This window comes from Thermobia domestica, chromosome 15 (assembly GCF_964235325.1).
Source record: "Thermobia domestica chromosome 15, izTheDome1.hap1.1, whole genome shotgun sequence".
NCBI classification, from domain to species: Eukaryota; Metazoa; Arthropoda; class Insecta; order Zygentoma; family Lepismatidae; genus Thermobia; species Thermobia domestica.
The window spans coordinates 16,192,632-16,302,572 of NC_137468.1; the positions used below are offsets into that span (position 1 = coordinate 16,192,632).

Here is a 109,941-nt window from a genome sequence, read left to right on the forward strand (position 1 = left end):
TAAAGACTTCGATATTATGTTTGTCTTTTTATTTATCAGCATTCTATAAAGTTATGCAGTCAGTCTGCTGCAAGTTTGGTTTTTTTTTAAAAAATCCTTTCTACTTAAGGTAAAAATTTAAAGAAATGAGCAATTGGCGTTCGTTGTGAAATGATGATAGAAAAAGTGAAATATTCGTAAAATCCACAGACAGTGGAGAAATTAATTTACAAAATGTATCAAGATCTTAAATTTTCCGTATACGCAATAATTTAGGTTACCTATGTACTGTCACGGTTCTTAAATTGTTCTTGTATGGTAGAAACAAATGATGATACAGATCGACAGCTCTCCGCAAAGAGCTGGAAGAAACGAATTGGAATCCTATGCTAAGGCGATCTCCAGTTGGTGTTCCAGGATTAATTGATTTCTTTCTTTCTGTGGAATAAAACTTCTTGATTTAACAAATGTCGCAGCCACTGTAGTGATTTATTGATTACGAAATCTATATATATATATATATGTGAAAATGAAAGTCACTATGTTTGTAACTTCGTACTCTTTGAACCACCCGACTGATCTCGATCAAGTTTCCAATATAGATGAGGTTCTGGCGTGGTATGTTTTTATTATTTCAATTTAATGGTACGGCGTTAGGGGAAGAGGAGTATAAAAATAGATAAAACTTAATAACTCTTGAACTACCCAACTGATCTCGATAAACTTTTAAACATAGATGAAGTTGGGGCCTGGGATGGTTTTTATCATTTCACTTCGAAGGTGCAAACTTCGGGAGGAGAGGGGATAGATATATATATATTAGTATCAAATCGGTAGGGAATATACAGGGTGGGCCATTTTAATTAATCCACGGAAATATCTGAAAAATGATAAAACATAGAAGAAATTTTTGAAGTACACGTTATATATTGCTAAGGGGGAAAACCAATTCCGCCAAAAGTACCCCTCCTCGCCCCCCCTAAATGGGGGTAACGGGGGGTAACTTTGAAATGTCAAATGGGAACATGGGTCGAGTAATACCTCGTTCGAAAGGTCTTGGAAAACTAAGTAACACTGTACCAAAAGATGTTCCATATTGTGCACCGGTTTCAAAATGGCCGCCATAATATGGTTTGGAAACTCCAGTACCCGTAGTATGAAAACCATGGAAGGTAAATGAATGGAACAAAATTGAAATACGTAAATATCATAGGGTATATCGAATGATGTAATCCCTGTGGTCCCAGTGGCCTCCCTGAAGGGGTCTTGTGGGCTAACTTCAAAATTTCAAATAGTAACATGAGTCGAGTGGTATCTCGTTCGATAAATCTTGCCAAATCTAACATATTGCAGGAGAAAACGATTGGTGTGAAATGGCAGTGTTCTCAAAAGGCCGCCGAAACATAGTATCCGTGTCAGAGAAAAGGTTTAGTACCCGTAGTATGAAAGCGATTGGAGATAAATCAACAAAAGAAAAACTGGAGTAGCTAACTGACGTAAGGCACATCGAGAGGTGTTGTCGGGGTGACTCCAAGGGCCAACTGAAAGGTATCCGGGGCCAACTTGAAAATTTCAAATAGCAGCTTGAAGCGAGTAACATCACGTTACATAGACAAATTAATATCAAACAGCTTCTGTAAGAAAATTTTCGACATGAGACACCGTTTTCAAAATGATGGCAAAGACATGGTGACTGTGTCTAAGAAAACGTCTAGTGCCCATAGTATGAATACAGTTAGACATAAATGAAAATAACGAAAATTAAATAGGAAAACCACGGAGGCGTTCCAAGGCTCGAGAATAATACGACAGAGATAAAAATATTAGAGTAAAATTGCCATAATGTATAGAGAGAAATCCAAGTCCTGCAAAATAATCTCTCGCTGCGCTCTGTATGTGAGTGGGGTGGAAAGTAAAGTGAAAGTTCAAACGAGAACTCTACTTTAATTCGTAAATTAAGGCTAACCTTACAAATAGGTATGGTGTGGTTGAAACATTTGTTTGTAAGGATGACGCTGTAGTGACTAAAAAACGAGAAACTTTTATGCAATGCGTGCTGGTTATTCAGAAAGCGTTTCGGGGATATACGTACACACCGTTTCGTCCCTCAAGCTCACAATATGACATGCATGCTAATAGTTAATCAAAATGTAACTGTGGCCATCCGCGTTAACTTAGTGCACCAGTTCTTTATGCATGAAGTCTGCCTTCCAAACAGCATTGGGTAGGTCAAGCGTGCGCCCGAACTGTTGTCCGGTCGGACATTGAAATTTTGAAGTTAGCCCACAAGACCCCTTCAGGGAGGCCACTGGGATCACAGGGATTACATCATTCGATATACCCTATGATATTTACGTATTTCAATTTTGTTCCATTCATTTACCTTCCATGGTTTTCATACTACGGGTACTGGAGTTTCCGAACCATATTATGGCGGCCATTTTGAAACGGGTGCACAATATGAAACATCTTTTGGTACAGCGTTTCTTAGTTTTCCAAGACCTTTCGAACGAGGCATTACTCGACCCATGTTCCCATTTGACATTTCAAAGTTACCCCTCGTTACCCCCATTTATGGGGGGCGAGGAGGGGTACTTTTGGCGGAATTGGTTTTCCCCCTTAGCAATATATAACGTGTACTTCAAAAATTTCTTCTATGTTTTATCATTTTTCAGATATTTCCGTGGATTAATTAAAATGGCCCACCCTGTATATATAAATGACCGATATTAGTATCAAATCGGTAGTTTTCGGGGTTGCGGAGATGAACAGTGACACTTCCGATGTAGTTTAAATTCAGCTCTTTATGTCCAAAATGAAACGTATTCTCCCCGTGCGAAGAACGAGTATTCTGTTAGTCTTTTATAGGAAGAAGAATGCTTGTCCGCTACATATATCCACACGGTAGAATAATTTAAAATTAATTTTGAAACATTGTTAGCACTTGGCTTAAGCCGAATTTTTATCATTTCGCTTTCATCAAAATGCGTATTTTAAGAGAGTATGGAGATGGCTCAAATAATAGCGTGTCTCAGCAATCCCTGAAGTTAGATAGATGAAACTGGGCATATAAACTCCTCATTAAAGTGCGTGGATATGTGTTGCAATATTTTCAAAAATACCGCTTCTGAAGATAGTGATGGGGCAATTTCTATAATTAGTTTTCCCATTTTGTATTTATAAAACGACGAAAGTGAGGAACCTGTTGAACTGTTTACAATGAATTTGTAAACATAACATTTGGGATGGCCCGGGTTTTTTGGCATTACATTTTGATTGAAATGCATATTTTAAGGCGGGAAAAGTTTTCATTTTTTATTTCCCCACAGAAAATGACGGCAGCACCACTTGAAATGAATTTTTGAATATTTGGGTCGAACGTGTGCACTTGGATCGAGCTGACTATTAACCATTTCTATTCAAATACATATCTTAAAGAGAAAAGGAGTTTCAAAGGCGCCGATCCTCGGGGATGGGGGCAGGGCCCCCCCAAAGCTCATGTTGGGCCCCCGTATTGTATTTATGAATGTACAATATTTGGCATAATTTGAATACAATTTGTCTTAAAATTCTCATATATATACCTTCTGCATCCGAATGCCCCCCCTCCCCAAATTTTACGGAGAAATCGGCGCCTTGGTTTCAAATATACCTTTTAAATATTTTCTATAAAACTGTTCTTTCTTGTAAAAGAAACGGATACTTCGGCTAGTTGCATGCATTTCATTATGCTTTAGTATTCAGTTTGAAGGAAGGTTCAAGATTGTCCATGTAACTACAGAGCTGGCTGGCTGGGATCACAAAACCAGTAGAGCACAGATAGTGCGGCCTTTTGTTTGCCCTCGATTTCAAAAAAAAGGTATGGAAAACTAGCTCGTTATTAGGCAATAGCTATAGGAATAGAATATAATAATCTATTGTGAAGAATAGGGGCCGCGGTGGCTCAGTGGTCCCAGCCCCCGCCAAGTGAACTTTGTGGTGGACAAACACCGTGTGCGTGGGTTTTCTCGGGGTTCTCCCGTTTCCTCCCACTTTCTTCATTCCACCATTTCATTCATTTCTCATCTTCACCGTCTCCTTTAGCCTAACCGGCATATCCGTGGGACGTAAAACTCAAAGATTTCATTTTTCTATTGTGAAGAAATAGATAAAGAATTAGGGATATTTTAATACAAAATCTGAAAATTTACGGTTTCATTACTCAGGTATTCTTCCAATTAATATTCTTCCGATACAAAGACACTCTTTGACTTCTTACAGTATCAAAAAGCCGTATTCTTGGTTTAACTAGGCAAGTTGTCTAAAAGTGTTATTTCCGTCCCATTTCAAATTAAAATTTTTATCTTAAGAAGAAGGGATTTTTACAGCGTATATATTTGCCCAAAGACAGTTTAATTTGTATCTTCACTAACAATTGTAAATTCGAATAGACATTCTCGTAGTACGCACTGGTAGTATGAAGTTTATTCTGTTGATATGATGTTAGCGTCAATCTGAAGAAACCGCTGATGTCTGAAGCTCTCTGGCCTTGAGTCGAAGTTGTGACAAGCTGCTGGTCCGTTGTTCCCCGAGAAGAATGTCTCCATCCAAGTCCTCGCCAAGAGGCTTCGTCAGGTAATGTGGAGAGGGCGAGGGTAAGGTTGGAGAAAATCCCTGGGGCCAATCCATTCCCAGGTACATACTTGTTGATGATGAAGTTGGACCAGCAGTTGGACTTAAAGAGGCGAAAGTGCTTCCACCTAGAACGAAAAATAAAGTCTATGTAGTCTTTTTTAGAAATTTTATACAAACCTAGAAATTCAGGAAATTTCAGTTTCAAAATTCAACACTTGGTCAGAAAACTCTTAGAATGCATCACATCAAATTTAAAGAATCAAATATCCTCTTTCCTGGCATGTGCACCTTTGGTGTGGAAGATTCAGGTTCAATTCCCGCTTAGGAACTCACGTGTTTTGGATTCCTTGTCAATCTATAAGTCCGCGTTCTATATAGCTTTCGTGCTGAAAGAGTCGTTAAACTTACAACTGAAAGGGGCTAGTCAATACTGGTTTTGGTGCAGAGAAAGTTTAAACTGAATTAAGTACTATAATACTATAAGATAGAGTGAGATGTGAAATCAGAAAGTGTCCATCACGTTAGGATTAAAAGTTCATTACAATCCCTGAAGATGAATGCGACTGCATCCGAAACGTCGGATACCTGGCTGCTAGCCCGAGAAGAATTACTAAAATCACGTCGCCAGTAAAATTTAAATTTTTACAGGATTATATGTACTCGGGCCGTATTTATGTATTTTACGCCTCCTAAGGTCAAGAAAATTTTTGCGCTCATCAATCTTATTTGTTCATATTCGGTATAAAATTAAACGATACAGTACGGCAATGTCTGCATACATTGAGCCACTAGGAATAGAGTAGGGCATAAAGAACCAAATGCATGTATTGTGCTGCCAGCCATTGCGCAGTTGCCCACATTCCTAGCGCAAGTAGCGTCGTAACAAGAAACTACGTTGCACTGTTGTACCAACATTGTTTTCAGTATAGATCTCCGTAACTTCTTTTTTTTTTCGCCACGTATTACGCTTTAAACTTTTTTATTAATTTTTTTTATTGTGCTGCCTTATGGCTCTACTCAAGTACGGGCTACATACATTAATATGCATTCCACATTAATATGCATTCCACAATTCTTTCGAAATGAATTTCACTCTGTTAAAATGAAGTAAGCATACTGAGAAGTTGTCATGAGATATATATACTTTTATTAAACGACAGTGAGCATTTGGATATTTTATATCAGTGGGGATGAAAGCAGGCCCGTAGCCAGCCCAAAAATGTAGGGGAGCCCGGCTGAAGTTAGGGGGCCCCGATCCAACCATATGATAGTTCATCACAATATTATAGTTGATTTGCAAGCCTACCGTGAAAATTTTAGGAGGGGCCGCCCCCTAGACCCCCCTGAATATGGGCCTGGATGAAAGTGATAAGAATAAGTATTTTAATCCAAAGTTATACTATAGATAATGCTATCGCACAGTTCTTTTTTCCTTTTTTAATTATGTAAAAATACTGTACGGAAATAGAACATTGGCAAAAAAAGAAAAAAAGCGTAGCATCGTACATATTCAATCTGTAGTATAATGGGATCTTTGAAACAATATTACGATCGCGCCTAAATGGTCTAACATAACAATACTTTTACCTAAAGACAACGTTGATCCGCTGATGGTTGTCGTTAAACTTGGAGCAGAAAATACAGGCGAGTCGTTGCTCAACGTAGGACTTCCTGAGGAGGCTGAAAATAAAATTGAAAACTGTTAACATGAGTAAATTTACTCCAATACTAAGTTTAATTAATTGGAAAGAACTGTGCTGTTAACCAGTAGACCTGCATAGTATAATGACATCATCTTTATAACGAATTAGGCGCGCAGAACAAATTCTATAGTTAAGAAATTTCTAAAAACACATCTCTGCTCCAAAGAAAATTCCAACTTCCAATTCCGAAGATATTTTCTTCGGAACAGAGAGACAAGAAAAGAAAAAATTACAAAAGTAATGCCTTTTTAAAAATAATTTATTGGAAAACGGACCAAAATTAGACTTAAATGCAGTGTTCAATAGCTTACAAAAAATTCTGTTTACTAACAGTAAGCTCTTTTGTTATATAAGCTTTATCTTCAAATAAAAGACTCGTTAGGCACAGACTTCCTACCATCAACATTACCAATAAGTGTGTTCTTTTAGAGTTTCCCGTATTTTTTCAATTACTCGCGATTACTGTACTTGAGAAAATTCCTCTTATATTTCAGTTCTCATTTTATCATGTCGAATTTTATCATTCGAGTTTTGTTTTGTGCGTGATTCTGATTTCTTTTACCATTTCTGCTAATGGAAAGTACTTTATATGTGATAGAACTAAATAAGAAGCTGGTTAAAAATGTTGATTGGTCGAGGTGTTGTAGGCTTTTGTAGGAATCTACAGAGTTCATCTCAGAGAAGCTCGATTGGACTTAAATCCGGTAATTGTGATGGCCTCATCATAATTTTCACTCTTTTTCTTCTCTAACTTAAGTCTCGTACATATTACTCGCAGAGGTTGAACGTATGGTTCGAGTTGTTACCTCGCTGAAATGTGAAACCTTCTCCAAGTCGTTCGCCACAATGTAACACATAATTATGAAGTACAGATGCATACCAATTTAATGAAGAAACCTAAAACAGTGCAACTTAGCGGGTTAATGTGCCATTGGATCACCATTTGCCCTCAGAACATGCAACATGGAATGGAGTCGTAGAGGTCGTGAATGGTAGCAAGTGAAATATTACATGTGTGTGGTACAGTACATTACTCAGTTCGATAAGAGAAAAAGACAGAGGAAATCTGCGCCGGATTCGAATCTCTAAACGGATCACAGATGTTCAATTAGACCTATGTTTAGATTCGAGAATGGGTGAGCCAGAGAAGATGTTCATTCCAATGTTCCTCAAAATACGATCGAACAGTTCTAGCTTGGGTAATAGGCGCATTATTAACCTAAAATGTGACATCATTGCTTGAAAAAGAAAACATCTGGACGATATAATGTACACGGTTCTCTAAAATGCTGACATAATCACGGATAGTGACGCGACCGGTAAATGTCAGCGCAGGACTTACTGAAAACAAGGATAGTGTGAACCACATCATGATAGATCAACCGCCATGTTTTACGATTGGGCTGAGACACTGCGGATCATATGCTTCTTTGAGAGTCCGCCACACACACACACACAAGAAAAAAAAATACCCGTGGTTTGAAATATGGTGACTGATGAATCATCTGATCATACCACACGGCTCAACATCTTTTAAAGAACTTCGTAGCATATTGTATAAGCTTTTTAAACTAATTGAAAAACTATTGTTTCAAAGTTATTGTGGTAAGCAGTCATAATATACAAACATATTTTTAGTATTAATCATTCATTGTATGCAAAATAATACCGGTACTTGTGTATGTAATTGTATTCCTGAACTTCTTGACATAGAGCAGATGGCGACACTCTTAGTCAGGGTAAATTGAGGTTATGCGAATAATGATGTAAGAACCATTAGGAGATATCTGGGGCAGTGTTCATAGTTTGAGGGAAATTTTCCTAATCAAGGGAAATTTCATACTTACATTTAGCAAAAAGGGAATTTTTCGATAAAACATTGAAAATCCAGGGAAATTCTCGTGCTGACTGATTAACCGATGTAAATGCTTGAATTTTTTAGAAAGAAACCAATACAATAACAATAGTTTGTGTGTCCGTTCAAAGCAGTAAGGTAGCCAGGATGTGTGTTTGGGAGGGGGCAAGTGCTGTTATAGGTACATATAGAGAAATTACAAACAAAAAATATAGAAACATAAAAATATATAAAAAAAATTACAAACATCAAAGTACCAAAGTACATTGTCGGACCTCTTTGGGGGAGGGCCCGTCCCCTCTGCCCCCTTCCCTACGCCACTGGTTTAAAGTAGCATAATTTGTACCCATTATTGCTGGTTGTATTTCTGTGGTTTAAAAAAGTGCATTAAAAAGAAAAAAATAGAAGCAAAAAGCAAATGTGGTTAGGACTTCCCTTATTAATATAGCTAAATTAATCTTATCACATAACCTATCATAGAAATTTGAACACTCAACAAACTAGGGGAAATTTTATTTAAACAGGGAAAATTTTGAGTCAGTCGTTGAGTCAGTGTCTTTACGAACACTGATCTGGGATTGCCTTGGACATATTGATAAGCTACTCATATTGCTAAAAGATCCTCCATCTTTAGTGATGATTTTAGATTTTAGCCAGTAGCGGTTCGTGGTCTGTACAAGCACCGGTTGCAATGTTCCAATATCAAAGATATCTAGGTACGCGCAAGTGTTCCCCTCCCCCAGCATTCTTGAGTCTTATCCCCCCCCCAAAAAAAATCAGGAACTATGAAGAGGAAAGTCTTTTAAGCTCTATTTGTATATTATTGATTAAATTACTTTTCTAATATTGATTTAATATATAAGCTATTTCTTTTAAAAAAAATTGGGGCCCGCAGTGGCTCAGTGGTAGAGCGTTCACCTCTGGTGCTTGGGGTCCCGGGTTCGATCCCAGCCCCCGCCAAGTGAACTTTGTGGTGGACAAACACCGTGTGCGTGGGTTTTCTCGGGGTTCTCCCGTTTCCTCCCACTTTCTTCATTCCACCATTTCACTCATTTCTCATTATCACCGTCTCCTTTAGCCTAACTGGCATAACCGTGGGACGTTAAACTTACAGATTTCATTTCATTTTAAAAAAAAAAAAACAACCACTATCAATGTACGTTTATATACTATTTTATACAAAACCTCTACGCTCATGTTATTGAATATGAGATAAATGGAATATATAGCATGTGCTGTAAGTCATGAATGATGGCGTTAATCCGAAAAGAAGAAAAAAAGCAAGAAAATTGCAAGCACGCAGTTAAACAAAATTATTAATTATATAAACTATGCATTATTTTAGAATGGAAGATCTTTTTTTGTTCTTTTGCGCTTCAAATTTTTCTATGACCATTGAAATCTGAAATGGTGCTCGACAAGTTTTTCTGAATAGAAAGCATCGCTACCGCAAACATTTTCCGCTTTATTTTCTTTAGGGTCCAGAAACACTTCTCCGACAATATGCATTTTGATAGCATTTCTTTGTATAAATATACGGTTCAAAATGTCAATTTTCAGAAACCACGTATTTTTGTCTGCTGTTCTAGTATAAAGAAGCATGGAATCTAAGATGTTTTCCTTCGAAAATCAAAATAAAATAGTTTAACATTCCAGCAAATTAGGCTAAAGAAGACAGATGAGTATTGGAAGTGAATGATTTGATATTAATAGTTTGGGCTCTCCGCCAGAAATCGAACACGAGATCATGTGCACGAAAGACACAGAGTTAGATTAGACCAGTGGTAAGACATTTTCTTCTTCGAGACTCGATCGGACCACCCCCCCTTCCCCAGAATAGGATTTTTTAAAAATAAAACTGTTTACCTTTGTATTATAAATGTTAAATAAAATTATTGACTTCGAACGACTGCCCCCCCAAGCTTTCAGCTTGGATCCGTCCCTGCTACTACCAAACATATTTGTTCTTTGCGAGTTCGTATTTTGTGAATAACTTCTTTCTTCCAAGCGTCTGTATCTCCCTCACCCTATCAATTGAGTCAAGCGCTGCTAAGCGGAGGAATTCGCAACTATTACAGAAGCTGACCAGTTGTGGAATAACGTGCAACTGCAAGCCGCTAATACGGGAAGATAGGAGCGATGCAAGTATAAATCCACTTCCCCATGTTAAGAGATAGGAGCTCGCTACCATATGCTCAATGTTACTGCTTCCAGTGGCAACGCTCGCTGTCACTGAAAATGTAAATCTCTCTCTTTCTTTCAGTTTTTTAATTGAGTTTTTTTTTAAAAGAAATGCATCAATACTGTTTTGCACTCAAGAGCAAAGGTTTATTTTTACTGATACACTACTTTAATACTTAAAAATATTTTTAGTATTAAAAAAAATATCCGGTTGCACAACCATGCAACATATAGTACCAGCCGCCGCTGGATTTTACCCGGGAGAACTTTCATTTCAATACACTGGGGGCAAAAATATTACTGCAAAAGTACTTTTAATCCACGTAGGGCACGATTGGAAGCACACCAGGGGGATTTCTTCACTCCGGTGGGGGATTTCTCCCCTGAGTCATCCGTTAAAATCTACACTGGTCACGCTTCTTCCGAGTATATTTTTGTACTAACTAAAAGCGATTGTAAAAAAGATAATTAATAATAGTATAAAGTTGAATCGGCTTTATACTTGTACTTCAAATTTGATACCCTTATCAATATGATAATTAATACTCGTTTGTACCTGGAATTGAGACCACTCTTTGAACAAGAGGAGATGAACCCTGGACAATTGATCCTTGTTGCTGTTGTTTCACCGCCATTTTTTCCTGCTTTCTCCATTTTGCTCTTCTATTCTGGAACCATACCTGAAATACAGACGAGCAGAAAATTTAATACGAAAATTAAAATATAGTATATTTTACATTGAAATCTCACCTATTATAATTTATTCAAGCTGATACACCTTCTTTGATATTGCTTTGCAGAAAAGTTTATAAGAAAATATCCTTAGTTTTCAGAGTTGAAGATACATTGAAGGACCTTCTGTCATAGATTTACATTTTTCAGTTTTATACCCAGTGCTGTGCCGTGGAAAATCAGCGCCCGGGACGAGTATACAACGGCGCCCTCGTACATACACGTGAGGTCAACAGATCAGCTGCGAAGCGCCACCGTGGTTGCCGCGAAGCGTAAAAAGTTTCAAAAATAAACCCTGCTTTTGCTTGATTTTGAGCACTTTTTATTACCTTTTTCCTTCCATTTTATCCACAAGTGGGGCGCTTTTAGCAAGTGTCTAGGGAGAGGGACGCATAAAGTAAAAATCTGACCCTGGTCAAATTAAATATTTGATTGAAAAATACTGCTGTTGATCTAAAATATTCCAGATAATTTTTTCTCTTTTTTTCCTTTCAATTTCCCGACTTAGCGCCCCTTACTTCGGCGCCCGAGGCCGGTGCCCCGCTCGCTCTCTCCACAGCATGGCACTGTTCATACCTAGTATATCTGAAAATAATTGAATGTAAAGAAATGGAACGCCAGAACAAATGTACTACATTGAACACTTCACAATAGATGTGCGTACTCTAAATAATATGAGAAGGCGTGGTGGCTCAGTGGTAGAGCGTTCACCTCCGGTGCTTGGGGTCCCTGTTTCGATCCCAGCTCGCGCCGTGTGAACTTTGTGGTGGACAAACACCTTGCTCGTAGGTTTTCTCGGGGTTCTCCCGTTTGCTCCCACTTTCTTCATTCCACCATTTCACTCATCTCTCATCATCACCGTCTCCTTTAGTCTAACCGGCATAACCGTGGGACGTAAAGATTTCATTTCATTTTCTAAATAATATGTGCAGAGTTCCTTCGTTGCTAACCTGTTAGTGTACGCGTCTTTGGCATGGGAGACACGCGTTCGATTCCCGGCGAGAGCTTATGTGGAACTCAAAATCAACTCAATTCTAAATAATATGCACAAAAATAATTAAAACAAATTTTTATGGATGTGTCGAAAGGTAATTGAAGCAAAACTTTTCATATGGTTGTGCAACAAGGTAATTTTATTTATTTGTACATATTTCTGGGCATTACGGGTAACTATGGATTTAAGCCTGTCATGTAAGGAATGACGTCCCTCGGCACGCACACTGTCCGCGGAAGAGGGGAAATGAAGAAAGGAATGACGAAGGAAAGAAGCGGCCTCGGACTGTATATTAGGTATCATCCCGGCATTTGTCTGGTGTGAATGTGGAAAGTCGAGAAAAAAACTTACTCAGGATGTCTGGCATGAAAAAGATATTACATGTTTTCGACCGAATATCTCTACAGGCAATTGAACTCGGGACTACTCATACAAAGTTACGGTAATTAAATGTAAACTTTTCATATGGGTGTGCGTGAAGATAATTAAATCCGACCCACCCTTTCACTATGAAGTTTTCATGTGGTATTTTATTGAGTTTCAAGTACATTAAAAGTTAGAAAAAAAAAATGTTATTTCATTGAACTGAAGAATTGCAGATAACAACATTTTAAAATCCAGGACAATTGGAGAAAGAAAAAAAAGAAAGTAATTAAAGCATTTAATTAGGATGAGTACAGGCAGTGGCGTATTTAGGGGGTGGCTATCAGGATCAAGGCACCCCAAATGAGTTTGTAATATGCAAAATTTCATTAAAATTTGTCGGAACTCAAATGGAAAAATATAAGTGACTATTCACGTGTTGTGCATAGCCCCCGCCCCGAAACAAAATCCTAAATACGCCACTGGGTACAGGTATACCCCGTAGCTACGGGTTACATGCGTAGGATCGAAACTGCGTAGCATCGAAACTGCGTACGATCGAAACTGCGTACGACCGAAACTGCGTACGATCGAAACTGCGTATGATCGAAACTGCGTACGACCGAAACTGCGTACGATCGAAACTAAAACCGGCGTAGGATCGAAAACAGATAAGGTCTTATGATCGAACAATAAAAAAACAATTATTTTATAATCACAGAATATTAAGTAATAGTATTTTTTTTTTTTTTTTTTTTTTTTTTGAAGTTATATAGGGAAAAATCGGAGTAGGATCAAAACTGTATACGACCGAAACTGCGTAGCGTCGAAACAGGTTTTGAGCTGAATTTTTCGATCGTACGCAGTTTCGATGCTACGCAGTGTCGATCCTACGCCGCATTCCCGTAGCTACGCCAATGCCATCCCACTAATTTCATCTATACAAAATGGATGTAATGTCCATTACAAACCTTTTGGAAAAGAGTACACAAATACAATGAAACTTGTCTATGTTGACCATCATCGGTTCCATTGAAAAGTGGCCAACTTACAGAAAATAAGACTGATTGGTGTATTTTCAGAATAGGATTTCTAGTATTAAATGATGGTAAAATTTTAATAAGCAATAGCACAACAGCTACTTTTAAATAATATATATAGAGTATTCATAATAATATACAGTACTAGAAAAAATACCTATTTCATGATGATTCATTCTAGCTGCATTTCTTTAATTGTTTTTGGCACTTATGCACATTCTAATTTTGTACTTCTTGTATAATATTGTCTACCTGTTGTTAATGAGCTACAAGTTTTTTCCCTCGGAGCAAAAGATATCTTGAAAAAATCTTAAGGGAATTCATATCTCAAAAGATTCTTTACCTTTCGACAAGCTGTCAGGTGGCGACAAGTTGTTTCGGAAGCGGCGAAAGTTTTTTTTTTTTTTTTGTGTGTGTGTGTGTGTGTGTGTGCGTGTGTGTGTCAGCACGGGGGCGATAGCAGGTAGCAAGCAAGACGACCCAGAAAGTTGCACATGGTTTGACTCCTTGCAAGATGAAAAAAGTTTGTTTCTTTCAAGACTGTTTACATGGAGAAATGTAGGACTGCAAGAATTTTTTTTTACGACAGCTACAAGATTCTTGTAAAGTAGCAGCCTGCTTAATGATTTAAAAAAAAAAAAAAAAACAGATAGGGTAAACAAATACGTACAACCATTTCCTGAATTTCTATACATGCTTTTTCTTATTCACATCTTCCTTCACCACCCCTTTATCAGGGTAGCGTTCTGGCCATTGATCTCCAAGAACAAATTGTGGGAATCCATGGCTTCTTTGTCTCCAGTCACAAATACAGAACATTTGCCTCTCATATGGGAATATGAAAGACTTAAGAAAAATAAAAAATCGGTATTTTGCGTGGCCAAGATATGCAGGTAAATTTATCATCATCATCATAGGGTAAACATTGCTTCAATGCAGCCAACTTCCAAGATAGGTGGCCAACTTACAGAGTAATAAATGTCTTATTGGAAAATGTAGGTTGAAGACGAACCAGGCCAAGATGAGCAGATGGCCAACTTAGAGAGGTGGCGAAGTTTATAGGTTTTACTGTAAATCATGAAATTGTTTTAACTTCAAACATCGGCTACAGTATTCTTGGAGATAAAATTCAACTTTATATTTTATTTTCTACTTTGTTATTTAATATTTATCTCTGTCACCTGAAGAAACTTCATCCTTATGTCCTCTCTTATTCAATATTCAATTTTGTCTATATTATGGCACTTGATATACGTATTTATGGTGTCATAATCTTAACGTGTACTCTGTTAGCAATGTTTTATCGCATTTTAGCCTGCAAATTTTATCATGCAGGTAAATAGATTACATTTATATTTATGGCGATTTTTTATGTTTGGGCAAACGCATTGCTATTATTGTTTATAAATACCAAGTCAATTAGATATAAGTAGTAAGAAAACAGTATGTGGTTACCTGAACACGAGCTTCAGTCAGATCAATTCTCATAGCAAGCTCCTCCCGAAAGAAAACGTCTGGATAGTGTGTCTTTTGAAAGGCCCGTTCCAGTTCCTCCAGCTGATAGTTTGTAAAGGTTGTTCTGTTGATTATAGAAAACAGAAATAGAGAAATATATGCAATAAAATCAATACACTTTTATGTAAATTTTTATGAGATTAAGAAAAGCTGACTACATATGATTTTTGAATTCATATACAGTAGGACCTCGATTATCCGACACAGTTTCCAGGCTATTTCTCAGCCCCTATTTGATTGATCTGTTTCAAATTTTGGGTGACATAATTAGATAGTCCTAGAAGCTTACCCTCCAAATTTGCTGTAAATCGGTTGAATAAGGGCAGAGAAATACCCCGAAAATTGTGTCCGATAATCGAGGTTGTACTGTATATACCTTATTAAAAACTAATCGATGTAGAAGGAAATATTTTAAGTGCTTTTTCTTGTTGAGCTGAGCGAAGCGAAGCTCTTATACTCGGGTTAGCCGTTTGGTTGTCCGCGAACTCCTCCTAGACCGTTTGGCCGATCTCAACCAAACTTAGCACGCTGTTAGAGTATGTCGTGCTGAGTGACAACATAGGTCGAAATCAAAAATCCGATGTACCATCGAGGAATAATCACCGAAAAACGCTTACTCCTAGACCGTTTGGCCGATCTCAACCAAACTTAGCACGCTGATAGAGTATGTCGTGCTGAGTGACAACATAGGTCGAAATCAAAAATCCGATGTACCATCGAGGAATAATCAGCGAAAAACGCTTACTCCTAGACCGTTTGGCCGATCTCAACCAAACTTAGCACGCTGATAGAGTATGTCGTGCTGAGTGACAACATAGGTCGAAATCAAAAATCCGATGTACCATCGAGGAATAATCACCGAAAAACGCTTCCTGATTACGTAGTTTAAGCTCGCTCAGCTCATTTCATTGCAATCGGGTATATCCATTGCATTCCTAGTAGTAAAGTTAAGAATCTTTTCACTCAACATGCATGAATATGAATATGGGTGATTTGGCGTGATTTTTCTTCGTGCTAAATGTAATGCCACTAAAATCACATGTGGTATAGTGTACTTAGTAACTCTACATTTAATGATTCAATGTTGAAGTATTTTGTCTTTCGGGTTACCCTGGTAATGGGGCAGAAACGTCGTGCCCGCATAACGGAAGTATTGTTATATGTTACGATTATAATATTTTTTGCTGTTGTATTATATTATTATACCAGGAAGGATCAGAAACTAAGGTTACAAGGCCGATATTTCTGGAGTTTCGTCTGTTATACAGGAATGAGGCGTGTGCGGTAATTTTAGCACATGGAGTTGGCAACTGTGCAGAGTTTCAGCCACCCGCCACTTACGGCGCTAGTTGTAGGTAAACACAAATGACTACTCGTTTGGAAAATTGGTCTCGCAAAGAAATCCGCTCAGTTATTCGATTTCTGTGAGTGAAACTTGTAACTACGGCTGAAATTCACCGGCAGATGATAGAGATGTATGGAAAGACTGTAATGTCTCGTCAGCATGTCGTAGAATGGTGTCGAAAATTAGCGGCTGGTAGAGAAAACGTCACGGACGAGGAGCGCAGTGGTCAACCCAGCACCATGCTTTTGAAGCAGTTTCGCTGGAATATCATCGACCACCCTTCCTACAACCCGGACCTCGCCCTAAGCGACTTTCATCTATTCCTGCACTTGAAGGAGCACCTTGGAGGCTGTCGCTTCGTTTCAGAGGAGAAGGTGAAACACTTCGTGACAATGTTGTTGAACACGAAAGGACAGGATTTTTACCAGGAGGAAATCTTTAAACTTATCACAAGTATGCGACAAGTGCGTGAACCGATACGGAAACTACCGGTATGTCGAAAAATAACCTAATGTATGCACTATCTGTTGGTGTATTGGTAGTGTAAAATAATATTACACGTTTCACTCCAGGCTTTGTAACCTTACTTTCCGATAATTTCTGGTATTATTGTTAATTTCTCAAATGCATTTATTCGTTACAAATATGCTAATACAAACAGTAAAGTTAATAAAGAGTAAGAACTATCACATTACATTTTCAAAATGTAATATTACGAATGTCTGCAAAGAAACATACATTTCATTTGAATAGCAATCACCTATGCCAGTCGTGACCAAGGGCGCCGATTTCTCAGTAAATCGGTATATATATATATATATATATATATATATATATATATATATATATATATATGAAGATGTTTTAAGACAAATTGCACTCAAATTATGCCAAATATTGTATATTCACAAATACAGTAGGGGGCTCACATGAGCTTTGGGGGGCCTGGCCCCCTTGGCCCCCCAGGATCGGCACCCTTGGTCATGACTCCAGAGTTCTATGAGAGGAAAGTCGCATCGGCAATGGCAGTGAAACCGGGGTTGCACCCTTCTCCCCGCAAAAAAATACCCTTGGCTTTGGGGTATCCAGTTTTTTTTTTTTTTTTTTTTTTTTTTTTTTTTTTTTTTTTTTTTTTAAACTTTCAAGGCATTCTTTAAATTCAGATGTGAACACTGGCGTATGCAAGAGGCTTTCGGGATTTAACCTTCTTGATCAAGATATTGTGGAAAAATAAATATTTATTATATATCATAAAAAATATGAGTTCGAGTGCTTCATGAAATTCTGTTTACTCTACTGGATCTGAGGTACAGAGATTAAGGATTTATCATTACATAATTATATATATACACAGTAATCTATATGTCTCATATACAAAAGTATTTAACCCTAAAAGGCATTTTGATGCCAATTGGCATCATAGTAGATCAATAACAATAACAATAATAATGATATTTTTAAAACGTGTATATTAGCGAATAGCGCACACCGATGCCATGTGGCACTAATGGAGTTAAGCTATCTACCACCCAGTTTTCGTCTAGTGGCATAGGTCGGACAGAGAGCTTCAGAAAGCATATAGAAAGCACAAAACGTGCACGTTTGTTATTTGTAAATTTTTTCATAAAACCGTTTTTTTTTTTTGTTCTCTAACATTAAAAAAAAAAAACATTGTTTCATAATCTTCCATACCACATGTTTTCTGCTGACACTAAACTCTGTTTTCATTAGTGTAATACAACCATGACATCTAGACTGTAATTTTTTGATACCCCAGAAGTAAGAACATAAAAAAATCATATTATTGGATATTATATTCATTTATCTACGTAATGCATAAAGAAATAAAGAAGAAAAATAATTTCAACACGACCAAAATTAGTTCGTGCAATAAAGGGTTAACTTAATTTAACATATTTCAAACACAAAGAATTCAAGCTTGCAAAATAACTGATCTTGCCAACTTTTCAAACTATTTCTTCAACTTGTATTTCTGAATTGATTCTGTAAAAATCATTTGGCTACACATTAATTTACATGTGATTTGAAACGGATACAATAAACCTAAGTAATGGTTGAAATGTTGATTAGCTTAATTTCATTGCGTATGCTGGGGCTCCTTTACCGATTCACTGAACTACGCACTGTGACATGATTAGCAACATTCTATAAAACTCTAATAGCACCCAAGATCGAATACTGTTCTCCCATATGGGCCATGGCCGCACCTACACATCTCTCTAGACTTAGCGAACTTGTTAGTTCCTTGATTGTAAGTTTGTTTCAGGCTAATTTTAGACGAAAGGACTTATCGTAGCATTTCTCGTAGCAGATGTGCTGCCAATGCTCTCGTATAATATGATCTCTAGTGCTTTTACATGGTAGCATTTTGATAAGCATCTTGTCGTGACGTAGCAAACAAATCACTGGAGAAGAGCGCAATTATGGCTCCGATTTCAAAAACAGATTTCAATCGCTATTTCTTCTAAAGCCCTTTGTCGCATATGCTTATTATGATACAAAGAACTTTTAGCTTTGTACAAACAAGGATGCTTCTCATATTTTTCAATCAACATCATAATAGCGTCCGGGTCCCTACTCCAACTCATTTTTCTTACCTACAATTCAATTTTCCACACAAAACAAAGAGCATGGATATTTGGCACAAAACCTTTTGCTTCCTTTTATCACACCACGGCGCTGTAAGCGGACCAGAAATGCTGGGGAAAATGGTATGAAATAGCGTAGGTTCTATCGACAAGAAATGCCATAGGATATGCCATGGCATGGGAAATGCTATAACATTTGCTACTTTACACGGTAGGATATCGATGATACGATTTTTGCTACGATAAATGTTTCCATCTAAAACTAGCTTCAGACTTGACAATAATACATAATATAAGGCTACACACCTGTCAAGCATGACTTAAAATTTTCATGTGGCAAACCCATACTCTAAGACTTAAGTCTAATGTGTAAACACTCTTTGGCAGCCTTGTTTGTTACATCTGGTCTAAGCATACACAGGTTTGTATGTAATGTACACCTTGTCTCAAAAAGGTTGAGCGCATTCTTTATTGCTGTTTTGAGGCAAAAATTTTCTAAGTCCAACTTCGGGTATCTTCGGGAAAAAGTAAACCAGGTTCGTACCTCGAAGCCAACCTCTGCAATCGGGAAAAATCTTGCAGATGTGTTTTTCTTCTTTTAAATATAATAAGACTTGTTACCAATTATATGTAAAAAGCAACATTGATTGAAATACTTAATCATACAATATTTCGAAACTTCGTATTATGTCAGCGGTAAGTCTTTACTTTGACTCCAACTGTGACTTTAATCGGTTCTTATAGGTTTAGTAACATTGTGGCCCTTGTACTTATAGTATAATTCTTAACTTCGTATAGTAACATTGTGGCCCTTGTACTTATAGTATAATTCTTAACATCGTATAGTAACATTGTGGCCCTTGTACTTATAGTATAATTCTGAACAGAAGTCACAGTTGGAGTCAAAGTAAAAATTTGCCATGTCAGCACATGCTTGTTTGTCATTTTGCTCTCCATACTTAATGGAACATTTAGATACGTAAACGAATCTTTCCATATGTAAAAGAATGGTGAAAGTTAAGATATAGAACATTATTCTCTCCTGAGTACTAAAATAAAAGTCAAAGTAGAACAAAAACAGCGTTTGCAGTGGATATGAATGTAATTATTATCTTAAATACCGCTATATACCGCTAGAACTATTTTTCGAAAAGCGCTTGTGTTAGCTCAGTGGTACGCCGATGGATTATAAATCGTAAGGTTGAGGGTTCGATTCCCATGTGGGGCAATGCTTCTTTTTATGAAATTCTATTTTCTGCAATGCATGAAAAATTATATAAAATAATTACATTAAAATACGTCAGTTGTATATATATATAACATATAATCATTGCAGAACATAGTGATTATTATGTTTAAAATATAACAGGTGTTCACAGTACGTTGGTATTCTATGATATATGTGAATGTTAAATACAAATTAAGAAAATAATATCATCGAAATGAATAAATTATGTAGTGTATTTATTTGCAGCTATTTGTCATCGGAAGTTACTTCTGAATTTTCTCTTTACAGCAAGTGATTTACGCTTTCTGAAAGGTAAAGAGACTATTCGGGTATAAACAGAAATTATTATACGAACTCCAATCTTCGTTACAGACACAAAACTCCCGATCCCCAAACCATGTAAACAGGAAATTTACGAACATGAAGTCATGTCTAAGAGACTTATTTATACTCGAGAAAGAAGGCAGAATAGGATTTCTTTCCAAAGGATTTCAGTTCAATAATCTGCAAGGCTTTTGTATATGGATGTGGTCCCTTTCTCTCCGCCTCTTATATATATATATATATATATATATATATATATATATATATATATATATATATATATATATATATATATATATATAAGTAAAAGCAATCGATATTAGTGTCGAATCCATAGTTCTCGTTGTTGCAGAAATTAATAATTACAACTCCGAAAGCAACTTACAGTCCAAATTTAACTCTCATCGTAAAGCTCCTTTGTGGTTAAGCGTATAGCGCACACGCTTTCGGTGTGGGAGACCCAGATTCGGCCCCCAGCGAGAGCTCATGTAGTTCGGATTCTACGTTAATTAGTAGGTCTACGTCTCATATAGCCTCACTGCTGACGGGACGTTAAACTCAAAATCAATTCAATCGATTCAACACCCATTATTTTGGCGGACGATAAAGGATGAAAAATAAAATGTCTCTAGTGTCAAATCCATAGTTTGAGTTCGTGACACTATTACAAACACAATGTTATTGAATGCCACGTTTTGGTATGAGCGACTATGCCACCTGGATTTTGAATTTACAGGAGCAACATCGAAAGCATTGCTCACACAGCTCTAAATGTTTTGATGTATGTATACGTGTATATTCCAGCGAAACTCCGGAATGTCTGGAGCAACTTTTACCTAACATGGGATACATATTACTTTCAATCTAAGAAAAAAAAATATTGTGGAATTCAGATACCTCAAGGGATGGAAGTTGGGAGGAGTGACATGTAAAAATAGTGTAAAATGACTGATTGTAGAGTGTTATCCATTGTTTTCTGGGTCGTTGAGATGAGTAGTGAGGCACTCAATGGCATTATATCCAAAGTCATCCCCATCTTCACAGGATGAGGGGCTTGGAGATATGATTAATAAAATGTAAAAACTTACTTAAATTTTTGTCGAAGTAATAGTTTTCTGGGGTCGCGAAAGCGTTTCTAATAACTTTGGAATGTAGTTTGTAACCATTTCAAGATGGGCTCTTTAATCATATCAATTTCTCACCTTAAGAAGAAATTACCATCTCAACTCGTATATTTTTATCAAGGCTATTCGCAATCGAGAAAAAAATGTGTAGATGTATGTTTCGTCTTTTAAATGATATACTAAATGTAAAATCAGAGATTGAGTTGGTCGGTGGGTCAAATGGGTCAAGATTTGTGAGTGGGTCAGTGGATCGTAGGTCAACAAGGTGTGACCCACTGCGAAACACCATCATTGTGACTCACACTAACCCATTGACCCACCAACCCATTCTGCTCAGTGCCTTCTAGATAGCATTTTCTGAACACTGGCAAGTTTGTCTACGTTTTACTTTTAAGATCTCTATTTTTCTTCTTTTTTTCATTTGGTTATAATGAAGAAAGAAGTTCAGGCTCTTTCGGATTTTGATATTTCCAGTTGTAACAATGGCAATAGGATTTACTACTTGGCTTTTGAGATGCAAGCTATGAGTTTTTAGAGGAGCTAACTACTGGAAAAAATTGGTTTAGTACAAATATAACCTCTTAAGTCAGTAAAGAGGATGGTGTGGATAATGGATCAAATTTAATGACGATGCATTTTAGTGGGTAGGAGTTCGTCACAATGGTTCAGAGTTTTTTATAGTTGGTGGTTTGTTCAGAGTGGGTCATGGTGGGTGAATGGTTCACGTTGGGTGTTGAGTCATTGTGGGTCACGATGTGTGCTGGGTCAGTATGTTGTGGATCAAGGCTTCATTGACCCACACCATCTCTGGTCAACATTGCACTCAAGAGGAGAGTTTCCGAAGGTGCGCGTCGGCGATTTTCTCAAATTTTGCACATAGATAGTACCCCACCAGAAAGCAATAAATCTCGAAATGGTTCACAGTACCATCTCACAGAACTCAAGATAGAGGGATTTGTTTGATTGGCTAAATTAAGACCTCAACAATTTATTCTTCTACAAGCGAGATTTTCTTCATCGTTTCCGTGGCGAAGTCAGAAGAATATGCGGCAAGTAAACTTAAGGTTGAAGGTTCGCGCCCACTTTGGGATACTTGCTTTTTCCCCTAGTGTTTTTTGCACTCACCTGAATATAAACAAATCAAGCATATGGGCGATTTAACATATTTTGGGGGAGGAATTTTGTGGTTCGTTGGCGTTTCGTCGAGTCTCTGCCGCTGGTGGTATAATTTTTAAAACCGAAGTGGGGCCACCACGGATCGTAGCTGCGGGATCCAACTTTTGGCGAAAGGCCGCCAGTTGCGCATCGGTGGTCCACTGACGCTTACGGCATGGGGGCTTGTATCTGAAAACTAAGAGAATAAAGAAGCATGGTATCCATGAAGCCCGTTGACACTAATAAAAGTCTGAAACGATGAAACAGATGTCAACACCGGAAAACATGTATTTTATAATTTGAAAGGTACCCCGTGTCGAGGAAAAAGACATGCCCCAAGGTTCCCCGGAGGGTCTCAGGAGGGGTGCAACTCAAAATTTGAAAATGGCAAGGGGAATCAAGTAGTAAGTCATTTAAGAGTATTACTAATTTTTTTAAAAAAATGGTAGGAGTCTCGAGTCTTTATGCTAACTTGTGCAAAATAGCGAGTGTTCAAGATGGTAATAAATCCTTCATTGAAAACTCCGTGACCACCTCTACAAATGTGAAACTGTGAAACTACCCAGAAGAGGTAAAAACTTGTCTTACCATTGCAAAAGTATAATGCACCAAGGTAAAACAAGAAGCGACCCATTATGGGCTTATTACATCACTAATATTAAATTCTACGTTCCACGATTGTGTCTTTAAGCTAAAGGACAGAGTGATTTCGAATTATGAAATTAATGGTAGAATACAGAATGGACCCACCACCAACTATGAACCACTCTGAACCATTGTGACCAACTCCGACCCACCAACGTAATCAACTCTGACCCATGATCCACGTCCTTCTCCCCATTGACTAAAGAGGTTACACTTGAAATAAAACAAGACTGTGAAATTTTCACTTATCGGAGTTTGAATTCCTACCGTCAATCGCTCAAGCACCGCTCTGTTACAATACCAGTGGATCTGACCTTTACGATATACAATGGTAAAGTGTTTCTCATCTTTCAAATTAAGATGAATTTAAATTTATCATATATAATTATTTCTTTCTTGGCTTACATATACATTTCAGTAGAAAACAGGATGAAATTTGAAAGTATCAAATCAAGATAAAATAGACCAACGTAAGAAAAAAAGAAAGAAAAACTAGTTTTCCATATAATTAAGCATGCCGTACTAATTTAAAATGCCCATGAAATTAGGCTTGGAATACAAATGTTATGTCAATTTTTCTCACAACTTTATGGTTTGATTGCCTTATGCTCTGAACGATCCATATATTAAACACCAGCTTCAGCAATTATTATAATAGAAAGCAGTGGGTATAAAATGCAAAGGACTGTAGTTTTCATTCCTCAATTAGTTCCTCAACTAATATCAATCGTTTTCGATAATTTTTACAACAAATCAACCCTCTACCAATTTCCAATATATAGAACCCCCCCCCCCTTCGCTCATAAAACACATTTTTAAAAATGCCAGGACACGTTCTGTTTATTTTTATTAAAGAGTTATATACTGAATTTCAGCTCTTTAAGTTGAACGGCTTGTAAGATACTCAGTTTTTCGCAAAAATTCGGACACCTACTCCCTACTAAGTATATGTGTTATAATGAAAGTGATACGTGTATGATAACTTCCCAGTTGGGATTGGGGCCTGATTATATACCAAATGTCGCTTCATTTGACTTTGCAATTTGACCGTGATAATCACGCAGACATAGTTACTTTCAGTTTTTTATACTAGGTATAATAATTCATATATTACAGGTGGTTCAATTTTTTTTCCAGCAGTTAGCTCCTCTAAAAGCTCACAAGCTGTATCTCAAAATTGAACTCCTATTGCTATTGCCACTCTTACAATTGCAAATATCAAAATCCAAAAATGCCTGAGCTTTTTTCATTAGAAACAAATGAAAAAAGAAGAAAAATGGAGATCTTGAAAGTAAAATGTAGACAAGCTCTCCAGTGTTCAGAAGGTGCTGTCTACAATGCGCTGAACAGAATGGGGTGGTGGGTAGTTGGGGGTCGTTTCGTCCAAAGATATTTCGTCCAAAGGATTTTCGTCCAGAGACATTTAGTCCAAACACATTTGGTCCAGGGACATTTGGTCCAAAGGTCAATTTGTCCAAAGAACATTTTGTCCAAAAGACAATTAGTCCAAAGGACATTTCGTCCAAAAGACAATTGATCCAAAGGACATTTGGTCCAAAAGACATTTGGTCCAAAGGACATTTCGTCCAAAACACAATTGGTTCAAAGAACATTTCTCCCAAAAGACATTTCGTCCAAAGGACATTTCGTCCAAAAGACAATCGGTCCAAAGGACATTTCGTCCAAAACACGATTGGTCCAAAGGACATTTCGTCCAAAAGATATTTGGTCCAAAGGACATTTCGTCCAAAAGATATTTGGTCCAAAGGACATTTCGTCCAAAAGACAATTGATCCAAGGGACATTTCGTCCAGGGATGTTTAGTTCAAAGCACATTTCGTCCAAAGAACATTTAGTCCGGTAACGCTTGGGGGTCAAGGGTTTGCTTGTCTTAGAAGAGTAAAAGTGATGCATATAACATTATGACTCACAAGTAATACCTCCCAAGTGTAACACTCCAATTTTGAAAAAAATAGGCAGGTAGATACTACACATAAAATAAACGAATACGTGTTTTTCTGCGGAAAAATGGTTTTAGGGGGGGCAAAAACCCCTACTCAAAATTTTGAAAGTTGACGCCCGAAAGGCAAGAAGAAGTGGACCGAAGTGAACGAAATTGTGCACAGATATTGCAGACATAAAATGAGGGAATACGTGTTTCGTATTTTCCTGGAAAAAATGGTTACGTGGGGCACAGACCCCTCCAAACCTTTGATCACGAAATATCAAAAGTACTTATAATTGTATGTCAGATGTGTGTAAAGAACATGAAGAATTGCAACGAAACTTTGAGTAGGGACAATACGCAAAAAATAAATAAATACGTTTCTTATTTTCTGTGGAAGAACGGTTTTAGGGGGCAAAAGCCCCCATCCAAAAGTTTGAAACTTGAGGCCCGAAAGGTCACAAGAAATGAACCAAAGTGAATGAAATTGTGCAGAGATATTGTAGACATAAAATAAGGGAATACTGGTTTCGTATTTTCCTGAAAAAAGAAAAAGGTTTGGGTGGGACACAGACCCCTACAAAACTTTGATCGTGAAATATCAAAAGTGCGAATAACAGTATGTCAGAAGTGCTTAAAGGACATGAAGAATTGGAACGACACATTGAAACGACAATACGCAAAAAATAAACGAATGCGAGTTTATTTTCTGAGGAAAAACGGTTTTAAGGACAAAATCCCCCACCCAAAATTTTGAAATTTGAGGCCTAAAAGGCAAGAAGAAGTGTACAGAGTTGAATGAAACTGTGCACAGATATTGTAGACGTAAATTAAGGTAATTGGGTTTCGTATTTTCCTTAAAAAAAAAAAGAAAAAAAGAAAAAGAAAAAAAAGCGGTTGCGTATATCACGGACCTTTTAAACTGTTGATTACGAAATGTCAAAGTGCAAATAATTATACGTCAGAGGTTCTTAAAGAGTATGGAGAATTGCAACGAAACCTCGTATAGGGACAATTCGCAAAACAATAAACGAAACGTGTTTTAATTTGTGCGGAAAACACTGTTGGGGCCTAGGCCTCCTCCGAAAAAAAAGCAAATATTACCGTAATAGCGCAGGAAGTAGTGGACCAAAGCAAATGAAATTGTGGGTAGACATTTTAGAGACCCTATGTAAAGTAAGGTCTTTCGTGTAATAATATATTTCACACATGTGTATTTTTCTATTCTCAGTATTTCTTCAAAGATACTTGACACATAATTTTTCACTTTTCTAACACAAGGGTTTGAATAACTAATATTTAGCTTACTCAAATTTAAACTCCATTAATTTTATTTACCGGTACTTATTTTAGAACTATTTCATTCACAACATGAAAATTTTAGATGTCATGTTAGCAGTTATTACAGCAACATACTTCACACTGCAACCTTTCCCTCACTCCTGTTGTTCGGCCATATTCTTTTCAGGCGTTTACGTTTTTCTGAATATCTCAGCATTATTTGTTCTATCGAAATGAAAATTGCGGAATAAATCTCTATTTCAAATTTCCTTTAGAAATAAGAAGCTACTGAGTCATATTGTTATATGAATCACTTTTACTCTTCTAATATAAACAAACCCTTGACCCCAAAGCGTTACCGGACCAAATGTTCTTTGGACGAAATGTGCTTTGAACTAAACATCCCTGGACGAAATGTCCTTTGGACCAATTGTCTTTTGGACGAAATGTCCTTTGGACCAATTGTATTTTGGACGAAATGCAATTTGAACCAATTCTCCTTTGGACGAAATGTCCTTTAGACCAATTGTCTTTTGGACGAAATGTCATTTGGACGAATTGTCTTTTGGACCAAATGTCTTTGGATTAAATGTCTCTGGACGAAATGTTCTTTGGACGAAATATTTTTGGACTAAAAGGGTGGCCATCCGGTGCGCCCGTGTGAGTCACGGTGAGTGGTGTTTCGCAGTAGGTCACGTCCTTTTGACCCACGATCCACTGACCCACTCACAAATCTTGACCCATTTCACCCACTTACCAACCGACCCACTGACCCACTCCATCTTTGATTTTAACATGTCTTGTTTCATTTAAAAGACGAGACTCGGGTTCGATTCCCGGCGGGAGCTCATGTGGTTCAGATTCCACGTTAATCAGTAGGTCCACGTCTCATATAGCCTCGCTGCTGAACGGGACACTAAACTAAAATCAACTCAACAACTCAACTCTCCTTATTAGATGTGCTGGGGGAATCTCACTCCTACTGGAAGTTGAACTTAAACTTAAAGGTCATCAAAACTGCTCCCAATGAACTTGGCGGCCACGAAAGATATGGGTTATACTGTATACTAACATTGGTCATTTTCAATTATTTCTACATGTCGCAAATTTCACAAACTCCTTCATTGTGTTAATGAGGGCTTAACTTACGTGGCATCTGAAGTGCCACTCTTTATCTAAGAGACCCCCAAAATTATAGATTCGACACTAATGTAGGTCTTTTTTATAATTTTGATGTCAGCCTCTTTCATTCCTCCTAGGACAGCAAACGGATACCGCCACCGCTAGGACTAAATTTGGTCTTAAATCGCATTAAAATTTCTACCAATTAATTTAGCGAACAGTGCTGCATTTACTGTAGAAGCTCGGCGTGCCTACGCACTTTTGCTCTCGGCGCCCCCAATAACTACATATTTCTCCGCCCCTTGCAGTGACGACGCCAGAGGGGGGGCAAGGGGGGCGAGCGCCCCCCTAGTAGCTACTTCTGCCCCCCTGACTGCCACCTAGACTGCCCCCCCGACTCCTACAATCCTTAAACATTCTACATGTAATATTTTATCAGTATCATAACCAATCTCGATGTCTAATTGTAGTCTACTTTCCATGCATTTACTATGTGGCAGATTAGTTCTCAAGCTTTCTTCTTTGAGTGTCTGGGTATGCACGCATATTTCTGTTTTCTAATTTAGCGCCTTCTGAGGTAAATTTTAGTTATACTTCTTTCTTATGATTTTTAATTAATGTACCTAGCGAACAATAGTAGATTTGGTCAACTTGTTTTCTTCTCATTGGATCAACTTCGATTGAAAACAAAAGGAAGGTAAAACCAGTTACGTAACTTGTTTGTATTTGTCCAGGTTTGAAGTTTTCAGTTTCATATTTTGTTTTATTTAAAACTTCTTTTTTCTGAAACATTATTCTCGGCTTCCAATATTCAGAGGATGTGCTTATAACAGCTTAGTTTGCAACTACCAGGGCTTAATTTTTTGAAGGAGATAAAAATAGTTGTTTTTTCCCTTCCTGCAAGTGATAATAATAAAATTATGGAATGAAATTGATTCCCAATAAAATGTATTGTCAGAGTGCTGATCTTTAATTGGTTTATATAGTGCTCCCTTACTTACTTTGTTTCAAAGTACTGACGTGACGTCTACCATATTGACTAGGAACTGTTGAAAAATTCGTAGCCCAACCCAGAAGGAGTGCACGTGGAATGGTGAAGTTTTACTTCTTCTACACTTTCCCCAAAGAGTCAATATACTATCTCATACAGTGCTCCAGTTTTTGCAGAAAAGTTTAAAAATCTGTAGATTTCCTCGCACCACTGTTCGTAGCACTATCCCTATCAGATCTAAGATGCCGTCCTTTCAAGTGTTATTTAAGTTTGGGAAATAAGTACACGTAATAGTTAGACGGAGCTAAATCTGCGGAATAAGAATGATTATCTAGACATTGCAATCCTAGATTATGCAATGTCAGTTGTGTTCGCAGGGCTTGATGGACAGGTGTATTCTCCTGAAGGAACAGAATTCCTTTCTTTTCATTTTCGGCGGCGTTGAGCTTTGAATTTTTCTTTCAGTTTTGTAAGTAATGTAGAGATTCTGGAGTAAATATCTGACCGTTGCGGAGGTAGTCTATGAGTACGACTCCATACTTATCCCAGAAGAATATTGCAAACAGTTTCTCAACCTACTTCTGTGTCTTGAACTTCTTGAGGCGATGGAGAAATGAGTGTTATTACTCCATTGACTGTTGTTTCGTTTCAGGATCGTAGTGGCACAACCACATTTCGTCCATGGTTACTATTCGTAAGCGAAATTGATCAGCATTACAGTCAAATTGGAAGAAGACTTCTCTTAATGCCGTCACTCTTTTATTCTCTTGACAGATTTTTTGGGAACCCATTATGCCGAGAACTTGCGCATACAGAAACCATTCTGAATTATGCTACCGACGAGTTCCAAAAACTCTGACACAAGGTTTGCTAAGAAGGTAAAAACTGAGAAAGCGGGGTGCAGCCAGATCTCAGACTATAATAAGTATATCGTGAGTTTACTAGACACTTTATAACTAATAGCTTAAATTATTTTTGTCACTTAAAAACTAAAGTAGCCTAGATCCTCCGGCCTCGGGCTATATCCACCACTGGCTGAAATGCTGCAATTTTCAAGAATGTCACAAATTGCATTCATGATTGTGAGAAGAGTCATTGATTTTAATCATCCTGGATAAATAATAATTTGTTGAGAAATCGCCACGTCTATACTAAATCACTTACTTCTTCACCACTGTATATAACATAGGAGAGTCCCGTGGTCTTTCACTGATTTCCTAATTAACTTACTTCGGTGACTTTCCTTGGTGGAACAAAAATGTTATAACAGTTAGGATCTGGATGTTCGTGAAATTTTGCTGTTTGGGCACACATAATCACTTCAAAGGCCTGAGAAACAATAAGTATTTCGTTATTAATATGAAAGTTTGTATTTGTACATACAGAGATATGTTTTTCTAAACTACGGTTTCATTTTTCTACCTAGTACCTACACCCCTTCTGGATTGGACTACGACATTTTGAGCAGCTCCTCGTAAATTCTCTCTCTCTCTCTCTCTCTCTCTCTCTCTCTCTCTCTCTCTATATATATATATATATATATATATATATATATATATATATATAAAGAGAGAGAGACGTAGCATATAGTGCTAGACGAATGTGTTACTTGTAGCATACCGGTACGCGAAAGTAATTCAATTTATGTTTAGGCTTCAAAAGTTTCATTGAAAAATATTTCATGTGCAGACGTTACTTATTTGTTAGTTACAAATTTTACTTGAAATAAGTTTAGTTTATAATCATATTCGGTCTAATATGAGAACAGCAACGAAATACACAATGTAATGTAAAATAAATCAAACGTAATAAATATGTCATTTTTGGTATGGCAAATAGCCGCCCCCCTGAATATATATCTGCCCCTCCTTTGCCCCCCTAAGAACTTAAAGCTGACGTCGTCACTGGCCCCTTGATCCCTAACTTACAAATAAAACTTAATTCGAATATGCTTAATTAGTGAATTTATTGCAGTTAAATACCACTCACTAGATGCTACAGTTACAACTACGTAACAAAAAATAAATGGGAAATATGTTCTGAATTTTTTTCAGATTTCTTACGCTATCATTAAATATATTAGAATAGTAAAAGAGGATTGCTCATGAAATAGTATATTTGCTCTCGATTTTTAACTTTTTCATACGAAAAAAATTAAAATTTTAAACTTTGCGCTCTTCAAATATGTTGCCCTCTAGGCACGGGCCTAGTTGGACTAATGGGAAATGCGGCACTGAAAACTTACCCTACGACTCTAATATCGGTTGATTTCGATATTTTTTTGTCGCTATGTAACCACCCTGGATGCTAATGGGAGCTTAATTGGACTTGAATTGAAAGTAGAACTGTTTACCTAAGCGACCACGAAACTATGGATTCGATACTAATATCGATCCTTTTCTAGCATTTTTAATATGTATCCCGACAGTATTCTTTTCCAGATTGTAAGAAATATGGTTAAAATTGCTCTAGACATATCAGAATTATGTCGAAACACACACATACATCCACTTTCATATATATAAATACAGAGTGAGCGAGCGAGAAAGTGAGAGAGAGCGACCAAAGGCTTCACCACTTCCACATTGCAAAAGCATATCTCAGGTATTGAATTGAAAATCTATGTAAAGACCTTCTGCTGTGGCATGTTTCATAAGGACAATTCCAGTCTGCTCACGTGACCTTTGGGGTTCATGAATTTCTTACGAGCGTTCCGACTTTGGATTCTCTGTTTATACCCTCTTTTTATGCCTCGGATAATTTTTCAAGCATATCAATGACATGCTGTAATACGAATGTTGAGAAGTAACCTCTATATGACAAATACCTGCAAATAAATACACTACATAATTTATTTATTGCGATGTTATTATTTTCTTAATTTGTATTTAACATTCACATATATCATAGAATACCAACGTACTGTGAACACCTGTTATATTTTAAACATAATAATCACTATGTTCTGCAATGATTATATGTTATATATATACAACTGACGTATTTTAATGTAATTATTTTATATAATTTTTCATGTATTGCGGAAAATAGAATTCCATAAAAAAAAGCATTGCCCCACATGGGAATCGAACCCTCAACCTTACGATTTGAAATCCAACGGCGTACCACTGAGCTAACACAAGCGCTTTTCGAAAAATAGTTCTAGCGGTATATAGCGGTATTTACGATAATAATTACATTCATATCCACTGCAAATGCTGTTTTTGTTCTACTTTAACTTTTATTTTAGTACTCAGGAGAGAATAATGTTCTATATCTTAACTTTCACCATTCTTTTACATATGGAAAGATTCGTTTACGTATCTAAATGTTCCATTAAGTATGGAGAGCAAAATGACAAACAAGCATGTGCTGACATAATACGAAGTTTCGAAATATTGTATGATTAAGTATTTCAATCAATGTTGCTTTTTACATATAATTGGTAACAAGTCTTATTATATTTAAAAGAAGAAAAACACATCTGCAAGATTTTTCCCGATTACAAAGGTTGGCTTCGAGGTTCGAACCTGGTTTACTTTTTCCCGAAGATACCCGAAGTTGGACTTAGAAAATTTTTGCCTCGAAACAGCAATAAAGAATGCGCTCAACCTTTTTGAGACAAGGTGTACCATTACAGTTGAAAGTAATGGCAATTTTTTTTTACGCATCCTATACCTAGTAATTTTTTTTTTATTCAATTTCGGTTTAGTTACACAATTTATTTACTCTCTTTACTTCGAATTAAATATAATGAACCCAAAGGTTTCGTTAGTAACCATATTCCCACTGTATAATATATTTATTTATATTTTGATTAAGTGTAAATCCCATTTACGGATATATAACTTGAATAGTTACAAGGTTTACCATTCTGACGTCATACCGAAACATAGTTCCGTTATTGGATATAAATTTCCTTAATTTCAGACCAATGTAGAATTTAGCCAGGTACCTAATCTTTCCCTCACCCCCTCTCACTAGTCCATAGTCACTTTCAGTTCCGGTTATATCTGGATTTGCCAAATTTCTATTTGCTTTGTAATTTCCGCGGCTAAAGTTTTCGTTCTGATTGGAGGAATTCTCCTACCTCTGGCTTTTTCGGCGCAATGTTATAAGAACAATCGAAGACACCTGGCAAGGAGCAGCTTGTAAATTTTTGTGCTACATATTTTTCGGGAAGAATTCCAATTTCCAAGGACAACTAAGGTAACATATAATGTAATTCAATAGTTAAAGATTTACAACGAAATAGGAGCCCGAAAAATCCGCAAATTTTGGTAAAGAAGCTGCAATTCAGTGAAATAACAAATTCCAGTTCTGTTTACTAGGAAGCCATGTTTGCTGCCTATCGAGAATAGACAACAGTGAAAGAGTGACTTTATTTTTTTTATTTCAAACTCAAGTAGGGATTAGGGAAATTACGACCTGTTTGGTGCATGTTGTTCGTGTATTAAGTAAATGTGACTTTCTATTATTTATTCAGTAATCGCATGTACGTAGGTTTGATGGTTGTAAAGTGAATAATAATAATGGCAGCTTAAGTTAGCTTAAAAGGGCTCCTATCCCCTTTTCCAAATTGAACCAGTTCTAGCGGGGGAATGGGTTAGTTATTGTTCGTTTTAGGGCCTTTTCCCCTTTCAGGGGAAGGGTCCCTCCATAAACCTCGTTAAGGTTCCCCCAGGGCATCAATTTTTGGCAATCATTATGTAAACAATTGGTCAGGTCAATTAGACCTAGTGTTTACCTTTCTCATTTTACCCCCTTTAAATTAAATAGAGCCGACTATGTATATATCGACGAGGGAGTAATGTATTTTAAATTTAATGTGTTAGGTTATTTTCGTCAACATGCATGTAACTAAATGGTGCATGTTTAGTTTAGTTAGTTGTCTTTATGTATAGTACTAACAGTGGTGTATGTAGTTAGTAGTTTGTGTGAGTGTGTGAATTTTCGATTTGGACAGTGTATAAATATGCTTTAATTTAGTACCATTTTTCTAACATAAATAAACCAGAGTAAATATTAAATTTCTGATTAATGAGTACAAGTATACATTTCAGTACACGGTAAATTATGCCTCCACTACAGCGCCATAGCGTCAGTTTTCGGTAGTCAATTGTTTGTTGACAGTACGACATCGCATGACTTAGTGATTTAGATTGTTTGATTTTGGACAGTTATTCTCAAATTACTTCCCGTGGACATGGTTTTCGGTTCGGATGAGTATACCTTCGTATAAGATAGCATGAGATCTTACTGTACTGAAAATTTCAGCTTGCTAGGTCCAGTAGTTAATGAATAATCCGCTGAAATAAAGAACACCTATTTTCTTAATAGAAGTAAAGCCCATATGCTGTTACTGTTTGTTTAAAAATGTAGTATTAAATTCTTTTTTCCCGTGGCTGTCGAAAATTCCATTGTTGCTTCAGTTTTATCAACAAATCAGAAATAGATTAATCATTGACAATTTAACTTTCCGTAAATACATGTATGATTTTTTTTTAAACCTGCAAGGTAAATACAATTTGGGTGCTTCGAAATAAAGAGTACGTGGTTCGATGAATGTGATCGTGTGGTGGTTTGAGCGTGATAGATTGTGATAGTTATATATATATATATATATTTATTACTGCGTAATGTAGATATGTGTATGGCCTGCGTGTAAAATGTACGAAATAGGGTGTTTATAAAATATTACTTCGTGCGAAAATTAGTAGATAATGAATGAATGTAATGATATGTTAATAATATGATATATAATATGAACGAGATGACGACCCCTATATTTAAATGGATAGGCCTAGTGAATTTTATATAGTGAAAATATGAACATGTTTACGAAGAAAGAAAGAAAAAAAAAATCTCTCGCGTTTTGACTTCCACACCAGTGCATTCATCCAACCGAGTTTGCTACTTGAAGGTAAATTATAGTTGGGAATTGTGTGTTACTTTGCATTTATGTACCTCATAAGAACAGCCCCAGATCTTAAGCCTTTCAATAGATAGAGTAGTATCATGTGGGAATTACTTCTAAAGGATGACAGAAATGATAATTAAGAAAATCAACTGCTATATCCTGTGATCATCGAAAAGTACAGGTTTCGGTCATTTGTACCTTTAGCATTCATAGCCTCTCCGAGATTTTTTTTTTGTTGCTTACCTTATTTATTTATTGTGCAGTGTTCATATAACTCAGTTCGGACTATCCGATTAAATTAACTGCTACTAAATATCGCGTACCCGGATGTCGACCCCTAGTCCCCTTAAGTATTTTCGTTTCTTTTCTTAGTTTAATTAGATGAGGGAAATTAACGACATCCCAGACTGTGGCGTGTCTGCGCAGGGTAGCTATCGGTGATGTTTTGGTTATTGAAATCACCGATCCAAAATTCAGTTTATTTAATTTTTTTAATTTTGGCAAATCACTAATTAGGGATATCTTAGCTATTACTCTAATTTCATTACTATTCTGGAATCTTCTAGTTTCCAAGTGGTCGGATGATTTTTTTTTTCCTTTGAAATCCTAAATTAACGCCTTCTCTAACCTTCCGGACGATTTTCGGGACCCTGTTGGTTTGGGCCGGATACGGTTACTAGATAATAATTTTACAAGCAATAACTTGTGAAGTTATTATTTACAAGACACAGACTTGCTCCTTGGCAGCAGGGCGCTCCTTGAGTCTACGTATTTGAGTAGACCACCCTTTTGGCATTTTAATAATATTTTGGCTAAGGATTTGTTGAGAGTGAAATTCGACTTCTGTCTTTGTAGCGTTAGTTATTTCTTACTTAAGTCTTTGGCGCCTCTATTCTTCGTCTTCTTTCTTTTCTATCTCTCTCTCTGTCTTCATTACTTAGAGATTTCTTTTTTTTTCAAATTTTTCAACCTTGCCCCCCCCCCGGTTTCTGAAACTCATAAAACATACAATATTCATTTCACTTATTTCGATCGTATGTACTAACTGAGACATCGAAGGATGCAATTCGTGGAGGTATTGCAGCACAACTCAGGACCATTTTCGCGATATTCAATCCACCACGGGAGAAATTGACGGGAAGGTACACTATGCTTTCAGATTCCTAGAAACCTTCGTTATTCATTGATCATACAACTTATATCAATTGATTACTGATTTCTGGTTTTTATTTCTATTGATTGGTCATATAGTGTGTATGTATTAATAGTTTGGGCCCACTAGTTTCGAATAACATTGATTTTTTTTTATATACATATATATATGTACTTACATAGTTTTAAGAGTTACGTGCCTGCTCTATTTGTTGCATTTTCCACCTCTTACATCAACTCATTAAATAACACCAGCTATTTTTTTTTTGTATATATACGCGGATCTTTAGTAAATTGAAAATGATTATTGATTATCGGGTTTATTCATATGAAATACAATGTTGCAACCTTATGAAGGAAAAAAGGTGAATTTTGATAGGGTTTTTGTTTTGTCTTTGAGCCAAATAAATATAAATATTTATAAAATATGAATACTTGTCGAATATGAACGGTTATGTAGAATTTAAACGTCGACGAAATATTAAAGTGAAATTTATTGTATGGATTAATATGAATATATATATATATATATATGCGAGTATGTATGTAATGGGCTCGATATTTACCCTGGTCTTGTTAGGTTGCCATAGATTTTTGACACCCGGTATTAACCAACTATTTGTGATATATAGTATTACCGCGTAAATTGTCATAAATTACTTTTTGTTGAGTTGTTATTAATTTCTGTAACTATTAAAGTGGAATATAATGTTAAATACTGCATGTGAATAAAACAAGTAGCGGGTCGTAAGATAAATAAGAATAACCCTAATCCTTACCCAAATTTACTTTGCGAGTGAAATTAACAACCTACGAAACAGTGCGCCCCTCCAACGAATCTTTCCATCAGTAAACCATGAAACAAATCCTTCCCCTACGATCGGAAACCAAACTATTCAGTATCTAGAATTTTTGACTACAAGATCTATACTAGGAAAAAATTAGTGACCTTAAATTCAACGAACTGAAATCTGTTTAATAAGTTAATGTGAATACCGGAATATGGAAATATGTTCCCAATATCTGTGACTGGATTTGATAAGTTTTCCTTAATATTGACTAACTTTGAAATTTTAGATAAAGTGCGTCGAGTGACGAAATGAGAAATATAGATATACATCTATGTGATATGAAGCAATTAGTTGTCTATAGTTAAAACAAAAACAATTGAATACTCTCATGGACACAAACCACAGTGCGTAAAGAGAGTTGGAAAAAGAAGCTATTATCGACGTGAGAACAAAGACTCATAAAACTGTCGATATGTCTCCTATTGAGACAAAGACTCAATAAAATATTACTAAAGTGTTTTTTTTTTTTTGAATGATTAACCAATTATGTTTTCTCTTTTGCCTGCAACGATATGTATTCATTGCATTGAATTTTAAATATATCTTGACCCTTGAAGTTTTTTTTTCTTCTTTTTTCTTGTTTCGTCTTTGGTTTAATTCTTTTTCATGTAATTCAACTTTTAATATATATATATAAAAGGGAAATGTGTTATTTGATCTTGTTGCAAGTAGCGAATTTCTGTGCATGTTTATGAAACATTCTTTTCATGTATTAAATTTTTTCTGTTATGTCAAACTAAATCTTCTTCTATTGAAATGTAATAAATGTCTATAGCAATGTAGTTAGGTTAGTTTAATTTAACTAAATACAACCCGAAGTATACATTGTCCTGTATGAATGTGTGTGTGAGTGAAATGTAGGTTTGGTATTAAGTGCACCAATTATCTTGTCATACATATGTGACTTATTATAATTATTGGTAGTTATCAATTGAACTCATTGAATGTTAATACTAACTTAAGTTGGCTCTATGAAGGAAGTAAAAAGGACTGAAGTAGCCTGAACGAATGATCATCATGAGAGAACTGTGAAAGTCAAAATCTTAGACACATATGTGATACTCTGATTTTTTTTTTTGTGGTCGTTTCTAACATGCCATCAACTTCGTCGTTCATTTTTCAAATATTGGATATTAGTCTAAACTTTCTGGAAATATTGAATAAACGGTAAAATTAAACTTTCTCATCTATCTCCGAGCTAGATTGGGATAATTCGGTAGTTGGGGTCAAATGGATCTAGATCGGGGATGTATGGGTTAACATGTGTCTATCTTTGATCACCCTAATACCAGACATTCACCCAATAGCTATTGGAAATGATCCCAATTCGATAATTATTCACTTTCCCTTTACCATATTCCTCAAAATATTTAGTAACAGCTTCCCCTTTATCACCTTCTTACTTTACATCTTTCCTCTTCTATCTTCTTTTTCTTTTCTTCATCTTCTTCTCCTCCTTCTAATTTCTTTTTAATAAAACTGAAAGGGGGGTCGTGACTGGGAATTCTATATGTAATAAACACGGTCATGTATTTATTTATTTTATTTTATTTTCTTTAGAAGTCCGATAAAAAGTTTTCTCGTTTCGATCGAACCTAGTATGTTTCGAAATTAAGAAATGGAAATTATATTCCAATATAATTAGGCATAAGCTGATAGCTTCATGAACATCCCTACCAGGGGTGAAGGGTTCCCACTCACGACTTATTCTGTGCATCACTTTTGTTGCAGATTTTTTTTTTTTTTCAATCAGTTTTAGATTGACGAGCGGTGACAGGATTCGTTGTTATGGCAACAGTGGTTTCTATGACAACGGCCCCTTTTTCCAGTTTTATGTACGTCAAAGCTCTCTGGACTCCAAGCATGACTTGAAACTTACACTTGGCAAAGCCATACGCACAGAGGATTTCTAGTTACAACTAATTACAACCAAACAAAGTGTCCTATGTAAAGAAAGTTGTGTAGTACGAAGTTACTTTTATATTTAAGTTTACTAGTCTTATTCACCTTAGCTTGCTTTACTGAATATTATATATGGACAGTCATAAACTCTTCTATTAAAAGAGTTTTCATTGCATAAAGTTCAGTTATTATACCCTACTGATGTTTCTTCTACGACGCGGTGCCTCTAATATTGACAAGTCACTAATGAAAAAATTTGTATTCTATGTGAATGTAGACACAGGATTAACTAAACTAGTTTTATTGTTTTAAAAAAGTATTTCTCAATCACCAATAATAATTGCATAAACAATATTAGAAGTATTCTATTGATTACAGGGGATCTGGTTCTACAAAATTACAAAATTCTACAAAATTTAAAAAAAAAAGTTCAATTATTTTAAAATTATGTGTTGTTTAATGGAATTTTTGGGATTCTAAAAACAAAGGGGTCATTAACCTCATTTGTATTCTCGTGAGTACGCCTATGAAATAATCACTCTGACCAATACCTGTATCGTCGCTGTTTCCTCTTCACAGGGCAGGGGGAAAGAGACGAAAAGGTGAGGCTAGAGTTTGTAGTAACACTGCTCCCAACTCCTATTGGCACAACACTGGTGGAGCTGTTCCCAAGAGCACCCTCATCGTACCCTGTAATAATAATAATAATAATAATAATAATAATAATAATAATAATAATAATAATAATAATGAAATGAAAATGAAATCTTTGAGTTTTACGTCCCACGGTTATGCCGGTTAGGCTAAAGGAGACGGTGATGATGAGTAATGAATGAAATGGTGGAATGAAGAAAGTGGGAGGAAACGGGAGAACCCCGAGAAAACCCACGCACACGGTGTTTGTCCACCACAAAGTTCACTTGGCGGGGGCTGGGATAATAATAATAATAATAATAATAATAATAATAATAATAATAATAATAATAATAATAATAATAATAATAATTAGCTTCTTGTAAGCAATAATAATTTATAAAATATCAGAGCCAGTAACATATGTGAAGTTTCGAACAAATACTTGAGGAATGTGGCAGGGACGGCACTACCCACCCAATGAATGGCCTTGCCAGGGGTGTAGCCAGAAGGTTTATGTAGGGGGGGACGTCGTTTTTGAGGGGGGGCCAGCTACAAAGCCAAAAGAAATTATGTTGCAGCTAGTGTTTTTGAGGTCTGAAAAAAACGGCAAATTTTTGTTTCCTTCCGGGAAACTAAAAAACACTGGTTTCTAGCTTATTATTATTATTATTATTATTATTATTATTATTATTATTATTATTATTATTAGTAGTAGTAGTAGTAGTAGTAGTAGTAGTAGTAGTAGTAGTAGTAGTAGTAGTAGTAGTAGTAGTAGTAGTAGTAGTAGTAGTAGTTGTTGTTGTTGTTGTTGTTGTTGTTGTTGTAATACATGTAGTAGTAGTATTTGCTTTTTGTCCATAAATTATATTCCAGGTAGTTTTTAATATGTTTAACCAATAATTACTGTCCCGGACCAAACGTTATACCTTTGTGCATAACTATTTTAGTTTAAGCCCTTGCACACAGAACCTATCTACATAAGGCTGATTTTCTTTGAAATTTCACTTATTTTCTTTAAGATTTCCTGACTAAAATAATTTATTATTTGTGACTAAAACGAAACATAATTATTTTATTAACACCCATGTCTCATTTCCTGTTCTAGGAGCCGTCCACATATTACGTAACGCTATTTTTGACCAAGTTTTACCCCCTCCCTCCTGCTTGTCATAACGCAAGGCCGAACCCCTCCCCTTTGTTACGTAACACTTTTTGATCTTTGTTTTTTCATTATTTTGATTATTTTAGGGGTTATTACAATAAAAAAACTATTTTTAATGGTAGAACTTTTTATTACAAAATGCTTATATTATTGTGAATATATTTGTAGCGTTTTTCGCCAACAAATCAAAGTATTAGAAAATGGTAGACTCGTAATAATCTTTTATCCCCATAAGGTTGTTTAATTAACCAATCCTAATTCTTCAAAACTACTGTCGTTTCCCCAAGGAGATCGCATCCATCATTTTAGGAAGTACTGCGAAGATGCAGTTTAAACAGGATTTAAAGAAATAACATCGACCTCTTCTTCCGAGATCAAGGATGCTTCGTGCATTTGAGGTTCGCCAGTGTTAACGATGCAGAGTTCTGTTTCTCGTCGAGCACAGATTCGAAGTGGCTGCACACATGAAGAAACAGGGGCACCTCGTTTGTAAACAAGCTTTTGAGCATCTTCTTTGGACTTTGGACTTCAGTTTACCACTTTACAAATTCTTTTTTTCCTAAATCAGTGCGAGAATGCGAATAAACTCGGTTTCTTCAGAAATATTCAAATCCAAAAATAATAATAAAAAAGTAGTACGACATTAATATCCGACGAATTAGGTTTTTAATATCTTTAGGTCTGCAAATCGTGCATTGTTCCGTCGCGGAAAATATTTCATAAAAAAAAAAAAAAAAAAAAAAATCTGTTTCACATGCGAAACTTCTTCGAAGAAAAGAGTGAGTAATGATTCGAATCATTAGTTTTAAATAACATTCTCAGAAAGAGCGATACAAGTGAGAACGCGAAGGAATTTTAAAACGGTGGTTACGATCACTAACAACTAAGTACAGAAAATCGTGTGACGTAAATGCAATGCTGCGATAGCCGTAAAACGGAGTTTTATTGTATTGTAATATACACAGGGTTCTTCACCAGTCATGCTGGTGTCTAATGCGTCTTCGAATCCCTTCTGTATGATTTAATTTATATAGGCTATAGTTCGCAACTTTCCGAAATAATGGAAATATTTATCTATCTATATATCTATATATACACAATGAACGGTAACTACGTGGACGAACTTGGACGGGTGATAGTACATCTTAAAAAACGGAAAAAAGTCCTAGAGAACATGGGGGAAATTCCGTTCCGTTTAGGAATGACAGAGTGTTGAAAGCGTGGGAACATGAGCTTCAAAGGCCAACAGCTTAAAAACAATACATCGTGGAGAGTGCAGTTAAAAACGTCACTTAGAAAGTCATACCTACTCTATTGAAAAATGCATATTTGAAAACGCAGCTACGTGTGCGCACGGGATTAACAACGTGTGACACTTCTTTCCTTTACAGCATGTCCGGGAATCCCTCCGTTCCTTTGGGGAATCCCGTGCGCACTCATAGCTGCGTTTCCAAACATGCATCTTTCAACAGACTTTCTAAGTGACGTTTTTAACCGCACTCTCTATGATGTATTGTTTTTAAGCTGTTGGCCTCTAAAGTTCATGTTCTCACGCTTTCGACACTCTGTCACTGCTAAACGGTACGGAATTTGTCCCATGTTCACTACGCCTTTTTTATTTTATTTTTATTATTATTATTATTATTTTGTTGCTTCTTGTTAGATGTACTATCACCCGCCCAAATTTGTCCACGTAGTTACCGTTCACCCGATATATATATATATATATATATATATATATATATATATATATATATATATATATATATATATATATATATATATACTGTATATAATGAAATGACTGAGCCACCCGACTGATTTCGATTAAATTTTCAACGTAGATGAGGTTCGGGCGTGGAATGGCTTTTATAGCTTCACTTTGAAGGTGCACTTTGAAGAGAAGGGGAAGATATACAAAATTATCGAAAATGACCAATATAAATGTCGAATCACAGTTTTTGGAGTGGCTGATGTGAACAGTACCACTTCCGATGACGTTTAAATCCAAATTCAGTACCCTAAGGGGGATGGTGACATTTAAAAATAATTGAAAATTACCGATTAATTGAAATCCATACTGAAAACGTTGTTTTTCACCACATTTTTCATCTGATATAAATATGTTTTTTTTTTAAAATACTAGTTACAGCATATAAAAAATGTGATGCAATCCTACTTACAAATCAGTTTAGTACCATTGTTTTATGGTAGTATTTACAGTGCCTTGTTGAAATGTTTGTCTTCAAAGTGTCAAATATAAATCGCAATAAATTGTGTAATTTGCTGTAAAAAAAAATATAAAAAAAAAATTAAACCATACTGTTTTCCGATAAGTATAAGGGGCAGATACCATACTATTTTTCGATTAGTAAGGTAAAATAGTATTTTTCTATACTATTTTACTGTAAATTATTAATTGTATGTAAACGTTGTTATTTTTAAGTGACTGAAGCGAGGTAATCTTACAATGATGTTTTAAAAGCTGGTCATTTGGGGGGGGGGCAGGAAATCATTTGGGGGGCCGGCCCCGATGGGCCCCCCGTGGCTACACCCCTGGGCCTTGCCCACCCATTCGCCCACCCCAACAGAAGTAGAATAATGAAGGTGACATCCTGTACTTCAAAAGCAATCGGTATTACTATTGATTGTAATGTAATAGGTTCTAGGACCCTGTTTAACTCTACAATGAACAATGATTTTATTTACAAACATAATTCCAGATACACCTGAACGCCAATTTACACTGGAATAAGCAGTCTTCACCCTAAAAGTGAACATTTCCTTTCATTTGAGAAAATTGAACCACTTGCACGTCATTATGGATGTGATGTCGATAGTGTAGAGTAGTGATGAGCACAAGAGTCTTGGTCTTGCAGTTTCTGCAAGAGTCTTGCATGCAAGACCAAGACCAGGAATCCCGATGCAAGACCAAGACCAAGACCAAGACCAAGGGGTGCAAGACTAAGACCAAAACCAAGACTATACCTGCAAGACCAAGACCAAGATCATTACTCTTGCGCAAGAGTCTTGCACAAGTACCGGTACTACTTTATTTTTTTTATAGAATGTAAAAAAAGAAGGGCGGAAATCATTACATCTTCTACTTGAATTTCTTGGCTTAATAAAAATGCCGCTGGAATGATGTGTTCCCAGTAGTTTATGCAAGCCGCGTGAGTCGATCTGCCCTTGTAACATATAGCTACAGTATGTCGTTTTCTGCATTGGTTGTTCGCATTTTCTGTAGACCGTTCAACCCAGCTAATTCTCTCCTTTTTTCTACATGCCCACGTTTCGAAAAGCCTGCAATTTTTTAATTGCTCGTTTTCAAGCCACACATGTGCCATATTGAGCCATGTGAGCTTTTTTTTTTTTTTGTAGACAACACCGTGTGCATGGGTTTTCTCGGGGTTTTTTCCGTTTCCTCCTACTTTTTTCATTCCATCATTTCAGTTATTTCTCATCATCAGCTATTCTACCATTATTTGCAGGTTACTTGCTGCAACTGAGAAGCTTCGATGTACGGTGGTCCTCAGGTAGTCTCTTCGTCTTGACGTAGCAATTTTCTGTTTTAATACCTTCCTTCAACTACAGTCTCCTTCGCTCTGTCTCTCTTTCCTTCCACCATACCCTCTAGCACGTCCCTCATAATATAGTTCCTCCTCATCCAATATCCCAACCGGTTCCTCTTCCTCCTCTAAACAATATCTAAAATTCTTCTTTTCTTCCCCTACTGCTAATATTTCTAACACCTCATTCGCTTTCCGTTTAACCCAGCTAATTCTCTCACATGCCCACGTTTCGAAAGCCTGCAATTTTTAAATCGCTTTTGCGTAATGACAATGTTTCTGCCCCATAGAGTACACATTTGAATCAGTAAAACAAAATCTCGATATTTAAATGGGAGTTTGTTTAATACAAAGATTAGTTAATCGTGGTTGAAAAGAAAAAATCTGACGCTTTAGAGTGTAAAAATAATTTTGCAATTCATGGTATTTCAATAATCTGTGCCGTCTTGATTTTCTTCCATGCGTCTCAGGGCTAGCCTCTCCAGTTTGGGAACCAGTGGAGTATTAGATCTGTTAAAAAAGTATAAAAATATTACGAAACGTTGTAATTTATCTTACAAGTAGTGAAGCGTGGGGACCCATTGAAAAAAAAAATAAAGGTTATCGCCTATGTTGTACACCATCATCATACTTACACGAAGGTAAACTATATTACATTTAGAAACATACATTGTATTTTTGTTACTATTGGCGTATTGTAGAATTTATCCAGAGTAAAATTTACCTATGAAAAGCATAAGATTTCTTAAAAGCAAGACTTGCAAGACTCTTGCAGCAAGACCAAGACAGAGACCAAGACTGGGTGTGCAAGTCCAAGACCAAGACCAAGGGTTCCAGCCCAAGACCAAGACCACCCCGGTCTTGGTCTTGGTCTTGCATTTGCTCTTCACTAGTGTAGAGGTGGAAATGAAACTTCTTCCGAAAGTTTTGAAATGTTATGAGGAGGAAAAGCAATGCAAAATTACCTCCGTTTTTCAGTTTACTGAAGTGATGGATCGTTTCAAAATTGTTTTTCATGAAATTCACAAATTAGCCGTAATTGCTGTCACCATTCCTGTATCTAGTTCACCATGTGAACGTTCTTTCTGGTGTCTTAGACGGGTTAAAACATATCTAAGAAATCGAATGGCAAACTGTCGTCTAAGCGATCTTTGTTTCCTTTCAGTAGAAAGAAAACTTGTAATGAATATTGCTGTAGAGAATGTGGTAAAATTATTCGATGTTGGACATAACAATCAACGCAATGTACTTCATTAAAGTGCAGGTATAAAAGTTTATTGTAAGCTTGTTCGTACCATGTGATCAGCCCTTCATAGTTTAAAATACATTGTTGTTTCTGTGGATCATGATGAACTTTTGTTAATTATCCCATGTTTTTATTTTTTTCAACTTGAGTTTCAATTTCAAAGATTTCTGTGTAAGGTATGATCAAGCAATTATGCGGTCGAATTCCCCTATTCTTTTAGTAACATAGATCTTTGCTGTTGCATATAGAGATCACATCAAAAAATCTAATGTGCACAAATTAAGGATATACGAGAGAAAATATAAATGATTTATATTTTTTCTCTCTTGCTTTTTTGTAATCAATGCTTCAAAGATAAAAATGTTTGCAATAGCCTGTTTTATTCTTGTTTTACTTTACTTACTTATTGTGTATTTTATGATATTAACGAAAGGTAGAGTATTATCTGTTAGTCTGTGTTGTTTGAACCTTCTTTTATTTCTATGCATTCATGTGCATTCTTGGAGAGAGAGAAAGTAAAGCTGTTTTGATCTTCATCGACCACACAGTACACACCGTCATTATTGCTTTAAAAAACTGGAAGTAGAGGTATTGTGTTTGCCACGCGGAATTCGGTAGGTCAAGAGTATAGCCACGAACTCCCGCAGCCCATCCTAAGTCCTGCATTTCTTCAGACCCACCAGACGAATGCCGGAATTGTACCTTCTATAAGGCCAAGACAACTGTTTTCCACATCATTGTCCCTCCCCTATTTCGCTCTGAGCCTTAGCTAACTAAAGAGTTTAAATATTGAAAATTATTGTCCAAAAAAATGTCTACATTGCCCAGTTCTTATTTTCATTGTCCGCCCACCCAGCAACTAGGTCCGCCTCTTTCGCCCACCCCATCAAACGTTTCTGGCGCCGTCCCTGGGATGTAGTAGCTCATGCAACATATTCGTTTCAGGCGGAGGCGACTGTACAAATGTAAGAAAAACCAGAACAAACTTTTTAAAAAATAATTATTTTTTTCAATCCAATACTGATTCAATAATTACTGAGTTAATAACTCATGACGTATAATTATTGAATCAACATCTAGTATTAAAGAGAGTGTTATGTTAACCAAGAGGATAAGATAGAATGACCAGTGTTTCTTTCAGAAAAAATGTTCCGGGGGAGGGACATTTAGTATTCGGAGGGGTACTGCTGGTAGTATTTTATTTATTATTATATTATAGACGTATTGTTTTGGCTTCCTCCGGGAGGCCACTCTCAGTGCTCCAAGGGACAGTGCCCCCAAAAAACATGTCTGGAAGAAACACTGAAGATGACTTCGCTAGGAAGTGGGTCAGAGTGACGGCAAGGATTTACCAGGAGTCAAGCTTGGAGCTCTGGGTCTTAAGATATTGTGGACTCCGTCTAGATTAAAAAAAAAAAAATCTTCGTGGAACCAAAGACGTTGGGAATATCTGGGAAACGGTTCCCAGTTGGCCAGTGGGCGGCCTGGTTACTCTTTGGTACCAAAATGTTCACCATCCTTTTAGGTACTGATCAACACCAATATCATCTCTCTATGACTTATAGTTCTCGAGATATGTCTCCTTAAATCTCTCGAAACCGGAACTTTTTTGTACAATATCTCGGGAACGGTAAAAGTGACGCGAAAACTCCTATCACTTTCTTAGATAGTTTTTGATGCTCTATCGAATGGAGGGTTCAAATCCCTATGACTTACAGTTCCTGAGATATGGCTCCTTAAATCTCCCGAAATCCGAACTTTTTTTGGCCAATATATAGGGAACGGTAAGAGTGACGCGAAAAATTCCATCACTTTCTTAGATAGTTTTTGATGCTCTATCGAATGGAGGGTTCAAATCCCTATGACTTACAGTTCCTGAGATATGGCTCCTTAAATCTCCCGAAATCCGAACTTTTTTTTTTTTGGGCCAATATATAGGGAACGGTAAGAGTGACGCGAAAAATTCCATCACTTTCTTAGATAGTTTTTGATGCTCTATCGAATGGAGGGTTCAAATCCCTATGACTTACAGTTCCTGAGATATGGCTCCTTAAATCTCCCGAAATCCGAACTTTTTTTGGCCAATATATAGGGAACGGTAAGAGTGACGCGAAAAATTCCATCACTTTCTTAGATAGTTTTTGATGCTCTATCGAATGGAGGGTTCAAATCCCTATGACTTACAGTTCCTGAGATATGGCTCCTTAAATCTCCCGAAATCCGAACTTTTTTTTTTTTTGGGCCAATATATAGGGAACGGTAAGAGTGACGCGAAAAATTCCATCACTTTCTTAGATAGTTTTTGATGCTCTATCGAATGGAGGGTTCAAATCCCTATGACTTACGGTTCCTGAGATATGGCTCCTTAAATCTCCCGAAATCCGAACTTTTTTTGGCCAATATATAGGGAACGGTAAGAGTGACGCGAAAAATTCCATCACTTTCTCAGATAGTTTTTGATGCTCTATCGAATGGAGGGTTCAAATCCCTATGACTTACAGTTCCTGAGATATGGCTCCTTAAATCTCCCGAAATCCGAACTTTTTTTGGCCAATATATAGGGAACGGTAAGAGTGACGCGAAAAATTCCATCACTTTCTTAGATAGTTTTTGATGCTCTATCGAATGGAGGGTTCAAATCCCTATGACTTACAGTTCCTGAGATATGGCTCCTTAAATCTCCCGAAATCCGAACTTTTTTTTTTTTGGGCCAATATATAGGGAACGGTAAGAGTGACGCGAAAAATTCCATCACTTTCTTAGATAGTTTTTGATGCTCTATCGAATGGAGGGTTCAAATCCCTATGACTTACAGTTCCTGAGATATGGCTCCTTAAATCTCCCGAAATCCGAACTTTTTTTGGCCAATATATAGGGAACGGTAAGAGTGACGCGAAAAATTCCATCACTTTCTTAGATAGTTTTTGATGCTCTATCGAATGGAGGGTTCAAATCCCTATGACTTACGGTTCCCGAGATATGGTTCCTTAAATCTCCCGAAATCCGAACTTTTTTTTTGGGCCAATATATAGGGAACGGTAAGAGTGACGCGAAAAATTCCATCACTTTCTTAGATAGTTTTTGATGCTCTATCGAATGGAGGGTTCAAATCCCTATGACTTACAGTTCCTGAGATATGGCTCCTTAAATCTCCCGAAATCCGAACTTTTTTTTTTTTGGGCCAATATATAGGGAACGGTAAGAGTGACGCGAAAAATTCCATCACTTTCTTAGATAGTTTTTGATGCTCTATCGAATGGAGGGTTCAAATCCCTATGACTTACAGTTCCTGAGATATGGCTCCTTAAATCTCCCGAAATCCGAACTTTTTTTTTTGGGCCAATATATAGGGAACGGTAAGAGTGACGCGAAAAATTCCATCACTTTCTTAGATAGTTTTTGATGCTCTATCGAATGGAGGGTTCAAATCCCTATGACTTACAGTTCCTGAGATATGGCTCCTTAAATCTCCCGAAATCCGAACTTTTTTTTTTTTTGGGCCAATATATAGGGAACGGTAAGAGTGACGCGAAAAATTCCATCACTTTCTTAGATAGTTTTTGATGCTCTATCGAATGGAGGGTTCAAATCCCTATGACTTACAGTTCCTGAGATATGGCTCCTTAAATCTCCCGAAATCCGAACTTTTTTTTTTTGGGCCAATATATAGGGAACGGTAAGAGTGACGCGAAAAATTCCATCACTTTCTTAGATAGTTTTTGATGCTCTATCGAATGGAGGGTTCAAATCCCTATGACTTACGGTTCCTGAGATATGGCTCCTTAAATCTCCCGAAATCCGAACTTTTTTTGGCCAATATATAGGGAACGGTAAGAGTGACGCGAAAAATTCCATCACTTTCTCAGATAGTTTTTGATGCTCTATCGAATGGAGGGTTCAAATCCCTATGACTTACAGTTCCTGAGATATGGCTCCTTAAATCTCCCGAAATCCGAACTTTTTTTGGCCAATATATAGGGAACGGTAAGAGTGACGCGAAAAATTCCATCACTTTCTTAGATAGTTTTTGATGCTCTATCGAATGGAGGGTTCAAATCCCTATGACTTACAGTTCCTGAGATATGGCTCCTTAAATCTCCCGAAATCCGAACTTTTTTTGGCCAATATATAGGGAACGGTAAGAGTGACGCGAAAAATTCCATCACTTTCTTAGATAGTTTTTGATGCTCTATCGAATGGAGGGTTCAAATCCCTATGACTTACAGTTCCTGAGATATGGCTCCTTAAATCTCCCGAAATCCGAACTTTTTTTGGCCAATATATAGGGAACGGTAAGAGTGACGCGAAAAATTCCATCACTTTCTTAGATAGTTTTTGATGCTCTATCGAATGGAGGGTTCAAATCCCTATGACTTACAGTTCCTGAGATATGGCTCCTTAAATCTCCCGAAATCCGAACTTTTTTTTTTTTGGGCCAATATATAGGGAACGGTAAGAGTGACGCGAAAAATTCCATCACTTTCTTAGATAGTTTTTGATGCTCTATCGAATGGAGGGTTCAAATCCCTATGACTTACAGTTCCTGAGATATGGCTCCTTAAATCTCCCGAAATCCGAACTTTTTTTTTTTGGGCCAATATATAGGGAACGGTAAGAGTGACGCGAAAAATTCCATCACTTTCTTAGATAGTTTTTGATGCTCTATCGAATGGAGGGTTCAAATCCCTATGACTTACGGTTCCCGAGATATGGTTCCTTAAATCTCCCGAAATCCGAACTTTTTTTTTTGGGCCAATATATAGGGAACGGTAAGAGTGACGCGAAAAATTCCATCACTTTCTCAGATAGTTTTTGATGCTCTATCGAATGGAGGGTTCAAATCCCTATGACTTACGGTTCCCGAGATATGGTTCCTTAAATCTCCCGAAATCCGAACTTTTTTTTTTTTTGGGCCAATATATAGGGAACGGTAAGAGTGACGCGAAAAATTCCATCACTTTCTTAGATAGTTTTTGATGCTCTATCGAATGGAGGGTTCAAATCCCTATGACTTACAGTTCCTGAGATATGGCTCCTTAAATCTCCCGAAATCCGAACTTTTTTTTTGGGGGGCCAATATATAGGGAACGGTAAGAGTGACGCGAAAAATTCCATCACTTTCTTAGATAGTTTTTGATGCTCTATCGAATGGAGGGTTCAAATCCCTATGACTTACAGTTCCTGAGATATGGCTCCTTAAATCTCCCGAAATCCGAACTTTTTTTTGGGCCAATATATAGGGAACGGTAAGAGTGACGCGAAAAATTCCATCACTTTCTTAGATAGTTTTTGATGCTCTATCGAATGGAGGGTTCAAATCCCTATGACTTACAGTTCCTGAGATATGGCTCCTTAAATCTCCCGAAATCCGAACTTTTTTTGGCCAATATATAGGGAACGGTAAGAGTGACGCGAAAAATTCCATCACTTTCTCAGATAGTTTTTGATGCTCTATCGAATGGAGGGTTCAAATCCCTATGACTTACAGTTCCTGAGATATGGCTCCTTAAATCTCCCGAAATCCGAACTTTTTTTGGCCAATATATAGGGAACGGTAAGAGTGACGCGAAAAATTCCATCACTTTCTTAGATAGTTTTTGATGCTCTATCGAATGGAGGGTTCAAATCCCTATGACTTACAGTTCCTGAGATATGGCTCCTTAAATCTCCCGAAATCCGAACTTTTTTTGGCCAATATATAGGGAACGGTAAGAGTGACGCGAAAAATTCCATCACTTTCTCAGATAGTTTTTGATGCTCTATCGAATGGAGGGTTCAAATCCCTATGACTTACGGTTCCTGAGATATGGCTCCTTAAATCTCCCGAAATCCGAACTTTTTTTGGCCAATATATAGGGAACGGTAAGAGTGACGCGAAAAATTCCATCACTTTCTCAGATAGTTTTTGATGCTCTATCGAATGGAGGGTTCAAATCCCTATGACTTACAGTTCCTGAGATATGGCTCCTTAAATCTCCCGAAATCCGAACTTTTTTTTTTTTGGGCCAATATATAGGGAACGGTAAGAGTGACGCGAAAAATTCCATCACTTTCTTAGATAGTTTTTGATGCTCTATCGAATGGAGGGTTCAAATCCCTATGACTTACAGTTCCTGAGATATGGCTCCTTAAATCTCCCGAAATCCGAACTTTTTTTTTTTGGGCCAATATATAGGGAACGGTAAGAGTGACGCGAAAAATTCCATCACTTTCTTAGATAGTTTTTGATGCTCTATCGAATGGAGGGTTCAAATCCCTATGACTTACAGTTCCTGAGATATGGCTCCTTAAATCTCCCGAAATCCGAACTTTTTTTGGCCAATATATAGGGAACGGTAAGAGTGACGCGAAAAATTCCATCACTTTCTTAGATAGTTTTTGATGCTCTATCGAATGGAGGGTTCAAATCCCTATGACTTACGGTTCCTGAGATATGGCTCCTTAAATCTCCCGAAATCCGAACTTTTTTTGGCCAATATATAGGGAACGGTAAGAGTGACGCGAAAAATTCCATCACTTTCTCAGATAGTTTTTGATGCTCTATCGAATGGAGGGTTCAAATCCCTATGACTTACAGTTCCTGAGATATGGCTCCTTAAATCTCCCGAAATCCGAACTTTTTTTTTTGGGCCAATATATAGGGAACGGTAAGAGTGACGCGAAAAATTCCATCACTTTCTTAGATAGTTTTTGATGCTCTATCGAATGGAGGGTTCAAATCCCTATGACTTACAGTTCCTGAGATATGGCTCCTTAAATCTCCCGAAATCCGAACTTTTTTTTTTTGGGCCAATATATAGGGAACGGTAAGAGTGACGCGAAAAATTCCATCACTTTCTTAGATAGTTTTTGATGCTCTATCGAATGGAGGGTTCAAATCCCTATGACTTACAGTTCCTGAGATATGGCTCCTTAAATCTCCCGAAATCCGAACTTTTTTTGGCCAATATATAGGGAACGGTAAGAGTGACGCGAAAAATTCCATCACTTTCTTAGATAGTTTTTGATGCTCTATCGAATGGAGGGTTCAAATCCCTATGACTTACAGTTCCTGAGATATGGCTCCTTAAATCTCCCGAAATCCGAACTTTTTTTTTTTTGGGCCAATATATAGGGAACGGTAAGAGTGACGCGAAAAATTCCATCACTTTCTTAGATAGTTTTTGATGCTCTATCGAATGGAGGGTTCAAATCCCTATGACTTACAGTTCCTGAGATATGGCTCCTTAAATCTCCCGAAATCCGAACTTTTTTTGGCCAATATATAGGGAACGGTAAGAGTGACGCGAAAAATTCCATCACTTTCTTAGATAGTTTTTGATGCTCTATCGAATGGAGGGTTCAAATCCCTATGACTTACAGTTCCTGAGATATGGCTCCTTAAATCTCCCGAAATCCGAACTTTTTTTTTTTTGGGCCAATATATAGGGAACGGTAAGAGTGACGCGAAAAATTCCATCACTTTCTTAGATAGTTTTTGATGCTCTATCGAATGGAGGGTTCAAATCCCTATGACTTACAGTTCCTGAGATATGGCTCCTTAAATCTCCCGAAATCCGAACTTTTTTTTTTTGGGCCAATATATAGGGAACGGTAAGAGTGACGCGAAAAATTCCATCACTTTCTTAGATAGTTTTTGATGCTCTATCGAATGGAGGGTTCAAATCCCTATGACTTACAGTTCCTGAGATATGGCTCCTTAAATCTCCCGAAATCCGAACTTTTTTTGGCCAATATATAGGGAACGGTAAGAGTGACGCGAAAAATTCCATCACTTTCTCAGATAGTTTTTGATGCTCTATCGAATGGAGGGTTCAAATCCCTATGACTTACAGTTCCTGAGATATGGCTCCTTAAATCTCCCGAAATCCGAACTTTTTTTTTTTGGGCCAATATATAGGGAACGGTAAGAGTGACGCGAAAAATTCCATCACTTTCTTAGATAGTTTTTGATGCTCTATCGAATGGAGGGTTCAAATCCCTATGACTTACAGTTCCTGAGATATGGCTCCTTAAATCTCCCGAAATCCGAACTTTTTTTTTTTGGGCCAATATATAGGGAACGGTAAGAGTGACGCGAAAAATTCCATCACTTTCTTAGATAGTTTTTGATGCTCTATCGAATGGAGGGTTCAAATCCCTATGACTTACAGTTCCTGAGATATGGCTCCTTAAATCTCCCGAAATCCGAACTTTTTTTGGCCAATATATAGGGAACGGTAAGAGTGACGCGAAAAATTCCATCACTTTCTTAGATAGTTTTTGATGCTCTATCGAATGGAGGGTTCAAATCCCTATGACTTACAGTTCCTGAGATATGGCTCCTTAAATCTCCCGAAATCCGAACTTTTTTTTTTTGGGCCAATATATAGGGAACGGTAAGAGTGACGCGAAAAATTCCATCACTTTCTTAGATAGTTTTTGATGCTCTATCGAATGGAGGGTTCAAATCCCTATGACTTACAGTTCCTGAGATATGGCTCCTTAAATCTCCCGAAATCCGAACTTTTTTTTTTTTGGGCCAATATATAGGGAACGGTAAGAGTGACGCGAAAAATTCCATCACTTTCTTAGATAGTTTTTGATGCTCTATCGAATGGAGAGCTCAAAATTGAAAAAATCGCAAATAACAGATACACACACACACACACACACAGAGAGAGAGAGAGAGAGAGAGAGAGAGAGAGAGAGAGAGAGAGAATTAAGTAACGAACTTTTATATAACAATGCTACTGTTTCATATAGAGTAGTACTGCTTCAAATAAACAAGTAAAAATGGGCTAGTATTAACTACTTCACCATCAAACAAAATCTCAAGTTGTTCACTTCACTGGAAACAATAAATATCAACATGATAATATAAAATATTATTATAGCAGAATGGCGCACAATAAGTTATGCCAGTGCTTCTCAAAGTGTGGGTCGCGACTCATTGGTGGGTCGCGTTTTGTTTTTTGGTGGGTCGAGAGAAGTTTTTCCTTTCAATTATGAAAATCTTATTTTGATGAAGAAACGTATGCTGTAAAGTACTATTCAGAAAATGAAAATTGGAAGCATTTGTTAATGAGTTGTAGAGTAAGTGGTTACTCAAAGCCCAGCCTTATTGTATAGTCAGTAGAGATGCTGAGTTAGGATGGAAAGAAAGTGGATGAGTCAAAATCTGTCACAGGGAAGGGCATTGAGTCGGAAGTAGTGTTAGCTCTTTCCATGGAAACACTTTAACCATTCATGCGCATGCGTATAATTTCATATAATAGATAAAGTCATTGAAAAAGAAATTTACGTTACACTCGCTCTATCATCCCCGACTGATATTCTCCTACCAACATGGCCACTATATTCAAAAATTTGCATTACAATACGATAAAAGACACCAACTACATTTTGCCTTATTAAATTAAGCATCGAGCTTAACTTTGTAACATTCGTGGTCGCTCGGGATGTTTACAACATTCCAAAATAAATTTCATGTTAATCTTTCATACGGAATGTTATTGAACTAACTGGAATAAATACAGCTGTCTCCTTATACCTCCTGCTAGCAAATTTGGAAATTTAATGTTTGTAAAAACAAAATATTTTTAAAATGAGTAGTTCAATGTTCTTTACTTTTCTGGAGGTCTTGTGGAAGAGTAACATTGAAAACAACAATTATGACTGTTTCTAAACATTTCAAACATTCGTTACTCGAAAAAGAAATGAATCCAGATGATTCCGTAATTTCTGGAACACCTGCACATTTGGAGGCATTGAAAGAAAACTTTGAATGTTACTTCCTTCAAGATATGGAAAAATGTAAACAACAGAAGTGGATTGCAAACCCATTTGTCAGTAGCATTTCAACTTGAATATCAGTCAAGGCTGATGAAAAACTAATCGTCCTATCTCAAGGTAGCTCACTTCATATGAATATTTCAACCCCAAAACGCTGGCATTGTTATGGCTGTCCGTTCAGCAAACCTATCCACAACTTTCTACTGAAGCTTTGAAAGTGCTAGTTCTTCCTATTTATTTGAAGATGGGTCTTCAGCAATGGTGGGGATAAAGACTAAATCCAGAAACCGACTGCAAGTGTCCAATTCCTTGCGGCTGAGAGTAACTCGTATCAGCATGGTTGGCAATGCAGTTATTAATAAATATCGAAAACAAGTACATGCATCGCATGCGTCTCATGAACAGCATTACAAATAGTTTGTTATACAACTTTTTGTATATCATGTATATTTTTTCCTAATAGATATGATTTACAAAATTTAATTGCTTTGAAATACACTACCATTACGTAGAATGTGAATTTGAATGAAAGTAGGTGGGCCACAGAATACATTATTATTATTTAATGTGGGTCGCAGTAACAACAAGTTTGAGAACCACTGAGTTATACCTTTACTAATAGAAGTGCCTATTATTCACACGAAAAGAATGGATAGGGTTTAATGAGCATAACATAAAAACGCAATTTTAAATAATGTAGAAATTGACCCCCTTTTCCCCTTCAGAAGCGGAATTTTCGAAACTGCTGAAACATTTGCGTCTATTTTTTTAAAATGAAAAGTTTATACGAGTGTAAACCATATAGCAAATAAATAAAAAAAAAAGTAAATTTTTAATATTGTTAAAAATTTCATTTCTCTCTTTAGAGCTGAAACCAAATATTCCCGTTTTTTTTTTTTTTTTTTTTAATTAATTAAGAGTTGAGGTATAGTTTCTCATCTCTAACTTAAGCAAAAAATCTCAAAATTAATCATTCAACAAAGAGTTGGAAATTTGGATGTATAAAAAAAACGTCCCCTTTCCCCTTGAGGGACGGGATTTTGAAAAGCTCTGATATACGTATTAAATTTGTTCATATTGATAAATATATGTACCAAATTCCGTGTCCCTAATTTCGGGGAGTGTGTGGTGGACAACATCGTGTCCATGGATCTTCTGAGGGCAGTCCCTTTTCTTCCACATTCTCATTCTACCGATTCATCCATCATCATTCACTTGCCCTAATCCTCCATCTCTTTTAGCCTAATGGACATCATTGTGGGACGTGAAACTGAAGATTTAATTTTATTCACATTTTTCCGTATAACTTAATCACACTCCTTATATATATATATATATATATATATATATATATATATATATATATATATATATATATATATGTGTGTGTGTGTCTAAATAACGGTCCGAGTGTTTTTTTTTTCTTCACCAATTTATTATAAAAATTGCTAAGTACAATGTCTTTGATTTACAAAGAATAAATAGTGTATTTTCTTCTTATTGACCAGATGAAGAAGATACGTGTTTTGCACGGTGCCCCTTCTCTCAAAGCAGTCTGAAAGGCACCTGCAAGGTTTCGGTGAATCATGAAGGAAAACCCCCTCAGCCCAAGGCAGCTTCGTGAGGTTTTGGTTCTGGTGGGGATTCCTAGTCCAATGCGACCTCGGAGCAGGTGTTGGTTAGTTGATCAGTGGTCAAATTGATGACAGGTCCTTCTGTGGTCCCTTTTTTATTTGTCCTATTCTGGTGGCTCGTCCTCCTTCGGATCCTTTCGAGTGGTCCGTCTCCTTTCGGTTTCCTTCGTGTCTTCCTTCTTAGTGTATCGTCTGCTTTTGTAAATAGTGGTACGTGTCGTTATACATGTGCTTTTGTTGTGATGTGTGGATCCTTACACCCCTCATATACATATGAGAGATAGACCGAATCTATCGTTAACATAAGTCCTTGCTTTTAGGAAAGCGGAAACACTTCTTTTATACATTCTTCCCCTTAATTTTTTGTTATAATTACATTGACATCCAGGCACAATACACCTTTCTAGCATGCTATCCTCTAATTATCATAAATGACACTTTATAGAATCAAGATATCAACACGTTTTCCTGATAGCGTGCGATTTTTACCATTTACTGAAAGGCAAATGTTACAACCAATAGGACGTTAGCGCGGCGTTTCCAAGTTTTATTTATTTATTTATTTATTGGCGCGGCTTTCTGAAAGATGGCTATGGTTGTACCTAGGTATACAAACTTAAGTATCTTCGATAACATTGTCGAATAAGTTTCCTACGTAAAAATTATTAAGTATTAGAAAACTAGACAGAAGAAGTAGTACGATAGTTCTTCTATTTTTGCAATCATCAAGGAGTGGGTGAAATCAATCAACACACTTTTATTCCTAACAGCAAATTTGATTGACCCTACGTTGGCTAATGATCGGTATGTTTAGGAAGTCTTAAATTACAATAATAAAATAATAAAATATGTTGACCCGATGTAATTTAAAGTGTACGTTGGCCAACCAACAATTTACCATCATTTATTTAACAGTTTCGACCTCTCGTTGTCGCAATTTTACCTTCTTTGTAGGGATTATGTTGAGACCCTAGCAGAACACTTGGTAGGCCCTATGTTGGATAATGGTCGGTATATGGTAGGGAATTAGTAATTGCTATAATAAAGCTGAAAAAATATAGGCACAAGTTTTTAATGCATGTGTTGGCCAACCAACGATTTGCCATCATTTTTCCAACAGTTTTCGACCTCTCTCTTATGATCGTGATTTTACTTTTTTCGTAGGCATTATGTTGGGACCGTAGCAGGATACATTGTAGGCCATATGCTGGCTAATGGTCTGCATATTATTGAGAATTGGTTATTGCAAAAATGAAGTTAAATGCTCATACCAAGGTAGTTTAAAGCACATATGTTGGCCAAACAATGATTTGTCATCATTTATCCAACAATTTCGAGTTAGCACGACAAGTTGAGTTGAGTTGATTTTAGTTTAGCGTCCCTTTCAGCAGCGAGGTTATATGAGACGTGGACCTACTGATTAACGTGGAATCCGAACCACATGAGCTCCCGCCGGGAATCGAACCCGGGTCTCCCACGCCAAAGGCCTGCACGCTAACCGCTTAGCCACGGAGGAGCCTTTTTTTTTAGCACGCTAAATCCCAATTTTACTTCTTTTGTAGGGTCTAAGTTACCAATTGAGTTAGTTGTGAAATGGTTGGCGAATCGAACAATCACAACGTTGGGAAACATTGGCAGTTGGCTAGTCTACGATTTCCCACCGTTGAGCTTTATTGTTAATACTGCTAGAGATGGAAAGGGAGAGTTGCAACAGAAATTGAACTCAAATTACTCTGTTTTGTCTCTATTGATGTAATATCACATTTCTAAATTATTAATACCAATAAATTCATGGTTTGCAACACTTGTACTTTCACAGGTTATTTTTGTAACTCGTGAATGAAAGAAAAGACCAATGAATTTATTTCTTTGTTAGAGAGTTAACATCACTTTCACCAGAGGGTACCCATTTCTCTTACCATCCATGGCATATATCCAAAAATTATCCTATTGTCATGTCTCCCTCAAAAACCGATACTCCTTATAAATCTCCTCAATACATCTCCATCTAATCCTCTCCCTCAAAAGGATACGGTATTGATTAAACCTAATACGTGTTTGTATTAACTATACAGTTTCTTTTATAAATTGCTAAATTACTAACTACAGTAGTATGAAATGCTTTAAGTATTTTCTCACCCACTAAACATTTCGCACGTCCCGTCAACGGCACCTCTTACGTTTCACTGTATGAGACGAGACATGGGACCTCATTCCGTTACGGTTTATGTCAACGCAATATAAAATTACGTTTTAGTGTGCTATATAATCGGCATAGCTGCTATGTTTGATTTTTACATACTTTGCGTTGTGTTACGGTCCACTACTTTTGTGAAGGCTAATCCGGAATAGGGCCCATGGACCTCCAAATCACACATACTCTACAAAGATTAGAACCAGGATCTCGCACAATATTGTTAACGATACTATATACTGTACGCATTTTTGCCGATCCCAAACGTTTCAGCATTCTTGCCAATTTGATGTCGAGAACATAATCCAAACAACCCCTGCGGGGCTTCTAACCCGTTCCTACTACTACTACTACTACTACATTAGCTGTGGATCTATATAGTACAAGGGCAAACGTACTACTACTACTACTACATTTGCTGTGGATCTATATAGTACAAGGGCAAACTTATTTTAATGAAAGAGGTTTAATAAAAATTTTAAAACAATGATCGTTAAATCACTTTTTGACTATTATTTTTAATCTTATTTTAACGAAAGAAGTGTTATAAACATTTTTAAAAGTAGTAAAAAAAACTGTCCGTAGGCAGGATTCGAACCCTCGCCAAGAACATTTGTCTTACTAGCATGTTACGCTAGACCACTCGGCTACCAGAGCCGCCAACTATTTTCGTTTATTTTGTGCTATATGTAGATCATGTCTTGTGATATCGCATCTGTATCGACCAATCAGATCAGAGGATATGCTGAAACGTTTGGGATCCGCAAATATGCATACTGTACAATAAAATAAGTGACTCAGGAGATACACTGTGTAAAATTAATGAAGACATCAAACTATTCGTATTTATATAATAAAGAAACCTCAGAAAACCAGATCGTGTCCGATAAAGCTATCTTTCTTACAAGAAAGAACTAGAAAGTTCATCCTTAAAAATAAAAAATGCTTAAATAGATTAATAATATCAAATTTGAAAGAAAAAATACCCCACTTTTTCCTCCTTTAATTTCATTGAATTATATTAACTATTATTGAATTGTTCACCTTCTCTCCACCTCCCTAAACCTCGAACAGTAGCTGTATTCTTCTTTTTGTAATGGAAAAGCTCAACAATGGAGAAAGGAAGACGACCTTCGCTAACAATCAGATTAGACAGCGTGGAGAGGGTTCTTCCTGCCTTCCTTTCAGTGCATTCTTTCGTTCTTCCCAGAGCTTGCTTGTTCTTGCCTGATTGTTCCTTAATTAGCTAACCCCATTAGGCTGGGCTAACCAGGTTTCCAGTGTGCTGAATTTTAATGCATTTAGATGTAACTTAATAGAGCGTCGGGGGAAGCCACCAATAGAAGGCAACAGCTAACAGATATTGTGTGGTGGTCGTGATGGGAAGAACATTCTCCAGCTGTTTTGTCTTGTGGGAAAAGTATATCAGTGGCGTTTCGTGGACCTAAGTAATGGAACATATAGGAAACATGTGGAGGTAAGTTTCACTCTTTCCTTACTTTTTCAATTTCAACTGTAAATTATAAAATTGAGTATTATAAAATTGAAACTAAAGACCTGCTCAATGTCCAGTGAGTTTAGAAAAAAAAAAAAAAAAAACGTGCGTATCTCATGTGTGAAGGTCCAGACTTCCTGATAATATACCCTATGATGAGTGTCATTTCCTAAGGAATATCAATTATTACCATTATGTGATACCTAATAACTCGCTAAGTAAGACCAGTGGCGGATCTAGGAGGTATATAATTAAATAACTTTTCTCAAAAAAACTGCCCCTTGGGCCCGGGCTAGATAATTAAATACTTGTTAAATATGTGATATCTCTTACAGTGGAGGATCTGGAATGTCTCAGGGGAAGCCAGATTCCAGATTATGATAGTTATATCATGAGTTTACAGTTTTTCATGGATCCTGCAAAATTTTCCAACTTAAACTCTTCACGGATATGGCATCAAATGATGCCACATATTTATCGGGAAAATAATCCGATTTTTTTTTTTTTTTCACGAAGAAGAGTGAGAACTGAAGGTAAGTAAAAACAAGTGCTTCCGAATATTATTTTCACTTATCTTCAGTTCGCACTCTTCTTCGTGAAAAAAATTCGGATTATTTTCCCGATAAATATGTGGCATCATCCAGGCACGTAGCCAGGATTTCGTAATAGGGGGGGGGGTCCGAGACACGAAATACTGTGGTTGTCACACCAGAGTTCGATTATTCTAAACTGTTTTATTGGTAACATACATTGGTTCGTTTAGTCTGGATTTCGCAATGGGAGGGGGGAGGCGTGTGACATGAAATATTGTGGTTATCACACCAGGGGCTTGATCAATCTAAACTATTTTACTAGCAACACATATTGGTTTGTTAGGACAAGAAAATGAGGACATGTTAGTAAGTATTTTAGTAGCAAACTATCAAGAAATCTCGAATAAAAGAATATTAAAAAGATTTTAAAAGATTTTACAAAATCTATATTTCTTCTTCTGTTCATTCATATATAACAATTTTCCTTTTATTATGGCCTCAACTATTTTTTAAAAAAGTACGTATCCAATAATGTAAAATATTATATAATATCTGCGTTCCTTTCTCTGTTGAGTCAAATGTTAACAGAACTTGCTTTCCACGTAACTTTTTGTTTCTTTTATTCCGTCAACTACTGTCTGTTCCAAATGACAAGTTAAAGGAGCAGTTGAAAACCGTTTCTGAAATAACTTGTTTGATCTACAAAGGAGCGATGATGAAAAATTATTTTTATTTTTCGCTTTTTATTTTTAATGCTGATTCTTCCTATTTCTCGTTTCTTTTTGTTTCATCCTTCATTAATTTTTCTTTAATTTCTGGTCTTGAAGGGGGGGGGTCCGGACCCCCCGGACCCACTCCTTGTCTACGTGCCTGCATCATCTGATGCCATATCCGTGAAGAGGTTAACTCTCTCTCGATGCACATTATGGCTAGTTTGGACGTTGACATTGTGAGCTTCGAGTATTGTTTTACAAAGGGGCGGATCCAGGACGGGCTTTGGGGGGGGGGCGGTGGATTGTAATACTGGTACTTAGAGCTACTTTTAAGAGTTCCAAACTCTGGGATTGATTTTATTTATATATAAAATAAGAAAGTTGCCTCTTCTGGGGGCGGGGGCGGTCACCCCCTGGATCCGCCCCTGGTTTTACACATTGCATAACAGAAAAACTGCAACTAAAACTATATCTAATGTTTCAAAAAATTTCCAGTAAAGAATAAAAGGCAACACTCACTCAAAAATAAACTAGGAATGCAATGGATATACCCGATTGCAATGAAATGAGCTGAGCGATCTTAAACTACGTAATCAGGAAGCGTTTTTCGGTGATTATTCCTCGATGGTACATCGGATTTTTGATTTCGACCTATGTTGTCACTCAGCACGACATACTCTATCAGCGTGCTAAGTTTGGTTGAGATCGGCCAAACGGTCTAGGAGGAGTTCGCGGACAACCAAACGGCTAACCCGAGTATAAGAGCTTCGCTTCGCTCAGCTCAATAAATACTAAAGCCTGTGACAAATATCTTGGCATTTCAGCTAAACGAATAAAACGGAAGCTCTGGTGCGGCGTTGCTAAGTGGTAAAGGGGTGTGTCTAAGACAAACTACAGCGCGATCAATGACGGGGGATAGACGTGGATGTGTACAAAATAAACGTGGCAATACCGCTGGCCTCTTATTTGCTAACAGTATTTAAAGGGAACTTGGAGCGCCGCCTTCAAATGCCAAGATGTTTGTCATGCTGTTTAGTTTCAATTATTTTTGATGCTCAAAAAACTGAGGGATCTAGGCCTCCAGCTCTGGACTAGATCTGCCACTGATCTCTAATCCAATTCTCAGCTTATCCCTTCACCCAGCTTCTTAGTTTCCAATATCTTCTTTCTTCAGTTGGAAACAGTGCCGTACACTGTGCGGAAGAGGGGGCCACTGCCCTTATTTAAGCTTCTCGACGTTCGAGAGAGGCCAACTTCAAGTTAAACTTTCTTACTCCGTGACAGGGGCGGATCCAGGGGGGTGATCGGAGCGATCTCCCCCCCCCCTCCCCAGAAGAGTAAACTTTTTCTTATTTTATATATAAACAAAACCCATCCCAGAGTTTGGGACCCTTATAAGTAGCTCTAAGTGGCAGTATTACAACCCTTCCCCATAAGTCCGTCCTGGATCCGCCCCTGTTCCGTAATACATGATATGAACATAAATATAAGAAACGATGCATGAAGTAGGTTCAACACACACAAAAAAAGTTTTAAATCTCTTTTTAGGCAATGTTCATATTTCTGCTACATACAGTATACAACTTCCATTATAAGCGCACGCAGTTTCAACGCAGAGAACCAGGTTCGATTCGTTTAGAGTTCACCTGGTTTGGATTTCCCATTAAGCTGTAGATCCACATTTTATGCAGCGCCGGAGCTGGAAAGAAGTGTTAAAATCTGCACAAGAAAAAATTTTCTACACCTAATATCCAATCAGTCTTTTCTTTTTCTCATCACTATTATCGTGGTTTTTACTTCTTGTTGAGATTTTTTAATTAATAATACCACCACGTACACTCATGTCCAAAATTATTGTCGCATGTCTATAAATATGTTTTTGTAGGAATATAGTCTGATAACGAATTCACCTGGTATTTCTTATAATGTTAGTATGTGTATAATCAGCAAAGATATGTATATGGTAAATTGCATGTCAAAAGAGCAGTAAATAAGAACAATAAAACGAAAATAAAACTTTCTTGTCCATTTAGCAACATTTTGTTTTACTCATTCTAATTTTCGTATTTATAATTCTTTTCCTATGAAATTTACCACAAATATATATTTTCCGATTATACACATAGTATCAGTATTAAAAGTACCCTGCAAAATCATTATCAAATTGTATTCTTACAAGGAGATAGCTATAGATATGCGACAATCATTTTGGACATGAGTGTACCTACTAGTGCTGTCGATTTTTTGTGACATTTGCGGTTTTTGGTTTTTCAGAAAACTGGTTTTCTGAAAACCGAAAATCGCAAATGCGGTTTTCAAAACCGAAACCGGAAAACGGTTTTCAAAACCGAAACCGCAAAAGCGGTTTTGGACATCTTAACAGCAAAAGCGGTTTTCAAAACCGACATTTCGGTTTTATGGAATTTCACTTTTTTCAAAAACCAGTTTTCGTTTTTTTCAAACACCGATTTCGACAGGACTAGTACTTACACACCGAAAACGAGCCAACTCCAACTTTCTTTCCTCTGTCTTCTACTGTATAATTGACATTGTACTGTAGGAAAAAGTATATAGTTTCGTACTATCCAAAACCGTAGGAAAATACATTCCAACGCAGGTGCAACACATGCATTTGCAGGGGCGCAAAATCTGTCATAAATATATTATTTAAAATAACTATTTCTTGTTGAAAACAGACTTCATGATGATAGTAGTTAAATTTACTAAGCTGAGCTTCTATTTGAATACTACATTCATAAATAATGTTTAGGTCGCATTAGTTTAAGGTCATATGGATAGTGCCATAGGCGCCGCCTTTTTTTTGGGGGGGGGGGGGCAGAACACTTTTGGCTCCCTCAATATTTAAAGATGATGTCCTCGCTCCCCCCAATATAATCTAGTCGAGTAACCATTAGAAAAGAGGAGCAATAATTTCTATCGTAAATTTCGTCATAGTCCCCCCCCCCAATATTTTCTTCAAGTCGGCGCCTATGGATAGTGCTAAAGCAAATGGTCAAACAAATCGCAGTATGAATTGCTTCATTATTATCAAATACAAGAACTCAATTCTCGAACAGTAGCAAACTCCTGTTCCATTTAGCTAGTTATCACAGTTTTGATATGAAATCTTATCTCATCTTTGTCACAAACAAGTTCACCATTGAAGGTGGAAACAAGTTTACAAAAAATTGACAGATGTAGAAGGAAAATCAAGAAAAAAATAAAAGAGCTAGTTGCACTGGAATTGCAAACTAATGTATTAAGATTGAAGCTCGATATTGAATTCTATATATATATATATATATATATATATATATATATATATATATATATATATAAAGGATTACCATCTTTCCTCTGCACTTTTGTTTGCTTTATCTTTCACTAACATACTTGATTATTGTTTAAAGAAAAAGCAGATACAACGAGATTGTATTTGTAGTGTTTAGGCCTTTCTGAGTGCGAGTTCACTTTCCCTTCGTTGTTCATGATGGAGCAGCATACGTGACTTATAAGATTTATTCTTTCTGGAGAAAAGGGGGCGGCAAATGATACCATTCCACGGGACGGCAAGTTGCCTAGGGTCGGCCCTGTTCCAACACACGTTATTTCGAACACGAGAAACCACAAAGTTGAGAATTCATAACCGCGCGCAGGAAGTCGTGCCTGCGCTGTACAAACTCCAAAGTGCATATTTCAGCAACGTGCAAGAGATATAATCCATACTTTGCAACAAGTGCACAAGAGATTCCCCAGAGGGCATAAGAGATTTCCGGACATGCTCTGACGTAAAGGTAGGTCCAAAGAAAGCAACAAGGGGAGATTGATAGCACTAGAGACGGAATGCATTGGTGGGAAGTCGGTAAACTTACTACAGGCAAGATGGGGGACATTTTGAACGAATTGTGCTGGTTGCATAACAACACAGGGAACAACAATTTAACTATTCTAACCGAGGATTTCCATTTTCTTCCAGACACACGAGACAGATTATACCTGGAAGGACACTTGATCATTTCGGTAATCGACATGAAAGTCCCCATAGTGCATGTAGGTCACATTGTAAGTGGAAATAGGAAATATTATAGGCGGTATTGCTGGTCAGGTACGAATCAGACAGGATTATTACCACCACAAACCGAATCATGAAAGAGCACACGAACATGCCAGGGAACAATACAAACAAGTTAGACTGAAAAAATTCTCCTCGATTTTCTTCCATCTTTTCCTCTATGGTAGTATGAAGAACACAACTTTCTTCTCAAAATGTGGCCAATGCAGTTGATCTTTCTACGAATGATGCTGGCTAAAAGTATACTCTTCTCTCCTATCCAATTTAAAACATCTTCGTTTGATACTTTCTCTCTGTGACCATTTTAACTTTTGCATCTTTCTCCAACACCACACTTCGAAGGTTATCTGAAACTTTCTTCTCTAACTTTGATATATGTGCGCTGATTTTAAAGATTCTTTTTTTTTGTTTGAAAGAACATACTTTCCCGGTAGTTCCAGATAAATTTCATCACAATGTAAGGATAGTCTTTGGAGCTAAACTATGAACTACCTCAACGGATGTTGTGTGAAAACTGTAATTAACCGACTTTAATATGCGTGTGTTTACGCATCACTTAGACACAGATGCGCCGATTTTGATTATTTTTTTGTTTTTGTTTGAAAGAGTTAATTTTCTTAAGCCTTTGATGTGAGGGGTCCCGGGTTCGATTCCCGATGGGGACACTAGGTCGAAAAAGTAAAAGCTTTTTCAGCCTAGCCACATCCCGAGTGAGGTTTTACTGAGTTTTCCTCATTGACACTAGCCAAATGCCGGGATGGTATCTAATATAATGGTCCCAGGCTGGTTCCTCCCTTATCCTATCCTTTCTTTCTTCCTATTTCTCGGATAGTGTGATCGCCGAGGGAAGTCTTCCCTCATATGTAACGGGCTAAACAAGTTTAAAAAGAGGGAACCTTATCTTCTTCCATTATCTTAGTATGAACGAATCGGTGACTCATAGGTCAGTTAACAGATCAAATCGGTCGCTCATAGGACAGTTAACAGTCCCTATCGCACATAAGACTGTCCCAAGTAGGACGACACCTATCCTGCACACATTTTCCGGTTGTATTTAACACCTTCCGCAAACAAAAAGCGAATCATAGTCCTCATTTCCGTCTTGGTGCAGATCGGCAATGGAGCTGCCATAGTGGCGGACTTACAATCAGACACACTAGACCTAGGGGCGCAGTCTATGAGGGGCGGCAGCCAGAAGATTTTTTTTTCTTTTTTTTTGCCGGTAAATTATAGTAATATTGACACAGTTGGTCAATGTAACCCTCAATTTAATTTCGTTGGGAGGGTTTATTTTATAAAATTCATAAATAGGCTATAGCCTTTAATATAATAGGGAGCCTTTAATATAATAGCCTTCTTCTGATATGAAAGCAAGGCGTAAACGTTTAATGTAAGAATATACTTTCATAATACCTTAACAGTTTTGCTTTGGTAGTAAAAATATTAAACAATATTATATGTTTCGACAGTGGCGTATTTACGATTTTGTTTCGGAGGGGGGCTTTGCCTGAAAATGTGAAAATTCAGCAAGATGTTTCATATACTTTACTATAGTAAGTAAGATTTCGGGGGGGGGCTTAAGCCCGGAAGCCCCCCTAAATACGCCACTGTGTTTCGCATACAAAGAATAATAATGATAATTTTTTACACTATTTCTATCATTATAAACTAGTATATCAAAAAAAGAAAAATATGAGTTTAAGTGAATTTCCCCAGTTTGTGTTTTTTTTTTTTAAAAAAAGTATTACTTCTTATGTGCAATAAATAAAACAATAAATAAGCTGTTTTATTTTGAATCTTTTTTACCAACGAATGAGAAAGTAAAGGCATGAATATTTTCATAATATATTGCGTTAAAATATTGTACAAAATATAGACTAAGCAAATGTTAATCGAAATTTGCCAAGAACGGTATTGCGTCCAGCGATTAATTTATTCATATTCTCTCTTGTCTAAATGGCAAAACTTTTTTTTTTTTCATCTCAAAACGTATTAACAAAAACTCAAAACAATTTATTTCACTATACCTTTCTTGGACAAAGGTATGAATGAAAGCGTGTCAATGACGGAAAATTAAAAGTCGTCTATTATGTTGAGATGTTTCCTATATTCGCCAAACACAAAGGGGCGGCCGGACGAATTGTGCCTAGGGGCAGCGGCATAGATAAGTTAATTCCTGAGCTGCCATGTTTGAAGCCACATTGCCACGTTAAATGAATCTTGTAGCTGTCATAAAAAAAAAAAAAAAAAGTTTCAACCCGATCTTTCTATTTACTCTTTACATGTTACAACTTCTTGAAGGCAAGAAAGGTATCTCCACCCATGCAGCACTGTACTCTAGTGGACACACAGTGAACCTCCTCATTAAAAACGTGTATTTTGGCGCACTTCCCTTCCCTGTCCAAAAGAATCCGTTGTTTCGGAAGCGGCGAAACTCGTTTTTCTTTTATGTCAGAGGGAGGGCGATAGCAGGTAGCAAGCAAGACGTCCCAAAAAGTTGCGCATCGTACAACTCCTCGCAAGATGGAAAAAATGTTTTATGACTCTTTCAAGACTATGTGTACACGGTGAAATATGGTAGGATTTCAAGATTTTTTTTTTTTTTTTAATGACAGCTACAAGTCCTTCTAACGTGACAATGTGGCTTAACAGTCTGCTTGCTACACTCCAACGACTAACGCGGGAATAAGAGTGACCTGTTGCATAGAAATGTTGCAAACGACACTAATTCAGCGCTGGATACTAGCAGTGTTACTAAGCCCTAGTGCGAGAAATTGAAAGTCCCTTTATTTTTTTAATTCTCCTCATATGACATAAGTAATTAAAACAATCATTTGTTTTTGTTTACTAGTAAAGTTCCATTCTTTTCATTTTCATGTTTATTTGTATATTCCTTCTTTATTGTCGTATCCAAGGAATTCTCATTTATCATCATGGCAGTCAGCAAATAATAAGAAAATAGATGTGTTTCGGTGCCTATTTATAAACAAATATAAGGTAAATAAATTATAAGTGATATTTTGTATTGGTATGATAACTTAAAGTTCCCTAAACATGAAACCATCAAGAAAAACTTTTCATATGGCACTAAGAGTGGTACAAGTCATGAGGGATCTTAATAGAAAATGTACCGCGAAGGAACTCTCGAGATATCTACAAGAAGTTTGTCCCGAAAGAGAGATCAAAAAGGGACTACTGAGAGCTATCCAAATTGGTTTCGTCTGTACCAGCACTGTTACCAGCACTGTTATGTTGAAAGCCACCAGCACCATTGCAGTCATCAACATAATGATGCAGAAAACCACCACCATCATTGCAGTCATCAATATCATGAACTAGAAAGCGAGCAATTCCATTGCAAACATCTATGTGACCTTTCTACAGAAAGTATTGAAAATCATTGTAAATGTGACCATCATCATCATCTCCAAAACAACCATCAGAGTTGTTCTCAGGGTATTAACGTAGATCAGGGAGAGAGCAAACACGAAAGCAGCTTGAGAAACATCGCTGCAAAGCAAGATTGTCGTCGAGGTCAGAAGAAGGGAAAGCAGTCTCTGAAAACTTTATTAGTTCCAGTAGTCTCAGGAAGTACCAGAAATACGCGTAAACGAAGGTCCAGAAGGCGGCCAAGACGACGCCGAATGGCCAATATTAAGAATTCCAGGAAAAAGAAGGCTGCTGAACTAAAATAAGGTTCATTGACGTTATTTAGAAAGAGTATGTTCTTCATACAACACCAACCACTTTAATTTGACAGAATTAAGATATCAAATCAATATCCTTATTTTCCTTGTTTTTTTTTATATTATTCCAAATGGAAGTTTCACAGAACTTTTTAGAATAATAATTGTATTACGCGTAGTAGCCATATCTTCAATATACTGCATGGGAGAAACAGTATAAGTAGAAATTGGCCAAAATGAGGTAAGTCAAAATTGGAGATCTATTTGTCATGCCCCACCTCCGGTTAACATGGTATTAGTCAATTCTAAACGTGAGTTGAATAATCATTTCTTGGTATAAGTGATTCATACTTATGCTTGGTAAAATAAACAATCGTCTCCTGAAAACCTGGGTTTTTGACTTATACTGTTTTTCCTGCGCAGTCAATATATATATATATATATAGATATATATATATATATATATATATATATATATATATATATATATATATATATATATATATATATATATATATATATAGAGAGAGAGAGATAGATAGATAGATAGATAGATATAGATAGATAGATAGATATATCATAGGAATCCTGCTGCTATTAATGGCAGATCACATTTGCAACTGAAAGCTTCCATCCTCCACGGTCTTCTGTTAACTTTTTTTGTCTTCACGTACGATTTTTCTGTTTTGATATCGTCCATTAATTGTAGTCTCCTTCGCTCCCTCCCTCTCTTTCCTGCCACCATACCCCCTATCATGTCCCTCATGATACAGTTTCTTCTTAAGATGGGTTGCCACGTTAGAAGAACTTGTAGCTGTCATAAAAAAAAATCTTGAAACCCTACCATATTTCACCGTGTACACATACTCTTGAAAGGGTCATAAAACATTTTTTCAATATTGCAAGGAGCCGAACAGTGTCCAACTTTCTGGGACGTCTTGCTTGCTACCTGCTATCACCTTCCTGCTGACATAAAGGAAAAAACAGTTTCGCCGCTTCCGAAACAACGGATTCTTTTTGACTGGGAGGGGGAGTGCGCGAAAATACACGTTTTTAATGAGGAGGTTAATTGTTTGTCCACTAGACTGCAGTGCTGCATGCATGGTGATAATCTTTCTTGTTTACAAGAAGTTGTAAAATCTAAACAGTAGATAGGGAGATCGGGTAGCAAGGTCTTTTTTTATGACAGCGACAAGATTCATGTAAAGTGGAAACGTAGTCTTAGCCAATGTCCCAACCAGTTTCTCTTCCTCTTCTTAATAATATCTAAAATTGTTCTTTCCTTCTTCACCATTTCTAACATTGTATCATTCATTTTCTGCTCGATGAATACTACAATAGTTCACTATATAAGTTACGGTTAAATTGTAAACAATTGTAGTATTTATCTGAAAAAGAGTTTAAAATGCTATTACGTTTTACGTTATTTTCCAACAAACCAGAAGAACGTGTTTGTAAAATGACTTAAAAAATGGAAACGAAAACGTCCCACCATTATGCTCTTGACGCTGAGGGAAGCGGATGATTAAGGCAAGTGAATTATGATGAAAAAATTGGTGGAATGAGAATGCAGAAGGAAACGGGAATACAGCGAGAAAACTCACGGATACGATGTTGTCCACCACAAACTTACTTGACCGGGAATTGAACCAGGGATCCCACACACTAGAGGTAAGCACTCTACCACTGAGCAACCATGTCCCCCAAAAGGTAATCAAAAAAAGAAGAGAAAAATCAGATGGATTTTTTTTAAAAAAGTTCAATTATTTCGTAAGTTATTCTATGTTATTTATAAACAAAATTTAACTGTAACACGACTAATGTGGAAATGGGAACAAGTAAGCAGTGATTCTTTCAGGAATACATTCGGTGTGTATGTGGAAAGTTAAATTGATATTGCCAATATACGAAAATACTGGTAATTGCAGCCCCAGTGCGGCCCCCTCATATTTTGATTTTGTCCCCCTAGATAAACTTTTCTGCAAGAAAACCTGGTCGTTAGGATACGGACAGCGATGAATTAACATATCTGAATATATTTTTGCCTCTAGGTCAGTACTATTCAACTTTTTTTTTTCTCGCGTACCCCTAGACACAGTTCGCCATCCAATTATGTACCCCTGAAGCTGTTTAAAAGAAATTAAATCGAAATTAACTTATAGATGTTCTGTTGATTAAAAAGGAGGCAAATAGAGACCCAACAAAAGGACAATCAGTGTGCCAATCAAAAGACTATTTACAGGGGAATAAAGTTCACATCCGCAAAAATTAACATGAAAAAATTCAAAACATATATGAGATACCCAGTTCTACTGAGAAGGATTTTCCCCTCATCCTCCCTGATAATTCGTACACTGTGGACAATGTAAAAATTCAAAAATTAAAAGTAACTTTAGAATTTAATGAGATGATTGAGCTTGTTTTCAGGACGCCAACTCATCGATTCTTGGTCGAATCTTTGAGAGTGCGAGAATCAGAGCTGATTCTGAATTCAAGCAATTTCCGTGCTTCGTTTTTATTGATTTTAATGCAGAAAAACCCTGTTCACACAAATATATGAATGGAAATGGACTCTTTTCGAGCATAAATACAAAAGTCACAAATTAATAAGTTATCGAATTTCATTTGCAGTAAATTGTCAACAGGCATTTCCAGCAGTTCCCAGAAGCAGCATTACGTACCCTCAGAAACATCTTCGCGTACCCCTAGGGGTACGCGTACCCCCGGTTGAATAGCACTGCTCTAGATTATTTAATTCAAATATTTTGCACTGAGAAAAATCCGTATCCGGGCAACGGTATATTGCACAAATATACGGATTCCATATGTTTACAACGGAAGTCTGTACGGAGCATACGTCATCCATATGCTACGTACTGTACGTCCATCTGTATATGAGATACTTATCACATATATATAGTTTTTTCTTTCCTACAGAAAATACGTATAAATGAAACACTTATATGGAAACAATTATAAAACATACGTATTCAGTCATGCGTTTGCTGCACATTGTTACAAATAATCGTACCTAAAGTCCAAAAATACACGATTTACGCATGTAACATACATTTTACGTACGCCACGTACCTTTTTTTTCTATGTAAATTTACCTACGCCAAATCCCTATCTTCCATGAAACCTCCGAGAAATGAATCCTGAAATAACCTTTAAAAATGTGAAGATAATATCTTTTATTTCTTTTTACATAATAAATGAGTTCACTCTCAGGAGATCAGAGCTTAAAATTTTGGGATATTATTAATATTTCATAACTGGTACATCACTAGTTAAAACTGAAAAACCTTCAAGCTTACAGCTGTCAGTTTACTTTATTTATTTATTTATTTATTTATCTTTGTAAGGAAATATAGAACTCTTTCCTCACTGCATTTCCCGCATTGCAGCGCAGCCAGGTCTTTATATAAGCTTATTAAGAAATTTTTGTATTCGGATTTCGTAAGGTATCGGAATCCGGGATATGATTAAGGGAATCTCATTTGAAGAAAGATAAGTTGAACCAACTTAAATACTACAACAGAAGTCGAAACAAAGAAAAGCAAAACCAGTTTACCTTGACACAAAGAATTGACTTTATTGCTATTCACGCAATTGTGTTGGTTATTCAAAACGCCCGAAAACATGAACGATCTGGTACCATAGTCGTCTTCTTGGAAATGTAATTCAGGGCAACAGTTACAATCAGCGATTATCATTACTGTTTCATTCATTATTTCTGTTAATAAGAAATTTTAAGACATATTCGTACCTGTATGTTAAATCATCATCGCATCACTTATTTCATTTATATATACAGGGTGTTTCAAAACAACACCGACAACGTTTGGGAGGTGATTTCTGACACCAAGATAAGACAAAAAGCATAGACTAACCTGTGTGCACAAACGCTTCCTTTCAGAGTTATAGGCTGCCGAAAACATGAAAAATTGAACTTTAAAGGTTCATAGCTCCAAAACTATAGGATCTACCGTAGTCGAGGCAAGACTTTACTTAGGAACTAATATGTACCCTATCGAAATATCCATGTTTCATAATCTTGCGGTACTTCCGCAACAATTTTATAGAGGTAGTTGGTGAGTACTTCAATTTATAATCCCGTAACCAAACTCCCTCTATAAAAAATTGTTGCGTGAGTGCCTTAGGATTCTGAAACATGGATTTTTGGATGGGGCACATATTAGTTCCTAAGTAAAGTCTTGACCCGACTAGAGTAGGTCCCATAGTTTTGTAGCCATGGGCCTTTAAAGTTCATATTTTCTTGTCTTCGGCAGACTATAACTCCAAAATAAACCATTTGTGAAGCACCCAGGTTGGTCTATACTTTTTGTCTTAACTTGGTGTCAGGAATCACCTCGTTGTCGGTGTTGTTTTGAAACACCCTGTATATACATAAAATCTACACACACACACACACACACACACACACCTGTGGTATGAAAATATAATAATGAATATATAACAGCAAAGGGTTAAACATATAGCCTGAACTATCCTCCACAGAAAAGTACCGTTGAACTTAGTCTCCAAGATTTTGAACACATTTGCGCCGTAGTCAAATCCAGACTTCAAAACCATTTTGGAAAATTTAGAGGAGTACTTCTTGACTCGTGATTTTAAAGCGGTTTTAACTTCATCCAAATCATTGACTCTGAAATCACGTAGGTTTTATTTCCTAGATCCAAACATGTAAAAATCAGAATTGGTCAAAACAGGGCTGTAGGGTGGGTGAGGCACTACTGACCAATCCATTTTTGTAACAGCCTAAGTTGTGAAAAATAACATGTATTTCGTGTGCATTGTCATGATGAATTTTGATGAAATAAACGTCTCTTAGTGGTCTCTTCTTTCTTATTGCCTTCTTAAGTTTACAAAGTGTGGTTACATAGGTTTCGCTTTCAATTGTGGTATGATGTTTCAGAAAATCATGAATAACACTCTGTGTGACACCAGAAACGGGAAAATCGTGAAAAAACCGTTAGATTGTTCGAAAAAAAATCGAAATTTTTGCGCTCCTGTGGCCCAGGCCTGGGTTCACATAGGGATTTAATTTTTTAAAAAGAATACATTATGTACATAATACGTATGCAAAATTTCAATCTTGTATCTTGAAAAAAAGGGCGGAAAAAATTGTTGAAATTATAAAAAATTACTGCGTCATTACCATTTGGCTTTAGAGTCATGGTTCAAACGCCATTTTCTTCAGTACAACAGGCCCTTTCTAACGGTACCACTCACATGTCCGTATCATGCACCTGAATGGGAAAAATCATGAAAGAACAGAATTTTTTCTGAAGAAAATCACCCCCTCGGAACATTTGCGCCCCTCGGTCCCGGCCCTGATTTCACGTAGGGATCTCAAAATAATAATAATAATAATAATAATAATAATAATAAATACTCAAAGGTACACACAATCCGTATGCAACTATTCAAGTTATCTTGAAAACTAAAGGCGTGAAAAAGTTTTGAAATTTGCCTTAAGAAAAAAAAATCACTCTCCTTCGCCCCCACTTGGAGCCGCCAAGTTGAAGATTCGGTTCCAAAACGCATCTAGGGTGTTCTTTGGTCTATCCTTGACTTGACCAATAAAAAGAACCCAGCTTAAATACCTCTTATAGAACCTAAATAAGCGGTCAAAGACGATACTACGCCATGGTATAAAAATACACCATAAATCCTAAAAGGGTTATGTAGACAACTTTCTTTTGCATGATACCACATCGCAGTTTGCGACACAAAATTATACATATGCGATATAAACAAATATTGCACTGCAAAATGCGATACACTTTTCATCATAATTTACTATACAAGTGAACTATTGAAAAAAATAGTACTACAGTGTTTTCCTTTCAAGATAGAAAGGTTCTCTTTCGATTCTACATATAATAGTAAATGTTCAGTTATAAATATTTCCTCGTTCAGAAACACAACATTTCTTTACTTTATTTTAGATTTTCAATAATACAAACAAATCCACTATGGACTACATAATACATTACTGGAGACTGGTCATATAATTAACGACAAAGATACATTGTGTACTTTGACTATTTCATCTAGAAATTAAGCACGTTAATGAGATTTAGAAACAAGACCCACCTTACGTTTTAGAAACAAGATAATTAGTAAAATCATGGGATTTAAGCAGTACCCCTCTTTTCTCCCCTTCTATCTTTTTCACAGGTGTTTCAAGTTGTGGTAAGGACCTGGGGTATTGTTGTTACGTAGCATTGGTCTGTAAATATTCTTTTTGCCAAACCCTGTTGCTCTCCATTGAAAATGGAGAAAGAAAAATAATGTTCGGTTTAGAACTTTTAGAAAAATGAAAAAATGAAGTTAATCTCGGTAGCGTCTGAATACAATATCAGTTAGGAATGTGAAATTAACTTACGGTGTCTTTATTGTAAAAGAGTGACTGCACTTTGTAGACTGCAAAATTCTAATTGTTCGTTCCGTGACGGCGTTATGGATTCCGTACTTAGGAAACTTGATATGGACGCATTCAAAACCAGCTATCAAATTAAGCAATCTATAACACTTAAAAATAAGTATATTTTAAAAAATCTGACATCTTTTTGCGTTACTTTCCATTTTTATTGTTATTTCTGATATATAAAAATGTTTTTATTATAATTTTCTATCTACATAAAAGAGTAAAATATAATAATAATAATTATTATAATTTCCTATATTGACAAAACTGAGATACAAACTTACAAATTTGTTTAACAATTTTGCGATGCAAAATCAAAACAAAAACAAAAAAACTGATATACCGTTATATACTACGACGAGCTGTCAAAAGTTCCCAGAATGCTGTAGTTCTGGCATTTGTGATGTAACCACAATAAATCTACAACACACAGGCCCGAAACCAGCCATAGACGTTTGGGAAGGGGGCATGGATATGTTAGGGTGGACAAGTCATTAAAAATTCTCTTACAAATATCTAAATTGTGTTTTTCGTATTAATAATAGTATTTTGCTTTGATGTCTGGAGGGGCCACGAAAAATTTAGGGGGTCAGGCCCCCTTTGGTTGCGGGCCTGACAACACAGTTTTCTTTTTAGGTTATTATGAATTACGAACGTGACATGGTGAACAAGTCATAACAGACAGTGTACGAGTAGTGTAGCTGAGCGGAAGAGCGTGTGGTAACCAGTTGGCGTAACGTTGAAGTTCGAGCAACGAGCAAACATCAAGTTCACGTACAAACAGGCCCGTATTTAGGTATATGCTATTCTGTGCTCGAGCAGGGCGGCAGAATTTAGGGGGCGGCAAAATTTTGGATTTTTTTTTAAATTCACAATAAAGTAATATTTAAAACTAGAGACCCACAGTCCGGCGCAAACGCGAGAAAATATGCTAATGTGTTTAATTCTCTCTAATTACACTAGTTACTAATTAACTAGCTTACCTGATTATTTTTTAAAAGTCATCCTCTCCCATCCCCACCCCTAGGGGTGAGGATAAACTTCAACATCATGAAAACTGATACTGTAAAACTCAGAAAAATAAACACACTGCTAAACAAGACTGCACTTATTTAATAAAAACACATTTACACGTGACGTTTCGATCTTCTAGCCAAGATCCTCATCAGACGTACACTCTCCAGTTTTTGATGATGATATTCTTTCAGGGAGATTGTTACAAAACTTTGCCCAGCTTTTCCGTTTTATTTATTTATTTATTTACTAGCAGCGTTCACCCCGCTTCGCTGCGGTCACCCCGGAACGCAATAAACTTTGTTACTTAGATAATTTTTACTTTTTCGCTTTCAAGTGATTTATAGCGCCTGTTAGTTATGTTAACCCGCCGAGTCACAGGGTCATGCGGGTTGCATATAAATACGTTTATTTTTATACCTATGATGAACTAATAACAAAGGATTTCTACGTATGGACACCTGAATGATCAATTATCTCAAGACACTGGTAATTGAAAATTAAAGTGATATGATAAAAATCATCTAGGGTCCACATCCTAACAACCCCCCAAAAATGAAAGAAATCGGTTCAGCCGTATTAGCGTGATGAGCGGACAAAGGATTTTTTGTACGTATTGACACCTGATTGGTCAATTATCTCAAGACACTGGTAATTGAAAATTAAAGTGATATGATAAAAACCATCTAGGGTCCAAATCCTAACAACCCCCCAAAAATGAAAGAAATCGGTTCAGCCGTATTAGCGTGATGAGCGGACAAAGGATTTTGTGCGTTCTCTTTTATATATATAGACTAGCAGCGTTCACCCCGCTTCGCTGCGGTCACCCCGGAACGCAATAAACTTTGTTACTTAGATAATTTTTACTTTTTCGCTTTCAAGTGATATGATAAAAACCATAGAAGATTGCACTAATGTTAACATTATATCGCCTGTCATTTATGTTAACCCGCCCCGCTTCGCTGCGGTCACCCCAACCCGCCCCGCTTCGCTGCGGTCATCCCGGAACGCAATAAACTTTGTTACTTAGATAATTTTTACTTTTTCGCTTTCAAGTGATTTATAGCGCCTGTCAGTTATGTTAACCCGCCGAGTCACAGGGTCATGCGGGTTGCATATAAATACGTTTATTTTTATACCTATGATGAACTAATAACAAAGGATTTGTACGTATGGACACCTGAATGGTCAATTATCTCAAGACACTGGTAATTGAAAATTAAAGTGATATGATAAAAAACATCTAGGGTCCACATCCTAACAACCCCCCAAAAATGAAAGAAATCGGTTCAGCCGTATTAGCGTGATGAGCGGACAAAGGATTTTTTGTACGTATTGACACCTGATTGGTCAATTATCTCAAGACACTGGTAATTGAAAATTAAAGTGATATGATAAAAACCATCTAGGGTCCAAATCCTAACAACCCCCCAAAAATGAAAGAAATCGGTTCAGCCGTATTAGCGTGATGAGCGGACAAAGGATTTTGTGCGTTCTCTTTTATATATATAGATTTATTTTTGATTTTTGTTTTAGAATGAGCTTTAATGGATTGGTATTCTTTTTAAAAACCTGACTTTTTATTTTTGACATGTTTAAAACTTTGCTGACATGTATTAATACATTCTTAACATCCAGAACTCCACCAAACCAATTTATTTCGTCTGACTATTTTATTTTTCCAGATTTTTCTGGTCCTCTGTACTCGTTAGTTAATTTCGATATTGTGCTTTTAATCAATTTAAGATGTTTAAAATACTATTATTTTTATAGGTATTACATTTTGATGTAAAAATTATATCAGCAAAATAATTTTTATATTTAGCCCAATTAAAATGGGCAGAAGTAAGTTCCAGTTTTGATTGAATTAATGGTTGAGTTAAAGTCATTTAATGCGTTTTGAAAATTATTGGAAAGCGATCGCTGCCACAGGATTCAAAAAAATTATTCTTTTCTGTTTCTATATAGAGATGTATTTTTATTAATGTTCAAGCCAGGAACAATATTTCTATTTAACGAGACCTTCCTAAGAGATTCGTCAAGAAAAAGATAAGAAAATTAAACCAATACTTTAATTAAGTTAGAGCTAGATGTATTATTCCCAGTGGTTCTTTCAGAAATAATGTTCCTGGGGGCAGGGCTGTGCCGTGGGGGTGGGGGCGAACGGGGCGACGGCCCCGGGCGCCGAAGTAAGGGGGGCGAAAAATTTCATTTCATTTCAAAGATGAGGCCTACCAATCGAACTCAACATAATGATATTATTAAGTGTAAATCCTGGTCAAGATTGTAATAGTGGGCAACGCAAGGCCCCGGAAAAAATGGCCCCGCATTTACTGGTTGAAGCTCATACTACTCCTTACTGAATACATACGTAAATTACTCTGTTATTTATTTTGAGTGTGTGAGATTGGTATATTTAAAAATTTCGATTAAGACCGAACTTATTTGGATTCCCTCCGCCATTGTTAAAATGCAAGCAAATAATGTTCAAATAGTTTTAAAAAATAGTTTAAATATTAAAACAATTATAACACTTCACATTATATAGTACACAATACTTTCCAGACAGCCAGGTTAGACTGGGTCCTTAACTGCAGAATAGCAAAACAGCCACCAGCAAGGGGGGGGCAAGGTGGGGTCCTCGCCTCCCTAGAGGAAATTGTACTTCAGAATATCGAAAATTCAATAGAATTTTTACATTAGTTACAGCAAAATTTGAAACTATTTATGAAACGTCGCTTATACTTGGCCAACTTGGAAACCACAACATGGGCGCCCTTGGCCACCAGCGAAACTGATCACTTACACATCATTATGATAGTTCGAAACTCTACTTGTAATATGTCTTTGTTGATATTGAAAGGTTTATTAGACTGGCTTGTTGTATTGCTTATTCATCATTCCCAGAGAAAGAGAGTCAACCATTGCTCCAACAAAGGACTCTGAGTTGAGAAGACCCTACAGAACTAACTGGGGAACCATATATACAAGGTGGGCATAAAGTCTTGCCCTGATTACAAAAATTTATTACAGAAGAACCGTTTGACATAATAATGTAAATACTGGTCAGTTGTATAGGTTAGTATTACAAGTTTTTCTTTAAGATCACGTATGTTAGACCACTTCAACGTGTACCCCCCTTGGTAGCTCGGAGAATGTCTAAGCGGTATTCCAGTTCCCGCCAGGTGTTTTGTAACATGTCTTCTGTTACAGTACCCACAACTGCTTGTATCCTCGCCTTCAGTTCCTCGACGTCAGCAATAGGTGTGGCACAGACTCTGTCCTTGATACAGCACCATAAAAAAAAAAGTCTAGTGCAGTAATGTCTGGGGAACGGGGTGGCCAGGGTGTTGGACCATGCCATTTCGCCAACTAACCCGCGCGCGCCAAGTAACGTACTGCGTCACTCTTGGGTAGCACTAGTGCCATCTATTGGTCTTTAAAAAAACTTGTAATACTAACTCATTTAACGGACCTGAATTTACATTATTCTGTCGAACGGTTATTCTGTAATAAATTTCTTCCGCGCGCATCCAGAACTTTATGTTGAGGGTTCCGAATTTTGGGAGGGGTTCACCAGTTGTGTAGATAGTATTGAATTTGTATTATTGTACACTCAATAAAACGATAAGTAATTTTAAAGTAGTGCCACCTATATTCTTAGCAAAAGTAATAAAACTAAATTGTTTTTATAAGGGAAAAAAGTGTACAGATGTTAAAGATCAAATTTTTAAGATAAATCAACCATTCTTCTTCTAGAGAAATCATATTTTTTTTAAGAAAGTGTAGAAATATCGGTCGAATTACGAAGTTTGGTGGGAGGGAGGTCCGGACCCGGTAGACCACCCCTGTAGGTGCGCCTCTGCTACATATATATCTATTCAAGGGGCCCATTATTATTGGCTTCTGGCAATGGGATCGAGCTTCAGCTGTTACATTTTCAAAATAACTTCCTGACTGAGGGCTTCTTGCACCAGGACCCCGAAGAGATTTCTTACGATACTGATCCAAATGCGTAATTTTCGAGAAAGTCCAGAGAAAAGATTTTTTAAAAAGAAAACCTAAAAGCTGATCCTGCACAATTACTATATCAGCTATTAAGATGAAATTTATGAACGCACAAATTTTACATTATGACACTAGGAAGATCACAGTATACAGTGTGATTTAATGAGATATAATCGACAATTATGAATAAGTCTTAAACTTCAACGTATATTTACGTATAAATATTGCTCAAAGGCAAGGCATATATTAATTAATAGAACACATCAACATGAACACAACAAGGACAAATTCTCATGAGTAGTTTTCGAGAAAATAAAAGAAAAACGCATTTTAATGTCGCTAAAAGGTATATATAGATTTGCTAAGAATAATTCTAGACTGAGTAGACCGGAGAAACAGTATATGTCAAAGAACGCAGGTTTTCAGGAGGCGATATTTTTATTTTACCAAGCGTAAGTATGAATCACTTATACTAACAGTACCAAGACGCAATTATTCAACTCACGTTTACAATTGACTTGTACTAAGTTAACTGGAGGTGGAACATGACACATAGATCTCCAATTTTGACTTTTCTAATTTTGGCCAATTTCTGACATACTGTTTTTCCCGCAGAGTCTAGAATTATAGTTCATATTCTTATGCAATAAATTGCTTATTTTTATGAATCTATATATTAAAATGCTAAGTTTATATGTTTGTGGCCAATTCTTTTGACATGATATCTCGGAAACCACAAGCTCTAGAAAGATGGCGTTTTCACTGGTCGACTGCAAATGTTGTGTAGATTGTTTAGTTCTAATTGAATATTTTTTTTAAAAAAAAAACTATGTTATTTATTTATTACATTTTTAAGGGTACACTGGAAGTATTGAAATTTTGAAAAGTAAAGCATCATATCCTTCGAGTTATACATCCCCAACCGGCGTTAGTTTCATGGCCAAATGATAATGAAAAACGAAGGATAACCATTTCTCCAGTTTAAGATGAATCTTTATTGTTTGGAGTGTTTTGACCAATGAACACCATATATATATATATATCACTAATATCATAATTAATTGTGTGTGTAATGTATTTGCTTATTACATACTGCATGAGAGAAGAAAGAAAACACTGATCATACATAAATTAGAAACTCCAACCGGAAGTAGGCTCAAATCTTACAACGGTGCGATATATTGAAAAAAAAAATCCCCTTTATGGTACCCCTTGCCGATTTTTATCAAGACGTCTTTCACTTGTGTTTGTAAAGGAATATTTACAGATGTTGTGAGGAATGACAAGGAGATCCATACTCATATGTGAGTGATGCGCTGTGTAGAGAGAGCACAAGTTCAGCTAGTTTTATGTATGTACAGTATATATATACTGTGTAGTAGCAAATTGTGACACACATACTACTAACAATAATAACAATAGTTCTAACAGTGATACACACACATACACCTAACAGAGACCCATGTATTACTTGTAATAATAATAATAATAATAATAATAATAATAATAATAATAATAATAATAATAATAATAATAATAATAATAATAATAATAATAAAACCTCGCATAGCTTATTAACTAGGTGACAGTATTATTGAACCACTTACCAAATTTTGCTGCATTGCCAAAAGTTCCGAGCAATGGAGATGGGCCCGGAATAGCCACAGAACCACTGAGCCCAGCCATAGTGGCCAAAGAATCGGTCGACGAAGAACCTCCAGTCATGGAATTCAACAAACCATTGATGGAATAACCACCACTGACGTTGCTGATAGTCCTTGGAGCTCGCAAAGCTCCTAATTCAGGAACATCCGTCGGTTTTATTTCCATATTTTCTTTTTTCTTTGAAGCAAGTCAAAGTATTCGGGGAAAATTTGTGGTAATCGTTAATTTACGAAAATATTAATACTAACTTTAATAATAAACTTTCAATGCACTTTTTAAAAAAAATAAAGAAAAATGTCTTTTGTTAACGTAATTTTGTAATTAGATTTAGCAATGGAAGAAGACACAAAGGGACAAATTACCTACTGTATTCTAATATAGAAGGGAGAAAACTATAGTGACGGGACGGTGTTGCAAAATACGATCAATTAGTGGTGAAACACGTAGGTCGTTTTCTATCATTCTCCTCGAAATTTTCCTCCAAGTTTGCCCTCGTCAGGAATATGCGCATGCTCTCTCCCTGTGAACACAAGTACAGAAACATTGAGAAGATGAAGCCACCCAAATGCCCACCCCGCTCCGAGTCCAAGCACGGCGGAACCGTCCTCAAGTTGGTGCGATTTCTGTTATTCTCTTCTACCCTCACCCTCTCCCTTAAATTTGCTCCCCCGCTCTCGTGCCTTCTCTTGTATATTAAAAAAAAAAAGCTTTCGTTTCCATGTATTCTAAATATTTCTTTTTTATTATTTTATTTAAACTCATACAAGTTATTCGAACAAAAATATTCTTCCAAAGGGAAAGAAACAGAAAAAGTTTTATAATTTCTTTTACAGATTGATATTTTGTAATAATTGTATTACATCAGTTTCTTACAAGGAAAAGTTTAAAAATAAAGTCAGTAATGTAACACACTTGATTATAATATGCAAAAGAGTTTTACGTCCCACTGCTACGCCGGTTAGGCCAAAGGAGACGGTCATGATGAGAAATGAATGAATGGGTGGAATTAACAAAGTGGGAGGAAACGGGAGATCCCCAAAAACACCCACGAGCACGGTGTTTGTCCACCACAAAGTCCACACGATGCGAGCAGGGATCGAACCAGGGACTCCAAGCACCGGAGGTGAACACTCTACCACTGAACCACCGCGCCCCCGAAGTATATTTACTCTAATGCAGGCACGAAATTTATATTGGGGTGGGTCTAACCTTTGGGAGGGGAATCCAATACAACAAGCCACTACATCTATGTAGTATTGAACGTGTATTATTCTGCACCCGATAAGTTACTTGTAAAATAATCCCACCTATATTTTCAGAAAAAAAATATTTAATTTGATTTTGAGTTTAATGTCCCGTTCAGCAGCGAGGCTATATGAGACGTAGAACTACAGTTTAACGTGGGATCCGAACCACATGAGTTCCCAACGGAATCGGACCCGTATCTCCCACTCCAAAGGTAGAAACATGATAAAATTAGATTGTTTCTATAAGAGAAAAAGTGCTTATGAAGTGGAAGATCAAATGTTCATACTACATCAATCATTTCCCTGTTAAACAATATTAATTTTATTAAGAAAGTGTACAAATGAATGTCGACTTAGGAAATTTTGGGACGTCAGGACCCGTTGGACAGGGGCGTACGCAGGGGGTGGGTCCTGGGGGTCCGGACCCTCCCGACATCCCGATTTTTTTTGTAAATGTAGTCTATTTTAGGGGCAATTTTAGAAATTTTCATATAATTTAGCCTCAAATTGTATTTGGACTCCCCGAAACGCTTTAGACCCCTCCCGAAATAAATTCCTGCGTACGCCCCTGCCACTGGACTCCCCTGGGTGCGCCCCTCGTCTACTAGAAATATCAAAGAAGAAGAAGAAGAAGAAGCAGGAGAACAATAAAAAATGAAATGAAATCTTTGAGTTTTAGGTCCGACGATTATGCCGGTTAGGCTAAAGGAGACGGTGATGAGAAATGAATGAAATGGTGGAATGAACAAAGTGGGAGGAAACGAGAAAACCCTGAGAAAACCCACGCACACGTGTTTGTCCACCACGAAGTTCACTTGGTGCGAGCTGCGATCGAACCATGGACCGCATGCACCAGAGGTGAACGCTCTATCACTGAGCCACCAGAACAAGAAAAAGAGGCGGAATATTTTATAATAGTGGCGTACACAGAAGTTGATCAAAGGAGCTGCAAGCTTTCAACTTTACATAATTTGGCATGTATATGTATAGGGTAGAAAGGGGAATTGGGAGGTATGTTTGTTTCAACCATTTCTTCCTCACAGGTTATAGATGTTTTTTCTAGTTTTTAAAAACTAATTTTATATTGCAGGTTTTGGTGCACCTACTATGGTAGTGGTAGACTTTCAGCATCTTTACTTTTGATACTGCAACATCTTTATTGTTGTTGCTCTGATTTCCATCCAATTACCCCCAAGGGGTTAATTGGGTGCAAAACGATTAAAATCATTACCGGTGCACATAAATCCATGAGGGTGATTGGGTGTAACTGAAGAAAGCCCAAGCTTTCATTTGATGTATATAACTTGTATTCCACTTAAAAAAAAAACTAATAGTTTTACGTAGCCTACAAAAAAATATATACCTTTGTTTACGCAAAATAAGCAGTAACTTATTTCTAAATCATAAAGCTATTTGAATGCCCTTTCAAGAATTTCACTTATTATTTATAGCATAATATATTGTCCTGTGAATTTAATCCAAAATGTATCACATGCGAAAAAAAATATAAGCCGTCAAAACTTTGGCCGAAAACGTAAAAAAATTAGAAAAACAAGAGAACAGGCCCTGATATTCAAACAAGCATAGGAGAATGTAATAAGACTAACGCCAAATAACTATAAATTATTACAATAGAACATGTGTTGGAACTCTGGATTAATAAGCAGGTCCTATTTACAGCATCAGCACTATTGGTATACGAAACGGCCACTGGAGGCCTAAGTTGAATAAAATAGCTTAATAAGCATAATGCACTATGAAGCAAAAGTGTACACCACAAAAGACAAAGATAACACAGCATTTAAATGAATTCTAACCAAAAAATGTTCACTTAATGCTTTCCGCCCATTTATCCCTACATCATGCGCCCAGTTACTACCTGGGGGTAATTAGGAGGTACAAATTTTAACAAAATTTTAACTGCCTTGCAGTCAGGATTCAAGATTGCTGCTCTTCCTAGCACCATCCTTATGATGTTTTTAAGCAGAAGTAAAAAAAAAAAAATCTGGCTCAAAACATTAACAGATGCGCCATTTACTGTCACTCAAATCAATACACACACAAACCTGAAACTCGGTTTCAAATATGTCATTTCTCAATTAAATCAATTTTTTGTGTGTGTGTCATTATTACACCGTCTCAAAATTAATCAAAGCTTTTTTCTTATCAACATCTACCCATCCAATATTTGAGTGTAATTAAATTCCATAAAAATATATTGAAATACAAAATATACATTTTAAAAAAGTTTTCCGCCCAATTACCCCCGCCACCCAATTCCGCCCTTCTACCCTACTGTGTATATAGTAAATGTTTATTTTTACATAATATCTTGCTTAAGCTGGGTTAAAACCCAGATACTTCCGTTGCGTGCACTATTTCGTAATGATTTTTCTTCGGATGTTGGTTGTCAGTCGTTATTAGTTTTCAACTTGCCTAATGTGGAAGAACACGAGAAACGGTTATCTAAATACTATATTAGATGTGCGCAGTTATAAGATTTTTTGGACAAGGTACACACAACTTTAAGTACAAGACTTGAGTATGGTTGAGACTCTATGTAAAGCTTCTTAAAAGTCGAGAAAACCTCTAATTTCTTATATTTTTGTTCGTTAAGAGTCTTATACATATGTATTACATGCAATGAAATATTTAAGTTTTACGTCCCACGGTTATGCCGGGTAAGCTAAAGGAGACGGTGATGATGAGAGATGAGTGAAATGGTGGAATGAAGAAAGTTGGAGGAAATGGGAGAACCCCGAGAAAACACACGAGCACGGTGTTTGTCCACCAGAAAGTCTACACGGAGCGAGCTGGGATCGAACCAGGGACCCCAAGCACCAGAGGTGAACGCTCTACCACTGAGACACCGCGCCCCCCTACAAAATTCAAGTAGCAGTGTTATCTGTACCCTGTGTAAAAGAGTTTGGTTAGAATATGGAAAGTACCTGACTGATATGCAACCACCTTCACTTTAGATACAATTGGGTTGCATATTATCACGCATCATTGATTAAAAGGACATTCATCTCTTGTCCATGTGACTTGCTTTTTCCTGGTGCACTTCAGTACACGATGGATGTTGTCGCCAATCAATGCTGGCATTTCGACTATATAAACTGTGGATAGAATATACTCTTGGTAATAAACAACATTGGTTTTGGCAGTTTTTTTCGCCTGATGAATTTTGAACTTCCCTCTAACAAGCATTAGTAACTTTCGGGAAACTTTCTTTGGATCTACACGCAAAGTTACGCTGGTCCTTTCATAAACATCTCTGTAGCTGATGGTCCCAAATGAAATTAGAGAGACTCCGAGATATGGACATCTTGTTATAATAATTACAACCTCAAATTTCCCCCTTCCTGGATGAATTTCCAGAAATCCTTCTTACGTCTTAAATTATATTGTAATCTTCTGTGTAGTTTTGTCTCATATAAGGAAGAGACACATTAATAAAAAGACCGTCCGGAATCGAACTCCCAGTACCAGTTTTATTATAAAATCCACTATAAAGTATTTGTACAAAATACTATACAATCTGATCTCTATTTCAAAAGGTAAGTAAAAGGTAGTCTTTGACCGAGTGGTCGCAGACAGGATCCCCGTAGAGTCCCGAAGCAGACTAAGTGGCTGTGATTAGGATTCCCAGTCAGAGGCCCGAAGCAGGCAAAGCCAGGAGAAAGGAAAGGCGTAGTCCCGAAGCAGACTAGAGGCCCTGGGGTAGGTTACTCCTAAAGTCCCGAAGCAGACTAGAGGAGGGTCACCAGAAATCTGGTCCTGAGCTGGATTCTTCTGTCCAATTTATAGTATCCCTGGGTGGCGGTGGCGCTGCTGCCTCAATTTCGTCTTCTGCTCCGTGGGAGGGGCTAAACGTCGTCTGCAGGTGATTGTAGGTCCCCCTGGTGGAAGTTCCTCTTTATGAAGCACGAGGTGGTGTTTATAAACACTTGATGCGTGGATTTGTTTGTAAACAACTTCACATGGGATATTACAATATGTAGTGTGAAAATTTTAAGTTTCTAGCTTAAGAAGCTTGGTCTGGAGATTCTGAGATATGGAGATCTGATAATAGTAATAGTGTTTCTCATACTTTTTTTCTACTTACGCCCTTTTCTTTTACTTTTTTTCACATACAAAAGGACAGGATTTTACCCTAAACATGAACCGTATGATAATTTACTTGGTAACGTTACTCTTCAGACACTTGAACAAGTTCTTTTGCTTACACAGACTTTTGCACAACAAAATAGATTGCACAGACATAATTGCAAAGACAATGACAGGTTCCATCCCTCAAGACACGCAAGCGCAATAGTAGGTTGTTCTATTGCAGAAAGACACATACAAATGCACTATGTACGTCACATACATGAGAATTTATGCTACATACAATAACATTAGTAAGGGTTATAAAGATGTAGATATATTTAATTGTTCTCAAAAGTCGTTCAAAAAACTAATACTGACAAAAAAGGATCACGCAGTGGCTACTCTGAGATCCGAACGAGAAAATTGTGTTTGCATTTGATATGTTATAACTAGATGAATCCCAAAGTTATACGTGCGGAATATCGTGAGTTACAACATATTTTGTAATGTAAAAGCTACAAAGCTGACAGAAAAGTTTGAACCGAGTCATTTTTTCGGAAACGGTTGGGTAAATGGAAAACTCGGACTACACGTATCCCATCATTTTCAAGGACACACTTTTTCGGATAAAAAAAGTTTGCCCCAATGTCCTCGCAGGGTCCAAGACGGGATCCAACTCAAAATTTTCAAATGGCAAGGGGTTTTAAGTAGCACATCGTTTGAAAGCTGTTGTAAAATGAAAGAAAATGCAGCAAGTTTCGACTCTCTACGACAACCCTGTGCAAAATGGCGGTGGGTCAAAATGTAAACAAAAACTTAATTGAAAAGCCCATGGTCACCCCTATAAATCGGAAACGGTGAGAAGAATGTGAAAATTGAGTGTGAACGGTGAGGGAGTGTGGCATTATTTTCAAAGTACAACAATTTAAGTTAATACGTCTTGTCCCAGGGTTCCAGGTAGTGTCCAACTAAAAAGTTTCAAATGGCAAGAGGAGTTAAGTAGCTCATCGTTTGCAAGATATTGTTAAATGAAAGTAGATGGAGCAAGTCTCGACTTTTTACGACAACCCTGTCCAAAATTGCGGCGGGTCACGACAACCCTGTGGGGACCCTGGGATAAGATGTACTAACTTAAATCATTGTACTTTGAAAATAACGTCACACTTCCTTTCCTATTTTCACATTTGTCTCACCGTTTCCGATTTATATGGGTGACCATGGACTTTCAAATTAAGTTTTTGTTTACATTTTGACCCGTCACCATTTTGCACAGGGTTGTTGTAGAGAGTCAAGACTTGCTGCATTTTCTTTCATTTTACAACTGATTTCAAATGATGTACCACTTAACCCCCCTTGCCATTTGAAAATTTTGAGTTGGACCCCGTCTTGGACCCTGCGAGGACCCTGGGGCAAACTTTTTTTTACCCCAAAAAGTTTGTCGTTGAAAATGATGGGATACGTGTTGTCCGAGTTTTCCACTTACCTAACTGTTTCCGAACAAATGACTCGGTTCAAACTATTCTGCCAGGTAATTTTTTTATATTTTATTTTATTTTTTATTTATTTATTTATTTATTTATTTATTTATTTAGTTTTTACATTACAAAATTATGTTGTAACTCACATTCCGCCCGGTGGCACGTATAACTTTGGGATTCGTCTAGTTATAACATATCAAATGCAAACACAATTGTCTTGTTCGGATCTCAGCGGAGCCATTGCGTGACCCTTCCTTGTGAGTATTTTTGTAAAAAAAAATCAAAAACAAATGAAATCCTTGAGTTTAACGACCCACAGTTATGCCTGTTATCCTAAGGCAGACGATGATTAAAAGAAGTGAATGATAAGGGACGAATTGGTGGAATGAGAAAGTGGGAGCACCCCAAGAAATCCCACGAGCATCATGTTGTTTACCATTACCACAATCTTACTTGGAAGAGGATCGAACCAGAGATCCCACCAGGGGCGGATCCAGGACCTAGTCCTGGGAGAATTGTAATACTGCTACTTAGAACTACTTTTAAGAGCTCCAAACTCTAGGAGGGATTTTATTTATATATAAAATAAGAAAGTTTTGTCTTCTGGGGGGGCTAACGCCCCGATCGCCCCCCTGGATCCCACGTACCAGAGGTAAGCGCTCTACTACTGAGCTACCGTGCCCTTTTTCTACATTCAAATATCAGTATCGTTGTAATTTAATATTTTGTATTCAAGTATTAATATTATTACAATTTAACATTATGTTTCTAAGTAACAAATGTATAGATACTGTAATCGGGCAGTAACGACTGTTGTATCGATAAATACATAAATACATTTAGGTCAAATATTATAAAGCGGTTAAATATGTATCTAATTATTTCAAATTAAGAACCTAAAAACAAAATTGTATATATATATATATATATATATATATATATATATATATATATATATATATATATATATATATATATATATATATATAACCTTAAGAGAACCCAAAATATAGACATCTTTCCTTTATCATCGAGGTCAAATTTCAAATGTATGTAATTTTCAGAAGTTCCAAGATATGGATATTTTACTATAATAATTGCCACACCTATTCCTCCCTTCTTCGTAAAATTTTCAAAAATCTTTCCTTAGTGGTACTTTACGTCAAAAATCCTATGCACTGACCAAATTTATAGTTTCTACGTTAAAGGGTTTTATCTGGGTTTTTTTCAGTCAAAATTTCTTCTTATATATATATATATATATATATATATATATATATATATATATATATATATATATATATATATATATATATATATATATATAAATTTAATTATATTCTTGTAGCTCTGGTTGGGGATTTAAATGAGATTCTAGAGCAGTAGCAGTGGGATTTACTAAATATGACGCGAATAAGTAAACATAACTACAGAGTTAATAGGGATGCACGCGAGACGCAAGAAGTCTCGTCTCGTCTCGCATTTGCGAGACGAGAGTGAAGTTATATGCGAGACGAGAGTGAAGGTTTTATGCGAGACGAGAGACGAGACGCTAGACGAGACTCGGTTAAGTCTCGCACGAGAAGTCTCGCGAGACTTCTCGCAGTCTCGCAACATTTATGAATTACATTTAATTGTATATTTAGTGATTTTACATTTATTGAGTTTTCTAAGTTAAGCGTTAATGCCTCCAGGAACAAAAAAGTGATTGGGGCACTAGACATTTTATGAGATTTATTATTATTCAAGGTTGATTTTCAGAATTAAAGCCTTCTTTAGTTTCTAAAAAAGAAATGCTTTGTAAATTGGAAATTTATTACAGCATCGATTTAGGACTTTATTTTGCGACACAAACACATACACGCGGGCGCGCGCCAATACATGAACTTTGTTTTTGGTCTGAAAAGCAAATAAGACTCGCTATTGCTGCGAAATGTGATATTTCTGTTGTTTCTGTCTTTTTCACATTACTACTAGCGATTAATGTTGGGGGATGGCGGGGAAGTCCCCGGCCCGGCTCGCAGAAATAACATGATATTTTTACATGGAATAAGTATTTTCTTTCTATATATTTATCAAAAACATCCCCCTCTAGTTCGGAAGGTTTGGTAGGATGGCCCTATAGGTTTGGTTGGAGATGGTAGGAATGGCCCTATATCTGTCAGTAATTTTATTTTCTAGATCTGGCAACGCTATATAAGTTGAAAGCGAAAGTTGATAAAATGTGATAATGCAACATTGCTACAAGCGCGAACGAACGGAAAGAATTGGGTCGTATTGTGTTGTGAGGAGTTCTTTTGTTGTCTATAAGCGCTTTTGGTGGTATAAAAACATCTTTATAATGGAAAATCACCCTTCAAGGAAACGACCAAAATGTGTAAATGTAAATGTTGATAGTGGCGACGATGTTTTAGAAGAACCAAATATTGCTGGAGACCTCTAAGCTGGAAAACAATGTTGGATCCAGCAACAATTTACGCTGGTTTAGCTGTAAATTATGCTATTAATTTGACGAAAATTAATGGCCCAGCAATCAAATTCCAGCACAACTTTTCTTTTAATTTGGAGCGGACGGGCAACAATTTCGGATACCATGTTGAACTCTAGGTTCCGTCTCCTTAGGATGTTATGAACATTCATCCCATGGAAAGCAATGGCAAACCACCATGGACTCACCTTGCCAAGGGACTTTTAGGTCAAATACCTGCCTTCGGACAGAATATCACGTCATCATTCATTAACAGCCATAGAATAACACATTGCAAAATTTTGACTCAGAATATATGCGAGACTGCGAGACCATGCGAGAAAGTCTCGCGCGAGACGCGAGATGAGACTCAAAGTTTTATGCGAGACGCGAGACGAGACTTCACATTTGCGAGACGAGACAAGACCAACATTTGATGTTGCAAGACGAGACGAGACTTGTCCATATCTCTTCTCGTCTCGTCTCGCGTGCATCCCTAAGATTTAACTAGCGAAATGAGCTTTTCAATGTTGTTAGACCTTAACAAAAAAATAAAGAGGAGACATAGCAATCAATAGAACTCATTGAGTTAATACTTCTAGAAAATCGACAAAAACGATTTTTTCTAACAAGGGAAGTATCAATGAGCGCATATTGAAACCTACCGTAAAATTTCACTCAGAGGAAGGAAGTACCACAGAAAGACCACACACAAAAAAGCAGCTGCGTTTTTCAAGTGGAATTAACCAAAATGCAGGTTGAAATGTCACGTATCCATGTCGACAATTGCACAATACGTTCAGTACCACCCCTTGTAAACTGCCTGTTAATAATAAAAAGTCAATAACAACAATGTGGGTACATACTATACCTAAGGGGAAATCGTACGGTAAGGTGAACCTTGACGGCAGCCATCTTAAATTCAGGTCAAGTTTTGTAAATAGAAATAGAGCAATATGATACATGATTTTGGGCTAGAATTTAAGCAGAAAAACAATGGTAGCAATAGTTTTAAGATACGTGCATTTGGTAAAAAGTTACAGGCATATTTATTGTGTATGTTTCCATGTGCACAACTCCCGAATGAAGCAGCTGTCCAAAAATAAGTTGTCGCCATTGAAATGTAACTCCTACTCGATAGTTCCACAATACATTTCAATGAGTTACGAAAGAAAAGCAGAAATGAGGCTCATCGATGGAATGAGAGAAACACAAATTCCGTTCACACCAGGCACAACGCATAAGCACTTTGTTCTCATACTGTCCTTCACATTCGCGTGTAGTGGTCTGAATTCAATATTGCACTGCCGTGTCGTGACAAAACGCTGTAACTTTGGCGGAGGAGTTTTGCGAAAATGAGCCGTAAAGTTTTCATTCGAAAATGTGATCTGTATCGTGTAGAACCAGTGTAACTAGGCAATAATGGTCAACCAATCAGTTTTCACCAAATTTAATCACACAACATGCATTTACGTAACATTACATGTAACCACGTGTTTCCAAAATCGAGATACACTGGTTCTACACGATACAGATCACATTTTCGAATGAAAACTTTAAGGCTCATTTTCGCAAAACTTCTCCACCAAAGTTACAGCGTTTTGTCACGACACGGCAGTGCACTGGCACTATGAACGCAGGAGGCCGCTCTTGTATGTACCCAGTTGCATACCATGAATATAAAATCATGTCCTTGGACCACGGAGAGGAAAACTGGAAATGAATGCAAGACTGCAGTTTCAGTATATTGTCTCTGTGGTAAACTTCAAAATGAATATCGTCTCTCGAGATCAAAATTTCTGTCAATCGACGGTAAAGAATCTTCCACTGTCGAAAAAAAAAAAAAAGGTCCAATGGCTCGATTTTCCCTGTGTGGCACCGGGAGGTATCTGGAGAAGAGTAATAGTGCTATTTGGAGGAATGTCTTCAAGACAAACGGTATCACTGTAAGCTGTCCAAGAGTCCAGAAGCAGAGCAGACTGTTCTGCACAGAAAGGGAAAAACACTTTTTTAAACCACATTTCAACTCTGATTTCCCCATTTTCCCAGATTTAGTGGCAGTGACAATGAGATTGTCAGCCTGAAACATTAGTTTGGAAACTGGGACCAAAGGTTCCACTTAGCTCTTGAAGCACAACAAATAATTTTGGAAGAAGGGAACTATTCATAGTAATAGTGGACATTATTGTGTATGAATGCGTCAATGCATTAGTCGATAGAGAGACCGATTGTGTGAGGGTTTTCTCCCATAAAAGACAAGGTCCGTTTCGATCGCATTTCGTAGACAAAACCACTTTGATCCACGTTGTAAATCGAAGCAAGAGCATAGCTCACAAATTGTTCCCTGGCTGCCTCCATGAACTGATGTGCGGTTCTGTCTATTTCTTCTTCATCATATGTGTAAGCGCGAGATATGAATTTTGTGATTTTCCTGCTTTAAATTCGGAAATATTTCTTGAAGCTGTTTAGCCACGCTCGGGATGCGATAAACTTACACATGCCAAGTACAAGTTCCTTGACAATATCCAAAGCCCACATTCGCAAGTTTAAATTTGCCGACTAATCTCCTACAAGTGTGTAGCTTTGCTCAGCAACAGTTGGGACAAATTGGGAAAATGAGGGTGTTTCCTATTTTTTTGTATTTTACAAGTTGTTGGACAGCTACTTCATTCGAGAGTTGTGCACATAGAAACATACACAATAAATATGTCTGTAACTTTTTACCAAATGCACGTATCTTAAAACTATTGCTACCATTATTTTTCTGCTTAAATTCAGCCCAAAATCATGTATCATATTGCCCTTTTTTTATTTACAAAACTTGACCTGAATTCAAGATGGCTGCCGTCAAGTTTCACCTTACCGTACAACTTCCCCTTAGGTATAGTATGTACCCACATTGTTGTTATTGACTTATTATTATTAAGAAGCAGTTTACAAGGGGTGGTACTGAACGTATTGTGTAATTGTCGACATGGATACGTGACATTTCAATCTGCCATTTTGGTTAATTCCACTTGAAAAACGCAGCTGTTTTTTTGTGTGCGGTCTCTCTGTGGGACTTCCTTCCTCTGAGTGAAATTTTACAGTAGGTTTCAATATGAGCTCATTGATACTTCCCTTGTAAGTCTAAAAATTGATGCTGCACGATAATTACGCCACCTTTAGGGTTAGTCTATTTGAGAATGCGTTTCGAAACGTGCGTGAACGCGATCAAGGTGGCTGCTCTGTAATTTTACTTTATCCAGAGCTATAAATCATACTGCGAACCAGTCAGGGTTTCCAGGTCTTTTTTTGCCAGGTTCAGGTCTATAATAACAGAGATACAATACTCTGCACAAAACATCTTCCAAGCAGCTGTTTCTTTCTAAAATCCCCCTTGTCTAGCAACACGTCTTTCCTTTTTTCCTTCCTTTAGACACCTTTTAAACAGCAGGCGGTCTATTGTCCCGAAACGCACCAAATACGCTCGAGCTGACGTTTTCCCCCCGTTTTTATTGCTTTCACGGTTGTGATTAGCCATCCACATTTAAACACATGGTCAGCGTATTCCAAGCATACTTATGAGTAATAAAAACGCGTGGCGAACGCTTATAAATAGCCATGGGCTTAGAATGAAGACTAGCCTTTGGCTAGCTAGAAGCTCCGCCCTTAGATCCCGCGTTTATTCGGCCTACGGCCTCGCATCTCTTAAATCTACAATTCTACGGAACTTCAAGTTTCTTTTTGTATTTAAACTATCTAAAATATAAGATTTTGTATCCTAAGAAAATGCCCATTTAAATAACATGGGCATTTCTTCATCCCCCCTTTAGACACCTAAAACTCTAAAAATATTCACTTCCGGCAATTTTCTTGTGGGTTAGTCCCAGAAGGCTACAATCTTGCAAAATTTCATCATTCTAATCCTGCCGGAAGGGCCTAAACATTTTGAGGTGTAGGTGATGTCCCATATAAATAACATGGGAAAGATTTTTCAGTTCCTTGTAAAACCATTTTACAGTTGATTTTTTAATTTTTGGTGACTGACTTAGATAACGATAACGAAATGGTACAAGCATACCGAATTTTAAGTTTTTATTCAAATTTCAAGTACCCAAAATATGAGATTATATGTCCATAAAAAGGCCCATTTAAATAACAAGGGGAATTTCTTCATCGCCGCATTAGATCTCCTAAAAATTAAAAATATTCACATTTGGCAATTTTCCTGTGGGTTAGTCCCAGAAAGCTACAATCATGCCAAATTTCAATTTTCCACGTCAACCGGAAGTACCCCTTTATTTTTTGTCATTTCATGTAGTTTTATATATAGTTAGGATAGGATAATACTAAAGCATGGCCTCATTACGATATCGGGAAGATGCAGCATATAATACACGGTACGATGAATGACATTTAAAAAAAGTATGATTTTAAGTTTGGTTCAATTCTAATATTGTACACAAGTAAGACATAGGTCAATTGATAGATCAGATCAAGGTGAACAAAATGCCATGTTTGAGGGTAAAATCTCATGTGTAGTTTTTGAAAAAATGAAAAAAACAAATTTTGTGGCACTAAAAAGGCGCCGTTCGTTTGTTGTCAATCTGAACCAGTTAGGTAATTGTTAACTGCTGGATTAAATTATTAACTTATTCACGTAATGTATGTGAAAAATACGAGGGGTGATCGAAAAAGTTATAAAACATAAAACTTTTATGTTATTCACTGTAACTTAAGAGGCCTTATCACTGCGAAATTAAAATACCGCTAATTTTACAGTAATTATGTGATATTTTCAAATAGATAAAAGATAATTGAAATGTGAAACAAGAACACCCTAAACAATATTATTTTGCGTGAGGTACCGTTATCACAAGTCACCTAGTGGCTTTCCGTTTTCAGCCATTTATAAAAGCGAAAATAAATGACGACTTTCAAAACGGCTGGAAAACGAAAGCAGGTGAGTCAGTCGTGATAACGGTTTCTCATGTAAAATAATATGGTCTACGGTGCTCTTGTTCTATATTTCGATTATCTTTTATCTATTTGAATATATCACATAACTTCTGTATAATTAGCGGTATTTTAATTTCGCCGTGATGGGGCCTCTTAAAGAAAATTTATTTGTAGATTACTAACATGTCTGTCTTGGTGCAGGTTTAAAGATTTCGGATTTTGATTATGTATACCCGAGAAGCGACTCGTCTCGAAAATGATGACTCGTCTCGAAAATTAGTCAAGAGTAGAAGTGGGATCAGTGATACGGTTCCTGTAAGCCGAAACCACTATACCTGTTGACATTCATAGGCAGACTGTAGAGGGGTACGGGGGGGGGGCTAAATTTCAAAGCAATATGTAAGGAAGTGGCATGGTACCTTCAAAGAAAGACGGATCAATATTGTTAATGACAACCCTGGACTAGAGACCTGCATGGGCCGAATTTTTCTGCCCGAGCCCAATCCAGCCCGGGCCCGAAAAGTTTTGAAAATTTCAGGCCCGGCCCGGCCCGATAAGTTTTTCAAATTTCTTGGCCCAGGCCCGATAAATTTTAAAAGTTTTTGGCCCGACCCCGGCCCGATAATTTTTATAAAAAAAATTAGTTCGAGCCCGAATCTTTCTCAAAATTTAGTACTAAATTTGACCTAACCCTCAGAAACATTTTCTAAACTTTGGTTCACAACCTGACTCTTGCCTTCCAAATGGTACCATTGCCTCCTAGAACTTTGCCTGTCATCGAGAGAACAAAAACTCCATTCCCTGTAACAAAAATCTAACTTAGTTGATTTTTAGCATAAAGTAAAGATATCAATATTGTTTAGCGACAGGCAAAACATTCCCACCCCTTCTTTTTATATTTTGAGTTCAGTGAAGGTCAAGGTCAGAGCTCAATTTACCGCATAATGCCTGCAATCCTCTATAGTGAAAGTGGAGCCGCTAAGTAACACAAACTGTAAATAGCTATTGCATTCTTTGTAACATTTTTCACAGACACACTTCTTCAACGTTTGGCTTTATTCCAATTATCGTTTAACGAAAATCAATAATTATTAAAGAATTGCAATTGATCGGCCCCAGCCCGGCCCGACCTGAAGAGAAATCAGTGTCGGCTCGCCCAAGCCCGGTCCGGCCCAAAGAAATAACAGTGTCGGCCCGCCCCAAAGAAATAACAGAGTCGGCCCGCCCAAGCCCGGCCCGTGCAGGTCTCTACCCTGGACATAGCGGTAAACCCAATACTTCAACCACTGACATTACGCTTGGAAAGTCGAAAACACCCCTTCTATAGCCCTGATCTAGCCCCAGTGACTTTCACCTTTTTCCCTGTTCTAAAGCAAAAACTGACTGGTCACCATTATCCTCTTCACGGATATGGCATCAAATGATGCCACATATTTATCGGGAAAATAAACCGATTTTTTTTTCTTTCACGAAGAAGAGTGCGAACTGATGCTAAGTAAAAACAAGTGCTTCAGAATATTATTTTTTATTTACCTTCAGTTTGCACTCTTCTTCGTGAAAAAAAAATCGAATTATTTTCCCGATAAGTATGTGGCATCATTTGATGCCATATCCATGAAGAGGTTATTTGGCATGTGATTTTTTTTTTTTTTTTCATTCGCTCAGCCGCGTTACTGTCAGCAGGTGCCTTGAGCATTCAAAACCGGCGAAGTATCATCATTGCGAATGATTTCTCTTTTGGGTTTATTTATTTCATAATTTTGAAGAAGGAAAGGGAAGGGGAAAAGGACGTGAAACCTAAACAAGGGATTGGAAAAAAAAAAGATGAAACGAACAAAAAACAAAAAACAAAAAAAAAAAATAACTAAACTTAATATTTGCTTAACTCTACTCTCATTTCTAGTCTTGCGAGATTTTGTGTGTTTTTTGTTTTATTGAGTGTGATTATGTCAAAGCCGCTAAATGCGATGGCTACGAGAATTTGACGTGTATAGAAAACTTTATCTGCCGTTTTTAGGTTTTACGTCCCACCGTTATGCCGGTTAGGCTAAACGAGATGATGAGAAATGAGTGAAATGAAGAAATTGGTAGGAAACTGGAGAATCCCGAGAAAACTCACGCACACAGTGTTTGTCCACCACAAAGTTCACTTGGCTTGAACGGGGATCGAACCAGGGACCTGACGCACCATAGGTGAACGCTCTACCACTGAACCACCGCGACTCTTTTATCTGCAGTTGTCATAACCGGTTGAACAAAAACTGATTACATCGAGAACTATTAATGCCGTCTATCATCAGGTGTGTTGACCTTCCAGCTATATCTCACACATAAGCCGTAATAGGCTTTGTAACTTTTTTTTGTATCATCATCGTATACAAGGGCGCCGACCCGGGGGGGGGGGCTGGGAGGCTCGGGTCCCCCAAAGCTCATGTGGACCCCCGCATTGTTATTATCATATGCCGGTTAGGCTAAATAATGAATGACGGTGATGATGAATAATGAATGAAATGGTGGAATGAAGAAAGTGGGAGGAAAGGGAAAACTCCGAGAAAACCCACGCACACGGTGTTTGTCCACCACAAAGTTCATTTGGCGGGGGCTGGAATTGAACCCGAGACCCCAAGCACCAGAGGTGAACGCTCTACCACTGAGCAACCGCGGCCCCACGATTGTTGTTATGAATATACAATATTTGGCAAAATATTTGACATAATTTGAATGCAATTTGTCTTAAAATCCTTATGTATGCCTTCTGCATCTGAATGCTCTCCCCTCCCAAATTTACAGAGAAATCGGCACCCTTGCTTGTATATCCTGTTAAATAGAAAATTGTATCCAATGTTGTTCAGTTTCTCCTAGCAGTTAGTTACTCACAATTGTCAGTCCACTTGTAAATATCTACATTCATTACAACTAAAGAAAGAACTAGACAACTTTCTCGCATAAATCAATGATTTATTATTCTTATCACGTTATTTATTAACTTTAGCAGTAATTAACAGTGTTTAGTTAAGTGCAATTTCCATTCATTCCCTGTCAAAGAAAATCGAAAACTTACTCAAATCGAACTCAAGACACCTTTTTTTTTTGTTTCTTCACTGTAAAAAATCATTGTGTTATTTCAACGGCATGCCTATGTGTTAACACGATTGTGTTAAAATATAACACAAACTAGTGGTTAGAACAACTCACTCTCCATTTGGAGTTGTGTGTCAAATGCCGGTAGTTTAAATGACACACAGCCTGTGTGTTAAATTAACACAAGTGTAGAATCTTCGGTATTGTTTTCTGCGTGATTGCCAAATATGTTGGGCATCTAATTATAAAGGCTTATGAATTGAAGCTACAGACAAACACAGTAGAAAGAAATACTTAAACAAATCCAGGTATACCCAAAATTTCAAAATGCAAACAGCGCGATGTGTTTTCAATTGTTTTACATAATGTTTCTGAAGAAACCCTAACAGCACAAGATGTGCTAGGCATGTGCCATTTAGGTGTTCTAAATTCGTCTCCCACATTTGATGCAATTATTGCTTCTTTTTTTTTTAAGCGATTGTGTACTAGAAGCAACAAACGCATCAACAAGAACACTCTGATTAGCCAAATTCAAAAGACCTCAACAATTTATCCCTGTACAAGCGACATTTTCTTCATCGCCTTCGTGGCCAAGTCGGAAGAGCACGCGGCTAGTTGAAAGGTTGGTGGTTCGTGCCCCCTTCCACTAGAGTACATTTTTTTATTTGTTTAAAGTGCTTTCTAGACTCAGCATAATGTAAACATTACGCATATAGGCAATTTAACATATTTTGGGGGAGTACTCTTGTGGTTCATTAACGCTTACGACACGGCTCAAAACCAGTTGTGTGTTAAAGACGTAACACACCCCCTGTGTTAAACGCCAACACCGCGGAGTATGTGTTGAACTAACACTGCATAGTGGTAGTCACGCTGGAACCACTGCCCTGTGTTAAAATTGAGTTGAATTAACACAACCATTTTTTTTTTTTTTTTTACTGTGTTGGCAGTAACATATAGTACCCCATTCAGCATCCGACTAAAATAAGAACAAAAGAATTAACAGAACGCAATTTGCACTCGCTCCATAGCTGAATGCGTTAAATGTCAGTAGAACCGAAGAAATCACAAGATCTCAACGATTGGCTATTCACTCTTTTGTTTCATTCGCTTCCTGACTGAATGTCCACTAATTGCTGTGATTTTTCTACCTTATTTGAAGACCTGTCTTGCAATTAAGATTTGTTACAGTATTGTTCGTAGCACTTACGTTGTGCATCTAAATTGGTGGCGAAAGAATTGTTAAGTTTACGTGTAGCGATATTGATATATTTATATGTACAGTATTTATAAAATTATAAAGTGAATCGAAGTTATAAAGGAAAGGTATGTATTTACACTAGCACATATATTTCATAGCTTTCTTTTGTTAATACTAGAAAATATAAATCATGCTTTTCGTGGACCTCATACAGGGCCGCCTCTAAGATATGTGCAACACGTGCATTTGCACGGGGCAGCAAGTTTTGAGGGGCAGCAAAATTCTGTCATGACTATATTATTTAAAATAAATATTTTTTTTTTTTTTGTTGGAAACAGACTTCATGATGATGGTAGTTAAATTTACTAAGCTGACCTTCTATTTCAGTACGACATTCATAAATTATGTTTAGGTCGCATTAGTTTAAGGCCATATGAACAATGCTAAAGCAAATCCCAGCATGAATTGCTTGACTGTTGTGAAATACAACAACTCAATTCTCGAATAGTAGCGAACACCTGTTCCATTTAGTTGGTTATCACAGTTTTGCTATGAAAACTAGTCTTATCTTTGTCAGAAACAAGTTCCTTAGGCCTATCATTGAAGTGGAAACAAGTTGTTCTTTAAAATTTTTAACAAATGTAGAAAGAAAGTCAAGAAATAAAAATAAAAGAGGTAGTTGCACTGGAATTGCAAACTGATATATTGAGATTGAAGCTCCATATTGAATTCTATAATAATAATAATAATAATAATAATAATAAAGATTACCATCTTTCCTCTGCAGGTGTGTTTGCTTTCTATTTCACTAACATAATAGATTATTATTTACACAAAAAAAACACAAGAAGATTGTTTTTGTAGTATTTAGGCCTTTCTGAGTGCGAGTGCACTTTCCCTCCCCTTTCGTTGTACATCGTGGGGTAACGCACTTAAAATCGTGGCTTTTAAGATTTGTTCTTCCTGGAGAAAGGTGGGCGAAAAATCATACCGTTGCACGGGGCGGCAAATTGCCTAGGGCCGGCCCTGACCTCATGATCTGTTCATCCTTGTTTAAGAACTATCCAAAAATGCAATTGTGTTTTTTGAAATGATAGTATTATTTTAAAATAGAATAGAAATATTTTGTTCTGTGGATTGGAGTTTAACACCCCTTTCAGCACGGAAGCTGTATGAAACATGTTAGCCCGCCACGTACGAAGGATGACATCTCTCGGCGATCACACTATCCTAGGAAAGAGAAGGAAGCGGCCTGAAACTTATATGCCATCCCGGCATTTGCCTGGTGTGAATAAGGAAAACCTTGCTCTGAATGGCTGGTCTAAAAAACAAAGAGAGCATACATAAAAATTTGAAACTTAAACGTAGAAAAGAACCTAACATCATAAAGTTCCGGTTCCAGAAATCCAACAACAATATATAAATTACGTTTGGATTTTATAATTTTTTTAAAGAGCTAATCGAATATATAGAGGATGTTTGAAAAATTCATTAAATCACTTTCAAAATGAAGACCAAACTTGGTGGTCAAATTAAATACTCAATTTCCAATGGAACTGTAGAATTCAGTCATATCTAGAATAATGTCAAAAGTTAATATTCATGATTATTTTATTTTATTTATTTATTTATTTATTTATTTATTTTTTGCATTTGGTTCGGTTGCGAATTCAGTGGTGTTTATTGAACGATCTGATCCGAAATATATTATAATAAACCCAGCAGGTAGCCTAGGTCATACCTTCCATTTCAGGCTACTAATGCAAACTGAAAAAAAAAGTGCAATTTTTCTGCTAAATTTCTATCAGAAAGAGCCAATAATAGAAGTCCAAACTGTATCATAATGAAAAGTTACGAATGTTCAAAAGCAAAAACATTAAATTATAGGACGTTTACATAAATTATAGGATGGAAGCATTTTTTCCTTAAACAATTATAAATAAAATCTCTTGAAATAACCAAGAACATCCACTCTCGATTTCACCTATTGCGAATAAAACGTTCTAATTCGCACAGATAGAATGAACACACTAGAGCTAAAGCAGGTCATCGTATTAGTCGGGTGATGTGAGTTAGGTTATGGACCACCATTGGGTCGAGGTTTCGAACCCGTACTGACCCGGTGATTCGATTGAGACTCAATAACTCGTATGACAAAGAAGAGATTTTTACTTATGTTCTGTCTTTTAAATATTATTTCTTTCAGAGATGACAAGGACTGGAGATGTCCTCCCCAGAGCACAAAAAATACGACGCCAGAATTTCCAGTTAATTAGATTTTCTAGATCGAGTCGATCGGTTGATTTGAGTCAAGTTTTGGACGGGCACGCTTCTGTTTGGGTTAGGGCTAGTCATTAGTCCATCAAAAGTGGCTCAGTTTTAACTCTGGAATACCCACACGGACAATAAGAGTGTGTGTGTATGTAAGAGAGAGAAGCAATAAGTAAGAGACAAAAATAAGGATGACAAGAGAGAGAGAGAGAGAGAGAAGAAGAAGAAGAAGGGAAAGATGTAAGACATAATAAGGAAACGTCAAGAAAGACAAACAGAAAAAGATGAATATAAATATGAAAATTACTTACTACACTGTATGATATAGAACATACATACTTTTTTACTCGAATTCTTGCAAGTGATCACCTAACATCAAAATTTTCTCCACATTTTTAACTTCTCTGCAATAAGGAAAAAAAAATCCACATGAACTTGATATAATGGAAGCGGTACAAAACTTGAATAAATTGAATTCTACTAAGCGTAAGCATCATTATCATATTGTACGGGATTACAATAACGGTGCAGTTTTACTATACGGATCCACAGATTGTAAAATGTACGGAAAATTTGGGGAAGTCTTTAATTTGACCATTTTATGTCAAGAACAGAACCCCTGTGGAGCTTCTAACTCGTTCCAACTACTACTACTACTTATACTATGGATCCATATAGTAAACGTGCACGACAATAATGACTGAATTTTATATATATAGATATATATAAGGGTATCCCTTATTTAGGATAATTTCGTGTTGCGATACGCACACCCGCTAAATGTATTCTATGTGACATGTCGTCATGACTTGTCGTCAAGTCGGCACGGGTTAACGTTCTCGTAGTGACGAGGTGGTTATTTCTTGGCTGAAGGATGGACATCATTCCGCTGCGGATGATTTACCACGAGAAACTTCTGGAGGCCAACAGAAAATAAACCCGATTTCAGATTTGTTTTAAGGTGGAAAATTACGAGTTATGGAAAATGTATACTTGTATTACTAATGGCTTATTTGTGTTATACAACTTTGTACCTAATTTTTAATAAGTCTCTTCTTTGCTTTAGGTAAACTACTTTGAATAAATATTCATAATAATTGCAATTATACATATTTGTAACTTAAATTTAACATGGAGTTTTAGTGATTACACAAATTACAATTACGAGCATATTTGATGGAGATTCTCACAGAGAGTACCCGAGCACCTTTATACCCTATGAACAACTGATTTTTCAAGTTTTTGGTGAGAAAAATACTGTGAACTGAGAAACCATAACCTTTTCCATATTGTAGAGAGATATTTTCCTCTGAATAAAAGTTTCTTTTGGAATGCGTTGAGAAATTAACACTTGGAAGAATACTCTCTTAGTACAAGTATATTTTAGGCACACACTAATTTCCCCCCACCTCGAACTGTTTCAATTTCCTCACTGACAAACACTTTACCATTTTATATCATAAAGGTCAGATCCACCGTTATTGTAACAGAGTGGTGCTTGAGCGATTGACCATAGAAATTCAAACTCCGATTAGTGACAATTTCACAGTCTTGTTTTATTACAAGTGTAAACTCTTTAGTCAATTACAGAAGAGGCCCGGGATCGTGTTCAGAGTTGATGACGATGGAGTTTAGTGAGTCAGAGTAGGTCACAGTGGATGAGAGTGGTTCATGGTGGGTGGTGGGTCACAGTAGTTCATGGTGAGTGGTGGGTCACGGTGGGTCATGGTGAGTGGTGGGTCACGGTGGGTCATGGTGAGTGGTGGGTCACTGTTGGTCATGATGGGTCGTGGGTCAGAGTGGGTCATGGTGGGTGGTGTGTCACGGTAGGTGGTGGATCAGTGGTCGTGGGTCAGTGGTCGTGGGTCAAGTTTTCATTGACCCACGCCAACTCTGGCCAGGGGTAAAAGTGGATCTGAAAAGGTAGGGAGACGCATGACGCGGGGAGATGTCGTTCCCCCGCGTTCCCCCTCACGTTTAACCCTGGGCGTAGCTGAGTAATAATCGTAGGCAGAGTCCGGTCAGGCGCAATCTCACAGGGCAAGAAGGCATACACATTGTAGAGTACGATGCGTTGTCCTGCAGGAATGAGGTCACGAATTATCCAGCTGAAGAGTTTCCCGCAAAGTGTTCATATAAGTTCGAAGGATAGGATTGATTATATCATGAATTATGGCACATTAGTCATGTCCTCTAAGTGACAATCGGAGACAAGCTTCATGAATAGTTTATTTCATCCTATACCAAAAGTCCAGGTTTGGGGCATTAATGGCGAGTGCGAACACAATATGGATTTTCTCGCACATTCACCATGCAACTTCAGCCCCACCCCATACCACTCGCCATGAACAGATATTATCGATAATCGTACAAGAACGCGAAAACTTATCGGTAAGCCTACGACTGACAATTTGAGATCTATGTTGGGGGGAGGGCGCAGTCGCTCTGATTGCGTTTGCGGGCAATGTCCTGTGAGTTAGGGCTGCCTGAAAAATTGTTTTATGCAGATGCTTCTCCGTGAGTCGAAGGGAATTGTAAGGAGAAACGTCACTTATGGGAACTCTCTGTTTCCCATTATGCACGCCACGATAGACTACTGACACCTCACGAGCAAGGTGAGCGGAAATTATGGAGAACGGATACCTGATTTCCCACACCCTCACTACATGACCATGCTCGATTTTTGTATTTGATTTGGGTTTAATGTCTTTTCTGGCAGCGAGGCTATGAGATTTGGACCTACAGCTTAATGTGGATCCGAACCACATGAGCTCTCACCGGGAATCGAACCCAGGTCTCTCACTTCAAAAGTTCGCGCACTAGCCCTTTAGCCACAACATATCTCTATAATCACGCTCGAAATCGCTTAATTGCATAGTAGGCGTTCACAATTGCCTTTCTGCTGTTAGAGACACAGGAACTGTTCTTGTTTCCTGAAGATCTTCAAATAACTGTGTTAAAGGTTTGAAGACGGAGCTCCGAGTTCTCTTTAAGCACTATTAGCAAATGAGATGGCTCGGTGTTTCCACATTTTGTATACCTTTACCTGCTCACCCGACTACTTTGTGATGTGTCTGCTTATCCACATCCATTTACCACACTTCAACGTTGCAATATACCCTTTGTTTCTGTTAGGAACCATTTAGATGAGTTTCAGAATAATGGTAACCTCTGTTGGATGGGTAGGCAATATAGACTTACATGTCACGCCAGATATTGACATCAGCAGAAAAAGACGTGAAGATTGAGTTTACTTATCGTTAGGATAATTGTTTGTTCAAAAATATGAGTTCAAAAATTGGCGACTGCAACTCCCAGTCAGTGGCTTGGGGAAGTTCCAAAACCAATAAAGCAGGAAATATACTATCCCAGGTTTTCGCAGATCATCCTTATATAACACTTAATGATGGCACGGCTATGCCCGTCATATTGGAAGACAATAGTGTACCGGATATTTCTATTAGCAAACTTCAATATTTCATTCAAGCTCGTTGGTTTGTTCACTATGATCCATTGGGTAGTGATCATAGACCAATCTTGATTTATACTTACCCAATTATTAATGTTTTATCATCACAATTCAAAGCAGCTGTAAATAATTTTACATCGAAAATCAACAAATTTCATTGTAATTTTAATTGGCAAAATTATCAACATACAATTACTGAAACGTTGAATACAGCAAATACTACTAATTGGCAGTTAAATAATCTCAATTATCTGATTACTCAAGCTGCTGCCGTCAAGAAATAAAGACAGAAGAAAAGTTCAGCCATTAAAAGCTTCAACCCATCATCAGAATAAACACCAAAAAACCGATCTGGTGGAACAGGAAAGCCCAAAAGGCAGTTAATAAGAGGAAATTGGCTTTCCAAACATTTCGACAATCGAAAAGCATACAAGAGTTCATAGCATATAATAAAACTAAAGCAATTACAAATATCATCTATTATATAAAAGAGAACGCACAAATCCTTTGTTAGCTCATCACGCTAATACGGCTGAACCAATTTCTTTCATTTTTGGGGGGTTATTAGGATTTGGACCCTAGATGGTTTTTATCATATCACTTTAATTTTTAATTACCAGTGTCTTGAGATAATTGACCATTCAAGTGTCCATAACGTACAAATCCTTTGTTAGTTCATCATAGGTATAAAAATAAACGTATTTATATGCAACCCGCATGACCGTGTCACTCGGCGGGTTAACATAAATGACAGGCGCTATAATGTTAACATTTACTGCAATTTGAAAGCGAAAAAGTAAAAATTATCTAAGTAACAAAGTTTATTGCGTTCCGGGGTGACCGCAGCGAAGCGGGGCGGGTTAACATAAATGACAGGCGATATAATGTTAACATTTACTGCAATCTTCTATGGTTTTTATCATATCACTTGAAAGCGAAAAAGTAAAAATTATCTAAGTAACAAAGTTTATTGCGTTCCGGGGTGACCGCAGCGAAGCGGGGTGAACGCTGCTAGTCTTAAATAAAATCAAAAGAGCTAATTGGGAGTCCTTTTGCAACAACCTATCTTATCAAACGCCTAAAACTTTAATATGGAAATTCTTACATCAACAATTAAATAAAAACTCCAACAATATTTCTTCTACGAATTTGACTGCATATAATAGTGATTGGGCAAATCAATTTCATTACCTTTTAACCCCGGATTACGTGAATACCAATAATACAATCATTACAGATATTCTAAAGCAAATTTCCTGCAATAAGGAACCTTTATTTTCCTATGAAGAATTAGAAATTGTTCTCAAAAATATCAAAAGAAACTCCTCACCTGACTTAGACGGAATATACTACAGACATTACGCTAATCTACCCATAGTAGGTAAACAATTTTTCTGACTTACTTGAACGCAATCTGGAAAACCGAGATGGTTCCGGAAATATGGAAGAAATCACTCATTGTTCCAATCCTCAAAGCCAATAACCTTGTAATAATGCAATCAACTATAGACCAATAGCCTTACTCCCTTGTGGTCTTAAAATATTTGGACAATTAATGTTAAATCGACTTCAATGGTATCTTGAACATCACATGATTTTACCTCATAATATCATTGGTTTTAGGAAAAATTGTAACACATATGACGCTCTTGGACCTCTCATTATTGATATATGGAAAACATTCCAACAAAAGGAAATGTTTGATACTTCTAAGTATTGATTTCAGAAAAAGCGTATGATCTCGTCAATTTAGATATACTAATTTCAAAATTATTTAATTTAAATATTCCGAAACAGTATATTATAATTATTTACAATTTATTATTTGATAGGCAAGTGCATATTAAAATGAATCATTATTACACCAAACCAAGACGTACATCCATGGGCTACTTCAAGGAATCAAACTTAGCCCTACTCTCTTCAATCTTTTTTATATTAGATTTAGTCGTATTAATGCATAAGGAAACCAATTTATTTCTGTATGCTGACGACCTGGTAATTTATGAAGTCATTGATAACCTTAAAATAGGCATATATATATAAAACAAATTTAGAGACTATACATAAATGGTGTCAAACAAACGGCTTAGATATTAATTGGGAAAAACCTCTGTTACAATTTTTTTCAAAGAAACGAATAAAACAAACACCGCAGAAAAATATTAGTGGAAAACCATTAAAAATTGTCAAACAATTGAAATATCTAGGACTTATATTAGATTCTAAGTTATCATGGAAGCCTCATCTACAATACTTATCTAAGGAAGCTAATAAATATAAAAACATCCTTAGAAGTACCAGTGCAAAAAAAAAAATGGGGCATCAAACCTCACCTTCTCAACCTCATCATCAACAAACCCTGATTGCAAAAGTTTTATATGGATCATTGTTCTACAACTCAAAACATTTCTTTTTTATAGTAAACTACAGCAAATTCAATATCATACAGCCAAAATCATCTTATCACCAGCATTTTGTCTTAAAAACGCTATATTAGAAGCAACTAAGAACATTCCTCTTGAAATTAATATTTTCCAGTTAACCGCTAACTTTTTACTCTCTAGAATGGTAAAAACTTTATCGATTATTATACGCAAGTTAATGACTGGAAATCTTAAATGAAAATAAAAAAAAAAACCCTATCAACAATCTCTACCGTGGATATTCGAAGTTTTTATAGAAATCAAAGATCTACATTCAAGAATAGCAAAAGCTCTTACAATACCAGCATATTTATTTCAGTATGAAGTAAATTTAATCAAAATTAACACTATTATACCTAATGATATACAATATCATAAACATGATACTTTGTCAAACTTTTACAAAAATATCTGGAAATTTTACAAAGATTCTCTCCCTCAGGATTATCAACTTATATTTACAGATGCTTCTAAACAAAAGAACAAACTGGTGGGAGCTGCATTAGTAAATCCTAATCTAAATATAAAAAAAAGCAATTCAAATTGCCTTATGCTGTGGGATTATAGTTATAGTGTGTTGCCTGTCACATGGAGACCATTACAAAAGTGATTCATGACATTTCATTCAGATGTGACAGATAGTAAAATAAAAGAGATTGAATAAAAATAATAAGAAGAATGCATAATGTAATTAATTAATATTCAGAATAAAAGAAACAATTATACATAGCTATAAGTCAAATGCACAAATATATTACGGTACTAAAAAAAGAAGCATATAATAACTACAAAAACATGTAAATTGCTAATAAATAATTTTGACTTGTCATACTATACCAT

At 36.8% G+C, this 109,941-nt stretch overlaps 1 protein-coding gene across 1 annotated transcript; it reads right to left on the reverse strand.

The window, feature by feature from the left end:
• Positions 1 to 2,603: 2,603 nt before the first annotated feature.
• Positions 2,604 to 83,070, reverse strand: LOC145672094 (retinal homeobox protein Rx1-like). The gene is made up of 6 exons (XM_081741356.1): positions 82,371 to 83,070; positions 39,122 to 39,260; positions 14,917 to 15,040; positions 10,889 to 11,012; positions 6,181 to 6,273; positions 2,604 to 4,718 (listed from the first exon to the last, which is right to left on the reverse strand). Exons 1-6 carry the CDS (start codon positions 82,591 to 82,593, stop codon positions 4,468 to 4,470), a joined length of 954 nt encoding a protein of 317 aa, XP_081597482.1. The 5' UTR covers positions 82,594 to 83,070; the 3' UTR covers positions 2,604 to 4,467.
• Positions 83,071 to 109,941: the final 26,871 nt, after the last annotated feature.

Bases quoted from the DNA above. Each gene is read 5' to 3' on its own strand.
- LOC145672094 (XM_081741356.1), bottom strand. From the start codon at position 82,593: ATGGAAATAAAACCGACGGATGTTCCTGAATTAGGAGCTTTGCGAGCT. The intron at 39,261-82,370 runs GTAAGTGGTTCA...TTATTATTACAG, and splicing joins TGGCAATGCAGCAAAATTTG to GGTACGATGAGGGTGCTCTT. The intron at 15,041-39,121 runs GTATTGGTCAGA...TATAATCAACAG, and splicing joins AGGAAACAGCGACGATACAG to AACAACCTTTACAAACTATC.